This window comes from Jaculus jaculus, chromosome 8 (assembly GCF_020740685.1).
Source record: "Jaculus jaculus isolate mJacJac1 chromosome 8, mJacJac1.mat.Y.cur, whole genome shotgun sequence".
Lineage (NCBI taxonomy): Eukaryota > Metazoa > Chordata > Mammalia > Rodentia > Dipodidae > Jaculus > Jaculus jaculus.
This window is the reverse complement of record NC_059109.1, coordinates 73,192,110-73,336,288: the sequence shown is the minus strand read 5'-3', so window position 1 is coordinate 73,336,288 and position 144,179 is coordinate 73,192,110. Positions and strand designations below refer to the sequence as shown.

The following is a 144,179-nucleotide window of genomic DNA, read 5'->3' as shown; positions in this document are numbered from 1 at the left end:
GACACATTAATATTCTCTCCTAAGGTTATTATATCTAAAACCTTGCCTGTTGCAGTCAGGTTCACATTGCTGGTAGAAACACCCAACCAAGAGCAGCTTGTGGGAAAAAGAGGTTTATTTTGGCTTACAGGCTCAAGGGGAAGCTCCATGATGGCAGGAGAAAACAATGGCATGAGCAGAGGGTGGACATCACCCCCTGGCCCACATAAGGTGGACAACAGGAACAGGAAATGTGCCAAACACTGGCAAGGGGAAATTGGCTATAACACCCAGAAGCCCACCCACAACAATACACTGCCTCCAGGAGGCTTCAATTTCCAATTGCCATCAACTGGGGAACTTAGCATCTAGAACACCAGTTTATGGGGGACACCTGAATCAAACCACCACATTCTGCTCCTGGCCCTCATAAACTGATATTCATACATGGTGTAAAATACAATGCATTCAGTCTGACTTTAAAAGTCCCCATAGTTTTTATCAGTCCCAATTATGTTCATACACCCCCATAATCTAATCTAAGGTCTTTTAGCTGAACCATAATACCAAAAAAACAACAAAAAAAACCCTTAAAAAATCCCATAATGGCACAGAATAAACATTCACACTGCAAAAGACAGCTTTGGGCATAGCAAAGAAACATTCAACCAATACAAGATTTAAACAACCAGGGCAAACATCAAACTCTGTAGCTTCAAGTCCAACAACTCTAGCCAGTGACAAATCTTCAAGTACGATAATTCTAACCAGCAACAAGTCTCTGGCATTCCAATTCTGCCCCTCCAGCTAAGCTACTCACAGTCCTGGAAAGCTTCATTGGGGCCGGCAGCTCCTCGGCAGCCATCTCATGGTCCCGGCATCTCCACTGGGTCTCCACTGCAAGCCACGCTTCATCCTCATGGCTCCATGGGGTCTCTATGCAGGCAACCAGCAAACCTGCTTCACACTGCCCATGACCATTTCCAAAACACAAGACTGTGCTGCAAATTCAATGACCCTCTTTCCAGCATTTCTTATACTCCATGATACCAGGTAGGGTGCCAATTTGTTAATCCAGGGGGAAATAAAGCAGACTTTGAAGAACAGGACACTCCTTGAGCACTCAGGCCCCTTCAAAAGAGTCTACATTCTTCCTGTTGCCCCAGCACAGGTCAGCTAGCCCAGTCTCAAAGGTTGTAATCTCTCAATTGCAGCTGAACAGGCAACAGTTCACCCAAAGATTTTTCTTTCTGTGCCATATCCTTCTGCTCACACCAGTTCATTTCTATGCGAAGCCACCCTGCACAACTTCTCAGGACATAGGCATAACAGCAAGCTTCTCACACAAACTGCTATCCCAGTCCAAGCAAAGCTCCCTCTAACCATCATAAGCCAAACCTCACAGTCCATAGTTCTTACTGCATTCAGGTGTTTTAACTCTGACCAGAATAGTCCATCAAGCTATACTTACAGAACTGCAAGGTATCTCTTAGGCCATGGTTTCAGATCCTTCCACATTTCTCTTGAAAATCAGCTCCAAAAGGCCAAAGCCACACAGTCAGGTGTCTAGCAGCAATCCCACTCCTTGGTACCACTTTACTGTTGCAGTCTGGTTCGCATTGCTGGTAGAAATCACCCAATCAAGAGCAGCTTGTGGGAAAAAGAGGTTTATTTTGGCTTATAGGCTCGAGGAGAAGCTCCATGATGGCAGGGGGAAATGATGCTATGAGCAGAGGGTAGACATCACCTGGCCCACATAAGGTGGACAATAGGAAAAGGAGAGTGTGCCAAACACTGGCAAGGGGAAATTGGCTATAACACACATAAGCCCACCCACAACAATACACTGCCTCCAGGAGGCTTCAATTTCCAATTGCCATCAGCTGGGGAACTTAGCATCCAGAACACCTAAGTTTATGGGGGACACCTGAATCAAACCACCACACTGCTTCAAAAAAAAAAAAAATCAAACAAACAGAGGAACTATTTACTCTTTTCCCCCTATTTTATAAGGTAAATAGACCACATTTGAAACATTAAACAGTATTTATCTGTCATACATTTAAAAAACTATTTATTTCATGGTGAACAGTAAAAAAGAAGTTCTAAACAAAGTTATATTGTGATTTAAGATGTACTTCCTCAATTCTGCTAACAATCAGTCTTAATACTTTAGTTTTAACTTAGGTCATTACAAAACAAGTTTACCAAGTTATCATGGGCAAAATTATAAAGTTGGTTAAAGTCTGAATAGTTATAGATTGTGTGATACAATTTGTATATGTTAAGGGATTAAAAACATTTCTTTTTGGGCTGGAGAGATGGCTTAGCGGTTAACCGCTTGCCTGTGAAGCCTAAGGACCCCGGTTTGAGGCTCGGTTCCCCAGGTCCCACGTTAGCCAGATGCAAAGGGGGCGCACGCGTCTGGAGTTTGTTTGCAGTGGCTGGAAGCCCTGGCGTGCCCATTCTCTCTCTCTCCTTCTGTCTTTCTCTCTGTGTCTGTCCCTCTCAAATAAAAAAAAAAAAAAAAAAAATTCAAAAAAAAAAAAAAAAAAACATTTCTTTTGCCGGGCATGATAGTGCACGCCTTTAATCCCAGCACTTGGGAGGCAAAGGTAGGAGGATCACCATTAGTTCGAGGCCACCCTGAGAATACAGAGTGAATTCCAGGTCAGCCTGGGCTAGAGTGAGACCCTACCTCAACCCCCCCCCCCAAAAAAAAATTCTTTTTTGCTTAGCAGTTAAAGGTGCTTATTTGCAAAACCAAATTCACATAGTGGAGCATGCATTTGCAAATTGTTTACAGTGACAAGTAGCCCTGGCATGCCCATTCCCTCTCTTTTCAATGAGACTTGTCTCCTTTTTTTCATTAGATCATGATAGTTTAATCCAATTCTTCTATTCTCTGGGTATGTTAATTATAGCTAAAGTAATTTCAAAAACTGATTTAGAGATTGGATAGACATCTTATTTAGCTTTTAAAAGTGCTAAAGCTCCTCATTAAAAATAGCCAGGCAAAGCCGGGCGTGGTGGCGCACGCCTTTAATCCCAGCACTCGGGAGGCAGAGGTAGGAGGATCACCGTGAGTTCAAGGCCACCCTGAGACTACATAGTTAATTCCAGGTCAGCCTGTGCCAAAGTGAGACCTTGCCTCGAAAAACCAAAAAAAGCAAAAAGTATATACATATATATATAGGCTGGGCATGGTGGAGCATGCCTTTAATCCCAGCATTCAGGAGGCAGAGGTAGGAGGATCACCATGAGTTCAAGGCCGCCCTGAGACTACATAGAGAATTCCAGGTCAGCCTGAGCTAGAATGAGATCCTACCTTGAAAAACCAAATAAAATAAAATAATATGTATGTGTGTATATATATATGTGTGTGTGTGTGTGTGTGTGTGTGTGTGTGTGTTCCACCTTTGATGAACCTTAAAAATTATATAATTTTTCATGTCTTCATATTTAAGCCAAAAATGTTACTATGCAATATAGATTTCTTGTTTATGTTAAATGTTAAATTTTGTCAATGTATCTTTTGTTCATAGTTTACCTTCTGTAGCCTCATGTGCTTTAAATATGTAACTCTACTTTTTGTTATATCAGACTTTTCCAGATATAAAAATACTGTCATTTGGTTTATACAAATTCCATCATATTTAGCTATAATAAACATGCATCACCGCACCTGGCGAAAACTCTGTAATTTTAAGATGGTGTTTGTCTTTTTCATGCTGATTTTGCTAGATGATTATCACTGAGGTTATAATCTAAATTTTATAAAAAGTGACATATTGTAAGTTTATTCTTAGAACAACTTAAAAAGTTCCCCATGTCTTAAAAAAATTCTCTGTATACCAACAATTTTAATATGGTTGTCTAAGCTTCATGTAACAGTTGTAAATATTTCCTTTATTAAACCTTAAAATTGTTTAATGGTAAAAGGTACTTATTTGTGAAATTGCTTTGTGTCTGTCATATTATCAGTAATGCATGTTAAAATCAGGTTTGCTTAACTCAACAATGACCAAGTTTTATTTTATTCTTAATAATCAGTCTCAGTCAAGATTTCACTTAATTAATTGTCTCATTTCTGGTATCTTAAGTTCTTTGCTTATAAAAATATTGATCCTTAAAACATGTTTCCTGCCCTAGAAAAATAATCTTAAATTGCTGATCTACTTCCAGTTTGGGGGATAATTGGCACTTACATTGATATACAGACTAGCCAAAAATGTTTTCAAACACAAATGCTAAGTTTTTATAGTGTCTTGCCTTTTTCCTGGCATATAATTTCTAGATTAAATCAAATGACTAAAGTTATTGATATAATTGATAAAATATTGTTTTCAGGGCTACCAAAATGTTCTGCCTATACTTATAATTGATGGATACTTAAAAGATAAAATGTATATGCCTTCTATGTCCCAGATCAGATATAGCTTACACTGTCACCTGACAACTAAATTTAAACATTAATTAGAATAATTTTAAACTATTGTGTCATTCTCTAACCACATCTGCTTTGCTAACCAGATATGTTCTGCACCCTTTTTAATTAATCTGTCTTGCTAATCAGATATGTATAGTCTCTCTGAGTGAGTAATAATCATATGTAGAAGCCCAAATTCATTGGAAACATTAGAGATAAAAGGATAACCAATATTTTGGTTCCTGCTCCCAGATCAAAAGGCCACAGGAGATGATGGGACACTTGAACTTCTAACCTCTGGTAAGTTACCTGTCTACTTGATCAAAAAGGATGTGGAGACCCAGAAATGAATTCCAAGTCAGTGTATCTGCAACAGGAGAGTCACATTAGAGGAAAATCAGTCCTCTAGGCTTCCCAAAAGAGGGAGGGCCACCTGGTCAGCACAGCCTTGACTTATCCTAGCAAAGGACAATTCTGAGAGTCATAGAACTCCTCACAGGTCCCTAAAAGTCTCTCCTACAGTGCCATTATTGTTCTCCAAAATATACAGTTAATTCTGGCAGCCTACATGGTCTTAATCAATAAGAAAAATATAGCTACAATATAAACAATGATTCAGACTAATAAGCTCCCCTGTCTGATACTGACTTATAATATTAGACTCTAACATTAACTCAAGTCTTTTCTGCCTGTCCCAGACTAACTTCACCTACCCTGATCCCAGCTCCTCCTACTTGCATTCGCCAGAATCAGAGCTATTCCTCAGGCCCCCTCCTTCCTTAGCCCTTACCCTGTCTCATCCAGGGATAAGTACAGCCCCTCCCACCCCCAATGGGCACTCTCAAACTTAAACTCTTTTGTGTTCCTACTCTTCTCTTGATCCCAAAATGCCCCTCTGTCTCCTCTTGCCCCAAGCCCTCTATCTCCCACCTCCAAATGCTCATCCTGCCTTTACGCATGGCATTTTGATGTCATAATTATTGGCAAGAATAACAAGCTCATGCATTCTCCCTTCTGTCTTCTCACAGGAGGCACAGAGCCCATCTCCCTCACCTTCTCTATAACAGGTATCTGCCAGCGACTGCCCTGAAGCAGCTCAATACAGGGATGGTACAAGAGAAGTCTCTGCTTCACTCAGGACAACATGCTGCACTAGCACTATTGATCTCACCACTCTGCCACCTCTAGCCACCATGAAGCTTCCCCTTCATCACCTGCCCTAAAGAGAGACTACATTATCCAGCCTCTCCCTTAAGAACTCATCACCCTTATGGCCAGCATGAAAAAATTAACCTTCGTCTCTTATCATTGACAAAAAGCTGGAATGTTAGGTCAGGACAAAATGGAGTCACCGAGGACAGCAGGAGGATGGCAGAGATATAAGGAAATGGGTCATCCACATTTCTCATGGAACTGCCCAGCATTATCCCTTCCTTGCCTAACAATGTCCCAGGTCTAGGTTTCCTGTCCCCTTATCTCTCAGGTCACCTGGTCACTGTTCTGGTCTCACACCCTAGCTATTTCCCTTCCTCATCTTCCCCCAACTGAAGAGCGCTATATAGCCCACTATCTGTAATCTCAAAATTGACTGTACTCTTCTCTTGAGAGTCAGTCCTGACAGCTCGTGTTATTCCCAAATAAAAGCTTCCATCTTTGCCTCAGAGTGGTCTGTGATCTTGGTCACTCCTGAACCTTACACAAAAGATTTATAAAGATAGAACTTTGTTTAAAAAGGTGACAGGTATATGATTAAGTGTGTTATAATTAAAGTTTTTTGGGGGGGTTCATTATGTAGTCTCAGGATGGCCTTGAATTTATATCAGTCCCCCTACCTCTGCCTCCCAAAGGCTGGGATTAAAGGCATGCACCACTGTGGTGGTTTGATTCAGGTGTCCCCCATAAACTTAGGTGTTCTGAATGCTAGGTTCCCAGCTGATGGAGATTTGGGAATTAATGCCTCCTGGAGGGAGTGTATTGTTGGGGGAGGGCTTATGGCTGTTATAGCCAGTTTCCCCATGCCAGTGTTTGGCACACCCTCCTGTTGCTGTGGTCCATCTTATGTTGGCCAGGGGGTGATGTCCACCTTCTGCTCATGCCATCGTTTTCCCCTGCCATCGTGGAGCTTCCCCTCGAGCCTGTAAGCCAAAATAAAACTCTTTTACCCAGAAGCTGCTCTTGGTTAGGTGATTTCTACCAGCAATGTGAACCGGACTGCAACAACCACCATGCTGGGCTCTAAAGCTATTTTTTTTTTTAAATCTTTAAAAAAAAATTTTTTTTTTTAATTTGAGAGCGACAGACACAGAGAGAAAGACAGATAGAGGGAGAGAGAGAATGGGCGCGCCAGGGCTTCCAGCCTCTGCAAACGAACTCCAGACGCGTGCGCCCCCTTGTGCATCTGGCTAATGTGGGACCTGGGGAACTGAGCCTCGAACCGGGGTCCTTAGGCTTCACAGGCAAGCGCTTAACCACTAAGCCATCTCTCCAGCCCTCTAAAGCTATTTTTTAATTAATAATTAATTTAATTTAATTAACATTTTCCATGATTATAAAATATATCCCATGGTAATTCCCTCCCTCCCCACCCCCACACTTTCCCATTTGAAATTCCATTCTCCATCATATTACCTCCCCATTACAATCATTGTAATTACATATATACAATGTCAACCTATTAAGTGTCCTCCTCCCTTCCTTTCTCTACCCTTTATGTCTCCTTTTTACCTTACTGGCCTCTGCTACTAAGTATTTTCCTTCTCAGCAGAAGCCCAATCATCTGTAGCTAGGATCCACATATGAGAGAGAACATGTGGCCCTTGGCTTTCTGGGCCTGGGTTACCTCACTTAGTATAATACTTTCCAGGTCCATCCATTTTTCTGCAAATTTCATAACTTCATTTTTCTTTACCGCTGAGTAGAACTCCATTGTATAAATGTGCCACATCTTCATCTAAAGCTATTTTTAAGTACTGAGGTCAGCTGTTGCTAGATACTTACCAGTAAATCTACTCCAGACATTAGGAGGAAGCTACAAAAACAGGCGGCAGAACTCTAGACACTCCAAATTAGCTTTTAAATTCAGCTTTGGGAGTTTTCAACAACAGAGATAAAATATGGGTTGTCGAAGAGGGGAAATGATTACATGCACAAAAATTGTTAAACCTGAAAAATAATATATGTCCCAGGAAAGCAAGCATCTGCTACCTCAGAGGAACCTCAGGCAGAAAAAGATTTTTGGAGCTGGGGATATAGACTCAGTTGGCAAGTGCTTGCTTTGCACACAAATAGCTCTGGGTTTAATCCTCAGTACCACATAAAACTAGCATGGTAGCATATGGGTGTATGCCTGCAATTCCAGCACTCTGGAGATAGAATTAGGATGATATGAAGTTCAATATATAATAAATTTGAGGCCAACATGGAATACATGACCCTGTCTTAAAAAAAAAAAAAAAAAGACAGAGAGACTGGAGATAGATCGGTGGATAAAGTACTTGCTGAACAAGCATGAGGACCTCAGTTAAATTCTCAAGCATGTATGATGGTGCATGTCTATAATCCCAACACTGTGGAGACAGACAAGAGAATCTCTAAGGTTTGCTAGCTAGCTAGCCTAGCTGAATCAGTGAGGTGTTGGTTTAGCAAAAGATCCTGTCTCAAAAAATAAAGTGGAAAGTGATTGAGATAGACACCTAATGTCAACCTCTGACCTCCACACCCCCCCACACTCATACAAAAATGTTCTAAATATACAAGTAAATAAAAATTAGAAAATAAAAGGGGGCTGGGGAGATGGCTCAGTGGATACAAGTGCTTGTTGCAAAGCCTGACAGCCTGGGTTCAATTCCCCAGTACCCACATAAAGCCAGATACACAAAGTGGCACATTCATCTGTAGTTCCTTTGCAGTGGAAGAGGTCCTGTCACACCCATGGGTAGTCTCTCTCTCTTGTTTGTTTGCTTGGTTTTGTTTTTTTGAGGTAGAGTCTCTCTCTAGCCCAGGCTGACCTGGAATTCATTTTGTATTCTCAGGGTGACCTCGAACTCATGGTGATCCTACTACCTCATCCTCCCAAGTGCTGAAATTGAAGGCTATGCCACTATGCCTGGCTTGTAAATGGTTTCTTAAAAATAAAATATGGAGCTGGAGAGATGGCTTAGCAGTTAAGCTCTTGCCTGTGAAGCCTAAGGACCCTGGTTCGAGGCTCAATTTCCCAGTACCCACATAAGCCAGATGCACAAGGTGGTGCATGCATCTGGAGTTGGTTTGCAGTGGCTGGAGGCCCTGGTGTGCCCATTCTATCTCTCTCTCTTTCTCTGTCTGTCACTCTCAAATAAATAAATAAGTAAGTAAGTAAGTAAGTAAGTAAGTAAATAAATAAATAAATGGGTTGGAGAGATGGCTTAGTGGTTAAGCTGCTTGCCTGCAAAGCAAAGGACCTAGGTTCGATTCCCCAGGACTTATGTAAGCCAGATGCACAAGGTGGCACATGTCTGGAGTTTGTTTGCAGCAGCTAGAGGTCCTGGTGCACCCATTCATTCTCTCTCTTAGTCTGTCTCAAAATAAATAAATAAATACATTTTTAAAAATGTCTATTCCTTAAAAAAAAAACATAAAAATAAATGAATGAATGAAAAGGAGAGAGGGGAGGAGTCCAGAAGAGCAACACTTGCCACAGTTATGGGAAAGCAGACACTGGAAAAGAACTGTCCTCAGTGGAGTTCTAAGAAAGCACTGCTTTCTCCCTGTGCAAAGAGGGAAGCAATATTGTAAGAGATAATGTCCCACCTTCCAACTGGCAGGTGGGCCTCAGCTCTAAGGATGGCTGCCCTAGAAGTGTGAAACTGCCTGAGGTTTCCTAATAAAATCCCCAAACAACTCCAATCAAGGTGCCTTGGGCAAACTCTTGGTGACCAGTATTCTTCTCTCCAATATTGTTCTCTGCCTTAATGGATAACTCAGGAGCATTCCTAAATAAACTTGTGCAGTAACACAGGAATGATCAGTCACCAAGCTCAGGGTCTATGATTCATTCCTGATTTACCACCTGCACTGAGACCCCAGCCCCAGAACAGCTGCCCTTCAAAGCCAGCACTACAGGCCTGGTCAAGAAGAGGTCCCAGGGCTGGAGAGATGGCTTAGCGGTTAAGCGCTTGCCTGTGAAGCCTAAGGACCCCGGTTCGAGGCTCGGTTCCCCAGGTCCCACGTTAGCCAGATGCACAAGGGGGCGCACCAGAGGCTAGAAGCCCTGGCGCGCCCATTCTCTCTCCCTCTATCTGTCTTTCTCTCTGTGTCTGTCGCTCTCAAATAAATTAAAAAAAAAAAAATTAAAAAAAAAAAAAAAAAAAAAGAAGAGGTCCCAGAACTCCCTGGCTGGTTCTTTTAGGCTTTTTTGTTTTGTTTTGTTTTTCGAGGTAGGGTCTCCCTCTAGCCCAGGCTGACTTGGAATTCACTTTGTAGTCTCAGGGCGGCCTTGAACTCACAGTGATCCTCCTACCTCTGCCTCCCCAGTACTGGGATTAAAGGTGTGTGCCACCATACCCAGCTTCTTTGGGCTTGTTTTTTTTTTGGGGGGGGGGCTCATGGGTATGTATATATAATGTATGCATGTGTGCAGATGCAGACTCCCTGTGAGCATGTATGCTCAAGCCAGTAGAGAATGGTGGGTATCCTCCTCTATCACTCTACCACATTGTTTCCTTAAGACAGTCTCTGTGAACCTGGAATTTTTTTTTTTAAGGTCGGGCTGGTTTCTCAGAGTTTTTCCTGTTTCTCCCCATCTCCCTGGTAACCCCACTCCAAAGACTAGAGTTACAGGCACATGTGGCCATGCCTAGCTTATTACATGGGTGCTGGGGATGGAACTGAGGCCTTCATGATTGTGAGGCAAACGTTCTTATCAGGGAGCCATCTCTACATCTCCATCTTTGAGTTTCGGAGACAGTGTCTCAGTATGTAGCCAAGTCTGGAACTCAAGATCCTCTGGAGTGCTGAGATCACAGGCGTGGGACACCATGTCTAGCTATTTTGGTGGTTCCTTTCCAGATGGAGAAGGCATGGGATGACTGACATATGCAGGAGGGCAGAGGGCTGGGCTTCAGGCAACCCCACAAGCTCCATGGTATGGGGAATCACTGGGTAGTTATCAAGTGCTGAATCAAAGTACAGACTTGCAAGTGTTCTTCAGTTCCTTCATTTTCTGAGGATTCAGTTGGGGTTTTCCTGAAGTTGTGAACTCTTCCACCAACTTTGACAGTTTGTAATCCATATTGAAGAATGCGGTCATACACGCTGTCCACCCCTTCCAGAAGAGGCTCCGCCCAGCTACGTTCCTGCCGCCCCACAGACATTGACTGGCAGCCTGGCAGTCCCCACAGCTCAATAGGGGAGGTCAGCACAAGGCCACCACCTTCGCTACTTCTCGCTGAGGCCCAGCTCATTCCCCTTCCTTTTATTTATTTTTTTTAATTACAGCTGCTGGCAAACATGTTCTCTGTGGCTCAATAATGCAGCCTTAACTTTTTACCTAAGAGGGGATAAAAATGAAATTCACAGAGGATTGTTCACAAGTTTTCATAGCCAGTTATTCATAATGCCCCCCCCCCCCCAAATTAGAACATCACACAGGTATGTGACAAGTAGTTGTGTATGATATATCTAGGGACAGGGAAAGTTTGTGGTAGTAGATAGAAATCACAACTGTCTTAACTGGGGGTAGTTGGCTAGGAAAGGTTATGAAAGAAATGCGTTCAGCTTGTATTGGATTATAGTGGAATGTTCAACACATTTCTCCCAACCCATTAAATCATATACTCAAAGTCTGTGGGATTTGAGTGTATCAAATATATCAACATTTTTTTAAGTGCCTTGCTAAGCTGGGTGTGGTGACACACACCTTTAATCCCAGCATGCTGGAGGCAGAGTTAGGAGGATCAAGGCCACCCTGAGATTACATATTGAATACCAGGTCAGCCTAGGCTACAGCAAGACCTTACCTCATTAAAAACAAACAAACAAACAAACAAAAGACAAAGTGCCTTACCAGGCTGGAGAGATAAATGACTTAGTGGCACTTGCCTGCAAAGTCTAAAGATCCAGGTCCAATTCCCCTTACTCACATAAGCCAGATGCACAAGGTGATGCATGTGTCTGTGTTTCATTTGCAGTGGCTGGAAGTTCTGGTATGCCCATTCTCTCTGTTTGCCTCTTCCTTTCTATCTCTCTCTCTCCCTCTAAAGTAAATAAATAAATATATTTTTTAAAGTGCCTTGCTGGCTTAGTGGTTAAGGCACTTGCCTGCAAAACCTAAGGACTCATGTTTGACTCTCCTGGTCCCATGTAAACCAGATGCACAAGGTGACACAAGGGTGCAAGGTCACACATGTGCACAAGAGGGCACATGCCTCTGGAGTTTAACTGAAATGGCTGGCGGCCCTGCTGTGCCAGTTCTCTCTCTCTCTCACACACATTCTCTCTCTCTCTCATAAAAAAAATACAAAATACAAGAGCTAGGTGTGGTGGCACACACCTTTAATCCCAGCACTTGAGAGGCTGAGGTAGAATTGTAAGTTCAAGGCCACCCTGAGACTACATAGTGAATTTCAGGTCAACCTGAGCTAGAGGAAGGCCCTACATTGAAAACACAAACAAACAAACAAAAATACAAAAACAAAACAAAGATAAAGTGCCTTGGAGGCTGGGCATGGCAGTGCATGCCTTTAATCCCAGCATTCTGGAGACAGAGGTAGGAGGGTCACCATGAATTTGAGGTCATCCTGAGACTACATAATGAATTCCAGAGCAAGATCCTACCTCGAAAAACAAAACAACAACAACAAAAAAAAGTGCCTTGGGCTGGAGAGATGGCTTAGCCATTAAGGCTCTTGCCTGCAAAGCCTAAGGACCCAAGTTTGACTCTCCAGTACCCACATAAGCCAGATGTACAAGGTGGTACCTGTGTCTGGAGTTCATTTTCAGTGGCTGAAGGGTATTCTCTGTGCCTCTTTTTTTCTCTGTCCCCCCTCAAATAATTAATTTTTTAAGTGCCTTGCTATTTGCTGTTTTAAACTAACTAGAGATGGTCCCCTATGGATGTTTGACTTATGAATATTAACTTTATAGTGATGTTAAAGCAGTAACCCTATTCCAGCTATAACTAGACACCTACTGGGAAGCTCCAGGTATAAGTCACTATGCTATACCCCAAAATAAGAGACAAGTGGACCTCCTGTGCCCTCTCTTCTCCATGTGGGTAGGTGGTGAATGAACAGCTGTTCATGCCTACAGGAATAAGCTATGGATGAAACAGGGAGGTCTTTTTGTCCTCAGCACTAAGCAAACTACCCTAACCAATCGTTTTACTTAGGCTATTCCAGAGAGAGAAATCTCTTAAAGTCATTGAGTCTGGGGGCTGTATCTGCCTGACCAATACTTCATACTAGGATTTCATATAGTATTCAGCCAAGAAGGCAAGAAGGGGTCCTAGATAGTAAGGTTGTACCCTCGCCCCATCAAATGCAGTTAAGTATAATGGAATAATTGAGGGGGAAATGGAAAACTGAACTTTAAGAAGCCATGTTTTGTTTTTCTTTCAAGTTAGGTTCTCACTTTATCCCAGGCTGACCCAAAATTCACTATGTAGTCTCAGGGTGACCTTGAACTCATGGTTACCCTCCTACCTATGCCTCCACTTGGGACTTAATCTTCAGTCCACTGGGAGTAAAGGTATGTGCTACCATGTCTGGCTAAGAAGCCATCTTTATTATTGACCATTATTTAATTGTAGGTAGAAATGAACATAAGATGAAAAGCAATGTGGCATATATACTTTCAGTGGGAGAGAAAAAAGTGCCTTGTTGCTGGACTTACTTGTGTTTAAGATGACATGACCATACATTTCTCAAAAACCCCTCAAAGAGCAGGGTATGGTGGTGGATGCCTTTAGTCCCAGCACTCCAGAGGTAGAAGGATCACTGTGAGTTTGAGGCCACCCTGAGACTACATAATGAATTCCAAGTCAGCCTGAGCTAGAGTGAGACCCTACCTTGAAAAACCAAACCAAACCAACCAAACAACAACAAAAACCCTCAAAGCATGCCCTTAAATGTCTGTGTGTGTGTGAATAAAAGTATGCCAACATGGTCTGGAGAGATTGCTCAGTGGTTAAGGTACTTACAAAGCCTAATGACCCAGGTTCAATGCCCCGATACTCACATAAAACGAGATGTACAATGTGGCACATGCATCTGGAGTTTGCAGTGATCAGAGACCCTGGAGTGCCTATTTTTTTTCTCTCTCTCACTCTTTTTGCAAATAAATAAAAATAAATTTTTATAAAAGTATAGCAACATTATTGACAGACTTTTCTGAAGCATGGTTTGACACACACAATTCCAAATCATAACTTTTTGAGGTAGGGTCTTACTCTAGCCCTGGCTGATTTGGATCTCTCTGTCATCTGAGTCTGACCTCAGACTTACAGTGATCTTCCTACCTCTACCTCCTGAGTGTTGAATGATTAGTACAGACTCAACCTGAAGGCCACTGCAGGGCCAGATACACATTCCTCATATGAGGTCTTCATTTTAGGATGAGAACTCTCAGGACAGACTCAGAAATACATGGAGAACTAGAGAAAACACAACTCAGATCCTTTAATGAACCCATGTGGACAGAAAAGAATTAAAGTAAATTTCTTTTCTTTTAATCTATTTGCAAGAAGAGAGAATATGAATGAATGAAAACTTGTGTGTCAGGGCCCCTAGCCACTGCAAACAAACTCCAGATACATGTTCCACTTTGTGCATCTGGCTTTACATGGGTACTGGGGAATCAAACCTGGGTCCTTAGACTTTGCAGATAAGTGCCTTCAAATACTGAGCCCTAAAATGAATTTCTAATAATCCTTCACATTTCCAGGATTTACACATTACAAGGCAAATTTAGATACATTTCAATTTAATCTTTTTTAAGGTTTATTTTTATTTATTTATTGGAGACAGAGAAAGGGAGAGAGAGAAAGAGAGGGGGAGACAATGGGCATACCAGGGCCTCTAGCCACTGCAAATGAACTCCAGATGCATGCGCCACCATGTGCATCTGGCTTACCTGGGACCTGGCGAATTGAACCTGTGTCCTTAGGTTCCACAGGCAAGCACCTTAACTGCTATGCCATCTCTCCAGCCCTCAATTTAATATTAACAGATTAAGGCAGGTGGGTGAAATGACATTAATTCCTCAAACACACACACACACAAACACACATACAAGTCCAGGGCTGGAGAGATGGCTTAGTGATTAGTGCATGCTGGCAAAACCAAAGGACCTACGTTCAACTCCCCAGTGCCCATATAAGGCCAGATGGCACACAATGACACATGCATCTCTGGAGAAGGTTTGCAGTGGCTGGAGGCACTGGTGCACCCATTCTCTCTCTCAAATAAATAAAATATGTTTTAAAAAACACACAGAGTCAGACACAAAATGATAAGTTTGGACATGTGCCAGATCAGCTGCAAACTCCGTTAAAAGGAGAGTTAAGTTTGCTGATGAGATGCTGTCAGCAAAACTCACCCTCCTGACTGAAAAAAATTATGGACAAGAAGTTATCACTGGCTGGGCATGGTGGCACATGCCTTAAATCCCAGTACTAGTGAGGCAGAGGCTACCCTGAGTACCCTGAGACTACATAGTGAATTCCAGCTCAGCCTGGGCTAGAGTGAGACCATACCTCAAGCAAAACAAAAAAAGAATTCCAGGTAAGGGCCGGGTGTGATGGTGCATGTCTTTAATCCCAGCAGTTGGGTGGCAGAGGTAGGAGGATTTCTGTGAGTTTAAGGCCACCCTGGGACTACATAGTAAATTTCAGGTCAGCCTGAGTTAGAGTGAGATCCTACCTTGGAAAAAAAAAAGAATTTTTGGCAAGAGGAAGGCATGGTAGCCACACCAAGGCAGCTTGGGGCGGGAAAAAAACAAACAGAAAAACAGCAAACACACTTTTCTACTGAAAAATGAAGGTATGTAAGTTATTATCAAGCACAGCAGAGATTCAAGAGAAACTCGGATCTTTTAGAAAGGAGGAAACTGGCCAGAATCCTGCAGAGGTGCCAGCACAGAGCTAACGGAGCAGAAACCAGGTGGAGGGACTTTCCACTCACAACAGCCTCCTTGCAAAGTCAAGAAACCTGAAGGGACTTGGGAGGCAGAGGTAGGAGGATTGCCTTGAGTTTAAGGCCACCCTGAGACTACAGAGTTTATTCCAGGTCAGCCTGGACCAGAGTGAGACCCTACCTCGAAAAACCAAAAAAAAAAAAAAAAAAAAAAAAAGAAAAGAAAAGAAACCTGAAGGGCAAAACAGCAGGGATCAGCTGAACAGCTACTGATGGAGAATACACACAGGACCAGCTGAGCAGTTCAAGTACAACTCCAGGAATCCTGCACAGTCTCCCAACCACTAGAACCACTAGTGCCATGGCAAACCACCTGAGAACTCATTCAGCCTCAGTCACAGGGCATCCAGCACAGCCTATCAGATCCAAAGCGCGACAGAGAGGGATTGAGGTGGGTGCTCAGCATTGGTGAAGACAGGTACATAGGCCTGCACTGAAAGTGCTAATATCTCTTTCCATGTCAGGGCAGATTATGTGTTATATATTCTTGGCTGGCTTTACCATTCTCAAATAAGCTATATTTTGATATTAAATACTGTTGCCTTTGATGCTTCCTAATTTATAGAGCCTTGGTCTTTTTCTTCTGTCATTATTGGGGGCAGGGTATGACTTAGCCCAGGCTGATCTGGAACACATTTCAGACCAGTTCTTGACCTCCTACGTGACAGCATCAAGGGTGTGGAGCATACACCTTTAGGGACTTTCGCTTTATTAGATTATCTGTTCTTTTTATTTATTTTTGTTAACATTTTCCATGATTATAAAAAAATATCCCATGGTAATACCCTCCCTCCACCCACCCACACTTTCCCCTTTGAAATTCCATTCTCCATCATATTACCTCCCCATCTCAATCATTGTACTTACATACATACAATACCAAATTATTAAGTACCCTCCTCCCTTTCTCTTCCCTTTATGTCTCCTTTTTACCTTACTGGCCTCTGCTACTAAGTATTTTCCTTCTCACACAGAAGCCCAATCATATATAGCTAGGATCCACATATGAGGGAGAACATGTGGCACTTGGCTTTCTGGGCCTGGGTTACCTCATTTAGTATAATCCTTTCCAGGTCCATCCATTTTTTTGCAAATTTCATAACTTCATTTTCCTTTACTGCTGAATAGAACTCCATTGTATAAATGTGCCACATCTTCATTATCCACTCATCAGTTGAAGGACATCTAGGCTGGTTCCATTTCCCAGCTATTATAAATTGAGCAGCAATAAACATGGTTGAGCACATACTTCTAAGGAAATGAGATGAGTCCTTTGGATATATGCCTAGGAGTGCTATAGCTGGGTCATATGGTAGATCAATCTTTAGCTGGTTTAGGAACCTCCACACTGATTTCCACAATGGCTGGACCAGATTGCATTCCCACCAGCAGTGTAGAAGGGTTCTCTTTTTCCATATCCCCACCAACATTTATGATAATTTGTTTTCATGATGGTGGCCAATCTGACAGGAGTGAGATGGAATCTCAATGTAGTTTTAATCTGCATTTCCCTGATGACTAGTGACGTAGAACATTTTTTTAGATGCTTATATGCCATTCATATTTCTTCCTTTGAGAATGCTCTATTTAGCTTCATAGCCCATTTTTTTGATTGGCTTGTTTGATTCCTTATTATTTAACTTTTTGAGTTCTTTGTATATCCTAGATATTAATCCTCTATCAGATATCTAGCTGGCGAAGATTTTTTCCCATTCTGTAGGTTGCCTCTTTGCTTTTTTCACTGTGTCCTTTGCAGTGCAAAATCTTTGTAATTTCATGAGGTCCCAATGATTAATCTGTGGTTTTATTGCCTGAGCAATTGGGGTTGTATTCAGAAAGTCTTTGCCAAGACCAATATGTTGAAGGGTTTCCCCTACTTTTTCCTCTAGCAGTTTCAGAGTTTCCGGTCTGATGTTAAGGTCTTTAATCCATTTGGACTTAATTCTTGTGCATGGCAAGAGAGAAGAATCTATTTTCATCCTTCTGCAGATATATATCCAGTTTTCCCAACATCATTTGCTGAAGAGGCTGTCTTTTCTCTAATGAGTATTTTTGGCATTTTTATCAAATATCAGGTGGCTATAGCTACTTGGGCTTACATCTGGGTCCTCTATTCTGTTCCACTGATCTACATGTCTGTTTTTGTGTCAGTACCACACTGTTTTTGTTACTATGGCTCTGTAGTATACGTTAAAATTGGGTATGGTGATACCACCAACCTTATTTTTGTTGCTCACTATTATTTTAGATATTCGAGGTTTTTTGTGATTCCAAATGAATTTTTGGATTGTTTATTTCTATTTCCATGAAGAATGTCTTTGGAATTTTGATAGGGATTGCATTAAATAAGATTGCCATTTTCACAATATTGATTCTTCCAATCCAGGAACAAGGGATGTTTCTTCACTTTCTAGTGTCTTCTGCAATTTCTCACTTGAGTGTTTTAAAGTTCCCATTGTAGAGATTCTTTACTTCCTTCATTAGGTTTATTCCAAGGTACTTTATTGTTTTTGATGCAATTGTGAATGGGAGTGATTCTCTGATTTCATCCTCTGTGTGTTTGTTGTTAGCATATATGAAGGCTACTGATTTCTGTGTATTTATTTTGTATCCTGCTAAATGGCTGTAGGTTTTGATCAGCTCGAACAGTTTGATAGTAGAGTCTTTAGGGTCCTTTATGTATAGAATCATGTCATCTGCAAATAATGATAACTTGATCTCTTCCTTTCCAATTTATATCCCTTTTATGTGTGTCTCCTGCCTTATTGCTATTGCTAAGACTTCCAGTACTATATTATATAAAAGTGGGGACAGTGGACACCCTTGTCTTGTTCCTGATTTTAGTGGAAAAGCTTCCAGTTTTTCCCCATTTAGTAATATGTTGGCTGTAGGCTTGTCATAGATAGCTTTTATTATATTGAGATATGTTCCTTCTGTTCCCAGTCTCTGTAGGACTTTTATCATGAAGGGTGTTGGATTTTGTCAAAAGCTTTCTCTGCGTCTAATGAGATGATCATGTGATTTTTGTCCTTCAACCCATTTATATAATGTATTACATTTATAGAATTGCATATATTGAACCATCCCTGCAACCCTGGGATAAAGCCTACTTGGTCAGGGTGAATGATCTTTTTGATATATTCTTGTATTCTGTTTGCCAATATTTTGTTGAGAATTTTTGCATCTATGTTCATGAGGGAGATTGGTCTGTAATTTTCTTTTTTTATTCTATGTTTGCCTGGTTTTAGTATCAGGGTGATGCTGGCCTCATAGGAGTTTGGTAGAATTCCATCTTTTTCTATTTCCTGGAAAAGCTTAAGTCGCAATGGTGTTAGCTCTTCCTCAAAGGTCTGGTAAAATTCGGCAGTGATGCCATCTGGGCCTGTGCTTTTTTTAGTTGGAAGATTATTGATAACTGTTCGGATCTCCATGTTTGTTATAGGTCTATTTAAGTGATTAATCTCATTTTGATTTAATTTAGGTAGGTCATATAAATTAAGGAAATCATCCATTTCTTTCAGATTTTCATACTTTGTGGAATATATGCTTTTATAGTATGTCCCTATATTTTGAATTTCTCTGGAATCTGTTGTGATGTTACCTTGTTCATCTCTGATTTTATTAATTTGTGTCTCTTCTCTCTTTTGGTCAGATTTGCTAAGGGTTTATCAATCTAGTTTATCCTTTCAAAGAACCAACTCTTTGTTTCATAAATTCTTTGGATTTTTTTTTTGTTTCTATTTCATTAACTTCTGCCCTAATCTTTATTATTTCTTCCCATCTACTGCTTTTTGGTTTGCCTTGTTCTTCTTTTTCTAAGGCTTTAAGGTGAAGCATTAGGTCGTTTACTTGCGACCTTTCTAATTTCTTTCTTTTTTTTTTTTTCAACTCTTGATCAAATATTTAATATCATCTATTTGCAAATAAATAATATATATATAGTAAATCTGAAATTTTAGACATTAGTAATTCACAAGGACATACAATGAGACTCTACTATAAATTCCAAATGAAAAGGGTTCAGTTTTAAGACTGCCCAAGCTCAAGTACTGGTTCCTTCTGTTGTTTCTCAAGTCATGGTGGGGAGGCTGCTTTGTTTCTATTTGTTTTGATTTTTGAGGTAGGGTTTCACTCTAGCTCAGGCTAACCAGGAACTCACTATGTAGTCTCAGGGTGGCCTTGAACTCATGGTGATCCTCCTACATCTGCCTCCCAAGTGCTGGAATTAAAGGTGTGTACCACCATGCCCATCTTTTTTTCTGAAATTTAAACTAAAGATGTACCATTAATACAAAATTATCTTTCTGCTACCCTGAACTTATGGTCCAGTTAATTTTATTTCCGTACCTGAACATGTATAAATGTCATACATGGGAGAAAAATAACCGGGCCTTAAATAAAGGGCCATTTTCACTATTTTGCTCAAAATTCTTATGTTATATATCAAAAGGCTAATCTACTTAGAGAGGTCATCTTAGAATAGCATTTGTGTTTTAAAATTAATAGTTCTCAAATCTGAATTAATCTTTCAGAAGGCACTGGGTTTTAAAAATGTCCTAAAACCCTCGTTCGATTCACCAGGGCCCATGTAAACCCGATGCACAAGGGGGTGCATATGTCTGGAGCTGTTTGCAGTGGGTGGAGGCCCTGGTGCACCAAATCTCTCGTTCTCTCTCCCTCTTCCTCTCTTTCAAATAAATAAATAAATAAAATATTTAAAAAAAAATGTCCTAAAGCATAGGTCTGTTGACTGTGAGAAAACACATAACTAAGTCCAAAAAGGTGTTTTCAACTGGAAGTAGCACCTACCCCACACATTGCAAATAGCAATGAGGCTTTCTAGAAAATCAGATGCAGGCTTCAGCTTACATAGCACCACATGTAACTCACAACTTCTAAAAGAAACTAAACAGTGTCTGAGTGTCTAAAATTTAAACGTTCAAACTTTCACAAGTCCTTCTATTCCTTACATGAAAGGTACTTAATAAGTTACATGTTCTACTTACATTTAAAAAAAAAAAAGATACCTCTCATGTAAGTAGAAATTACTTAAAATATAAAGGGTAAGGATAAAAGATGAGCCATCCAGTCCATGTAAATTACATTAAAACCCAAACATAAATAGAAACAGAAGTAAAATTTTCCTAAAAGGAATTTTCACAATTCTTACTCCCAAGGGGGATAAATTATACTATAAATAAATTTACATAGACTAAGATTTTCCTTGCTGTGGTATGTAAATATAAGTAAAGTCCATGTGGTCTAAACTTTCCGGGTTATGTAGTTAAGAGATACAGACTGTTTTCTGGAGAGGTCGCTAGTTGAAGTAGGTAAGAACAATCATTTGAGTGGGCTGTCTGCACACTGGGCAGGGCTTGTTCCTTTTCTTGAGCTTCTTTGCACATGTGAAGCACGACATAAGATGTCCTGTTTTGCCATGAACAATGCAACCATTTTTAGGTTGACCTTGGCAAATCACACAAGGCTCAATGGCATTAAGGGGGAAACTAGACTCCATACTTTCTTCCTTGTCTTGTGTTTCTTCTTTCTCCACCTCTTTAAAGTCTTCTTGGCTGCTACAAATCATGCTGCTAGAAGTCGATGGCTGAGAATGCTCTTCACTTTCTTGAGACTGGAAGGCTTGCATGACTTGATCATCATTTTCCTTAATCCATGTCTCTCTGGAGTCGTTCACTGCAGTTATTTTACCATCAGGCACATCCAAGCCCTCTTCTGTCTGAGCCAAGATTTTTAGTTTGGCTTTTTCAAAGATTTCCCCTCTATCTTTCCCTTTATCATCTGGAAGCCAGTTCTCACGAAGGGCCCAACATCTGTTGCAATGTGGTGGAAGTGGAGGATTCATTTCATTACAGGAAGTACACTTCCAATAGTCCGCTAAAGAAATTTCAGGATCCTCTTCAAATGAATCTGTATCACTCTGTCCTGCCTGATACACTGTGACTCGATAAACCTCATCATCTTCATCTGAGAGTTCTTGACCTTCTTCACTAAGACTATAATCTTCTGAATCAAGAGATTCAACTTCAAATTCTACACTAAATTGATCAGAAACTGAATCTTGATCCAACCAATCACCCGAATGTTCACTTACACCATCATCAAGCTCCTGATTTGAGGGGGCCTCTGTGGACTCGCTGCCACTGCTTCTTTCACAACACAGTCCCGTATCACACACAGAGCCAGGCTTTCATCAAAGGAAAGGGATTTGTGGCGCTTTCTCTGTCGTTCACCAGTTAAGTTATCTGAGTTTTCCTCTGTCTCACTGATTGTTCTTCTAGATGAGGTAGAGGGTCTAGAAGCCAACCCTGAAGATGAAGGCGTCTCTTCTTGAAGTTCTTGCACAGGGTCCTTTAGATCACTTCCACCTTCAAGAGGACAACCATTCTCACTCATGGATGTTCCAGAGTTTGATGGCTCTTGCTGATTTACTACTACCAAGTTTTTGTAGATCATTGTGTATATTTTCCTCTTTCATAGTGTAAGTATCTTTTTGTGCACCAACAGTCTTTAACAACTTCAAAAGCAATGGCTTTGGCCTAACCTGGATCAAGGCGGGGGAAAAAAAGAAAGGGCAGTTCTAGGGGGTGGGTGAGCGCGGGCGAGCATCTGTCCGTCCGTCCGTCCGTCTGTCTTCGAGCGCCGGCGAGCACAGCTGCTCCTCGGTGCCCCGTTCCTCCTCACCGGACGCGCGGAGGCACGACGCCCTGGGCCGCGGCCACCATGTTGCTTGGGGGCCTGAGGCGCTCGGAGTCCCACAAGGAAGGCAGCGTTACCCCAGGCCCGCTTTAGAGCCGGTCCCCCCCCAAGACCCGTGCAGGCCCCCAACAAATCGCAGGATGGCGGGGCGCGCCCCCTGCCATCCTCTAATTTCTTAATATAGGCACTTAAGGCTATAAATTTACCTCTTAGAACTGCCTTCATTGTGTCCCAGAGATTTTGATATGTTGTGTTCTCATTATCGTTTGACTCTATAAATATTTTGATTTCCTTCTTGATTTCTTCATTTACCCATTCATCATTTAGTAGTGTATTGTTTAGTTTCCATGATTTTGTGTATGCTGTATAGCCTTTCTTGCTACTGAGTTGTAGTTTAATTCCATTGTGGTCAGAGAGAATGCAAGGAATTATTTCAATTTTCCTGAATTTGTTAAAATTAGTTTTTTGTCCTAATATATGGTCTAGTTTAGAGAATGTTCCATGTGCTGCTGAAAAGAATGTATATTCTGCAGCATTTGGATGAAATGTCCTATAGATATCTGTTAGGTCCATTCCCTCTATGACCTCATTTAGTCCAGATGCCTCTCTGTTTATTTTTTCCCAGGATGACCTGTCAATTGATGAGAGTGGGGCATTAAAGTCACCCACCACCACTGTGTTCAGTGTTATCTGTGACCTTAGTTCTAATAGTGTTTGTTTGATGAATTTGGGAGCGCCCATGTTAGGCGCATATATGTTTAGGATTGTAATGTCCTCCTGTTGGAGTGTGCCCTTAATCAATATAAAGTGACCTTCCTTATCTTTCTTGACCAATGTTGGACTGAAGTCTACCTTGTCAGATATTAGCATAGCAACCCCTGCTTGTTTTCTAGGCCCATTTGCTTAAAACACCACCTTCCAACCTTTCACCCTAAAATAATGTCTATCCTTTGTAGAAAGGTGAGTTTCTTGGAGACAACAAATTGTAGGATCCTGATTTTGAACCCAGTCTACAAAACTATGTCTTTTCATTGGGGCATTTAGGCTGTTGATATTAAGAGATATTATTGAAAGGTGTGTATTTATGTTTGCCATTTTTTGTGTGTGTGTGGTTCCGGTTCTATCTTTGCTTTGTTTTGTTAACTAGTATTTGAGTATTGCTTGTTTTTTCCAGGTTCCTTATATGTGTGCTTTTCCTATTCTTCACCTTTGCAAGATTCTATCATGTAATTTCTGTAGAGCTGGTTTTGTCTTCAAATACTCCCTTAACCTGCTTTTGTCATGGAATATCTTTATTTCTCCGTCTATTTGAATGGATAGCTTTGCAGGATAAAGTAACCTTGGTTGACAGTTGTTATCTTTCAGAACTTGGAATACATCACTCCAAGCCCTTCTGGCTTTTAAAGTTTGTGTTGAGAATCTGCTGTAATCCCGATGTGCTTGCCTTTGTAGGTAACTTGATTTTTCTCTCTAACTGCTTTCAATATTTTTTCTTTGGTTTGTGTGTTTGGTAGTTTGATTATAATATGACAAGGAGGGGTTCTTTCCAGGTTTTGTCTGGCTGGGGTTCTAAAGGCTTCCTGTATCTGCATTGGCACCTCTTTCCCCATTTGGGGGAAGTTTTCTTCTATGATTTTGTTGAAGATGCCTACTATGCCTTTGGAGTGGAATTCTTCTCCTTCTACTATGCCCTGAATTCTTATATTAGATCTTTTCATAGTGTCCTGTATATCTTGAAATTCCCACTCATACTTTTCTATAAGTTTGTCTTTCTCTTTTGTGGACTGTATTAGATCTGCCACCTGGTCTTCTCAATCAGATATTCTGTCCTCTCCTTCATCCATTCTGTTTGTGAGATTTTCTACAGAGTTATTTCATTAACTGTGTTCTTCATTGCTAGTAATTCTGACTGGTTTCTATTGTTTCTATTTCCTTATTTATGTCTTGTATTGCTTTCTTTATTTCATTAAATTGGTGTTCTGCATCTTCTTGATTTCCTCTTTGATTTCCTCTTTGATTTCTTCTTTGATTCCTTCTTGGACCTCTTTGAACATATTTACAGTCATTCTTTTGAAATCTTTCTCAGGCATTTCCTCTAAATCGTTCTCACTGGAGGTCATTTCTGATGCATTAATACTGTTAGGTGGCTTTATATTGTCTTGGTTTTTAGTGTTTCTTGTGTTATAATGTATATATTTTTGCATCTTGGATTAAGTTAATGCTTGGATTTTCTAGCTAGCTGAGTATTCTTAGCTGTATCAATTGATTTGAAGTTATATATCTTCAGGGTAGGAGCTTAACGTATTAGTTGTGGCTCTTAAGGCTCTCAGAGTATCTACAAAGGTGTTCCTAGGGGTTGAGTTTCCCTGCTATGGGAGTATTCAAGCAGGCTGAGTGGAATAAAATACAGGTAGATTCTAAAATTTAACTAAACACTGTACACATTCAATCAAAAACAGCACCGAGTATGTATGCAAGAGTAGTTATTATAACAACCAGATCTTCTATCAACAAAGAGGTTAAGATTTCTGGTCTGTTGAGGGATCCAAGTTAGCTTGTGACCAAGTAAGAACCTTCCCTGGTGCAATCCCAGTTAGCTTTTTGGATGATTTTGGTTTCAGTCAAGTTGCTGGCTGGGTCCTTGGGCTGCTGTTCTGATTTCTGGAGCTGGGCACTGGCTTTTCCTGCAGGGAAAACCGAGCCTGGCAACTGTGGCCCTGCAGATTGGCACCTCCGCTGCTGGAACCGCCACTGCTGCTCCTGAAGCTGCCACTGCTGGATCTGTTGCCACTGCTGCTAAAGCTGCCGATGCTGGGTCTGTTGCTGCTGCTGGGTCCACTGATGCTGCTGCTAGATCTGCGACTGCTGCCTCTGAAGCTGCTGTTGCTGGATCTGCCACTGCTGCCGCTACTGGATCTGCTGCTGCTGGGGCCGCTGTTGCCGGTGTCGGAGCCGCTGATATTGCTGCTGGACTCTGCTCCTGCTTGGGTCCTGCTGTTGGCTCAAGTTGGCATGGCTGGGTCCCTGGATCGCTACTCTGTTTGCTGGTGTTGGTCACAGTGGTGGGGGAGGGGAGGGAGCTGCAGCTGCTCTAGTTCTCTCGCTGTTCCACGTGTTCTTCTACCTTGTGATGTGCTCCTCTGTTGCTCACTGCCGCTCTCCCTTCACATTTCTTGAGTTGTGGAGAGCTCTGGTGTGAGTGGAAGCTCCCCTCACCTGGCTTTTCCTGTGGCTGGAGCCGAGCCTGGCGGCTTTCTGTTGCACTACTGCCGCTTTTGCCAGCCTGTGTGGGCTCTGGATCTTTTCTACTTCTCCACTACCGTTTCGATTTCCTATACACCTCACTTTTTAGTAAAAGTGTGTATTTTGCTGAGTTTTTTTGGTCTTCTTCCCCCCTAGGCTGCTTTGGTGTGGTACCTAACCACAACCAGAAGTCTCCTCTGTTTGTTTTAATCTCCACTTTTGCATAAAAACTCTGTGCTTTTTTTTTTTTTTTTTTTTGAGGTAGGGTCTCACTGTAGCCCAGGTTGACCTGGAATTTACTAAGGAGTCTCATGGTGGCCTCAAACTCAGGGTGATCCTCCTACCTCTGCCTCCCAAGTGCTGGGACTAAAGGTGTTTGCCACCACACCCAGCTGGGTTTTTGTTTGTTTGTTGGTTTGGTTTTACTTTTTGTTTTCCAAGGTAGGGTCTCATTGTAGCACAGAATGACTTGGAATTCACCATGTACTTTCAGGGTGGCCTCAAACTCACAGTGATCCTCCTACCTCTGCCTCCCAGTGCTGGGATTAAAGGCGTGTACCACCATGTCTTGCTCAGTGCTGGTTTTCATTGAATGTGTATATTGCTCAGTTGAATTTTAGAATTTGCCAGTAAATTGCTCCACCCAGTCTACTAGAATACTTGACTAGGAGGAAAACTCAATATGTAGGGTTACTTCTAGTGTTTCTCTTGGTGTATAAGAGCTATTCCTGTCACTTTAAACTCCTACCCTGAAGATGTATAAAGTTAGGTTTACATGCAAATAGTTAGAAAACCCATGCATCAAATGATTTCAAAATTCAAAAATCTCTACATTATAATACAAGAAACACAAAAATCAAGACAATACAATTCCATCAAAAATCATCCATCAGAGCTGGGCAGAGTGGGGCATGCCTTTAGTCCCAGCACTGGAGAGACAGAGGCAGGAGGATCACTGTGAGTTTGAGGCCACCCTGAGAATACATAGTGAATTCTGGGTCAGCCTGAGCTAGAGTGAAACTCTACCTCAAAAACAAAACAAAACAAAAAATATACATCAGAAATGATCTCCATCGAGACTATTTTAGATGAAATGCCTGACAAAGATTTTTTTTTAAAAAAAAGATTATATCTGTACTCAAAAAAATCTAAGGAATCAAAGAAAACAAACTCCTGAAAGAATCCCACAAGAACACAGGAAACCAACTTAATGAAATAAGGTCAATATAAAACATGAGTAAAAAAATAGAAATAATGAAAGCTGGGTGTGGTGGTGTGTGCCTTTAATCCTAACACTTGGGAGGCAGAGTTAGGAGGGTTGCTGTGAGTTTGAGGCCATCCTGAGATTCCATAGTGAATTCCAGGTCAGCCTGGGCCACAGTAAGACCCTTCCTCAAAAAAACAAAAAAAAAATTATATACTTATATATAATGAAAAAAATGTCAATTGGAAATATTAGAAATGAAAAACAGAGTAAATCAAATAAAAAACTCTAGAGATGGGCATGGTGGCTCATGTCTTTAATCCCAGCACTTGGGAGGCAGAGGTAGAGGTAGAAGGATAGCCATGAATTCAAGGCCACCCTGAGATGATATAGTGAGTTCCAGGGCAGTCTGGGCTCAAGTGAGACCCTACCTTGAAAAACCAACCAACCAACCAACCAACCAACCAACCAACCAACCAACAACAACAAAAAAACCTGTAGAAAGTCTTGTCAGTATAATGGATCAAGGAGAGGACAGAATATCTAAACTAGAAGATCAGGTGACACATCTAATACAAAACAAACTAATAGGAATACATGAATGGGAATGTCAAGAGAGAAAATCAAGTCACATACAAAGGCAAGCCCATCAGGATAACATCAGATTATTCATCACAGACTTTAAAAGCCAAAAGGGCTTGGACTGATGTATTCCAAGTTCTGAAAGGTAACAACTGTCAACCAAGGTTACTTTATCCAGCAAAGCTATCCAACCAAGCTGACAGAGAAATAAAGACATTCCACAATAAAAACAGGATAACAGAATATATGAACACTAAACCAGCTATGGTGGTTTGAGTCAGGTGTCCCCCATAAACTTATGTATTCTGGATGCCAGATTCCCCAGCTGATGGCAATTGGAAATTAATGCTTTGGAGGCAGTGTATGGTTGAGGGCGGGCTTATGGGTGTTATAGCCAGTTTCCCCATGCCAGTGTTTGGCACACCCTCCTGTTGCTATGGTCACCTTATGTTGGCCAGGGGGTGATGTCCAACCTCTGCTCATGCCATCATTTTTCCTGCCATCATGGAGCTTCCCCCTCAAGCCTGTAAGCCAAAATAATCCTCTTTTTCCCCACAATCTTCTCTTTGTTGGGTGATTTCTACCAGCAATATGAACCTGACTACAACAGTAAAGTGGTACCAAGGAGTGGGATTGCTGCTAGATACCTGTCTATGTGGCTTTGGCCTTTTGGAGCTGATTTTCAAGAGGAATCTGGAAGGATTTGAAACCTTGGCCTAAGAGATGCCTTGCAGTGCTATAAGTACAGCTTGATGGACTATTCTGGTCAGAGTTGAAAGACCTGAATGCAGTAAGAACTATGGACTGTGAGGTTTGGCTTATGAGGGTGAGAAAAGCTGTGCCTGGACTGGGCAGGCAGTTTGCATGGGAAGCTTGCTGTTATGCCTGAGTCCTGAGAAGTTGTGCAGGGTTGCTTTGCATAGAAATGAACTGTTGTGAGCAGAGGGATATGTCACAGAAAAAATGAAATCTTTGGGCCTAAATTGCTGCCCATTCACCTGCAAATTGTTTGAGAGATTACAACCTTTCAGATTGGGCTAGCTCTGACCTGTCCTGGGGAAACATGAAGAATGTAGACTCTTTTGGAAGGGCCTGAGTGCTGAAGGTGTCCTATTCTTCAAAGTCTGCTTTATTCCGCCCCTCCCAGATTAACAAATTGGCACCCTATATTATGGAGTATAAGAAATGCAGGAAAGAGAGGTCATTGAGTTTGCAACATGGTCTTGTGTTTTGGAAATGGCGATAGGCAGTGTGAAGCAGGTTTGCTGGATGTCTGCATGGAGACCCAATGAGGCCATGAAGATGAACTGTGAATTACAGTGGAGATGCCAGGACCATGAGATGGCTGCTAAGGAAAACTGCTGGCCCCAATGAAGTTTGCCAGGGCTGTGAGTAGCCTAGCTAGAGGGGCGGAATTGGAATGCAAGTTGGAATGCCAATGTTATGATGCTGCCCTTTTCATCTCTATGTTTATTAATTCATGTCTCTTCTTTCTTTTTTTGGTCAGATTTGCTAAGGGTTTATCAATCTTGTTTATGCTTTCAAAGAACTAACTCTTTGTTTCATTGATTTTTTAGATTTTTGGTTTCTATTTCATTAATATTTGCCCTAATCTTTATTATTTCTTCCCATCTACAGATTTTCGGTTTGCCTTGTTCTTCTTTTTCCAAGGCTTTAAGGTGAAGCATTAGGTTGTTTACTTGAGACCTTTCTAATTTCTTAATATAGGCACTTAAAACTATAAATTTCGGGCTGGAGAGATGGCTTAGTGGTTAAGCGCTTGCCTGTGAAGCCTAAGGACCCCGGTTCGAGGCTCGGTTCCCCAGGTCCCACGTTCGCCAGATGCACAAGGGGGCGCACGCGTCTGGAGTTCGTTTGCAGAGGTTGGAAGCCCTGGCGCGCCCATTCTCTCTCTCTCCCTCTATCTGTCTTTCTTTCTGTGTCTGTCGCTCTCAAATAAATAAATTAAAAAAAAAGTTAAAAAAAAAACTATAAATTTCCCTCTTAGGACTGTCCTCATTGTGTCCCAAAGGTTTTGGTATGTTGTGTTCTCATTATCATTTGACTCTATGCATTTTTTTATTTCCTTCTTTTTAAAACTTTTTGTTTATTTTTATTTATTTATTTGAGAGCAACAGACACAGAGAGAAAGGCAGATAGAGAGAGAGAATGTGCATGTCAGGGCCTCCAGCCACTGCAAACAAACTCCAGATGCATGCACCCCCTTGTGCATCTGGCTAATGTGGGTCCTGGGGAATTGAGCCTCAAACTGTGGTTCTTAGGCTTCACAGGTAAGTGCTAAATCACTAAACCATCTCTCCAGTCCTTGATTTCCTCCTTGGTTTCTCCATTCATCATTTAGTAATGTATTGTTTAGTTGCCATGATTTTGTGTGTGCTCTGTAGCTTTTCTTGCTATTAATTTGTAGTTTGATTCCATTGTGATCAGATAGAATGCAAGGAATTATTTCAATTTTCCTGTATTAGTTAAGATTTGTTTTGTGTCCTAATATATGGTCTATTTTAGAGAATGTTCCATGTGCTGCCGAAAAAAATGTGTGTGGATGAAATGTCATATATCTATTAGGTCCATTTGTTTTATGACCTCATTTAATCCAGATGCCTCTCTGTTTATTATTTGTTGGGATGACCTGTCAATTGATGAGAGTGGGGTGTTGAAGTCAGCCACTACAACTGTGTTTGGGGTTATCTGTGACCTTAGATCTAACAGCGTTTCTTCTTTTTTTAAATTTTTTTGGTTTATTTTTATTTATGTATTTGAGAGCGACAGACAGAGAAAGAGGCAGAGAGAGAGAGAGAATGGGCGCGCCAGGGCTTCCAGCCTCTGCAGACGAATTCCAGATGCGTGCGTCCCCTTATGCATCTGGCTAACGTGGGTCCTGGGGAATTGAGCCTCGAACCGGGGTCCTTAGGCCTCACAGGCAAGCGCTTAACTGCTAAGCCATCTCTCCAGCCCCCTAATAGCGTTTCTTTGAAGAAGTTGGGAGCCCCCACATTAGGTGCATATATGTTTAGGACTGTAATGTCCTCCTGTTGAAGTGTGCCTTTAATCAATATATAAGTGATCTTTCTTATCTTTCCTAACTAATGTTGGACTAAAATCTACCTTGCCAGATACTAGGATAGCAACCCCTACTTATTTTCTAGGCCGTTTTTTTTTTTATTTTTATTTATTTTCTTTTTTAAAATTTTTATTAGCATTTTCCATGATTATAAAAAAAAATCCCATGTTAATTCCCCCCCCCCAACTTTCCCCTTTGAAATTCCATTCTTCATCATATTACCTCCCCATCACAATCATTGTACTTACATATATACAATATCAACCTATTAAGTACCCTCCTCCCTTCCTTTCTCTTCCCTTTATGTCTCCTTTTTAACTTACTGGCCTCTGCTACTAAGAATTTTCATTCTCACGCGGAAGCCCAGTAATCTGTAGCTAGTATCCACATATGAGAGAGAACATGTGGTGCTTGGCTTTCTGGGCCTGGGTAGGCCCATTTTCTTGAAACAACATTTTCTAACCTTTCACCCAAAGATAGTGTCCATCCTTTGTAGAAAGGTGAGTTTCTTGGAGGCAACAAATTGAAGAATCCTGCTTTTTAATCCATTCTGCAAACCTATGTCTTTTTGTTGGGGTATTGAGGCCATTGATATTAATTAAGAGTTATTACTGAAAGGTGTGCATTTAGTTTTGCCATTTTTCTTGTTTTGTAGATCTTCCGGTTTTACCTTTGCTTTCTTGTATTAATTAGTACTTGAGTATGTTTTTTTTTTTTTTTTTTTTTCCAGGTTCCATATGTGTGCTTTTCTTTCTCTTCAGCATAGAGGATCCTTTCAAGTATTTTCTGTAGAGCTGGTTTTGTCTTCAAATATTCCTTAGCCTGCTTTTGTTATGGATAGTCCTTATTTCTCCATCTATTTGAATGGATAGCTTTGCAGGATAAAGTGACCTTGGTTGACAGTTCATATCTTTCAGAACTTGGGATGCATCATTCCAAGTCATTCTGGCTCTTAAAGTAATGAATAAATACTAATTATGAGTAAAGTAGTTACTTTTTTAAAATGTTTATTATTATTATTATTATTATTATTATTTATTTATTTGAGAGCGACAGACACAGAGAGAAAGACAGATAGAGGGAGAGAGAGAGAATGGGCGCGCCAGGGCTTCCAGCCTCTGCAAACGAACTCCAGATGCGTGCGCCCCCTTGTGCATCTGGCTAACGTGGGACCTGGGGAACCGAGCCTCGAACCGGGGTCCTTAGGCTTCACAGGCAAGTGCTTAACCGCTAAGCCATCTCTCCAGCCCTAAAGTAGTTACTTTAAAGTAATGAGCTATATGGTGTGATCCTCATGGGCTTATCTTTGTATGTGACTTGGTTTTTCTGTCTAACTGCTTGCAATATGTTTTCTTTGGTTTGTATGTTTGGTAGTTTAATAATAATATGGCGAGGAGAAGTTCTTTCCAGCTTTTATCTGTTTGGTGTAATAAAGGCTTCCTGTGTCTGAATTGGCATCTCTTTCCCAACTGGGGGAAGTTTTCTTCTATGATTTTGTTGAAAACGCCTTCTATGCCTTTGGAGTGAAATTCTTCTCCTTGTACTATACCCTGAATTCTTATGTTTGTTCTTTTCATAGTGTCCCGAATATCTTGAAATTCCCATTCATACTTTCCTATTAGTTTGTCTTTTTCTTGGCTGGATTGTATTAGATCTGCCACCTGGCCTTCTAGTTTATTCTGTCCTCTCCTTCATCCAGTCTACTTGTGAGATTTTCTACAGAGTTTTTTATTTCATTGACTGTTCTTCATTGCTAGTAATTCTGACTGGTTTTTCTTTATTATTTCTATTTCCTATTTTGTGTCTTGTGTTGACCTCTTTATTTCAATAAATTGGTTTCCTGTGTTGTCTCTGATTCCTTTGATTTCCTCTTTGACTTCTTTGAACATATTTATAATCATTATTTTGAGATCTTTCTGGTCACTGGATCTCTTTTACTTCTGTGCTGCAGTTGGTAATGTCTTACACACCTTACTTTTTAGTAGAAGAGTGTATTTTGCTGTTTTTTTTTTTTTTTTGGCTTTTTCTCCCCTAGGCTGCTTTGGTGTGGTTCCTATGCTGCCATCTTAACCAGAAGTCTGTATTGGTTAAATATTTCTTTGCTATGCCCAATGCCATCTTTTGCAGTGTATTTATTCTGTGCCATTATGGTTTTTTGGGGGATTTTTTTCGTTATTATGTCTCAGTTAGAAGATCTTGGATTATGGGGATATCTGAAAATCATTTCAATTGGTAAAAACTATGGGGACTTTTAAAGTTGGATGAATGCATTGCATTTTACATCATGTTTTGTTACTAGCTTATGGGGGCCAGGAGAAGAATGTGGTGGTTTGAGTCAGGTGTCCCCCATAAACTTAGGCATTCTGGATACTAGGTTCTCCAGCTGATGGCAATTGGAAATTAATGCTTCCTAGAGGCAGTGTATTGTTGGGGGTGGGTTTATGGGTGTTATAGCCAGTTTCCCCATGCCAGTGTTTGGCACACTCTCTTGTTGCTATGGTCCACCTTATGTTGGCCAGGGGTTAATATCCACCCTCTGCTCATGCCATTGTTTTCTCTGCCATCATGGAACTTCCCCCTCAAGCCTGTAAGCCAAAATAAACCTATTTTTTCCTACAAGCTGCTCTTGGTTGGGTGGTTTCTACCAACAATGCAAACCTGACTACAACACCAGCTCTACAGTAAATACTTTAAAGGGTCCTCCATGGTGAAGAGAAAGAAAAGTACACACATAAGGAAACAGGAAAAAAAAATAAAAGCATATTCCAAATAATAGTTAATATAAGAGAGTAAAAGTTAGGCCATCATAATGGGAGGAAAAGATGATGACATCAAAATAAGAGAGAGACTGATTGAGAGCAGGAGGGGATATGATGGAGAGTGGAGTTTGAAGGCGAACACGAGGGGGTGGGAATTAACATGGTTTATTGTTTATAATTATGGAAGTTGTCAGTAATAAAAAAAATTTTAAAAAGGTATCACTGAAAAATGGTGGCAGACATGTCCAAGGAATACTGCAGGGATTTGATCCCTTCTTCATGAATCTTGTGATTGGTGAATATGTGGAAATGGCAACGAGTGGGCAGCAGAATAATATTGGGATGGTGGTCATATGAGGAAATAACATCATCATATAGAAAACCTCGGAATGAGCTTAAACAATGGAGTTTTAGAGAAATTTACACCCCCACATCAAAGGGTTTGTTTTACTATTGATGTACAATCAGGTCATGCATATTTTATATTAAACTTTTCGCTAAATATGAAAAAGAAAACTCAGGTACAGGAGTACACCCTAGATCAACTGATTGCAACTTGTGATGTTTTTGTTTTTCACCTCAGTGTTATATGTATTTCTTCTTCTTTTTTTAAAAATTTTATTTATTTATTTGCAAGCAGAGAAAGAGAGATAGAGAGAGAGATAGAAGAGAGAGATAGAAGAGAGACAGACACAGAGAGAATGGGCATGCCAGGGCCTCTAGCCACTGGAAATGAACTCTAGCTGTATGTGTCCCTTGTGCACCTGGCTCATGTGGATCCTAGGGAATTGAACCTGCGTCCTTTGCTTCGCAGGCAAAGGTCTTAATCACTAAGCCATTTCTCCAGCCCCTATATGGGTTTCTTTATTGAGAAGGGCAAGTTCCCATTAAAACTTAGAAGCAACTGGGCATGGTGATGCATGCCGTTAATCCCAGCACTTGGGAGGCAGAGGTAGGAGGATTGCCATGAGTTCAAGGCTACCCTGAGAATACAGAATGAATTCCAGGTCAGCCTGGGCTAGAGTGAGACCATTATCTCAAAAACAAACAAACAAACAAACAAACAAACAAACAAACAAACAAACACCCAATGGTCATAAGGGAGACAGAATTTGATCATTTGATCCCCCTACCCACATAAAAGCCAAACATGGTGAGATGTGCTTGTAATCCCAGTGCTGAAAAGGGTTATACAGGGAATCAATCTTTAGGCCTTGACAGGCTAGCTTGTCTAATGAAACCAGTGAGCTCCAGGTTCAGAGACCCTGTCTCAAAATATAAGGTGAAGAACTATGTTGGCCTCCACATACATGATATATGGGCTCACCCATATACACAAAAGGGAAGGAGAGATGTACTAGGAATGTTTTGCACCCATGGAAAAACCATCCATATATTACATTACGTATAAGAAGACCAATGAGAACAGTCCATGCCAGCAAAAGACCTCAGGAACAGCAATAGCAGGGGTCCCAAGATCCTCAGAGAAGGAATATGTTTGCTTCATAACTTAAGCAAGAAAAAGCACCAAACACAGAGCCCTGGACTAGACTGCAGCCAGGCCAAAAGCAGGCTGGTCCAACACAAAGTTGAAGGAGCTTACTTACTGGATGGTTAGACTTAAGTGTCTAGAAAATGCACTTTGAGGCCTGGAGAGATAGCATAGCAGTTAAGGCATTTGACTACAAAGCCAAAGGACCCAGGTTCAATTCTCCAGGTTCCATGTAAGCCAGATGCACATGTGGTGCATGTGTCTGGAGTTGGTTTGCAATAGCTAGAGGCCCTGGAGTGCCCATTCTCACTCACTCTCTTTCTCCCTCTCTCTGTCTCAAAAAAAAAAAAAAAATCTTTTTTTAAAAAAGGAAATTTACTTTGAACCTGCTTGTCAAATTTATAGAAATGCATGCTTCATGTTCAGAAGTCTTGTAACACAAATCTTTATGTGAGATACAGTGAGTCAAGGCTGTTCCTTCACATATTCAGATGATACACAAAAAGTTTTACTGCAAAGGTAATACCTGTCCTAGACTATGTGTAATAAAACCCACAAATAATCTATTAAAGACTTCTAGCTGAAGGAGGGGTGAAATGTGTGCATCCCCTGCCCTTCCTGCAGAGTTACTAGCACTTTAACTATAGGGAAGGGGGATCATGTCCTAAATCTGGACCGTTTTACAGGCTCTCCTGCCTGGGAAGTAGATGGGCAGAGAAACACAGGCCTGTGAAGCTAGTGTGTTTTGGGGCTAGGCTTGGGCCATTTTAAGGGCTGTGGGCAGGGAGATAATTTTGCAAAGGTGGAAAAATGGTAGCATAAAGAATGACATAATTGTTCAGTCACACAATTTAATTATATCCATTGCTTTTAGGAAAAGGCCCTTTGTCAAAGTTAACTTCAAGTCTTCAAATTCAATGCCAAATGCAAACGAAAACAGTGTTCCACTGATTGTATAGGAGATCCTGATGGCGAAGAATTCTTTACCTAGAAGTCAGGTGTGTTGGCTCGTGCCTTTAATACCAGCACTTGGGAGGCAGAGATAGGAAGATTGCCATGAGTTCAAGGCCACCCTGAGACTACACAGTGAATTTCAGGCCTGTGTTAGAGCAACACCTTACCTTGAAAAAAAATTTTGGCACGGCTGGAGAGATGGCTTAGCAGTTAAGGCACTTGCCTGCAAAGCTAAAGAACATAGGTTCGATTTCTCTGTCTCTCTCATTCTTTCGCAAATAAATAAATAAAAATTTAAAAAATTCTTCACTTAGGACAGACTATTACAGTTACCTGCCCAACTGGAAGGCATGAGTATAAATAACCTACTTTACAGTTTCTCCTTATCTGCTTCCTAATACTTATCTACCAAGTTATGGAGTGACCTGGTGACTTTAAAATAATGAGCTTCACTTCTCTTAATATTCATTCCCATATATTAATGCTACTCTTTCAGTTTGAGAAACTTCTCTTTTTAGATGACAGTGACCTTGGGATGACTCAGAAGGCACCATGGTGCTGACAGAGGAGTGCTAAGCACTGAAATATCTCTCTCACACCTTCCAAGGTTCAGGATACACTGCAAAAGAGGTGGTGGAAAGAATGTAAAAGCCAGAGGAAGGATAGAACTCTTTACAACGTGCTCCTCCAGACAAAAAAATGGCCTGAATATACATGACCTCACAGGTAGTGCCTGACACTACCTACATAAGACCATCATAATAGGAGGTAAAAAATCATGACATCAAAATAAAAGAAAAACTGCTTGAGAGGGGGAGGGGATATGATGAAGAGTGGAGTTTCAAAGGAGAAAGTGGGGGCAGGGAGGGAATTACCATGGGATATTGCTTACAATCATGGAAGTTGTCAATAAAAACAAATAAATAAAAAATAATGAGCTTCCCTGATTATACTGGCTATTACTTAGCCAGGATGCAGCTTCCTAAAATCCATATCAAAGTCACTCTTATAAGAGGTGGAACACAGAGCAAACATTTGATGATGTAGACACATCTTTAAAAAATCTGATTAGGGCTGGAGAGATGGTTTAGTGGTTAAGGCACTTGCCTATATTCATTTGCAATGGCTAGAGGCCCCAGAATGCCCGTTCTCTTTCTGCCTCTCAAAAAAAAAAAAAAAAAAAAAGTCTGTCAACTCTTATAAGCCCTCTTAATCTTAAAAATATTATATTATTTGCAAGCAGAAAGGGAAAATGAATGTGGCAGAGCCTCTTGCTACTGCAAACGAACTCCAGATAGATGTATCACTTTGTGAACCTGGCTTTGCATGAGTATTGGGGAATTGAATCCCGAGCCAGTAGGCTTTGCAATCAAGTGCGTTTAACTTCTAAGCAATCTCTCCAGCTCCTCCATAAGCCCCCTTCCTTCAAAATGTTTTTCCTAACATTTTATTTTTATTTATTTAAGAGAGAGGCATATAGATAGATGATAGGTAGATAGATAGATAGATGAGATACAGAGAATGGCATGTCAGGGCCTCCAGCCACTGCAAATGGATTCCAGACATATGCACCACCTTCTGCATGTGGCTTACGTGGGTCCTGGAGAATTGAACTTGGTCCTTTGACTTTGTAGCCAAGTGCCTTAACTGCAAAGGAATCCCTGTAGCCCTGCATATGCCCTCTCTAATAGTTATTATAGCTCTTGGTTTCCACCAGGAATAGATGGTACGACCCTATTGCTGAAAACTTCACAGGCTTGGTCTACAAGGTCACTGAGAAATCAAGTTGGAGCTGAGCTGAAAACTTTCTCCATGTAGATCAGCTGACAGAAAGCTGGAAAAAGCTACACTGCATGCAGCCCTAATTGAGAAAGAGAAGTCCACAATGGAGATAAACAACAGTGCATAACAGGAGATAAACACTGCAAGCCTTAAGTTTGAAGTTTGGCCAGCCAGGCCAAATGAACCAATGGGAGCAATAGTGGCATGTCTGTTATGAGGGAAACAAAGTGCTCACTAATTGGACTGGAGGTCTGCTCTACAGGACAGAATACATACCTGGTACTGAAAACCTAGTCAAAAGCCTATGAAGTGCTGGGTGTGGTAGCACATGCCTTTAATCCCAGCACTTGGGAGGCACAGGTAGGAGGATCACTGTGTGTTCAAGGTTACCCTGAGACTACATAATTCTAGGTCAGCCTGAGCTAGAGTGAAACATTAACTCAAAAAAGGGGAGGGGGGAGAGATGGCTTAGTGGTTAAGGCTTCAAAGCCAAATGACCTTGGTTCACCTCCCCAGGAGCCACATAAGCCAGATGCACAAGGTGGCACATTCATTTGGAGTTTGTTCGCAGTGGCTGGAGGGCCTAATGCACCCATTCTTTCTTTTTCAAGTAAATAAATAAAAATAAAATATTTTTAAAAAGCCTATGATGGGGGAGGTCATGAACCCTAGGAGTGTAATGCCTGCTGGTGTCTGGCTAAATGCTTATATTATGCTCACCAAACTACACATATATTATTACTACTCTCACTTTTGGTTAGAGAAGCTTCTCTTTTCAGATGGCAGTCACTTTGGGATGACTTAAAAGGCACCATAGTGCTGAGAAGAAGTGACAGAGTGCTCAACACTGAAACATCTCTATTACACCTTCAAAGGCTCAGGGTCCATTGTGGAAGAGGTGATGGAAAGAATGTAAGAGCCAAAGGAAAGGAAGGACTCCTTATAATACACTCTTCCAGACAGAAAATGGCCTGGTACTACACACACAGAATAGATGATGACATCAAAATAAAAGAGAGACTGATTCAAGAAGGGGAGGGGATATGATAGAGAGTGGATTTGTGAAGGGGAAAGTGAGGGAAGGGATGGAATTGTCATGGTTTATTGACTATAATTATGGAAGTTTTCAATTAAAAAAGAGTTACACTGGAAGACTTCTGGTTAAGATGGTGGCATAGGAACCATGCCAAAGCAGCCTAGGGGAGAAAACGCCAAAAAATGAAACAAAACAAAACCCTAGCAAAATACACCTCTCTATTAAAAAGGGAGGTGTATAAGAAATTACCAACGGCAGCAGAGAAGTAGGAAAGATCCAGAGCCCACATAGGCAGGCAGAAGTAGCTCCAGCAGCGGCAGCACCAGGTCTGGGGAGCCACAGCTATAATGCTCGGCTTGAGCCGCAAGAAAAGCCCGATGAGGGGATTTTTCCCACATACCAGAGCTCTTCCCAAACTCAAGAATGTGAAGGAGGACTGCGAACAACAGAGGAGAAGATCATGGGAGAACTAGAGTCACCATACACAGCCTCCCTCCTCTACCATCAACGCAAGTGCCAGCAAGCACCAGAGAGCTGGGAAAGGGAGCTCATGGCATCTAGTACTAGTGATCAGAGAAGCAATCCAATGACCCAGCGAGTCTTGAACCCACAGTGCACCAAAGAGGGACCCAAGCAGGAGCGCAGCATAACAGACCAATATCATCCCAAACGGTAGCTGGGATTACACCAGGTCAGTACCTGACAAATAAGCCTTGTATATAGGCCTGAACCAGAAGTGCTAATTGTACCTTCCATATCAGGACAAACTATATGTTAAATCTGATGGATGGTCAGATTTGCCATTCTTTTTTTTTTTCCCCGAGGTAAGGTCTCACTCTGGTCCAGGCTGACTTGGAATTAACTTGGTAGGCTCAGGGTGGCCTGAACTCATGGTAATCCTCCTACCTCTGTCTCCTGAGTGCTGGGATTAAAGGTGTGCACCACCACGCCAGGCATATTTGCCATTCTTAAATGAGCTATACTTTGGGCTTATTATTTGTTGCTTTTTGATTTATAGTGGCTTTGTTTCCTCTTTTGTTGTAAATTAGAGAAGGATCTCACTTGGTCACAAGCTGACTTGAACTCTCAACAGACCAGAAATCTTAACCTCCTTGTGGACAGGATTAAGGGTGTGGGACACCACACACCCTAAGGAACAGTGACTTTGTTAGAGGATCTGGTTGTTATAATACCTACTCTTGCATAAATACTCTGTGCTGTTTTTCATTGAATGTGTACATTGTTTAGTTAAATTTTAGAATCTGCCTGTATTTTGTTCCATTCAGCCTACTTGAATATTCTCATAGCAGGCAAACCCAAAACCTAGGGTCACTTTTGTAGATACTCTGAGAGTCTTAAGAGCCACAATTAGCACCTTAAGCTCCTACCATGTAGACATATAACATCAGATTGATTGATACATCTAATAATACTGCAGCTAACTAGAAAATCCAAGCATTAAATTAATTCAATGCAAAAACATATACATTATAACACAAGAAACACCAAAAATCAAGACAATATAAATCTACCAAAAAGTATTAATGCATCAGAAATGACCTCCAGTTAGAATGGGTTAGAGGAAATGCCTGAGAAAGATTTCAAAGGATGATTACAAATATGCTCAAAGAAGTCAAAGAGGAAATCAAAGGAATCAAAGAAGAGACAGGAAACCAATTTAATGAAATAAACAGGTCAACACAAGACATAAATAAGGAAATAGAAATAATAAAGAAAACCCAGTTAGAATTACTAGCAATGAAGAACACAGTTAATGAAATAAAAAACTCAGTAGAAAATCTCACTAGTAGAATGGATGAAGGAGAGGACAGAATACCTAAGCTAGAAGACCAGGTGGCAGACCTAATGCAGTCCAACAAAGAGAAAGACAAACTAATAGGAAAGTATGAATGGGAATTTCAAGATATTCGGGACACTATGAAAAGATCAAACATAAGAATTCAGGGTATAGTACAAGGGGAAGAATTTCACTCCAAAGGCATAGAAGGCATTTTCAACAAAATTATAGAAGAAAACTTCGCCCATATTGGGAAAGAGGTGCCAATGCAGATACAGGAAGCCTTCAGAACACCAACCAGACAAAACCTGGAAAGAACCTCTCCTCACCATATTATAATTAAACTACCAAACATACAACCAAAGAAAAAATATTGAATGCAGTTAGAAAAATCAAGTTACCTACAAAGGCAAGCCTATTAGGATCACAGTGCATTACTCATTACATTAAAAACTTTAAAAGCCAGAAGGGCTTGGAGTGATGTATTCCAAGTTCTGAAAGATAACAACTGTCAACCAAGGTTACTTTATCCTGCAAAGCTATCCATTCAAATAGACGGAGAAATAAGGATAGTCCATAACAAAAGCAGGCTAAGGAATATTTGAAGACAAAACCAGTTCTATAGAAAATACTTGAAAGGATCCTCTATGCTGAAGAGAAAGAAAAGCACACATATAAGGAACCTGGAAAAAACAAACAATACTCAAATACTAGTTCAAACAAGAGAGCAAAGGTGAAATGGGAAGAACTACAAAAAATGGCAAAAATAAATACACACCTTTCAATAATATCTCTTAATATCAATGGCCTTAATGCCCCAAACAAAAGACATAGTTTTACAGACTGGGTTAAAAACAGGAGCCTTCAATTTATTGCCTCCAAGTAACTCACCTTTCTACAAAGGATGGACACTATCTTAGGGTAAAAGGTTGGAAAATGGTGTTTCAGGAAAATGGACCTAAAAGCAAGCAGGGATTGCTATCCTAGTATCTGTCAAGGTAGATTTCAGTCCAACATTAGTTAGGAAAAGATAAGGAAGGTCACTTATATTGATTAAAAGCACACTCAAACAGTAGGACATTACAATCCTAAACATATATGCACCTACTATGGGGGTTCCCAGCTTCATCAAACAAATGCTATTAGATCTCAGGTCACAGATAACCCTAAACACAGTTGTAGTGGATGACTTCAACACCTCACTCTCATCAACTGACAGGTCATCCTGGCAAATAATAAACAGAGAGGCATCTGGATTAAATGTGGTCATAGAACAAATGGAGCTAACAGATATATACAGGGCATTTTATCCAAATGCTGCAGAATATACATTCTTTTCAGTAGTACATGGAACGTTCTCTAAAATAGACCATATATTAGGACACAAAACAAATCTTAACTAATACAGGAAAATTGAAATAATTCCTTGCATTCTATCTGATCACAATGGAATTAAACTACAAATCAATAGCAAGGAAAGCTATAGCATAGTCAAAATTATGGCAACTAAACAATACACTACTAAATGATGAATGGGTCAATGAAGAAATCAAGAAGGAAATAAAAAACTCATAGACTCAATAATGAGAACACAACATACCAAAACCTTTGGGACACTATGAAGGCAGTTTAAGAAGGAGAGTTATAGCTTTAAGTGCCTATATTAAGAAATTAGAAAGCTCTCAAGTACATGACCTAATGCTTCACCCTAAAGCCTTGGAAAAAGAAGAACAAGGCAAACCAAAAATCAGTAGACAGGAAGAAATAATAAAGATTAGGGCAGAAATTAATGAAATAGAAGCCAAAAAAACAATCCAAAGAATCAATGAAACAAAGAGTTGGTTCTTTGAAAGGATAAACAAGATTGATAAACCCTTAGCAAATCTGACCAAAAGAAAGAGAGAAGAGACACAAATTAATAAAATTAGAAATGAAAACGGCACCATCCCAACAGATATCAGAGAAATTCAAAAAAATCATAGGGACATACTACAAAAGCATATACTCCACTAGGTATGAAACTCTGAAAGAAATGGATGATTTCCTTGATTGATATGACCTACCCAAATTAAATCAAGATGAGATTAATAATCACTTAAATAGACCTGTAACAAGTATGGAGATCCAAGCAGTTATCAAAAATCTCCCAACTAAAAAAAAGTCCAGGTCCAGATGGATTCACTGATGAATTTTACTAGACCTTCAGGATAGAACTAACACCATTGCTTCTAGAGCTTTTTCATAAAATAGAAAAAGAAGGAATCCTACCAAACTCCTTCTATGAATCCAGCATCACCCTGATATCAAACCAGGCAAAGATAGAAAAAAAAAAAAAGAAAAAAAAAGAAAATTACCCACCAATCTCCTTCATGAACATAAATGCAAAAATTCTCAACAAAATATTGGCAAACAGAATACAAGAATATATCAGAAAGATCATTCATCAAACAAATGCTTTATCCCAGAGATGCAAGGATGGTTCAACATATGCAAATTGATAAATATAATACATTATATAAATGGATTGAAGAACAAAAATCACACGATCATCTCATTAGATGCAGGAAAAGCATTTGACAAAATCCAACATCCCTTTATGATAAAAGTCCTACAGACACTGGGAATAGAAACATATCTTAAGATAATAAAGGCTATTTATGACAAGCCTACAGCCAACATATTACTAAATGGGGGAAAACTGAAAGCTTTTCCACTAAAATCAGGAAAAAGACAAGGGTGTCCACTGTCCCCACTCTTATTATTTTTTTTTAAATATTTTTAAAATTATTTATTTATTTATTTGAGAGCGACAGACACAGAGAGAAAGACAGATAGAGGGAGAGAGAGAATGGGCGCGCCAGGGCTTCCAGCCTCTGCAAACAAATTCCAGATGCGTGCGCCCCCTTGTGCATCTAGCTAACGTGGGACCTGGGGAACCGGGCCTTGAACCGGGGTCCTTAGGCATCACAGGCAAGTGCTTAACCGCTACGCCATCTCTCCAGCCCCCCACTCTTATTTAATATAGTAATGGAAGTCTTAGCCATAGCAATAAGGCAAGAGATGCACATAAGAGGGATACAAATTGGAAAGGAAGAGATCAAGTTATCATTATTTGCAGATGACATGATTCTATACATAAAGGTACCCTAAAGACTCTACCAGCAAACTGTTAGAGCTGATGAGCACCTATAGCCATGTAGCCAGATACAAAATAAACACATAGAAATCAGTAGCCTTTTTATATGCTAACAACAAACACACAGAGGATGAAATCAGAGAATCACTCCCATTCACAATTGCATTAAAAAAATAATAATAAAGTACCTTGGAATAAACCTAACAAAGGAAGTGAAGGATCTCTACAATGAAAACTTTTTAAAACACTCAAGCAAGAAATTGCAGAAGACACGAGGAAGTGGAAAAACATCCCTTGTTCTGGGATCGGAAGAATCAATATTGTGAAAATGGCAATCTTACCAAAAGCAATCTACACATTTAATGCAATCCCCATCAAAATTACAATGGCATTCTTCATGGAAATAGAAAAAACATTCCAAAAATTCATTTGGAATCACAAAAAAAAATCTCGAATATCTAAAAATACTGAGCAACAAAAATGAGGCTGGTGGTATCACCATACCTGATTTTAATCTATACTACAGAGCCATAGTAACAAAAACAGCGTGGTACTGGCACAAAAGCAAACAAGTAGATCAGTGGAACAGAATAGAGGACCCAGATGTAAGTCAAGGTAGCTATAGCCACCTGATATTCGATAAAAATGCCAAAAATACTCATTGGAGAAAAGACATCCTCTTCAGCAAATGGTGCTGGGAAAACTGGATATGTGTCTGTAGAAGGATGAAAATAGGTTCTTCTCTGTCTCCATGCACAAGAATTAAGTCCAAACGGATTAAAGACCATCAGACCTGAAACTGCTAGAGGAAAAAGTAGGGGAAACCCTTCAACATATTGGTCTTGGTAAAGACTTCCTAAATATAACCACAATTGCTCTGGCAATAAAACCACAGATTATCCGCTGGGACCTCATGAAATTACAAAGATTTTGTATGGCAAAGGACACTATGAATAAAACAGAGATAACCTACAGAATGGGAAAAAGTCTTTGCCAGCTATACATCTGATAGAGGATTAATATGTAGAATATACAAAGAACTCAAAAAAAATTAAATAATAAGAAATCAAACAAGCCAATTAAAAAATGGGCTATGGAACTAAATAGAGAATTCTGAAGAGAAGAAATATATTTAGTATATCAAAATCTAAAAAAAAGTTCTACATCCCTAGTAGTGATGTGACAGAGGAGCTGTCCAGCACTGAAATCTCTTATCGCACCTTCCAAGGCTCAGCGTCTAGTGCAGAAGAGGTGGCGGAAAGAATGTAAGAACCAAAGGAAGGGTAGGACTCCTTACCACATGGTCCTCCAGACACAAATGGCCTGGATATCTATGACCTCACAGTGCCTGACACTACCTACACAAGACCATCATAATAGGAGGAAAAGATCATGACATCAAAATAAAAGAGAGACTGATTGAGAGGGGAAGGGAGGGGATATGGAGAGTGGAGTTTCAAAGGAGAAAGTGGGGGGAGGGAGGGAATTATCACAGGATACTGTTTACAATTATGGACTATCAATTTAAAAAATAAAAATTATAAAAAATTAATGATTTCTCGAGCATACTTGTGTTCATAAAAAATCAACATGCTTTTTAAAGTTACAACGTTACTTGTGATGTTAGTTTTCCCTGAATATCCCCAACCTGAGGACTTCCTTCGTGAAGAAGAAATTTTTATAGAAATGAGAAACTCAAAAATCACTTCATTTTTGTTTTTTGAGGCAGGGTATCACTATAGCTCAGGCTGACCTGGAATTCACTCTGTATTATCAGGGTGGCCTTGAATTCATGGCAATCCTCCTACCACTGCCTCCTGAGTGCTGGGATTAAAGGCGTGCACCACCACGCCTGGCTAAAATCACTGATTTGTTTGTTTGTCTGGGTAGGGTCTCAGTCTGGTCCAGGCTGACCTGGAATTCACTATGTAGTCTCAGGGTGGTCTTGAACTCATGGCAATCCTCCTACCTGTGCCTCCCAAGTGCTGGGATTAAAGGCGTGCGCCACCACGCCTGGCCCAAATCACTGATTTTTGAGACTCTGTGAAACATCTACCCAAACACCCTATCAGAACCCGAGACCACTAAAGAGTTAGGTTTTCCTGGAGCTTTGAGTCACTGAGTGTGTCAAGATATAGTGCCGGGTATCTCACACCAGTTCACACTCATTGGGTTTCATTGAATGTTCTATGACTTTTCCTATTCAAATATGCTGGCCCCTTTTACTCCCATAATCTTTACATGTGATGATTTTATACACAGACAGAAACACACACACATATATTTTCCTGAGGTAGGGTCTCACTCTAGCTCAGGCTGACCTAGAATTCACTATATAGTCTCAGGCTGGCCTCGAACTCATGGCAATCCTCTTATTTGTGCTTCCTGAGTGCTGTGATTAAAGGTGTGTGCCACCACGCCTGGCAAGGAAATATTTTTTATTGACAACTTCCATAATTACAAACAATAAACCATGTAAACTATCCCCTGCCCCACTTCACCCTTCACAAACCCACACCATCATATCCTCTCCTCCTCTCAATCAGTTTCTCTTTTATTGTGATGCCATCATCTTTTCTTCCTATTGTGAGGGTCTTGTGTAAGCAGTACCAGGAACTGTCATGGATATCCAGGACATTTTGTGTCTGGAATATTGCACTGTAAACAGTTCTACCCTTCCTTTGGCTTTTACATTCTTTCTGTCACCTTAAGGAAATATTTCTAAACATCAAATATCCTTGTGGTCAATGCCACTTTTGTTGTTTTGTTTTTTGAGGTTCTGGTTCTAGTCCAGGCTGATCTAGAATTCACTATGTAATCTCAGGGTGGCTTTGAACTCAGTGATCCTCCTACCTCTGCCCCCTGAAGGCATGTGCTACCATTACTACTTTTCCCATGTTAGTCAACTTAGTAAATAATATATTACAAGAGAAGACAAACAGCTTAAAAATGCCATACCATTTTTTTCACAAAATAGACAAAGTAGTGACAGAGAACTATTATATACATTCTAATACTCAGAACTTCATTTTTTTAAAAAAAATTTTCAAGGCACGGTTTCACTCTAGCTCAGACTGACCTGGAATTCACTGTGTATTCTCAGGATGGCCTTGAATTCATGGCACTCCTAGTTCTGCCTCCTGAATGCTGGGATTAAAGGCATGTGACACCATGCCTGGCTGAGAACTTCATTTTTTTCCTAAATTTTATTACCTGCTTTAATTTGTGAATGTAGGAAGTTAAAAAAAAAGTTTATTTATTTGCAAGCAGAGAGAGAGATAGAAGAATGGGCATGCCAGAGCCTCTATCCACTGCAAACGAAGTCCAGATGCATATGCCCCTTGTGCATCTGGTTACATGGGTCCTGGCAAATTGAACCTGGGTCTTTTGGCTTCACAGGCAACTGCCTTAACCACTAAGTCATATCTCTATAGCTCCAGAACTTCATTTTTCAGATCACAAGGTTGTTAGGAGACCACCTAAGCTTTCTTTCTTTCATTCTTTTTTTTTTTTCAGATCACAAGGTTGTTAGGAGACCACCTAAGCTTTCTTTCTTTCATTCTTTTTTTTTTTTTTTTTTTTTTTTTTTTTAGGTATGGTCTCGCTCTAGCCCAGGCTGATGTGGAATTCACTATGTAGTCTCAGGGTGGCCTCAAACTCATGATCCTCTTATCTGCCTCCCAAGTACTGAGATTAAAGGCGTGTGCCACCATGCCTAGCTCTAACTTCTAACAATAAATGTTATTTTATTTTATGATTTTTTATTTACTTATTTGGGGTGGGGGGCAGAAAGAGAGAGAGAATGGGTGTACCAGAGTTCCTAGCCACTGCAAGCAAACTCCAGATGCATGTGCCACCTTGTGCATCTAGTTTATGTGGATCCTGGGGAATTGAACATGGGTCCTTTGGCTTTTTAGGTCACTGCCCTAACTAATAAACTATTTCTCCAGCCCAGATTTTTTTTTTTTTTCTGAGGTAGGGTCTCACTCTAGTTCATGCTGACCTGGAATTTACTATGTAGTCTCAGGGTGGCCTTGAACTCACAGTAATTCTCCTACCTCTGCCTATGTATTGCTGGGATTAAAGGCATGTGCCACCATGCCCGGCATTTTTTTTTTTTTTTTTTGTGTCAGGGTTTCATGTAGTGCAGCCTGCCTTCCCCCTTGATACATAGCTGGGGTTGTCCATGAACTCCTGATCCTCCTGCTTCTACCTCCCAAGTGTTAGAATTATAGACATTAGCCACCAAGCCCAACTTATTTTAGATTTTCTTAGCAAACTTGGGGAAAAGCTAAAACCCTCAACTTCCCCTGTCAATATCTGCAATATTATTATCTTAAGTGGGAAACATCTCAGTAAACCTTCACATACTTGCTTGGTGTGGTGGCCTTTGCCTTTAATCCCATCACTCGGAAGGCAGAGGTAGTAGGATTGCTATGAGTCTGAGGCCAGCCTGAGACTACATAGTGAATCCCAGGTCAGCCTATGCTGGAGTGAGAAAAACCTGGAAAAACCAAACTAAACCAAACCAAAACAATTCCACATACTTGGTGCATTAAGGCATCAATCTCTAAACCTATCTCTGGCAACTATAGCCACCTTCTTCCACATATCACCTTGGACTACAAGTGACACCAATGTCCACCAGAGGTCTAGCACATCTCTTTACACTCTCCACAGACAATGACAGTCCTTGGTGAATACTGTGGGTATGTAACTCACATATGGAACGGGACCATTTGCTCTCTTGCTTCCTTCCCCTTCCTGTGCTCTCTAAATGTCAGGTCACTGTGTAGAAACCTTGGGGTTTTTGAATGTTCTGGCAGCCCTACCATACCTAACCTGCCCCTGGCTTGGTGGCTAACCAAGGCAAATAGAATCAGAGGCCTAAAAGGTCAGTGTCATAAAATTAGAGACATTGGCAGAAAAGACTCAGAAAAAAAACCTAAAGCAAGGGACATTACCTGTGCAATAGTTTCTGGTTTTAGAAAGTATAGTAAATAGGCTGGGCGTGGTGGTGCAAGTTCAAGGTTACCCTGAAACTATGTAGTAAATTTCAGGTCAACCTGGGCTAGTGAGACCCTACCTTGAAAAAAACAAAAGTAAATAAAATACATTTCTTTCTTTAATATTTTATTTATTTTAAAATTTTTATTTATTCATTTGAAAGCGACAGAGAAAGAGGCAGAGAGAGAGAGAGAGGGAGGGAGGGAGGGAGAGAGAATGGGCGTGCCAGGGCCTCCAACCACTGCAAATGAACTCCAGATGCATGCGCCACCTTGTACATCTGGCTTATGTGGGTCCTGGGAAATTGAGCCTCGAACTAGAGTCCTTAGGCTTCACAGGCAAGCGCTTAACCACTAAGCCATCTCTCCAGCCCTTATTATTATTATTATTTTTTTTTTTGAGGTAGGATCTCGCTGTAGCCCAGGCTGGCCTCCAACTCAATCCTCATACTCTGCCTTCTGAATACTGGGATTAAAGGCAAGCACAACCATGCTCGGTCTTCATTTATTTATTTTTTGAGGTAGGGTCTCACTGTAGCTCAGGCTGACTGGAATTCACTATGTAGTCTCAGGGTTGCATCAATTTCACAGCGATTCTACTACCTCTGCCTCCCAAGTGCTGGGATTAAAGGTTTGCACTACCATACCCAGCATTTTTGTAAAAAAAAATTATGTACATAGTGTATATATAGTCATGTCAGAGGGGGGAGGACAGGGAGGTACCATCCTCTCTGCAGGGACCCTCTTCATTGGGGAATGTGGGTTGTACAATGTGGGGTTAGCCATCAGTTATGAGTAAGAGGCAATGTCTCTGTGCATAATGTCCCAACACATGGCTCTAACAATCTTTCTGCCCCCTCTTTCACAAATTTCCCTGAGCCATATTGGGTTCATCTTGTCTACTTCAGTGATGAGGTCTTGGGAGCCTCTGTGTCTCTGGATACCTGGTTTGGTAGGAGTTGAATGTTCTCTGTATGTATTTCCTTCATCCTTGTGCTGGTACCATGTTCACCATGAAAGCAGCACTCTTGGTCATTTCCCCAATTACTCTTGGTTTCAGCTGGGGCCCTGTTGAGGTGTGATGGACTGATTCTCTGTTCAGGATCTGCATCCATCTTGAAAAGAAGCAAATTCTCTAACAGAGAGTGAAGTCAACACCAGATAAATAAAATAACCATTGTTATTTTAGAGAGAATTTAATAGGTATAGGCCCTCTTATAGCCCATGATTGGTGAGAGCTTGATAATGGACAGTAGGCTCATTTTTTGGATTTTCTGACTTGTTTCCCAGCTCCAGCTGTGGGTTCCATTCCACTGAGCAGTTGGGTTAGCCAAATCGAGAGCAGTTGGTTACCCACCATGGATGTGTGCCACTATTGCACTTATGTGAGCATCACGTCAGGTTGTTTGCTGCTGAGTAGTTTAGACCACAAGTTGCTTGGATAAATTTTGGTCATTTTCCCCCAGTTGGACCTTCTGGCACTAGACGAGCTAACTGGGGACTGACTCTTCCAGATTTCAGCCAGGTCACTCCATGTTCTGTACCAACAGCATATGGTGTCTTCAGCAGTAGTGTCTTACCACTAACCTGTGGTGAGTCATCAAGTACTCTGACAGAAATCTGTCTTATTTTGGGAAGCCTTGTAGGTCTCTCTAACTGGGTCATTGTGGGTGTTAGCCATATGCTGGTACTGGGAGTTACAGGCCAGTGCCAAGGAAAAGAAGGAAGAAAAAGGTAATATAAATGAGAGAGAAGAGAGAGAAGAGGGAGAGAGCGAGCGAGCGAGAGAAAAAAGAAAAAACAGGAGAAGATTATGGTTAGTCTTCATCATGCCCTGTAATTCAGGTGTTCCCTCTAAGGACCTGATGAAAGTTCAACCATTTAGTCTTTTATGATGTAGAATTCTATGGTACCATTGCCAATTGGGTCCAGTTTTATGTCCCCCCCCCCCCCTTGCCCTTCACACCCTCCCTTATGCTCTGACCTTGAGATACTTATCATGTCAGTATCTCTTGTAGATTCACGATTATCTTTGTGATTGGGTGAGTTCACTGAGAATGATCTGTCCTAGGATTTGACCATTTTTCTTCATATTTAATTGTGACATTTTTCTTTACTTCCATGTAGAATTCCAGCATGTAGATATACCACATCTTGGTCATCCATTCATCTAATGATGGACATGTGAATTGACTGAGCAAATCTCTCTGAACTGAAGTGTGGAGCTTTTAGGATAAATGCCCACTAAGGGAATAACTGTGTCTGTTGGTAACTCTATAGTCAACCTTCTTAGGAGTCTCCATATTGCTTTCCATAGTGATTGTACCATCTAACATTCCCACCAATAGTGAATGAGGGTTCCTATTTCTTCACATCTTCACCAGCATTTGTTTCCATTTGATTTTTTAATGTTTTCTATCCTTACTGGGGCAAGGTGGAATCTCACAGTTGTTTTAATTTGCATTTCCCTGATGATTAGGGATGATGAACATTCTTTTCTTTCTCTCTCCCTCCCTCTCTCTCTTTCTTTCTGGTTTTTCGAGGTAGGGTCTCACTCTAGCTCAGGGTGACTTGGAATTCACTATGTAGTCATGTACTCTCAGGGTGGCCTCGAACTCATGACAATCCTCCTACCTCTGCCTCCCGAGTGCTGGGATTAATGGTGTGTGCCACCATGCCCGGCTGATGAACATTTTCTTAAGTGTGTGTTTGCCATTTGTATTTCTTCCTCTAAGGACTGCCTGTCCAGTTCTTAACCCCATTTTGTAAGTGGGTTGTTTGACTTTTTATTGTTTAGGTTTTTGAGTTCTTTGTAGATTCTAGAAATTAGGCCTCTGTCAGTTGCACAACCAGCAAAATTTTTCTCCCATTCTATGGGCAGTCTATTGGCTCTGCTTATTGTATGTTTGTCTGTGAGGAAACTTTTTGGGTTTTCAGAACCACCACATCTAGCACATTTCTTAAAATACAAGTTTTTTGTTTGGTTTTTGAGGTAGGGTCTTAGTGAATTCCAGGTCAGCCTGGGCTACAGCATGTAGTTTCAATGTGGCCTTGAACTCATGGCCTCCAGAGTACTGGGGTTAAAGGCATGTGCCACCATGTCAGGTTTTAAAATATAATTTTTATATTTATTTATTAGAGAGAGAGAATGATATATATGGGAGTGCCAGGGCTTTTAGCCACTGCAAATGAACTCTAGACACATGTACCACCTTAAGCTCGTGTGGGTCTTAAGGAATTGAACAACAACATTGAACTAAGGTCCTTTGGCTTTGCAGGCAAGTGTCTCACTTGCTAAGCCATCTTTCCAGCCCTAAAGTATATATATATTTTTATTTATTTATTTGAGAGTGACAGACACAGAGAGAAAGACAGATAGAGGGGGAGAGAGAGAGAGAATGGGCGCGCCAGGGCTTCCAGCCTCTGCAAACGAACTCCAGACACGTGCGCCCCCTTGTGCATCTGGCTAACGTGGGACCTGGGGAACCGAGCCTCGAACCGGGGTCCTTAGGCTTCACAGGCAAGCGCTTAACCACTAAGCCATCTCTCCAGCCCCTAAAGTATAATTTTTAACTGACAACCCCAAATCCTACATGTAACTTTTTTTTTATTTCCCAATAGCAAATTTTCAAAAGGTAATCAATGTGACAATTAGGTTCTTAAATAATATAGGCATATATGCTTTTAAAAGACTTTAAATATTTCTGTATAGATCCTATGGTGTGATAACCATTGAACAAATGAAATAAAAAGCCAAACGTGCAAATAAAACTTCATTTCTGTATGAAAGTAAAGCTCTTATTGAATAGAACAGGAAGATGAGAAATTGTACCCTGACTTAATATGGATGTTGCTTCCCAATGACCTCACTATGCAAAGTTCCCACAGAAACTGACTGTTAGCAATACCCTCATTGATTAGTGTCTAGGATTACTCATAAAATACTTGTTTCTGCAAATAACCCATCAGACATATTCAGAATTCTTCAGAGATCTAAACTAGGTTTTTAAGATTTGGTCATTTCATGGGAAAAGCTAGTTGTAGTTTCAAATGAATATTTAATTCTTGGCTCTCTGCTCTTTTACTCCTTGTTAAAAGGCAAAAGAAAAACTTAACCCTTATCAGAAAAATAGAGCACACAAATAAATAATATTGACAGAAGAATATTCCTTCAGGCAGCCACACATACTTGGTAGCAAGGATAGCAACAGTCACTAGTCCAGCCCTTCTCTGGGAGCACTAATTTGACTGTGTGGCTTTGTGTCTCCCCTGGGGTGGGAATGTTCTCCTGGGACAGCTTCCACCTGAGTCCAAGAGGATAGGGACTCATGCACAGTGATGGTGTGCTCCTCCATTTGGCGCTGCAGACTGTTCATCTCCTGCCTAGAGAAATGGGAGAAGGTAGAAGAAACTCAAGGTCACACAAGGTCCAGATAGAGCCTCCTATCTACAGCTTTCTCTAACAAGCTGGAGTGGATGTAGTGGGCAACTTCCTAGCATGAGTGCTGCCCTCAAAGATCAATAAACCTGAGCTGGAGTGATAGCTTAATGGTTAAAGCACTTGCCTGTGAAGCCAAAGGACCCAGGTTTGATTCTCCAGTACCAAGATAAGCAATGGCTAGAGGCCCTGGTACACCCATTCTGTGTCTCCTTTCTCTATCTTTCCCTGCTTGCAAATAAGTAAAGAAATAAAAAAGATCAATAAATGTACTACAAACCAGTAAAACAGATAAAGTCATAGCAGGACAGGGCTCAAGTAATTTTTCTCCATTTTGAGCAGAAGCTACCAAACTATCTAGCCCAGGCTTCTGCTTCAGAGAGGATCTGCTTCCACCAGGAATAGGAAATAGACAGAAGTCACACACATGACTTATACTCACAGGGTCACCTACTCATAAGGGTGCCTTAAGCAAGGAGGCTCAACCCATAGCTGACAGGTACATCCAAGGGCAGTATACTCAACCATTTTCACCTTACAATATGGACCCAGAGGCCCTGCCAGTGTGAATCCTCAACTTCACAAAAGCTCTAGTACCACAGAAAAGACTCCTCAAGGATGCATGTTATTTATGTTTAAAGGCTGAATGAGGGGCTAGAGAGATGGCTTTATGATTAAGGCACTTGCCTGTGAAGCCTAACAACTGGGGTTCAGTTCCCCAGTACCCACGTAAAGCTGGATGCACAAAGTGGCACATGCATTTGAAATTTATTTGCAGAGGCTAGAGGCCCTGGTGTGCTCATTCTCTGTGCTTGTAAATAAATAAATAAGTAAATAAATAAATACTGAATGAAATGGAGCAAAGAACATAAATCATACTTTAGTTGCTGCAAACAGCTGTTCAGGTTCTTGAGGGGCTCCTTGCTCACAGCAGGCGGGGGCCTCAGCAGCTCCTCTAGAAGTGAGGCTGGGACGGGGCAATCAGGGATCTTGATGGGTGTTGCAGGGCTAGAGGAGCAGGACTCACTCTTTAGCTCCTTTTTCTGTTTGTAAAAGCACATTATTAGCACATTACAACTCAGAAAGATAGCCCTCTACATGATAAGGCACCAGGAAGGTGGTTGCTTGGTCTGTCAGCACAGCCTAATGGTACTCAGCTAGTCCAACAGCTTTATTTATTTTTCTTTTCTTTATTTCTTTCTTTTTTCTTTTTCTTTCTTTTTTTTGGTTTTTCGAGGTAGGGTCTCACTCTAGCCCAGGCTGACTTGGAATTCACTATGTAGTCTCAGGGTGGCCTCAAACTCACGGCAATCCTCCTACCTAGGCCTCCCAAGTGCTGGGATTAAAGGTGTGTGCTACCATGTCCATCCCCCAACAGCTTTATTTCTAATGCACACAGGTAAGCACAAACCTCCTGAGTTAGGCCCATAGGAGGAACATCTAAACTAGAGCTCTCTTGTGGGAGCATGCCAAGACATAGACCACTACTCTGAGCCTCCCTAAGAAACTAGGCAATATTTATGTAGACTGTACATAGAAAACCTGCAAGGTATGTGAAACAACAAGGCAATACTGGTAATGGCAACATGAGGATCACAATCGAACCCTCTCTGAAGCCACTATATTCCACTAGCAGCATAGCAAGGCTGTTTAACCACAAGTCATTCTCTCATTTGATTAATGATATCTGCATTTACAAAAAGAAGCAAGCATTCTATTGCAAAAGGTACCAAAATAAAGTCCTTTGGCCTGCTGTCTAAGCAGAATCTTCCATGCTTATTAAATTTTGCACAGCACTTACTCAATGTTGGTTGAATGTATCTACTCATATATGAATGACTTAAGAACAATGACAATCTCCGGCCCAAACAAATGCTCATGGGGAAAACAGCTAACCCAGAAGGGATGCAGCCTGAATCACACCTTGGCTGCACCACGACGGAGGTCCAGCTTGAGCTGCTGATTTTGCTGAAGCAGAGTCTTCATGCTGTTCTTCAGTTCAGACACTTTAGCTTGAAGCATAAATTTATCTTTCTGGGTTGCAGACAGATCTTCCTGTACCATCTCCAACTCAGACTTGATAGTCTAGGAAAAGTGAATTTATATTTTTAAAAGCAAAAAGAAACACACCAGGCATGGTGGCACACACCTATAATCCCAAAATTCAGCAGGCAGAAACAAAATAATTAGGAATTAAGAGGTCAGCCTTGGGTATATATCCAGTTTGAGACCAGCCTGGATTATAAGAGACTTCCTCACAAAGAAATAAAAATAGAAATCTTTTTTTTTTTTTTTTTTTTTTTTTGAGGTAGCATCTCACTCTAGCCCAGGCTGACCTGGAATTTACTCTGTAGTCTCAGGGTGGCCTCAAATTCAGTGATCCTCCTACCTCTGCCTCCCGAGTGCTGGGATTAAAAGCATGTGCCGCTATGCCTGGCAAAAATAGAAATCTTAAACATACTTCTAAGATATCTGTTTGCATGTCTGTTCTGAGGATTTTCTTAGGATTAGTTATGTTTCCATCTCAGCAATTTCCTTTTTAGTCACCTAGGTTGTAAAATGTACAGTGATAATCGAATCCTTAACATTTTTACTCAGGCACTTGATCCTCTTTTAGATTAGCAGTATTTGCATGGCCACAATCCCAAGAACCTATATATTTTTTTTTTTTTTTGGTTTTAACAAGGTAGAGTCTCACTCTAGTCCAGGCTGACCTGGAATTCACTATGTAGTCTCAGGGTGGCGTTGAACTCATGGCGATCCTCCTACCTTTGCCTCCCCAGTGCTGGGTTTAAAGGCGTGTGCCACCATGCCTGGCCCAAGAATCTAATTTTTATTTATTTGTACATGTGTATGTGCCAGGGTCTTTTGTCACTGCAAGCAAATGCCAGTACAGGTTCATGTATGTAGCTGGGGAATTGAACCCAGGCGGGCAGCCTTTGCAAGCAAGTGTCTTTAATCACCAAGCCATCCCCTCGAGAATTTGTAAATTTCAATATAAACCAATCTAACTGACTTTTGCCATTTGTCTACAAGTAAAGACTATTTCTGATTCTTTGTGAAGAAGTTAATTAATTACATACTGGCAAATACTGCACACAGCTTAGCAGAGGAATGGAAGTTTTGGGCTTACCTCAGTTCTTCCCCCATCCAGATGAGTGACCTGGACCAATGACCATGCTGACCCTCATTCTCAAATGGGGATAGTGTATTCTTTTTAATAGTTTTTATTTTATTTTATTTTATTTGAGAGTGACAGACACAGAGAGAAAGACAGATACAGGGAGAGAGAGAGAATGGGCGCGCCAGGGCTTCCAGCCTCTGCAAGCGAACTCCAGATGCGTGCGCCCCCTTGTGCATCTGGCTAACGTGGGACCTGGGGAACCGAGCCTCGAACCGGGGTCCTTAGGCTTCACAGGCAAGCGCTTAACCGCTAAGCCATCTCTCCAGCCCGGATAGTGTATTCTTAATCACTGTCATAAATACACAATTCAACGTGAACTCTTGTTATATGTGCAGCATGCAGCCTGGCAAGCTTTTAGCCCAGTAGGCAGGGACTGCTGGCCAACCACTAACTTTTAGATTGTTGCCTGAAGATAGAGACTATATCCAAGGGCCCAGGGACAGGATCAGTACCTGCAACATTTGCTGCGTTCCTTCTAGTTCCTTCATGCCCTGTTGCTCTGTTAAGTCCAGCTGCTGTTTCAAGGATTGGATTTGTCGATCTTTCTGATTCAACTCCCATTTGAGATTTTCCATCTAAAGGTGGGAGAAAGCACATGACAAAGACAATTTCTGAAGGTTTTTTTTTTCCCCCCTGAAGTAGGGTCTCACTCTAGCCCAGGCTGACCTGGAATTAACTATAGAGTCTCAGGGCGGCCTCGATTCACAGCAATCCTCTTACCTCTGCCTCCTGAGACAAAGACAATTTTTAAAGTGGCATCTTATACTAAAAATAGATCTATGGGGGGGGGGGAATTACATGGGATTTTTTTTAATAATCATGGAAAATGCTAATAAAAATTAAAAAAAAATAGATCTATGGGCTGGAGAGATGGCTTAGCAGTTTGCCTGTGAAGCCTAAGGATCCCAGTTCGAGGCTCGATTTCCCAGTACTCATGTAAGCCAGATGCACAAGGCACATTTGTCTGGAGGCCCTAATGTGCCCATTCTTCCTCACTCTCTGCCTCTCTCTCTCTCTCTCACTCTCAAATAAATGAATAAAAATTTAAAAAAGAAAAGAAAAAAGAAGAAAAAATTAAATAAATAAAAATAAAAAAAATAGATCTAGCCCAGTGTGGTGGTGTATGCCTTTAATCCCAGCACTTGGGAGACAGAGATAAGAGGATCGCCCTGAGTTCGAGGTCATCCTGAGACTACCAAGTGAATTCCAGGTCAGCCTGGGCTAGAATGAGAACGCCACCATGAAAAAAAATCTAACCAGGCATAGTGGCGCATACCTTTAGTCGCAGCACTCAGGAGGCAGAGGGAGGAGGACTACTGTGAATTTAAGGCCACCTTGAGACTACACAGTGAATTCCAGGTCAGCCTGGGCTAGAGACCCTACCTCCACAACAAACCTCAAACAAAAGTAAATAAAAAATAGACCTAGTTGGGCATGGTGTTGCACACTTTTAATCCCACTACTTGGGAGGCAGAGATAGGAGGATCACTGTGAGTTCAAGGCCAGTCTAGGACTACAGAATGAGTTCCAGGTTAGCCTGGGCTAGAGTGAGACCCTACCTCAGAATCCCTGCCTCAAAAAAAAAAAGATCTAGCTGGGCATGGTACCACATCAATCCCAACACTCAGAAGGTTCAGGAAGGAGGATCACTGTGAATTTGAAGCAAGCCTGGGGCTAGAGAGTAAGTTCCAGATAAGCACGGGGTACAGTGAGATCCAACTTTGAAAAAAGAAAAATCCAAAAACAAACAAACAAACAAACAAAAAATTTAGAGCTGGGAGTGGTGGTGCATGCCTTTAATCCCAGTACTTGGGAGGCAGAGGTAGGAGGATCACTGTGAGTTGGAGTCCACCCTGAGACAACATAGTGAATTCCAGGTCAGCCTGGTTTAGAGTGAGACCTTACCTCAAAAAACAAAAACAAACAAGTATCTAGAATATTACTTGCTACTCTTTTAAAAAATTACTTATTTATTTATACTTTGGTTTTTCAAGATAGGGTCTTACTCTAGCTCAGGCTGACTGGGAATTCACAGTAGTCCCAGGGTGGTCTTGAATTCATCCTAAGCCTTCCAAATGCTGGGATTTTATGTGGCATCTGCCACCATACCCAGATTAAAAATATATACTTTTTTTATTTTAGGGAGAGAGGGAGGGAAGGGGAGGGAGGGAGAAGGACAGGGGGCGGGGGAGAGAGAGAGAAATGGCATGCCAGGGCCTCAGCCACTGCAATCGAACTCTAGACACTTGCATCACCTAGTGGGCATGTGTGAGCTTGTGCTTGCCTCACCTTCTGTGCATCTGGCTTACATGGGGTCTGGAGAGTCGAACATGGGTCCTTTGGCTTTGCAGGCAAGCACCTTAACCACTAAGCCATGTCTTCGGCCAAAAAATATTATTTTTATTTATTTATTTGAGAGAGAGAAAAGGCAGAAAGAGAGAGAAAGGCAGAGAAAGACAGAGACAGACAGACAGAGAGAAAGATGCAGAAAGAGAGAGAGAATGAATGAGAATGGACCCACTAGGGAATCCAGCTGTTGCAAATGAACTGCAGACACATGTGCCACCTTGTGCATCTGGCTTACATGGGTCCTGGGGAATTGAAGCTGGGTCCTTTGGCTTTGCAGGCAAGTGCCTTTACCACTAAGCCATATCTCTAGCCCTAAACTTTTGTTGTTGTTGTTGGTTTTTTTGAGGTAGGGTCTCACTCTGGCCCAGGCTGACCTAGAACTCACTATGTAGTTTCAGGGTGGCCTTTAACTCATGGTGATCCTCCTACCTCTGCCTCTCAAGTGCTGGGATTAAAGGCATGTGTTACCACACCTGGCTAACATTAATTTTAATTTTTTTTTTTTTTTTGAGGTAGAATTTCACTCTAGTCTAGGTTGACCTGGAATTCACTATGTAGTCTTAGGGTGGCCTCGAACTCATGGTCATCTTCCTACCTCTGCTTCCCAAGTACTGGTATTAAAGACTTGCACCTCCATGCCCAGCTTACTTTTATCAAGTTTTTTTTTCTTTTATTTATTTATTAGAGAGAGGGAGAGAGAGAATGGATGTTCTAGGGCTTCTTGCCACTGTACATGAACTCTAGATGCATGTACTACCTTGTGTATCTGGCTTATGTGGTTAATGGGGAACTGAACCTGGATCCTTAAGGCTTTACAGGCAAGCACCTTAACCACTAAACCATCTCTCTAGCCCCTCACCTTTTTTTTTTTTTTTTTAACGTGATGAATTTCTAATATTTATTTATTTGAGAGGGAAAGAGAGAGGGAAGGATGGAGAGAATGGGCACACCAGGGTCTCCAGCCACTGCAAACTAACTCCAGATACATGCACTACCTTGTGCAACTGGCTTACATGGGTCCTGGGGAATCAGACCTGGGTCTTTTGGCTTTGTTGGCAAGTGCCTTAACCACTAAGCCATTCCTTCACCTTTTAGACATTTTTTCCTCTTTTTTTTTTCTTCTTCTTTTTCTTTTTCTTTTGGTTTTTTGAGGTAGGGTCTCATTCTAGCCCAGGCTGACCTGGAATTCACTATGTAGTCTCAGGGTGGCCTCGAACTCACGGTGATCCTCTTACCTCTGCCTCCCAAGTACTGGGATCAAAGGCGTGCGCCACCACGCTCAGCTTCTTCTTCTTTTTTCTAATTTTATTTTATTTGCAAGCAGAGAGAAAGAATAGATGCACCAGGGCCTCTAGCCACTGCAAACGAACTCCAGATGCATGCACTCCCTTTTGCAGCTGGCTTACGTGGGTACTGGGGAATTGAACCTGGATCCTTTGGGTTTGCAGGCAAGTGCCTTAACCACTAAGCCCTCCAGCCCTCCACCCACACACCTTTTAATACTACATTTAAAAGAAAATAATTTCTAAGCAAACAGGAATGTTACCTCTTGGCTCCCTGTGGGCTGATGGCTAAGCTGTTCATCCAGTTGCTTCTGTAGGAGCTGGAGCTGGGCCCGAGCCTCTGCCAGCTCTGCCTGGAACTCTGCTATTTCTTGGGAATGTTTTCCCTCTTTAATTCTGGAATTAAAAAAAAAAAAAAAACCATAGCCAGGCATGGTGGCGCACGCCTTTAATCCCAGCACTCAGGAGGCAGAGGTAGGAGGATTGACATGAGTTCAAGGCCACCCTGAGATGACAGAGTTAACTCCAGGTCAGCCTGGACCAGAGTGAGATCCTACCTCGAAAAACCAAAAAACAAAACAAAACAAAACAAAACAAAAGCTAAGAATGAAATGACAGCATTTTTTCAATTTGTCCTCCCAAGTGGTCTATGGTGAGACTGACCCTTCACTATGGGCTATGAATAGATATTACAGGGTGCTTCTAATGTTTCATCTCCACCAACTTTGGAAAATTCTCTGCCCTCTTTTTGAGACCCTCTCTTCACACAACTAAGATTAGGGTGTGTGCGACACTCCCAGGCCACATAGAAAGCAGAGGCTTTCTTTCTAAGGCTTTTATACGCATGTGTATGCAACTCAGGGATGAGCACTCACATGGGGGCTTTTTCTGTTCTTGTTCCTGGAAGGACTAGGCTAAGAAGGGGTTGGGATTAGGGTTAAAATCAGGCTTTGTGAGACAGAAGTCTGCTAGCAATTTAGAAAAAGATAAATGACACTTACTGCCATGCTGACTATGAATTAAATGTGAGAGGAAACACTAAGAGCTTAGCACGACCCAGAATGTGCTGTAAACAGTCACTGAGGCATTATCACTAGCTGTGGGGTGTCCTTATGTAAGCAAGGGGCACTCACTGCAGCTCGTCGGCCTCGGCCTGCAGCGTCTGCACCAGGTGCTGCTTGGCTTGCAGCTCCTTTTTCACCTCACTCAGCTCCAGTGTGGCTGCCTTGAAGTGGCGACGATTGTGCCCAGCTTCTGCCCTAGCAGTAGCCACCTAGTAGAAGAAAGCGGACATTACCCACAAATGAGATATATAACAACTTGACATCAAATGAAGTACCAGTGTCAATGAAACTCCAAAGTCCATGAGGTTCCCAGATGCTCTTATACTTTTTCCTCTCAAGACTATGTTCCCAAAAAAGATAAAGGTATCTTGCCTTTTATAAGCTCAATACACAATGGGCTACTGATGTGGTAAATTTATTAATTTTCTTAGTCTAAATAGTTTTTATACTCTTCAAGTATACCTGCTTATCTTAGTTCATTCATAGTTCTTGCATTGTGAGAGCAATGTACTTTTCCTTCACACTACCTAACTATAATAAAGTTATAATTCTACTTATGATGTTGGCTGGCCTCGCATCTGAAAGTCACTTTTCAGACACAATTTTCTCAATGTTTCCAAGACAAGGGAATTCTTAAGAGTACAAAAAATTCTATTCTTTTCCAATAAATTAGTTTTCTTGTGTAATTATCTTACCAAGAACTTTATTTAAAAACTGGAGAGATGGCTTAGTGGTTAAGGGGCTTGCCTGCAAAGCCACAGAACCTAGGTTCAATTCCCCAGGACCCATGTAAGCCAGATGCACAACAGGGCACATATGTCTGGAGTTTATTTGTAGTGGATGGAAGCCCTGGCACATTGTTTCTCCCTCTCCCTCCCTCCCTTCTCATCCCCCCTTTCTATCACTTAAAGGCCCTGGCACATTGTTTCTCCCTCTCCCTCCTACCCTTCTCATCCCCCCTTTCTATCACTTAAATAAGTAAATAAAAATAAAAATATTTTAAAAAACAAACAAAAAAACACAAAGTTTTGCCAGGCGTGGTAGACATGCTTTTAATCCCAACATTCTGGAGGCAGAGGCAGGAGGGCCATGGTGAGTTTGAGGCCACCCTGAGACTACATAGTGAATTCCAGGTCAGCTTGGGCTAGAGCAAAAGACCTGCCTTGAAAAACCAAAAGTGACACAAAAGAAACAACAACAAAGTTTGGTATGGTATGCTCATCTTTAATCCCAGCACTTGGGAGGCAGAGGTAGGAGGACCACAGTGAGTTTGGGTCCACCCTGAGAGTACATAGTGAATTCCAGGTCAGTCTGGACCCTACCTTGAAAAAAAGTTCGGAAGTTTTTTGTTTTTTGAAGGTAGGGCCTCACTCTAGCTCAGGCTAACCTGGAATTCAGTATGTAGTCTTAGGCCAGCCTCAAACTCAAGGTGATCCTCCTACCTCTGTCTCCCAGTACTGGGATCAAAGGTGTATGCCACCATGCCTGGCCAAACTTTTTTTTTTTTTTTTTTAAATACTGATTTTCAGTTGCTAGCCACATTGAGCTGTTGATCAAGAGAGGCCCTCAAAACAAGACAGCCTTCTGTCAAAGCACTTGATTACCTGCCTGAGGTAAAAGGTAAGACCCCACTGCTGAAGACACCACATGCTGCTGATACAGAACACCAAGATATCAAGCTGGAATTTAGAAGGGAACCAGCTCCCAGATGGTGTGCCCATATAGTACCAGAAAGCACTACATGAGCTCCTAGGGGAAAGTGGCCAATAACGTTGTGAACAAGCAGAGGACACTGCTGTTCAAAAGCAACCAGCCTGACATGACGTACACACCCATGTTAATAGTGGCATTCACCCTTTGTGAGAATCAATAGCTTTCTGATTGGCTAAGAGATCCACTCAGTATAAAAGAAGTCGTAAGTACATACTAAGTGACACACATGACACCTTGTGCATCTGGCTTACATGGGTAAGAGGAATCAAACCAGAGTCCTTAGGCTTTGCAGGCAAGCTCCTTAACTGCTAATCTATCTCTCAGACCCCCTTCCCTTTTTGAGGTAGGGTCTCACTTTAGCCCAGGCTGGCTTTAAGCTTGCAGTGATTCTCTTACCTCAGCTCTCCAAACTGGGATTAAAAGCATGCACCATTACTGGGGAGATGGCTCAGTGGTTAAGGAGCTTGCTTGAGAAGCCTGCCAGCCCAGGTTCTACTTGCTAGTACTCATGTAATGCCAGATCCATTTGGAGTTCATCTGCAGTGGGAGGAGGCCTTGCATGCCTATTCTCTCTCTGTTTCTCTCTCAAATAAAATGAAGATATTTTTTAAAAAGCTTGGCTACCTTTTTCTTAATTTTATTTTTTTAAAAGGCTTAGCAGTTAGGTTTTTGATGTTAAGCCTGAGGACCCAGGTTTGATTACCCACATAAACCAGATGCACAAGGTAGTTGCATGTGCCTGGAGTTCATTTGCAGTGGCTAGAGGCCCTGGCGTGCCCACTCTTTCTCTCAAATAAATAAGTAAATAACATAACATATATATATATTTAAATATGGTGTAGAGGTCAGAGTACAACTTTTGGGGCTGGTTCTTGCCTTCCTATTTGTGGTGGGATTTCTTCTTGTTCACCATTCCATGCGAGAGCTTTGGGAAGTTCTCCTATCTTTGTCTCTGCTTTGCCCCCCCCCCCTTTTTTTTTTGAGGTAGGGTATCTCTCTAGCCCAGGCTGACCTGGAATTCACTATGTAGTCTCAGGGTGGTCTTGAACTCACAGCAATCCTCCTACTTATGCCTCCAGAGTGCTGGGACGAAAGATGTGTGCCACCATGCCTGGATCTGTCTTTTTTCTTACCTTAGGTGCACTTGGATTACAGAAGACTGATACAGTTTCCAGCTTTTATGTGGGCTCTGGGAATCCAAACTCAGGTACTAAGAGTTACATGGCAAATGCTTTATCCAGTGAGTCATCTCCCTAGCTCCAGAGCCATCTTTCTTTCTTTTTTCAAGGTAGGGTCTCACTCTAGCGCAGGCTGACCTGGAATTTACTGCGTAGTCTCAGGTTGGCCGCAAACTCATGGCAATCTTCCTACCTTTGCCTTCCAAGTGCTGGGATTAAAGGTGTGCTTTACCACACCTGGCACTTGTCTTTTTCTTAACAAAAATAGGACATGAGCTTTGGAAACATTACAGAGGACATCTTTTCCTAGAAAACACTAACATGTGTATATACAGGTGGCTTAGTCTGCCCCTCCCTTTAATCTGATGCTACTTTCTTTTTATTTTATTTTTTTTTAATCAACAGACAGAGAGAGAAACAGGCAGAGATAAAGAGAGAATGGATGCACCAGGGCTTCCAGCCACTGCAAATGAACTCAGACATGTGCACCCCCTTGTGCATCTGGCTAACGTGGGTCCTGGGGAATTGAGCCTCAAACCGGGGTCCTTAGGCTTCACAGGCAAGCGCTTAACTGCTAAGCCATCTCCTCAGCCCTCTTTTTATTTTTTAAATATATTTTATTTATTTATTTGAGAGAGAGAAAGAAGTACAGAGAGACAGCTGGGTGTGGTGGTGTACGCCTTTAATCCCAGCACTCGGGAGGCAGAGGTAGGAGGATCGCCGTGAGTTTGAGGCCAGCCTGAAGCTACAGTGAATTCCAGGTCAGCCTGGGCTAGAGTGAGACCCTACCTTGAAAATTTGAAAAAAGAAAAAGGGTGGGGTGGGGGGAAGGAGAGAGAGAGGGAGAGAGAGAAAATGAGAATATGAATATGGGTGTGCCAGGGTCTTTAGCTACTGCAAACAAACTCCAGATGCACGCCCCTCCTTGTGCATTTGGCTTATGTGGGTCCTGGAGAACAGAACCGGCATCCTTTGCCTTTGCAGGCAAACACCTTAATCACTAAGCCATCTCTCCAACCTGATGCTACTTTCTAAGAGGAGCAATGCCAAAGCCCTCTGCTGTTTTGTTTCCACAACCCAGTCCTGAAAAGGAAACTCACATATCTTCGAAGGGCGCCCACTGAAATATCTTTCAAAAGGCTCTAGAAATTTGGAACTGGCTAAAAGCTGGCCACACACCTGCTCCTTAAGGCTGTTTACTTCCACTTTTTCTTTCTCCAGCGAGGCTTGTAAGGCACAGACAAGCTGCTTCATCTGGCGATCCTCCTCTTCTTTGCGTTGCAAAACGGCCTGTACCTAGATCACATTGTAAAAGGGTGAGGAATAAGATCAGTTTCAAACATGTATAGAGACACAAAACAACAGGGAGTATGGCAGGATGATACAAATCACTATGAATTACAGGAGAGGGAACAGGCTATGGAGAAGTGTGACATGGTCCTCAGGCTATCATTCTTACGCTGTTCCTGAAGTGCCCAGCTGCTGCCCAGTCTATATAACAGATCCTAGTCATCTAAAAATAGGGTCTGGGGGTGGAGAGATGGCTCAGCTGTTAAGGTGCTTGCCTGCAAAGCCAAAGGACTCAGATTCAATTCCCGAGGACCCATATAAGCCAGATGCACAAGGTGGCACATGCATCTGGAGTTTGTTTGCACTGGCTGGAGGTCCTGATGCACCTAGTCTCTCTTTCTGCCTCTTTTTTTTTTTTTTAATCTCTCTTAAATAAATAAATCACTTTAAAAATAGGATCTGTGAACTAGGTAGCTGAAGGTGATGGACTGCCAAGAACAGGGTATGCAGTGAAACCCTGAGTGAGGTTTGAACCAAGTTCTGAATCACATGGGAATGTTAGGCAAGTGTCTACTGCACAGGTTGCTGTCCAGAACTGAAGGAGTCTTACCTTCCTCAGCAGGAGCCCAACATGCAAAAGGGATTAATGAACCTGGTATAATGACCCCAGATTATTTGGGCATGGCGGTGCATGCCTTTAATCCCAGCATTTGGGAGGCAGAGGTAGGAGGATTGCCACAAATTTGAGGCCCCACTGAGACTACATAGTGAATTCCAGGTCAGCCTGAGCTAGAGTGAAGCCCTTCCCTGTAAAGCCTAGCCCCCCCCCCCCAAAAAAAAAAACACAGAAAAAAACAACTCAGATTTACGCAGCTCTACCCTATGGTTGGAGTATACAATCTTGGCACTGGTCAGGTTCCTCTGAGCCTCTGTTTCCTTTTAAGTAGGGTACAGTATTCCCAAGAAAGTAGCTAGATGACTTCAGGTGTTGAGATATGGAGAATGCACATGGCCCACAGAACTCTTACTCTGCTCCTGGGAAATGGGTCTAAGCACCTGGAGATTCAGTTGCACCAGATCAGCCTCCCTCTTTGCCAGTGCAGTCTCCAGGATGCTATTGTGCTCCCGAAGAGCAGCATTGGACTGCCCAAGACCAGTGAGCTTCCCTCTCTCATGTTCTAACTCTAGAGCCAGCTTCTTATTAGACTCTTCAAGGCGCTTTATTTTCTTTCTGAAGCCTCTGGATTCTTGAAGCTGAAACACAACAAAGTATCTGTCAAATTCCATTCTGTGACCAAGTGTGATGGCACATTCTTATAATTCCAGCACTTGACATGTAGAGGCAGATGTATCAGAAGCTTAAGGCCAATGTGGGCTATAAGAGATCCTCTATTAAAAAAAAAACAAACAAAAAATTCCATACTTTGCTGGATGGAAATTATTTATCCCACTCAACTGAAACAAGTGAGAAGTTTTTAACAAGAAACTGTACATACTGAGGATAGAACAAGCTGCCCTTGACTTGTGACTTGAGAGGCTGCAACAGTGGAGGTGTTCTCCATGGTCCATAGGCTTTCAGAGAAACTGGTCTAGGGACTACCTCTGGCCTAGGTCAAACCACTGAAAAGTGGAAGTACAGTTTGGCTGATCTCAGTTAACACCAAATTAAGGACAAAACAAGACATCTGAATGAAACAACACATCCCCGAAGGGGTCACTTGCAAGAGCCCTTAGTTTCTGTGCTAAGCTTCAATTGGTACAGCTAGAGCCACCTCCAAAGGTCTCTAGGTTTTGAGTTCTTTGTGTTGGGTTTCTTATTTGCAACTAAAGCATTCTAACTAGGAAAAGGTTGGAGTATGAATCCCTGTGACCATTTTATAACTGTAAAAGATGATCACTATTGTTATCCTTGCTAGAGCACTGGTAATAGTCTGTTCTACCAACAATCAGAAGGTGATCCAGTGCTGAGACAATGATGAGCAGAGTGCAACTCTGCCTGGAAATGCAAGTATTACCTCATCCTCCAACTCTAGCACCTTTTCTCGGGACTCCTCCAGCTCCTGGCTGGTCATTGCTATCACCTCTTGCAGCTCCTTCTCTAGTAGCATCTTGCTCTGGCCAATGTTCCGCAGCTCTACTTCTAAGGCCCGAATTTTCTCCTAATAATAAAGATGGAAATCATGTTTAGTCATTGACCCTTGCCTTTCTCAACTCCTAAAGTATCACTGAAATATAAAGCTGTGTGGACATATGACTAACTACATTCAGTTGTTTTATTTTTATTTCTTTATCTTATTATTTTTGGTTTTTTGAGGTAGGGTCTCTCTCTAGCCCAGACTGACCTAGAATTCACCATGTAGTCTCAGGGTGGCCTTTAACCTCAGCCTTCCAAGTGCTGGGATTAAAGGCGTGTGCTAACACGCTTGGCTTATTTTAAAATTTTTTTTTTAATTGGGCTAGAGAGATGGCTTACTGGTTAAGTATCCAGTTCAGTTCCCCAGGATCCACATTAGCCAGATGCACAAGGTGGCATATGAGTCTGGATTTTGTTTGCAGTGACTGGAGGCCCTTGGCACGCTCATTCTCTCTCTCTCTCCCCCCTTTCTTTCTGTCAAATAAATAAATAAAAATAAAATATTAAAAGAAAAAGAAGAAAAAACCTCTTCTTTAAGAAAGAAAATTATTTTTATTTATTTGGGAGAGACAGAGACAGAGACAATGGGCATACCAGGGCCTCTAGCCACTATAAACAAACTCCAGACGCATGCACCACCTTGTGCATCTGACTTATGTAGGTCCTGGGGAATCCAACCTGGGTCCTTTGGCTTTGCAGGCAAGTGTCTTAACCGCTAAGCCATCCTTCCAGCCCAGTTGTTTTATTTTTGACAGAAGATCTCCTAGAGCCCAGGTTGACCTTGAACTAGTGATCTTGTTGTCTCTGTTAGGTCAGGACAAAAGAGTTATAGCAGGAAGGCAACAGAAGAGTCATCCACATTCCTCAAGAAATTGTTTAGCCTAATTATACCTCCCATGCATAACAAGGCTCCAGGTCTAGATTTACTGCCCTTATCTCTCACTGGGTTACTTACTTCTGGACTCACCCTAAGGCTAATGTAAAGAACAGAGATTTACTGCCCCAACAAAGAAATTCCTTCCCTTCCTCACCTTCCCCCAACTATAAAGCTCACTGTCTGTAACCCCAGGCTGACTGCTCTGCTCTTGAGAGTCAGTCCTGGCAGCTCATGTTTTTCCCTGAATAAAAACTTCCATCTTTGCCTCAGAGTGGTTCCTGTGGTCCTCAGTCACTCCTGAACCTTACAGTCTCCACCTCACAAATGCTCATATTATAAGCACTGATCACCATACCCAGCTCAGGAGGTTCTATTCTGGTTAGTTTGTTTGAGACAGGATCTCATGTAGTATAAGCTGGACTAGAACACACTGGGTAGCCAAGATTGGACATGAAATCCTGATCCTCATGTCTCAGCTTCCCATGTGCTAGAAATACAGGCTTGAGCCACCATGCCAAACAGACCCTATCTGCTCTCAGGTGAATGAGGTCAGAGGGCATACGATATGACAAAGTGATCTCCTTATTTGAACACAATACAAACTAAACCAGAGCTTAAGCTCCTGGGGCCACAATGGTTTTCAGTTGCAAATTCTAGAGCATTCTACAACCTGCTGTCCAAAGTAGGCAATCCAAAAGATTGAAAATGACAACCAGAAGCTGGGCATGGTGGTGGACACCTTTAATCTCAGCACTTGGGAGGCAGATGTAGGAGGATCGCTGTGAGTTTGAGGCCACCCTGAGAATACAGAGTGAATTCCAGGTCAGCCTGGCTAGAGAGACCCCACTTCAGGGGGAAAAAAAAGGCAACCAGAAGCAAACAAGCAATTGACTAGATGCCCTTCAATACTTTATAAGTAGCAGGAAAAGTACTTATTGAATAGGATAAGCAAGCACCATGCTATGTTACACATTGAGACCCTATCTCAAAAACTAAAAGAAGGGGCTGGAGAGATGGCTTAGCCGTTAAGCGCTTGCCTGTGAAGCCTGAGGACCCCGGTTCGAGGCTCGATTCTCCAGGACCCACGTTAGCCAGATGCACGAGGGGGCGCACACATCTGGAGTTCGGTTTGCAGTGGCTGGAGGCCCTGGCGCGCCTATTCTCTCTATCTGTGTCTTTCTCTCTCTCTGTGTCACTCTCAAATAAGTAAAAATAAACAAAAAAAATTAAAAAAAAAAAAAAAAAACTTAAAGAAGGGATGGAGAGATGGCTTAGCAGTTAAGATGCTTGCCTGCAAAGCCAAAGGACCTAGGTCCAATTCCCCAGGATCCATGTAAAACCAGATGCACAAGGTGGTGCATGCATTTAAAGTTCCTTTGCAGAGGCTGGAGGCCCTGGTGTACCCATTCTCTCTCTCTCTGCTTTTTTCTCTCTCTTTCATATAAATAAAGTATTTGAAAAAAATTAAAACAAAACAAAACCAACCAAGCAAACAAAAAAACAGGCCAGACGTGACGGCAGATGACTTTAATCCCAGCACTTAGGAGACAAGAGGCAGGAGGATTGCTGTGAGTTTGAGGTCAGCCTGAGCTACAGTGAGATCATAAATCAGGGGAGGAAAAAAAGATTCCCACCTTAAATTTATGAGGGGACGATGAGATGCTATGTGTCACAAAGGTCTACTGAAACCATGTATGGTGCTATATGCTTGTAATCCCAGCTACTTTGTAAGCTAACACAATAGGGTTACAAATTCAAGACCAACCTGGGCGACATAGTAAGACACTACTTCAAAGTAAAAGTGAGGCTGAAATTATAGTTCAGGGCCTAACATATGTGAGGACTGGGTTTAATCTGAACCAAAAATTAAATAAATAAATTTGAAAGAATTTTAGAGGGAGAAGCGTTGATAGGATGGCCTTTCCTACAGGGAGAAATATGGTGTTTACCTACATGTAGAATGGGGTCACTGCCACTGCCAGTACTCTGAGCTCTAAGCTGGCTCAGCTCCATATCTGCAGCCTCCTTGTCAGTCAGAGCTTCCTGCAGGCGGCGGCTAAGGATGCTCACAGCATTCTCATAGGCCTTGTGTTTAGTCTTCATCTCCTTCTGAGCACTGGTCAGATCTGAGCCAAGCCGCTTCATCTTCTGCTTCTGTTCTGTGATGGCCCTGGGATGTGAATGGGGTGACAAAGAGAACAAAGCTGAGTTAACCACTCAGTACAACGAATTAGTTCCCTGGCCTGTGACACCAAGACTCTAGGCTTGGACCCTAGACTCTGGATAGACTGTCTCAGCTCAACCTTATCTTGTCTCTGCCCAGATCCTGACTGCCCTGCAGGAGGATGGGCAAATGTGTTCCTACCCTAAGTAGCTACTGAAGGGGAAGAGATGCCAGTGTTAAAAGTCCTGCACAGCCAGGAAGAACACTGTGAATACGTTGAGTCATATCCACAATCAGACCTGCCCTACCCTTGCAGTAATTTATTTATTTTTCTGTTTGCATGTGTGTGTGGAATGCATGTGTGTATATGCATGTGTGGAAGTCAAAGGACACACTCAAATATTATCCTTAGGAAAGACATTCATTTTTTTTGGTTTTTCAGAGTAGGGTCCCTAGTCCACTAGGCTTGGAATTCACAATGTAATCTTAGGCTGGCCTTGAACTCACAGCAATCCTCCTACCTCTGCCTCCTGAGTGCTGAGATAAAAGGCATGTGCCACCATTCCCAGCCATCCACTTTTTCTTTGGCAGAGGGAGGTTGGGGGTAGGATCTCTTGTTGGCTTGGAGCTCACCAGTTAGGTTAGACTGGCTAGTCAGTGAGCCTCGGGGATCCTTCTTTCTCTACATCCTCAGCATTGGGATTATAGGCACATGCCACCATATCCAGCATTATTATGTAGGTACTGAGGAACAAATTCAGGTTCTCAAAATTGCAAAACAAGCACTTTATCAACTGAGCTTTCTCCCCAGCCCCTTTTGGAATAGTTTTAAAAATAATCCCGTGGACTGGGGAGATGGCTCATCTTAGATAGTGCTTGCCATGGGAGCACAAGAATATCAGTTCAAATCCCTAGTTTGTGTGTAAAAGCCATGCATGGTGGTTTGTGCCTGGAATTCCAGAGATGGGGAGGTGAGATGGAGGATCTCTACAGCTTGCTAGCTTGACTAGATGAATTGGTGAGCTTCTGATTCAGTAAGAGACCCTATCTTGAAAAAGAAATGTGGAAAGCAATAGAAAAAAGAGATCCAAATGTTGATCTCTGTTCCCCTCACATGCATGCACACACATGTGCCCACACACATACACACATGCATGCACACCATATATACACATGCAAAAAAATAGTAAAATTCAGAAAAAATATTATCTTGCATTGGGTGTGGCAGGGCATACTTACAATCCCAGTATTTGACAGGCTGAGACAGGAGAATTTTACCAAATGTTGAGAGGCTAGCTAAGGCTACACAGTAAATTCCAAAACAGTCTAGGATACAGGTTATAGTGAGATTTGTCTCTAAAAATGTTAAAAGAATCTGTGTGAGGACAGAGAAACTCTCACTACACTCCAACCAATAGAAGTGTGCTCAACATTCTTCCTGATGGGCATCAACAAATTCAGCCATCAAATTTATGCAGACATCACCACTTCATAAAAGAGAAGCAGCACAGGATATACCATGTAGTAAAGAAGTCCCCAAAAGGCCAAGTGTGGTGGCTCATGCCTTTAATCCCAGCACTGAGGCCGAGGATCTTTGGAGTTCAAGGCCAGCCTGGACTACAGAGTGAGTTCTAGGTCAAACTGGGCTACGTAGCAAGATTCTGACAAAAAAACCCAAAATAAACAATAACAACAACAACAAAAAACTCCTCCCCAGTCCCCAAAGGATGGGAGTAATGACACACAACCTGTAATCCAAGCACTTGGGAAGCTGAGGCAGTAGAATCACAAGTTTGAAACAAATCTGGGCTACAAAACAGAACCTTGTCTCAAAAATAAATAAGTAAATAAATAAATACACACACACATATACATAAAAACATACAGATAAGGGCTCAAAAGGCTGTCTGCATGTACATGGGTTTACATATGCATGTACTGGTGAGGCTATGTATTTAGGTAGGATGACTATCTACTGAAGGAACAGAGGTGAGAGGATGCCACAAGTGTGTGGCACAAAAAGTCAAACTGGGTGTGGTGGCACATGCCTTTAATCCCAGCACTTGGGAGGCAGAGGTGGAGGATTGCCATGAGTTCGAGGCTACTCTGAGACTGCATAGTGAATTCCATGTCAGCCTGGGCTAAAGCAAAACCCTACCTCAAAAAGAAAAAAAAAATTCAAACTGACTCAAGGCTGTATATATAGCTCAGTAGTGAAGCTTAGCAAGCTGAAGGCCCTAAGTTTGATCCCAAGCAGTTGTAGGTAGGGGAGGGTGGAGTTTTTGTTAAAAGATGCTTTAGCAAGTCACTTTATAAATTAGCATTATGTTGTACAAAATGTAGTTGCCAAATCACAACTTCAAATTTGGAGCTTATGCTCCAGGATACTTTTTCATGGGCCCTTGAGTTCTTTCTCAGCAAGGGCAAGTGGGGAGCACAGCCATACCAAGGACTGCCTGAGAGCTCCTGAAGAACAGGCTTTCTTGCCCTCAACAGAGCTGGTGCCCCTCACAGGTAAGTGCATGCTATGCAGACTTACTTCTTGGCCTCTTGCTGCAGCTCCTCTATTTGTTTCTTTAGTGCCTCATTGGCCTCGGTTAGAGCCACCATCTGCTCTTTGTCAAACTGCAAAGACTTCAAAAGGAAGAAAGCATGTGTGATAAGTGCAGAGCCGCTCACTACAACGTTTGCCTCTGATAAACAACACTTTGTAGAGGTCAAAAGCAGCTTTGGCCACTGTGTTCAGAGTACCAAATGCCCTCCTGAAGCTACTGTCCTAGTAAAGAAGATAAGCAAGTTCAGGCTGGGATGCCATGTGAAAGGAAGATAGAAGGCATTCATGGGTGAGCACCTGAACACCCTTGCAGGAAACACAGCCTGTTTACCTGGATTTTGCCTGGTCCTCTTGGGGACTTCCAGTGTGTCATATGCAAAATGAGGTCTTTTCTGTTTAAAGTAGGGTCTCACTCTAGCCCAGGCTGACCTGGAACTCACTCTGCAGTTCCAGGCTGGCCTCAAACTCATGGAGATCCTTTTACCTCTGCCTCCATTGTGCTGGGATTAAAGTCATGTGCTACCACGACTGGCCTCTGTCTTTAATCTAGCATCGTGCCTGCCAATTTTCTAAATTCCTCAGCCCAGAAAATGTTTCTCAGCTGGGACACCTGTCTGGTTATCTAGACTGAGGTCTCCATCTCCACACTCCTTTTACTGCCAGCTATTCATGGTTCCCCTATACCATTAGATGGCTAAGCTAAGCTGTCTGGGTGGCATGGCTAACTATGTGCTCCCCTTACCTCCTGTACCCAGCCTGAATTCAGGATCTCCAAAGAGTACTCTTTCATGGATTTTTTTCTCAGTGCTCAAAGCGTTCTTAGTTTAAATGTTGCCTGTCACAAGGGTGGCATGTCCAGGTGGTCACCCTTCTTTGTTCCTTTCACATAGCACCACAGCCTGGACTTACTTGCTTATCTTACCTAGTAGGACATTAGCTCCACGACTGCCTCAATATAGACTCTTTAAAAGCCTCTCTTGGCTAGTGATACCTGTCCCACCCTGTACACAGAAGCCCACACACATTTGGCTGAACCTCCACAACTCAACAGAATCTGTTCAGTTTATTCCACAGACCTGCAGGTGAGTCTCCATTTCATCTCGTTCCTTCTGCACAGACTGAAGATGCCCCTCAAGATCTGCCATGTGCTGATGAACCAAGGACACTTCCTTCTGTAAGCGTGAGTGCTCTGCCGCCACAGTCTTCTTATCTCCTTGCAGCTTGATAAGCTCCTGTCTCAATTCCTTCATCTCAGAGTCCAGCCGCTTCTTTGTGGTTTTTAGCTCACTAATAAGCTGGTCTTTAGAAGTAGCATCCCGTCGGTAGGCTTCCACCATGACCTGCCAGACAACACACAAGCCATAAGTCAGTGCCTAGGTGAGGTCTTCCCCATGGAACAAGGTGGCTTAAATAAAAATGTTTACCATCTATTTAAGGTTTAATTCCCATCCCCCCAATACTAGGGATAAAACCCAGGACCTTGCACATATTAGTCAAGTAATTTACCACTATGCTACATCTCCAGCCCTAAGACACAATTTTTTTGCACTAAAGACAATGAACGTTATCAAACCTAAGATGCCACCTATTGAGTTGCACTAGCCATGCTGACAGCATTTCTGGGTCTTGATCACATATTGTGACTACAAACCATGTCCTAGTAAAGGCATTGTTCAGAGCATCCCACTAACTTCTAGGATACCTTGTCTCTTCTGAGTAATCTGGAAAGGTCATCTTCCTTTAGTTAAGCTGCTGGCTTCTGACAGGTAATCCCTTACATGTATCTCAGTAGTAAACTAAAACAACACTTTTGTTTGTTTGAGGTAGGGTATTGTTGTAGCCCAGGCTTACCTGGAACTCACTATGTAGTCTCGGGCTGGCTTCTAACTCATGGTGTTCCTCCTACCTCTGCCTCCCTAGTACTGAGATTAAAGGCGTATGCCACTACACCCAGCTGAAGTAACACTTACAACCCTGCTTTGAGGGGGGTCTTCCTCTTTCAAGTCTCACGAAGTGTCCAAATGATGATTTGCAAGAAAGTATAGAATCAGCTGGGCATGGTGGTGCACACCTTTAATCCCAGCACTTGGGAGGCCGAGGTAGGAGATCGCTGTGAGTTCAAGGCCACCCTGTGACAACTACATAGTGAATTCTAGGTCAGCCTGGGCTAGAGTGAGACCCATCCTTGAAAAACCAAAAAAAAAAAGTGTGGAATCAGACCCGTTCCTCCACTAAGAGACATAGGTTTCTCACATCACCTTTGGGATACAAGTAAACTTGTTTTAATGTTGTATCATAGTGTAATCTTTTTAGACACTTTACCAGCATGGTGGTGACAATACACACAGCTCATGGGAGTGTGCTGGCAACAGGGTATTGTGACAACAGGTTCCATACATGTGGACTTGGAGGATTACAGACCCTATCTCATTGGAAGGGTATGCTAACCTCAGACTGATGGGAGAGGGAAGAAATATGGTAGAACCAGTGAAATACCTTTAAAATGGATAAAAAGGACTTGGATACTTTCTTCTTCCTAACAGATTTAGTTCTACTGAAGCACACAGACTGCTCAGGGTTTTGTTTGAGTTTTTACTTATTTTATTTTATTTTCTAAGGTAGGGTCTCACTCTAGCCCAGGCTGTTCTGGAATTCACTATCTAGTTTCAGGGTGACCTTGAACTCATGGCAATCTTCCTACCTTTGCCTCCCAAGTTCTGGGATTAAAGGCATGCACCACCATGCCTGGCAGTTTTATTTTTTTTTTAACAGATGAAAAACTCATTTCTCTTACCTTTTGCTGAAGAAACTGCTCCTTTACCTTCTGTGTCTGCTTTTTCAGGGAGGCTGTCTCATGCTGCAAGTGCTCCACCTACAGGGGAGAATTGCAAAGAGATGGCCTAAGGGTACCAGGCCTGTGCCCAGTGGTATTTCCTAAGAGAAATCCCCAAATCAGACACAGGTGGATGGGTAGGACACATCACCACACCTCCCTCCTTGTTATTTAAAAGCATAAAGACGCTTGGCGTGGTGGCACACATCTTTAATCTCAGCCCTCAAGAGGCAGAGGTAGGGGGATTGCTGAGAGTTCGAGGCCACCAAGAGAATACATAGTGAATTCCAGGTCAGCCTGGGCTAGAGCGAGACCCTACCTTGAACCCCCCCCAATGTATGTATGTATGTATGTATGTATATGTGTGTATATATGTGTATACATACATACATATATATATATATACACACACATACACACATAAATACATATATGTGTGTGTGTATATATATGTATATATATATTTATTTATAAATAAAATAATAAAATAAAAGCATAAAGACAAGGTAAGGAGCAGGGATGCTTTTGACTAGGTAGCTATAAGCTTTTTCTAGAATAGCCAAAGAGGAAACACCTTCAGCTTTGTGGGTCAAGTGTCTGTTGCAGATTCTAAGCAATATTTAAAAAAATTTTTTTCTGATTATTTATTACAGAGAAGGAGAGGGAGGGAAGGAGGGAGGGAGGGAGGGAGAGAGAGAGAGAGAGAGAGAGAGAGAGAGAGAGAGAGAGAGAGAGAGGCAGACAGACAGACAGAGACAGGGAGAGAATGGGCGCACCAGGGCCTCTAGACACTGCAAAGAGCTCCAGATGCATGCGCCACCATGTGTATCTGGCTTATGTGGGTCCTGGCAAATCAAACTTGGGTCCGTAGGCTTTGCAGGCAAGTGCCTTAACCATTACGCCATCTCTCCAGTCCTAAGCAATATTTTTACAGCAGAAAAGCAGCTACAGATGCTACATAAAAGAAAGTGGGGGCCTGGAGAAACAGCTTAGTAGTTAACGTGCTTGCTGGCAAAGCCAAAGGCTCCAGGTTTGATTCCCCAGTACCCACATAAAGCCAGATGCACAATGTGGCACATGCATTTGGAGTTTGTTTGCAGTGGCTAGAGGCCCATTCTCTATCTGCCTCTTTCTCATCCAAATAAATAAATTAAAACTATTAAAAGAAAGTGGGGCTCTGCTCCAGTGACCCTATATTCAAAGCCTGTTAGAGAACAGCCTACCCATACTACCTGTTAACTTGTGAGAACTCACAATCTCAGGCCTTAGATACACATGATGTGTGTAAAATGCTACTCTAGCACACACACACAAAAAAAAAAAAAAGAAAAAAAAAGTCTTCCCCCCCTCTTTTCCTTCCTAATTCTAGAGCCCAAACTCTGGTGAATGCTAGGCCAGTATTTTACCATTGAGTTACACCCCAGAACCAATAAAAAAATGCCTTTGAAGAAGGCATATGACATACTGCCAGGACTCTCATGGCACTCTGCATGGAGGGAACAGGTCCACAATGTGATAAGACACAACAGACATGTTGTGACTGCATTTTAAAGCACCTATTAAGCCATGCTTACCTGGCAGCAGTCAGAGCACTGCCTGGGCTAACTGTCCTAGATGTGAGACAATCAGAGCATCTTCCTGGGACACTGTGTCAGAGATGGGAAAACCTTGTTAAGGGCCAAAGTTTGCTTTGCTGAAATGATTCTGCCTCCAAGACAAGAACATACTCCACACAAACCTTAGCATTCACTGGGAACAGCTAACAAACAAGCCCTTTACTCCTACAATCTGAAGATTATCCTCACATACCCCTTCAGGAATCCTGGGCAGAACTAAGGCTCTTAGACATGTCTTTCACTCCCTTCTGTTATTGATATCTGTACCTGCAGCAGTTCCACAGAAGAGGCAAAAGGATGAGCTAAGCAAAAGGAAGCCAATGTTAGCAAACTTCAGAGCCTTACCTACAAAGCACTGTCTTAGAAATAACTAGGGATGGGCTGGAGAGATGGCTTAGCGGTTAAGTGCTTGCCTGTGAAGCCTAAAGGCCCCGGTTCAAGGCTTGATTCCCCAGGACCCACGTTAGCCAGATGCACAAGGGGGTGCACGCATCTGGAGTTCATTTGCAGTGGCTGGAAGCCCTGGCGCGCCCATTCTCTCTCTCTCCCTGTATCTGTCTTTCTCTCTGTGTCTGTCACTCTCAAATAAATAAAAGTAACAAAAAAAAAAAAAAAAAAAGAAATAACTAGGGACATGTGTACATTCTTACTGGCCAGATGGGCAGCTAGCAACTATGCAGGCCAGTGGGTTGGAGGTAACAGTGTCCCTGTTATGCTGCCTTAGTTCTTCCTAGTCAGGAAATAGAGCTGGAATACAGCTTCCTCCTCTAACAGGAATGCAACCCCATTATGTCCTACCTTTCTTTCTCTCTCTCTTTTTTTTTTATTTCCAAGGTAGGGTTTCACTCAAGCTCAGGCTGACCCCAAATTTACTATGTAATCTCAGTGTGGCCTTGAACTCAGGGCAATACTTCTACCTCTGCCTCCCAAATGCTGGGATTTAAGGTGTGTGCCACCACACTCGGCTTGTTCTACCTTTCTTTAGAGAACTTAGCATAATTATAGAGTACCTACAAGTAGCTTTGGAAAAAAACAACACAGTAAACACTCAACATGATAATTACTGTCAAGTGCTAACTGAGGCTCCTCTTAATAGTCACAAGTAAACTCTAGAATTCCCCTAAATCAGTGGCTCCAAGGAAAACAGAGATCCTAATCCTTGGTACTTATAGAGTAGGATTTATAGGCAGAATCATTCTGATATTAGTTTCACTTCTGAACATCCTCTTCTCTCTAGTTTTTTTTTTAAAAAAACATTTGATTTATCTATTTTATTTATTTATTTAAGACAGAGAGAGGAGAGAATGTGTGTGAGAATGGGCATGCCAGGGCCTACAGCCACTGCAAACAAACTCCAGATGCATATGCTACCTTGTGCATCTGGCTTACGTGGGACCTGGAGAATTGAACCTGGGTCCTTAGGCTTCACAGGCATATGCCTTAACCACTAAGCCATCTCTTCAGCCCATTCACTCTAGTTTTTACATACATACAGTGTCATGCTATTAGCATAGTAGTGTTTCTGACATTGGGTCAGCCTGCTGGATTATGTTCTCATATACCAGGACCCCATGTATCAAAAGGCAGAGCCTTAAAAAAAATTTTTTTAAAAAAAATCTGGGTATAGAATATGCCTTTAATCCCAGCACTTGGGAGGCAGAGGTAGGAGGATTCCTGTGAGTTCAAGGGCACCCTGAGACTACATAGTGAATTTTAGGTTAGCCTGGGCTAGAGTAAGACCCCACCTTGAAAAAACCGAGAGAGGCAGAGTCTTTCTTTCTTTTTTCTTTTTGTTTATTTATTTATTTATTTGAGATGAGAGCGACAGAGAGAGAAATAGGCAGATAGAGAATGGGTGTGCCAGGGCCTCCAGCCACTGCAAACGAACTCCAGATGTGTGCACCCCTTGTGCATCTGGCTAATGTGGGTCCTGGGGAATCGAGCCTAGAACTGGAGTCCTTAGGCTTCACAGGCAAGCGCTTAACTGCTAAGCCATCTCTCCAGCCCGAGGCAGAGTCTTTCACGGGGCATATGCCCCATCCTGCACAGCATCTCATACCACTACTACCTTGCCACATGTGTGTAGGGAACGTAACGCCAAGTTTCATACAGCTCCTCCTCAAGATGAGCTCTACAGTAGCAACAGAAATTAGGGTTTCTTAAAGACAGACACATTTAAAAGGCCCAACAAAACTCAGTTTTGCTAGTACTAGTTTGTCTACGCACAAAGGCAGGGAGAGGGTACAGCATGAACCACAGGGTCTCTGTTTTTGATTGTTCTCCCATGGGTCACTCCTATTTCTAAGAGTACATTTCAGAAGGATCAATCTATGGTCAGCATAGATTTACAAAATGATAACTAAAACTGCATTACCTGGCTGGACTTAATGGCTAACTCTTGTCTCAACTGCTCCAAAAGTCCCGATGTCTTCTCAGTACCTTCTTCCAAATGTTTTGCTCCTCTATCAAGTTCCTCTTTGTCACTCTTGGCTGCCTGCAGAGCCACCTCCAAGACAATCTTCTCATTTTGCAGGAAACGGATCATGTCCTCCTTGGAATTGGATTCACCCTGTAGCTCCTCCAGCCTGGCCTGTAGTTCATCATAGCGTGTGTGTAGGTCATCGAGGGACTGTCCCCTGGTCTGCAGAGCCTCCTGAGTTGAGGTGAGCTGTTTCATCACATCTAGGTGCTCCTGTTGTAGTGTGGCAAGCTGCTGGTCTCGCTGGTACAGTGTCAACTTTACCTAGAAATAGTCAACAAACTTAACATGCTATTCTTGACCTTGCTGCAAGAATTTATACTTTTTCCCTGTTTGATGGGGGCTGGCTCAGTAGTTAAAGGTGGTTTCTTATAAAGATTGCTGGCCCAGGGCTCAATTCACCAGCCACCTATGTAAAAGGTGGCTGATACAAAAAGTGTTACAAACATCTTGTGTTCATTTGCAGAGGCAAGAGACCCTGTTGGTACCTATACTCACACATGCAAAAAAAAAAAAAAAAAAAAAAATCAGTTAAGTAATTTTTAAAAAAACTTTATTTTATTTGAGAGAGAGAAAGAGGCAGATAGAGAGAGAATAGGTACACAAGGGCGTTCAGCTATTACAAATGAACTCCATATGCATGTGCTACCTTGTGCATCTGGCCTACATGGGTCCTGGGGAATTGAACCAGGGTCCTTTGGCTTTGCAGGCAAGTGGCTCAACCTCTAAGCCATCCGTCCAGCCAAGTAATTTTTAACCGCACTCCCCCCCCCCCGGGGTAGGGTCTTGTTCTAGCCCAGGCTGACCTGGATCTCACTCTGTAATCCCAGGCTGGCCTCAGACTTACGGCGATACTTCTACCTCTGTTTCCTGAGTGTTGGAATTAAAGGTGCATACCACCAGTAAAACTCTTTTTAAACTTTTCTATTATTTTAAAATTTATTATTTCAGAGAAAGAGAGAGAAAGAGAGAGAGAGAGAGACAGAGAGAGGGGATGAATATGAATGAGAATATGAATGGGTGTGCCAGGGCCTTCAGCAACTGCAAACAAACTCCAGATGCCTGCTCCCTCCTGTGTGCATGTGTGGTGATGTTGCGGGCTTGTGTCACTGTGTGTTTGGCTTATGTGGACCTGGAGATTTGAACATGAGTTCTTAGGCTTTGCAGGCAAGCACCTTAAGTGCTAAATCAATCCTCCAGTCTTTAAAAAAAAAAATATTATTTGAGAGAGAGAGGGAGGGAGGGAGTAAGGAAGGGAAAGAGGCAGAGAAAGAGAGAAGGTTTTTTTTTTTTTTTTTTTTTTTTTTGAGGTAGGGTCTCACTCTGGCCCAGGCTAACCTGGAATTCACTAGTCTCAGGGTGGCCTTGAACTCATGGTGATCCTCCTACCTTTGCCTCCCAAGTGCTGGGATTAAAGGCGTGCGCCACCACACCCAGCAAGAGAAGAAATTTTTTAAAAAAATTTTTATTAGCATTTTCCATGATCATAAAAAAAATCCCATGATAATTCCCTCCCTCCCCCCCCACTTTCCCCTTTGAAATTCCATTCAAGAGAAGTAATTTTTTAAAAAAATATTTTATTTATTTATTTGATGGGGGTGGGGGAAATGAATGGGCCAGGGCCTCTAGCCACTGTAAATGAACTTCAGACATATGTGTCACCTTGTGCATCTGGCTTATGTGGGTACTGGGAAACCGAACCTGGGTCTTTGGGCTTCACAGGCAAGTGCCTTAAACCACTAAGCCATTTTTCCACCCCCAGAGTTAAGTAATTTCAATGGACTCTTTAAAGGGTCTTTTTTATGCAAAATTCTGGTATGCAAGAACATGAACAGCCCAAACTCATGGCCAGCTCAATATCAAAGCAGCCAGATAGTGACCCTTCAAACATACTAAAAAGACAACACAAACCTGTATCACCGATGCTGCCTAATGTGAGACCACAACATCAGTCACTGAAGCCTCAGTGAGACTGAGGTCCAAGGTGGCAGCAGTTACTTGCCTGCTCCAATTGCTGTTCCAGGGATGCTGCTGCATCTGCCACTTTTTGCAGTTGCTTCCGCTCGCCTTCAAATTCTTCCAGTCTCCTCTGGAGGTCTTCCTCCACCATGGTTTTTGCCTCCTGTACCTGTACAAAGGCTGCCTCCTGATCCAACATGTCAGCCTAGGCCCAAGAAACAGTATTTTTTTTTTTTTTTTTTACAAAGTAGGAAAATTTGATCACCAACAGTAGATTCTAAGCCTCAAACTTAAAATTTTTTTTTTTTTTAAGTTTTTCAAAATAGTGTCTCGCTGTAGCCCAGGCTGACCTGGAATTCATTATGTACTCTCAGGCTGGCCTAGAACTCCCAGTGATCCTCCTACTTCTGCCTCCCAAGTGCTGAGAACAAGTCTAAAACTTTTGAAGGAAATCCATTGTCCTGCAAGAGGTTCCTTGTTCACATCTCAATTCTGCCTATGAAATGTAAACTAGAACACTCAGAACTCATAGCTAGCATCTATCCTCTCACTCCAAGGCAGACACCAGGCCACTTGGGACTTCTATCCCAGCTGGCCTCAGCCTGTCCTGAGAGAAGACAAGCAAACACTTTTCCAGCTAATGAGGAAGATAAGGTAGGAGAAGGATCACTAGAGCTTATATTATGTAACAAAATCCTCAGTTCAATGAATGACTAAATGAATGAACAGAATTGATGAAGAGACTTAGCTGGTAGAAGCCAGGGGTTCAACCCGCAGCACTACATAAAACAGGACCTGGGGGTTTAGGACTAGGAAAGTGCCACATAAAGGCATGAGGTCTTGAGTTTGATGCCCAGCATCCATGAAAAAGTGGGGTGTGGTAGCAAGCAACTTTTAATTCCTGCACTGGAGAGACAGACAAAAAAAATCCCTAGGGCTTGCTGGCTAGATAGTCTGGACAAATCTGTGAGCTCTATGTTCAATGACAGATGCAAAAATTAAGATGTGGCTGGGTAGAGGACTCAGTGGTTAAAGGCACTGCTTACATGCAAATAAATTCACTAGTACCATGTAAGGACATATGCAAAAAGTGGTGCATACAATATGAAATTCATTTGTAAGAGCATGAGGCTCTGACATGCCCATACACATATACACACATACATATAAATAGTTTTTAAATAAATTATTTAAATTAAGGTAGAGAGTCCATACCTGCACTAACATGTAGAAATAAACACATGCACGCACACCATATACACACATACACATGACAAACAAACCAGGCATTGTAGTGTATACCTATGTCAACACTCAGGAAGTAGAAGCAGGAGGATCATAATTTCATAATTGGTTAGGTAGCAAGTTCAAGGCCAGTCTAGGATACATGAGACCCTATCTCAAAATATTTTTTCTTCTTTTTTGTACTTTTTGAGGTAGGGTCTTGCTCTAGCCCAGGCTGACCTGGAATTCACTATGTAGTCTCAGAGTGGTCTTGAACTTAGAGCAATTTTCCAACCTCTGCCTTCCGAGTATTGGGATAAAGGCATAAGCCACCACCATACCCAACTTAAAATAATCTTTTAAGAAATACATTAAAAATGGGGCTGGAGAGATGGCTTAGCGGTTAAGCGCTTGCCTGTGAAGCCTAAGGACCCTGGTTCGAGGCTTGGTTCCCCAGGTCCCACGTTAGCCAGATGCACAAGGGGGCGCACGTGTCTGGAGTTCGTTTGCAGAGGCTGGAAGCCCTGGCGCACCCATTCTCTCTCCCTCTGTCTTTCTCTCTGTGTCTGTTGCTCTCAAATAAATAAATAAATAAAATTAAAAAAAATGATTCTCCATTGAAATATTATATCTTTTGAGAGAGAGAGAGACAGAGAGAGGGAGGGAGGAGGAGAGCGAGAGGGAGGGAAGGAGGGAGGGAGAGAAAGAGGCAAATAGAATTGGCATGCCAGGGCCTCTGGCCACTGCAAATGAACTCCAGATGCATGTACCACATTGTGCATATGGCTTATGTGGGTACTGGGGAATTGAATCTGGGTCCGTAGGCTTTGTAGGCAAGTACTCTGATCGACAAGCCATCTTTCCAGCCCTAAAACACTTTTACAATGTATTTTATTTATTATGGAACTTTCTCTGAATCTAATCTGTAAGTTTCAATAAATATCCCTTCCTCCAACACACACACATACACACACACACACACAATTTATTTATTTATAAGAGAGAGGGGAGGAGGAGAAAGAACGGGCACGCCAGAGCCTCTAGCCACTGCAAAGGAACCCCAGAGGCATGTGGCACCTTGTGCATCTGGCTTAGGTGGGTACTGGGGAATTATGCCTGGATCCTTAGGCTTCTCAGGCAAGCATCTTGACTGTTAAGCCATCTCTCCAGCCTTCAAAATAATTTTTGAAAACGGGCTTGGGAAAAATGGCTCAGTGGGTGGTGCTTGCCACACAAGCATGAGGACTTGAGTTTGGATCCCAAGTACCTATATAAAATGCTGGGCATGGTGGCATACACCTGTAATCCCAGGGTTGGGAAGGTGGAGACAGGTGGAAAGGTAGGATCTTCTGGTTAGCTAGTCTAGCTGAATCTGTGAGCTCTAAGTTAACAATGAGAGACCCTGTCTCAAAAAAATAAGGTGGAGAACAACTGTGGAGATACCCAATGTTGATCTTCGGCCTCTGCACATGCATAAAACCAGGCATGGTGGTACAAGCATATAATCACATTTGGGAAGTAGAGGCAATAGGATTAGAGGTTCAAAGTCATCCTTAGCTAAACACTAAGTTTGAGGCTGGCCTAGGCTACTTGGTACCATATCTCAACAAAGAAAGAAAGAGGGCTGGATAGATGGCTTAGTGGTTATGGCGCTTGCCTGCAAAGCCAAAGGACACAGATTCAGTTCCCCAGAACCCATGTAAGGCAGATGCTCATGATGGCACATGCATCTGGAGATTGTTTTCAGTGGCTGGAGGCCCTGGCACACCCATTCTCTTTCTCGCTGTCTCTAATAAAGAAAAATAAAATTTAATAGGAAGGAAGGAAACGGGAAGAAATCTTCCAGGATCTCACAGAGTAAGAGGTTTGGGTTCAAGTCAAATATTAACTGTATTTTCCATCATCTAAAGATGATTTGTGGAGGAAGTTGGCAATAATGACAATGCCTTTGGGAGGGTGCTGCTAGAGGACTGAATAGTAAAATACAGACTGGGGGTTTGCAAGAAAACAACCCTATCATCAGTAGGCCTGGAAATGCTGTTGAACACACACACATAGTTAAGCCTCTCCTTCCCCACCCACTCCATGGTCAGTTTTGTCCCCATATGGCAACAACCCATTGGTAGGAACCCAGGTCCAAGGCAGAGTTTAGAGAAGAGTTCCAAGGGACCACAAACACATAAGCCAGATGAAAGGTGAGATCTTAAAATGCTCAACAGTTACTATTACAGGCTATATATTGAGAAGAATACATATTTAGGAGATATACTTACTTGAGCCAGGCATGGTGGCTCACACCTTCAATCCTACCACTCAGGAGGCAGAGGTATAGGAGGATCATTGTGAGTTCAAGGCCAGCCTGAGACTACATAGTGAATTCCAGGTCAGCCTGGGCTAGAGCGAGATCCTACCTCAAAACAACAACAACAACAACAAAACAACCTTAAATTTATTAGGCTTATAATGTATGTTATATATGTGCATATGTATATTTATGTCCCACACTTGTTAGTAGAACCCAAATGGAGATAAAAATCAGCACTCCAAGGGCTGGAGAGATGGCTCAGCAGTTAAGGAACTTGACTGCAACACAACTCAGGTTTGATTCCCCGGTATCCATGTAAAACCAGATGCACAAAGTGGTGCATATATCTAGAGTTTGGAGTTTGGGGGCTGTAGCGATGGCTTAGTGGTTAAGGTGCAAGTTTGTTTGCAGATCCTAGAGGCCATGGCACACCCATTCTCTCTCTCTCCTTGCAAATAAATAAATGCAATATTAAAAAAAAAAAATCAGCACTCCACCATCACCATACGCTTTACCTCGATGCTCTGAAGCTGTACAGCTATGCGCTCTTTTTCCTTGATGGATCTATGCTGAGTTTCTGTCAGCTGGTGGGACAGGGACACATTCTCAAGTTTCAGGTGCTCCAGCAGGCCTGCCTGGGTTATCTGCCCAACCTTCCAAAAAAAGACTCATGATGTAAAAAGCTGTTCAACATTAGACATCAAGAAGAGATCAGCCTATCCCAAGTCACCAGGGTAAGGGTCTTGGTAAGCAATGACACTGACTGTCAGTGTACTCTCACACATGGACAGCCTGGGCTATCTTGCCCCCACCCCAAGACTCACATATACAGACCCTCTGCCAACCAAAGAACATGGGTTATATAAGTTCTATGCACCTATATATATGGATTGAGGGGGCTGGCCATTCAGAATATGCAGTTTGTTTGCTTGTTTATTCATACCCATTCAAGGTCTACCTCTAAAGTTAAAAAAGCCCCACTAACCCCCCCCAGTCAGGGCCTACTTGACTAAAAGAGTCCTCAAGAAAAGGAGCTTACTACCAGTCCCAAGGGGTGAAGGGCAGCAGAGACACACAGGACTGGGGCAAGACCTACCCTTTCTCATGTCCAGCCCCAGTGGATGTTCCTGGACTGACAAGATGCAAGGTGTGACAAAAAGGACCACTGGGATAAACAAAAGCTGTACACAGTAAGGTAGGAAGGAAGCCTACAGTTGCTTGGGCTGTGTTTCAAATATAATAATAAAAAGACAGATTGTCTTGCATCCTCCATCCTGTAAAGTGCTCCTGGGAGCACAGAGATTTAGTCAGGGACAGAAGCAGCATGAAAAACCTGTTATAGAAGGCTGACCTGGGTGGTGAAGGTATATTATAAAAGCAGGAAAGTTCTCAGACTACCACTCTCTGATTCCTCCTCTGCTTTTTATCTTCCAAACTGTATTCTGATGCATATACATAAATATGACTTCTTTGAATATTTAAAAATTTTTTTCTTTTAGTATTTCATGTCTCACACTATAGACTAAAAACTACATTAATTTGCCTATCAACTTATGTTTAAGTACACTGTTAAGTAGAAGTAGAACAAATGTTTTTCTGTATGACTCTGGCTTAAAAATGCCAACTTTGCTTAAAAATGCCCACGAAGTTGGGTGTAGTGACACACACCTTTAATGCCAGCATTTAAGGAACAAAGGTAGGAGTACCACTGTGAGTTTGAGGCCAGCTTGGAAACACAGAATGAATTCCAGATCACCCTGGGCTAAAGTGAGACTATGCTTCAAAAACAAAACAAGCCCAAGAAAACTTCTCTTTTGTATGTGTATAAATAAGCTCTAGGAAGAAGGACACTTGGTAAATATATACTATTGTTCACCCTCTATTTGAGAAATAAGGCCTTATTAAATCTGTGCAATTTTATTTGGAAAAATAAAAGCCTGAAGCTGGGGATGGAGAGATGGCTTAGTGATTAAGGCACTTGGCCACAAAGCCAAATGACCCAGGTTTGATTCCCCAGTACCCATGTAAGCCAGATGCACAAGGTGGCATATGCATCTGGTGTTTATTTATAGTGGCTGGAGGCCCTGGTGTGCTCATTCTCCCTTTCTCTCTCTTTCAAAGTGGGTGCATGCTGGGTGTGGTGGTGCACGCCTTTAATCCCAGCACTCGGGAGGCAGAGGTAGGAGGATCGCTGTGAGTTCGAGGCCACCCTGAGACTCCATAGTGAATTCCAGGTCAGCCTGGGCTAGAGTGAGACCCTACCTTGAAAAACCAAAACAAACAAACAAACAAAGTGGGTACATCCATCTATAGTTCATTTAGAGTGATTGGAGGTCATTCTGTCTTTCTCTCTTCTATCTTTCTCCTTGCAAAAAAAATAAAAATAAAAATAAAAAAAATCTATGAAATCTAAAACCAGAAGCACTTTGAACTCATGATCCTCCTGCCTGAAGCACTGAGATGAAAGGCATGCGTCATAATGCTTAGAACCCTCCCCACCTTTTTGAAACACATTTTTAATGCAGGAGTTTTTGTACCATACCTGGATGTGGGCCACCTCGCCCTGGAGCCTGACCCGGGCCTCCTGAGCCAAGGCAAGCTGTTGCTGATACCATTTCCGGGCATGCTGCAGAGATGCAATTTCAGCCTGTGATGCCTGTAGCTTACTGGTCAGTGTTGTGCGTTCAAGCTGCACTTGCTGGAGCTGGCTCTGTAGAGCTGTCATTTGCTGCCGAAGATCATGCACTAAAAGTAAGCAAGTACATTGAGCTCAGACTAATCAGCACTACGAGGAAAGTTACAAGTCCAGGGAGACATGTGAGTTGAAATTGGGTTCTGCAGAGAGAAGTAGCAATCTACGCTGGCATCTGCAGTGGTCAAGCTATACAATTGCCACAAATGCTTCCATAAAACTGGAAGACATAGAAGCACAGCTCTAGACAAATGTCTTAGCTAGCAACCTGTGACTTTCTGTGTTCCTCAGGCCTTGTTTTTAATATCCCTACCCAACTTTACCCTCTTCCCCATTCCTATTCAAATAAAAGACTCTGAGCACAAGACAGAGGTTTCTTGTGTCTATGGGTGTAAGGCCCTGGCTTAGATGAAAATTGATGGCAGGGGTGCTCTCTGCATGAGCAGATGTCAGTTTCCTGTTATTCTAGTTGTGGTGGTTTGAATAGAATAGATGGCCCCCAATATATTCAGTTGTTTATTTGTTTGTAGTTTGAATCTGTAGCCACTTGGCTGGAGGCAATGTCACTGGGTGATCTTAAATTGTGGTGGTGGATTTCATATTTCAATCTAAAGATATGCAAAGTATGTCTAGCTGGAGTTGCTAAAGTGTTGCTGAGGCTTTTGGCCTTTAGGCTTGTACTTCTCTCTCTCTCTCTCTCTGTTTGGTCCTGTGAAGGCAGGCCAGCTTCTTCTGCCATTATGGAACTTCCCTGGATTTGTAAGCTTCAATAAATATCTCTTCCTTCATAACTGTGCCTGGTCTGAAGTTCATCTCAGTGAACCTGAATCTGTCTGCTACAGAACTTGGTACCGAGAAGTGGGCTGAGATGTACCTGGCCATGTGGATGTTGATCTTTTGGAACCTTTGTTTTGGAGGAATAGGCATGGACTTGGTGCTTGCAACTGAAGATGTCTTCTGGAGTGGTAAGCCAACTTTTATGGACTATTCTGATGAGAGTCTGAGAATGCTAAGTGCAGACAGCATTGAAGTTCAAGGCTTGGCTTATGAGCTTTCTAAGGGGAAGGAAAGACTGCAGAGAACTTTGTTGGAACTGGGCTACTGGCATAAGGGCTGGCTGCGTCCTGCTGCCCAGGCGCAGAGAATTTGATCAAGGTTAAATTTGTAATGGACTGATGTGCTTGACTAGAGATATTGGACTGAGAGACTTAAGATTTTAAGCTGGAAAACTTTAAGCAAGTTAAATTTACTGGCACAGAGACTGGCTTTAGATTACTAAAGCTGCTATTGCCAAACACATTAGCAATCTTAAAGGAAGATGGTCCAATTGCTTTACCATGGAAAGGATGCCTGAGGAAAGACTATCATAGAAATGCAAACACTTTTGGAAAGAGTTGACTGGAGAAGGAACCTGCTTTTCAAGGTTATGATTTATTTTATCTGCGAATTAAGAATATGGCTGTGTCCTACACACCTGGTATTGGTTTCAGAAGCATGAAAAATGCGAGGAGTCGTTGTGAATTGCACATGCTTCCAGGAGCTGCTGCTGAGATGTGGCATGAGGTAGGGCCTGATGCCCTGATAGGCTGAAAGAACCTTTGGAAAATGTGAGGAGTGGTCATGAATTGCACATGGTTCCAGTAGCTGCTGCTGAGATGCAGCATGAGGTAGGGCATCATGCCCTGATAAACTGAAAGAGCCTTTGGAAGATGGACTGTGGTTTGCATGAAGACTTCAAGAAGTTTTGGACATACGAGGACTGTGCAAGGGCTACCATGGAGTGCACTGTTGGCCTGGGATGGAAGTGTTCCCCTGCTACTCTGCCCAGCTGGAAGGCGGAATTGGAAAATCTGGAGACTGTCAGTCTTGGACTTGAACTGCAGAAGTTTGATGTTTGTTTGATGTTGGTTGCGTTTGCATTGTTTTAGTCTCTCCTTGCTATGCCTTATACCAGTTGAAAATGTTTACTCTGTGCCTTTATATGTTAGAAGTGTTTAACTTGTTTGATTTTACAGGTCTTAATATCTTAAATTGATCAAGACTGTGGGGACCTTTAAAATTGAACTGCGTACAATTTACAATGTGTGATTATTATAAATGTATTGGGGGCCAGGGACGGAATGTGGTGGTTTGAATAGAATAGATGGCCCCCAATATCTTCAGTTGTTTATTTGTTTGTAGTTTGAATCTGTAGCCACCTGGCTGGAGGCAATGTCACTGGGTGATCTTAAGTTGTGGTGGTGGGTTTCAAACTTCAATCTAAAGATATGCAAAGTGTGCCTAGCTGGAGTTCCTAAAGTGTGCTGTGGCTTTTGGCCTTTAGGCTTGTACTTCTTTCTCTCTCTCTCTCTGTTTGGTCCTGTGAAGGCAGGCCAGCTTCTTCTGCCAGTATGGAACTTCCCCTGGATCTGTAAGCTTCAATAAATCCCTTCCTCCATAACTGTGCCTGTTCTGAAAGTTCATCGCAGTGAAGCTGAAGCTGTCTGCTACATAAGTCCATCCGATCAATACCCATTGAGAGGAAGGTCACTAACCAACATAGGTGTATAGGTTTTATTCTAAAATATTTGACAGTATATAAAATAGACAGGAATAAGTGTGAAATAAGCAAGCACAGAGTTCTATCCTATCTCCTCCCCTTCCCGCCCCCCCCAAATCCACTAGATTGTAGGGACAGAATGAGTGGAAATTATTACTTCTTTTGCTTTTTTGAGGTAGGGTCTTGCTCTAGTCCAGGCTGACCTGGAATTCACTATTAGTCTCAGGGTGGCCTTGAACTCACAGTGATCCTTCAATCTCTGCCTCCCAAATGCTGGTATTAAAGGAGTGTGCCACCATATCAAAAATAGTTATTTTAAAATATGATGGAGAATGGAATTTCAAATGGGAAAGTGTGGGGGTGGGGAGGGAAGGAATTACCATGGGATATATTTTATAATCATGGAAAATGTTAATAAAAATTAAAAAAAAAAAAAAAAGAAAAGTAGCATTTTTAGCACCATATACGGAAGGATCTACAGAGCAGGGAGGTGAATTGAATGGACTTGTCAGCTTGTGCTAGTTAGCATTACATGTTTGCATCTGTTTACTTATCCATATGATTATTTAGAATACATTCACACCTTGAATATCTACTAATTAACATACTTTGTACCACACTCTGTAAAGTTCTAAAGATAAAAAGACACAGATACCAGCTCATAGTTCCTGGAATAAAAAGAACACAGCACTAAAAAAAATATATATATATATATTCTAAAATAATTTTTTTAAAAATATTTATTTGGGGCTGGAGAGATGGCTTAGCGGTTAAGCGCTTGCCTGTGAAGCCTAAGGACCCCGGTTCGAGGCTCGGTTCCCCAGGTCCCACGTTAGCCAGATGCACAAGGGGGCGCACGCGTCTGGAGTTCGTTTGCAGTGGCTGGAAGCCCTGGCGCGCCCATTCTCTCTCTCTCCCTCTATCTGTCTTTCTCTCTGTGTCTGTCGCTCTCAAATAAATAAATAAAAAATGAACAAAAAAAAAAAATTAAAAAAAAAAACTTTAAAAAAAAATATTTATTTGCAAGCAGAGAGAGAGAGAGAGAGATACAGAGAAGACAAATAGAGAATGGGCACAACAGGGCCTCTAACCAGTGCAAATGAACTCCAGATACATGTGCCACTTTGTACACCTGGCTTACGTGGGTACTGGGGAATCAAACCTGGGTCCTTAAGTCTTTGCAGGCAAGCACCTTAATTGTTAAGCCATCTGTCCAGCCAACCCCCCACCCCATGGTCAATTTCTGTGATCTCAGTTTACAACCTTAGATGTCCCTGCAAAAATATACAGAATACCCAGGATGCAACAAAAATTATATTTGGCTTTTTAAAGCTAAGATTCCATGTGCCAATTATAAGCTAACATGATTCTGCAGTCTCATCCACATGCCACCAGTTAGAGGATCTAGGAGCATATACTTGGGCTACAGACCTTACCTGTGTTGTCCTTGCTGAGGATATTTCTCTGCATGTCCTCTACTTTGGCCATCAGTCTCTGGTATTGCTCCTCTGCCACTTGCAGGTCATTGTTTGAGGATGCCAGGCTCGCATTTTTGGCCTCCAGCATGTTCTGCAGGTCAATCATGGCTCTTTCAAGATCCCAGCAAGACTGCTTCAAAGTGTCCACTTCAGAACTAAGAGAGTCCTGCTTCTGCTGGCTGTTGTGGCTATGCTCCACCTGTGCCTGCAGCCTTGTGCTCAGGGCAGCAAGCTGGGCCTGCAGCTCAGCCTTCTCTTGAAGTGCCTAAAAATATTCCCAAACAACCACAACAGAAAAATAAAGTCACTCCTGTCCTGTACAGTTTTACTTACTTACTTATTTATTTATTTATTTATTTATTTGAGATAGGGTCTCCCTCTAACCCAGGCTGACCTAGAATTCACTCTATAGTCTCAGGGTGGCCTCGAACTCACAGTGATTCTCCTACCTCTGCCTCTGGAGTGCTGGGATTAAAAGGCATGCACTACCATACCCGACCTAGGTTTTTTTTTTTTTAATGTCAGAGATCTTTTTTTTTTTTTTAATTTGCTTTTTTTTTTTTTGAGGCAAGCCCAACAGACTTTTTTTTTTTTTTAATGTGAGAGAGCAAGAATGAGACCGGGTGGGGGAGGGGGAGAGAGAGGGAGAGAATTGGTATGTCTGGGCCTTCAGCCACTGCAATCAAACTCCAAGATATGTGTGCTACCTTGTACACATGTGCAACCTTGCATGCTTACATCACTTTGTGTGTCTGGCTTATGTGGGACCTGGAGAGTTGAACATGGGTCCTTGGGCTTCACAGGCTACCACTAAACCATCTTTCCAGCTCTATTTAATTTTATTTATTTATTTTTTTTTGTTTTTTTGAGGTAGGGTCTCACTCTGGCTCAGGCTGACCTGGAAATCACTATGTAGTCTCAGGGTGGCCTTGAACTCACGGTGATCCTCCTACCTCTGCCTCCCGAGTGCTGGGATTAAAGGTGTGCGCCACCACGCCCAGCTAATTTTTTTAAATTAAAAAAAATGTTTTGAGGTAGGATCTCACTCAGCAAAAGCTGACCTGGAATTCACTATGTAGTCTCAGGGCAGCCTTGAACTCACAGCAATACTCCTACCTCTGCTTCCCAAAAGCTGGGATTAAAGGTGTGTGCCACTATGCCTGGCTCTATTTACTTATTTTTAATATTTTATTTATTTGACAAAGAGACTCAGAGAGAAAGGAAATGGGAGCACCAGGCCCTCCAGCTGCTGCAAACAAATTCCAGACTCATGCATCACCTTGTGCATCTGGCTTACATGGGTCATGGGGAATCAAACCTGGGTCCTCTGCTTCTGGAGTGCTGGGATTAAAAGGCATGTACTACCACACCCGGCCTAGATTTTTTTTTTTTTAAATGTCAGACATCTTTTTTTCTTTTTACTTATTTGCTTTTTATTTTTAACCACTGAGCCATCCCTCTAGCCCTCTATTTACTTATTTTTATTTTTTGGTCTTTTTTTGATTTACAGTCTCACACTAGCCCAGGCTGACCTGGACTTCATCATGTAGTCTCAGGGTAGCCTCAAACTCACAGTGATCTTCCTACTTCTATCCTCAAGTGCTGGGATTAAAGGCGCGTACCACCACGCCTGGCCTATTTACTTATTTTTAAATTAAATTCAATTAATTTACTTATTAAAGAGAGAGGAAGAATGGGTACACCAGCACCTTTAGCCACTGCAAATGAACTCTAGACATATGTACCACCATGTGCATTTGGCTTACATGGGATTTAGGAAATCGGAGCTGGGTCCTTAGGCTTTGCAGACAAATGTCTTAACTGCCATCTCTCCAGCCCTAATTTTGTTTTTGTGAGGTAGGGTCTTACTCTAGCTCAGGCTGACCTGGATTTCACTATGTAGTCTCAGGGGGCCTGGAACTCACTGTGATCCTCCTACCTCTGCCTCTTGAGTGCTGGGATTAAGTTTATTTATTTGTTTGTTTGTTCGTTTGTTTGTTGAGGTAGGGTCTCACTCTAGCCCCAGGCTGACCTGAAATTCACTATGTAGTCTCAGGATGGCCTTGAACTCAAGGTGATCCTCCTACCTCTGCTGGGATTAAAGGCATGCACCACCACGCCTGGCTTGCCCAGCTTTTTTTTTTTTTTTCCCGAGGCAGGGTCTCACTCTAGCTCAGGCTGACCTGGAAATCACTCTGTAGTCTCAGGGTGGCCCCGAACTCATGGCAATCCTCCTACCTCTGCCTCCCAACTGCTGGGATTAAAGGCGTGTATGACCACGCCCGCTTGTCCAGCTTTTAACAAGATTTCTGAGAGGGGGTAGAAAGACTGTGAGAGACATCATGATCAGAGGCATTCCCTACCTCCCCACCCCCGCAAATAGCTGATTGCTAGTCCTACAACGCATAACCCACAATCCCATAGGGAATACCTGCAACTCCACCATGGAAGGTCCACGGCGGAATGGGGGCAAGGAACAGGGAAAAGAGGGTACTAGCACATGATGTAACCATACAAAATATGTTGTTAATAAAAGAAACAAAAAAAACTTCTGAAATACAACCAGTGGGACAGAGGAAGGTGAGTTTTACACTGAAACACTCAATGCCCAAATGACCTTGTCACACAACCACAACAGTTATACTAAAAGAAGGCTATTTTTGAGCTGGGTGTGATGGTACATGCCTTTAATCCCAGCACTTGGGAGGCAGAGGTAGGAGGATTGACGTGAGTTCGGGGCTACCCTGAGATTAATTCCAGGTCAGCCTGAGCTAGAGTGAGACCCTACCTTGAAAACACAATTTTCAACGGTCCCAAGAGGCAACAGGGGACACATGTAGAAGCTGTTGGCAATGGGTACAATCTTACTACAGAAGACATCATTCAGTATTCATTGTCAAGGATATTGGAAAACATTCAAAAAGCAACAAGGGAGCTGGGCGTGGTGGTATGCGCCTTAAATCCCAGCACTTGGGAGGTAGAGGTAGGAGGATCGCCATAGGGGCATAGCACAGTGATAGAATGCTTGCTTAGCATTTATTAGGACCTGAGTTTGATCTATAGCATACAAAAAAGAGAAAAATAAGCACATTCTGCTCACTCTAAGTCTCTGTAGAGGTTTGTGTGGGAACCCAAAACTCAACATACTAGAGTAAATTAACATTGTAAAGATAACACATAGGACTGGGTAGATGGCTAACTGAGTGAAGGCATTTGCTTGCAAAGCCTGATAGTCCAGGTTTCAATTCTCCAGTCACCCAGGTAAAAACCAGACTAGCACTCATTTACAGTGGCAAGACCATACACAGATAAACAAAGCAACACATTCAACCAATAGCTCTGTGCAGGGCTGATAAAGCTAGTAGATACAATGTGTGACATTGACAATGTGACTAGTGTTCAAAATTAATTCTTGTGGGTATTTATACCCCTACAAACAGTGAAGAACCACACATTCTCTCCAGATCTGGCTCATCAAATAACAATCAAATATTCCTTACCTGACAGGCTTCTAATGACAAAGCCTCCAGCTGTCCTTCAAGTCTCATTTTTTCTTTAAGAACCTGCAACATTTCATCCTGTGTTTCAGCAAGAGAGCTCTCCATGGACACACTGGTAGAGGCACAGGGTCAGGTGATGAGAGCATGATGGTTGTTATTTCTCCTTTACCTTTCTTAATATTCTCCAAGATCTATAAACTTCTTATACTCTCCCCATTTTTTTTTTTTTTTTGAGGTAGGGTTTTGCTGTAGTTCAGGCTGACCTGAAATTCACTATGAAGTCTCAGGGTGGCCTTGAACTCTTGGGATCCTCCTACCTTGGCCTCCCAAGTGCTGGGATTAATGTGTGGTGCCACCATGGCCTCATCAAAAAATTTTTTTTGTGTGTGGCTTTTCTTTTTGAGACATACACATATACATGTGTATGCAGATGCATACACCTAGTATGCACACATGCAGAGGCCAGGAGAGCAAGCTCCAGTCATTTTTCTGGTCCCTGCATCCCACCGACAAATATGTGTGGCCAGCTCAATTGTTTACATAAGTCATAGAGAATCAAACTCAGGAGGTCTTAAGCTTTCATGCTTGTACAAAAAATGCTCATAGCCACTGCATCATCTCCTCAGACCCATTTAAAACAAATTTAAATTTTATTTATTTGAGACAGAGAGAGAGAGAGAGAGAGAGAGAGAAGGGAGAGGGAGGGAGGGAGGGAGGGAGGGAGGGAGGGAGGGAGGGAGAGGGAGAGGGAGGGAGGGAGGGAGAGGGAGAGGGAGAGGGAGGGAGGGAGGGAGAGGGAGAGAGAGAGGGAGAAAATACGAACATGTCAGGGCCTCTAGCCACTGCAAACAAACTCCAGGCACACGTGTTAGCTTGTGTATCTGGCTTTACGTGGGTAACGGGGAATTGAACCTGGGTCTTTTGGCTTTGCTGACAAGTGCCTTAATTGCTAAGCCATCTCTCCAACCCCATTTTTTTTTTTAAATCAAGGTCTCAGAGCCCAAGCTAGCCTGAAACTCCTTATGTAGTCCAGACTGATTTTGGTGATCCTCTTGTCTCAGTCTCCCTAGTGCTGGGATAATAGCTGTGTGCCACAAACACTAACTTCTTCACCACCCCCACAAGTTTTTTTATTTTTTTTTATTTTGAGGCAGGGTCTCATTCTAACCTAGTCAAAACTGGCCTTGAACTCATGGTGATCCTCTTACCTCAGCATCCTAAGTGCTGAGATTAAGGTCATGGGCCAAAACTTTTTACATAAATAAGTAAAAGTCTTAAGTAGTGAGCTCAGCTCAGGTTGTATGGCCTACCACAGGAGGCTTCAGAAGCAATCACATGCTAGAGCATGTTCTAGAAGTATGACACATGCACATCTGGGCATTCTCGAGACATAGGTTTGTATGAAAATGAGAATAATAGGATGTTTTCGCATTATACAAGTGTTTTAAATCTAATTCTTTTTTTTGTTTATTTTTATTTATTTGAGAGTGACAGAGAGAAAGAGGCAGATAGAGATAGAGAGAGAATGAATGGGCATGCCAGGGCTTCCAGCCACTGCAAACGAGCTCCAGATGCAAGCGACCCCTTGTGCATCTGGCTAACGTGGGTCCTGGGGAATCGAGCCTTGAACCGGGATCCTTAGGCTTCACAGGCAAGCGCTTAACCACTAAACCATCTCTCCAGCCCTTTAAATCTAATTCTATATCTAATACAAGAGAGTTGTGTGCAGATGAAATGCTAACATGAAGACTAGGGATGGCATTAAGAAAAGACATGACACATAGCAGTGGTCCACAGCCCGGTTCCAAAGACTAGGCTGTTGCCCTACCTGCTACAGATGCTGTCTCTGCGGCTCTGCACCTCACCATTAACTTCCTGGCCCTGGTCTTGGTGTTCAGCTGTTGTAGACTGCAGAACAACTTGGTCTTGGTGCTCAGCTGCCGCAGCCTGCAGTACATCCTTAATTGAGGGGAATTGACCTAGGGCCTCGGCGGCAATCTTCTGGCCATCAACCATATAAGCAGGTCCTAGTGTGCCCACATTCACCAGGACACTATGAGCCTCTCGGGTGGAGAGACTGCTATGTGAAGAACTGTCGCTCTCATTTCCATCAGCCTCAGACACACTGTCCCCAGTCAGTGAGGCACTCTCTAGACGGCTATCAGTTTCAGGAGATGGGCTGATCTCAGACACAACTGAGGTGCTGCTTCTGCTCTGCTTCAAAGAGCCTCCCACAGCAGAAGTGGAATTGAGGGCTCCAGAATCACCTGAATCTTCAGTTCTATAATCGGCCAGAGACCGAATCTTGCTTGACTTGGAACTTTTTTTCTCCTTAGGATGGGCCAGTATCCCTAAGCTGCCTACCTTAGGCCCCCGAGGTACACTGGTGCGCAGGAAGGAATACTCTTTTGTCATAGCCACAGTACTGGCCCTTGGCAAGTTTTCTGGGTTTAACATAAGTTCAGGATCCAGTGTGCTAAAAAGTCTCATTTTTGTTCCAGGTTGACTGGACTGAAAAGGAAGCAAAAGTGAAAACATTTGTTTAAGAATGCTTAAAAACAGGTAGTGTTCTAAAATTGTCATCCAGAAAAGCAGGCATCAATTAACACTCTCTCAACTGATAAGCAGTCTGCCAGGAACTCAGCGCATGGGTAAAGCAGCTCTGAATCAGGCTTTCAGCATCCAGAGTCCTGCTTGGTGACCAATCTGACCATCTTTGGGCCTAGCACACATTTTATTGACTTTGAAACATTTTACAATAGTGTGATAGTAAGTCTTTTTACAACATACTTTCTTGGTACAACTTTCCTGGCTATTTTTCTATGTTTAGTTTTTCAAAACCATTAAAAAAAAACAAACAAATTCAAGTTAGGTGGTTAGGAAGATAGCTCAGCTGTTATAGGAACTTGCTTGCAAATCCTGCCATTCTATATTAAATTCTCAAACCATTCATATAAACAGGGTGTAAGAAGTAGCTAGGTGATGTTAGGCATGGTGGTGCACACCTTTAATCCCAGCATTTGGGAGGCAGAGGTAGGAGAATCGCCATGAATTAAGAGGCCACCCTGAGACTACATAGTGAATTCCAGGTCAGCCTGGGCTACAGCGAGACCATACCTCAAAAAAAATGTAGCTAAGTTAATAGAATATGCCTTCTCTGTAACGTCTGGAAGTAGAAGCAGTTTATTAGGGGTTTCTACAGGTATTTTTAAATAGAACAAACAGGATGATTTTAAAATATGAACAACCCTGTCAATTTTCAGTTTGTTTTGCTTTGGTCAAACCTGGTGTGTGTTCATCACCCATCAGTTATTGTGAGGATGTTTATTCTCAATGAATATTGTTTCATGTTTGTTTGGGAAAATGTAGCTAAACATTTCACTGTCCCAGTCTGCAAAAAAAAAAAAAAAAGCACAATTCTATTGCTTTGTATTGCTTGTAGTCATTAAATCATTACTTTTACATAAAAAAAAATGTAGCTAAGTGTTTGGCATTCATTTGCAGCAGCAAGAGACCCTAAGCACATGCACATACACACACACACACTCTGGCAAATAAATAAATAAATAATTTATTTATTTATTTTAATTTTTTTGGTTTGTCAAGGCAGGGTCTCTCTCTAGCCCAGGCTGACCTAGAATTCACTATGTAGTCTCAGGGTGGCCTCGAACCCACAGATATCCTCCTACCACTATCTCCTGAGTGCTGGGGAATCAAAGCGTGAGCCACCATGCCTGGTCAAAATATATATATATATATATATATATATATACACACACATACACACATATATATATATATGTATTTATTTATTTATTTAAAGTTATAATGAGCTGTTTCCCTCTAGTCATCTGCTGTTTGCATTTCCCTAAACAAATATTACAATGTTCTTCTTTTTTTAAAAAATATTTTTGTTCATTTTTATTTACTTATTTGAGAGTGACAGAGAGAGAGGGAGAGAGAGAGGGAAAGTATGGGTATGCCAGGACTTCCAGCCACTGCAAACAAACTCCAGATGCATGCGCCCCCTTGTGCATCTGGCTAATGTGGGTCCTGGGGAATCGAGTCTCAAACAGGGGTCCTTAGGCTTTACAGGCAAGCGCTTAACTGCTGCTAAGCCATCTCTCCAGCCCTACAATGTTCTTTTTTGAGGGGAGGGGAAAAAGGATGTTGAGACAGGGATTTCATAGCCCAGGCTGGCCCAGAACTTGTCATCCTCCTGTCTCCATCTCCTGACCACTAGGATTGTAGCTGTACCATGATGCCCACCCTATGTGGCATTCTTTTTTTTTTTTTTTTTTTCCCAAGGTAGGGTTTCACTCTAGTCCAGGCTGACTTGGAATTTACAAGTGAGCAAGGTTGCACATGCGTGCTAGGTGGTGCATGCACCTAGAGTTTGATTACAGTTGTTGGAGGCCCCTGTGTGACAATTCTTTCTCTCAATAATCAAAAAAAAAAGGCCAGTATGTTGGGCTTGCCTCAAAAAAAAAAAGAAAAAAAGAATGTATTTATTTGAGGAGAGAAAGAGAAAGAGGCAGATAGCTACTCAGCCACCTTTCTAGCCCCAACCATTTAAATTCCCAGGTATTTTATCATTTTCATCATTAAAAATTATCTTCTTCCTCTGATTTTATACAACTGATTATGGCAGAGTGAATATTGACTTTTCACATCTATATTAAGAAACTGACGGGCTGGGCTGGAGAGATGGCTTAACGGTTAAGTGCTTGCCTGTGAAGCCTAAGGACCCCGGTTCGAGGCTCGGTTCCCCAGGTCCCACGTTAGCCAGATGCACAAGGGGGCGTACGCGTCTGGAGTTTGTTTGCAGAGGCTGGAAGCCCTGGCGCGCCCATTCTCTCTCTCTCCATCTTTCTCTCTGTGTCTGTCGCTCTCAAATAAATAAATAAATAAATAATTTAAAAAAAAAAAAAAAAGAAACTGACGGGCTGGAGAGATGGCTTAGCGGTTAAGCGCTTGCCTGTGAAGCCTAAGGTCCCCGGTTCGAGGCTCGGTTCCCCAGGTCCCATGTTAGCCAGATGCACAAGGGGGCGCACACATCTGGAGTTCGTTTGCAGAGGCTGGAGGCCCTGGCGCGCCCATTCTCTCTCTCTCCCTCTATCTGTCTTTCTCTCTGTGTCTGTTGCTCTCAAATAAATAAGTAAATAAATAATTGAAAAAAAAAAAAGAAAAGAAACTGACAATTTCCTAAACCCAAACTGGATTTATTAGTTGTTTTTGGCTGATTCCCCAGAGTTTTCCAAGGCACCATCAATAGCTGCAAATAATGCTATTTCTTCTCTTTGTCAGTGTTTCTAAATCAGAATTCTAAAATAGCCTGAGATTTGGAATAAAGGAAACTCTCTTTCTTTGTTACTTGAGTATAATTTTCTCCTATAGGAAATAGTCAACACTGTCACACTACCAAATTAATGTAGTCAGTGACACCAAGGAAGGAGGAAAAACATCCCAAACCATACTCGACTACAGTTGGGTATATAAATGAGAATAGCTGGGAGGGGGGAACCCTCCCCCCAAAAAAACAAGCACAAAGGGAAAGAGACAAAGAAGCTGCCTGATCCAGACACAGACAAGAAAATCACACTGTCGAACACAGATCCATTCATAACTCTGAATGAAACCACTGAGACAAAATGCAGCCCAGACTCTAGTCCAGGAGACTTGCCCTCCCTTTTAAATATTTTTATTTATTTATTTATTTAACGGGGGGGGGGTGAGAAAGAGAAGAGAGAATGGATGCACCAAGACCTCCAGCCACTGCACATCTGGCTAACGTGGGTCCTGGGGAATTGAACTAGGGTCTTTTGGTTTTGCAGGCAAATGCTTTAACTGTTAAGCCATCCCTTCAGCTCTTTATTTATTTATTTTAATATTTAATTTTTATTTATTTGACTTACCCTCTCTTGCTGGCGCTTCACTCGGTACTGTCTGAGCTGTTCTTCCAGCCGCTTCCGGGCCTGTAGGCGGACCTGTTCCTCTTTCTCTAAGGGTAGCGAAGAAGCCATGGAGCCTGCAGGGAAAATAGCCATTGATTCATATAAGTTAGTAATCACAGCCTGGTTATTTTACATTTAATTATGCATGTTTTTAGCTTGTAAACAATGCACAGGCACCTATATTTCAGGACAATTCCACATTGAGAGAAAATTGAGAGCCATGGCCACTGACCACTACAGGATCTGCCTCATAGGGCTCAGTGCAAAGTAATAAGCTTCTGTTTGCACTGCAAAAATGTCCATAATGTTGGGTCATGATTTGCAGAGACATTTATCATACCAATAACTGGGGGCTAACTCCACAATGCACGACCCATTTTCATTAACAAGGAGGGTCTAGTGGGAGGGGGTAGATCACAGATGAGCCTAAACAATGGTACCAAACTGCCTGTATTTACTGAAAAGAAAACTAATAAATTAAATTTTAAAAAAATATGTCCATAATGAGTTTTAGCTGGTAAACAGGAGATGGGAGAAAAGTGCCTTTTAGTAACAAAAAGAATGAATTTAAAGTTGGGGCTAGGACTAAGTGCTCAGAGGTTCAGGATCCTCACCTCTCATGGGCTGTGACTATAATTTGGCTCTACAGTGAGTGCTCACCACTTTGCTGAGCGAAACATAAAAACTGATGGCAGTTATGATAGTATAACTCTCAATGGGAAAGCAATACCATGTGATCAATGACAACACACGATGTTTTCTTATGCAGTTACATCACAGTTTTGTCTTATCTGCTATAGTAACAAGTCATGTTATACGGTTAAGTAAAATCAAGACCATACTTAACCAATCTGGCAGTACTAAGACATTATCTATTTAAGGAATGAAACTGCTAAATAGTTTGACTTCAGTACTTGGTGCACAGTGAAGTTCCAGCAGGCATTGCTTGTAAGGACTGAAGGCAGGCTCCCTGTTTCCTCACAGATGAGACTCCAATTCAGAAAGCATACTCATGGACAAGAAACATTAAGTAGTAACTTTCAACCCCCCAAAAAGTAAAATTATTTGTTTGAAGTTTTTTCTATTTTTTGTTACTTATTGTACAGAGTTTCTCTTGGGGCTACTGCTTTCAAGTTTCCAGATTCTCCTGGCTCCAACTTCCATTGCCACAGGCACATTGGGATTATAGATTCATGGACCACTTTACATCTAGGTTTATGTGGGTACTGAGGAAGACTGAACTCAGGTCAGCAGGCTTATAAGCAAGAACCTTTAACTGCTGAGCCATCTTCCCAACCCTAAAACCTCTATCTTTTAGTTTTTGGTAACATTATCCCTCTAACATCAGCATATGTGTCTGTGAAACACCAGCAGAGGGTCCAGAAGTGGAACAAAGTAGACAAATTCAATAATTTAACAATATTTTCTTTATGGGACCCTCATCAGATATGGATTCTGAAAAAAAACAATGGTTTTTAAAATTTTTTTTTGAGAGAGTGAGAGAGAAAACTGGCACACCAGGGCCTCCAACAATTGCAACTGAACTCCAGAAGTGTGTGTCATCTTATACACGTGTGCAACCTTGCATGCTTGTCTCATCTTGTGTGTATGGTTTACGTGGGATCTGGAGAGTCAAACATGGGTTCTTAGGCTTTGCCTTAGCCACTAATCTCTCTAGCCCTACCACTTTTTTTTAGTTTTTAAAATCCCGGGGGAAGGAGAGATAGTTCAGTGGTTGAGGTGCTTGCCTGCAACGCTTAATGACTCTGGTTTGATTGCCCAGTACCCACATAAAGCTAGATGCACAAAGTGGCATATGCATCTGGTGTTCATTTCCATTGGTTGGAAGTTCTGGCATGCCAACCACTGGTGGTGGAGAGTCATTTTCATGTGACAAAGCCAAACAGGGGAAAAATGCAAAATCATGCAAACAATAGGACTACTTTGAGATTTTTTTTAAGTTTTCAAGGTAGGGTCTCACTCTAGTCCAGGCTGACCTGGAATTCACTGTGTAGTTTTCAGGGTGTCCTCAAACACATGGCGATCCTCCTACCTCTTCCTCCTAAGTGCTGGGATTAAAGGCATGCGCTACTACACCCAGCTGATTTTTTTTTTTTTTTAAACATGGAGCCTTGCTTAGTGTTCAAACTGGCCTCAAACTTGCAATCCTGCCTCAGCCTCCCATGTACTTTAAGATTACAGATATATTAATTTTATTATTATTATTATTGGTTTTTTTTTTTTGGTTTTTCGAGGTAGGGTCTCACTCTAGCTCAGGCTCTCCTGAAATTCACTATGTAGTCTCAGGGTGGCCTCAAACTCATGGTGATCCTCCTACCTCTGCCTCTCGAGTGCTGGGATTAAAGGTGTGTGTCACCACACCTGGCTTTAATTTTACTTTTAAAGACAATGATGGAACCTCTGGCTTTGTTAAGCTTACAAAGCATCTTATGAAAATATGGCCTATATGAGTTCAAGGCCACCCTGAGACTACCAAGTAAATTCCAGGTCAGCCTGGGCTAGAGTGAGACCCTACCTCAAACAAACAAAAAACCAATAAAAAAAATAAATAAATATAAAATAAGTAAATAAAAATAAAATAAAATAAGGCTTAAGGACAGGAACAAGGTTTCCAAGGAGTTAAGGGACATATAAGCTGCCAGAGTGGAACTTGTTCAACTTTGAACTCCAGAGATCAGCTCAAAATAAATGATCAAAGCAATGCATAAAAGATTACCTTTAGCTGGGAGTAGTGGCGCATGCCTTTAATCCCAGCACTTGGGATGCAGAGGTAGGAGGGTGGCCTTGAGTTCGAGGCCACCCTGAGACTACATGGTGAATTCCAGGTCAGCCTAGGCTATAGCAAGACCCTACCTTGAAAAACAAAACAAAAACCAAAATAATAATAAATAAATAAATAATAAAAAAGAAAGAAAGAAAGAAAGATTGCCTTTAAGTTTAAACTCTCAAAACTGAGCCCTTGCCTTGCTTGTTGGCTTCCTGGATGAAGAAAAGACACACGTGTGTTGGTCTTTAATCAGACACTCTGGCACCACCACCAGTACCAGATGGCAGAAAGTTCTAATACCCAGGTGTATTCAAACTCTTTTAAAGGTAAACTATCCATCCTCCAGGATGAATAGGGCAAGACCATGGCTTCCCAGACAGGAGCAGTCAGGTACTGGTAAGGAGGATAAGGATGCTGACAGGAGGGGGTGGAAAGAGCCCGGCAGGAACAGATGCTTACACAGTTGTGTTTCTTGCATGGGAAGACTGAGTCTGAGAGACTGCAAAGCTTCTTTTCTAACACTGCCCTCAGCACTAGTTCCCTGAGACTTCCTTAGGTTGTCATGGAAACCAGCCACACCTGCAGAGGCATCAGGACCCACTGGACTTGTGGTGAGATCTAGAGACAATGGAGGGTCTGGAAACTGTGCCATTGGCCCATTCTGACAGAAGGCCTCTTGGCTGCATCTATCTGGGCTTCCTCCTTCCCTAGAAGCTCTGTTTACCTCCACACTGGCACCTGGAAAGAGAAAGTGTGTTAGACACAGTGGATTGAGTAAATCTGAGTCATTTTCAGACATGCAGCTATGCAGAACCCAGGAGCAGAAGCACTTCCCTATCTTACAAGACTGTTCTATCTGACAGAGCAGGACCTACACCTCTGGTCCCAACCTCCAAACTATGTCTGTAAAATTTAATTCATTGTTCCTTTCCATTAACATAAGAACAGTAAGAAACTGATGAATGTCTGTCTGTTTAAGAAAAAAAAAAGCAGGCCAGGCATGGTGGTATACCTTTAATTCTAGCACTTGGAAGGCTGAGGTTAAGGATTGCTGTGAGTTTGAGACCAGCCTGAGTGCACATAGTGAATTTCAAATCAGCCTGGGTTAGAGTGAAACCTTACCTAGAGGAAAAAAAAAAAAAAAAAAAAAAAAAAAAAAAAAAAAGCAGGAAAAACAAAACTGAGTTTTTCTAACAGATGCTGGTAACAGGAGGTATAATCAGTGTCCCACCTCACATTTTCTTTTTTTTTTTAATGTATTTTTAAAATATTTTGTTTATATTTATTTATTTGACAGAGAAAGAAGGAGGAAGAGAGAGAGAAAGAGAGAATGGGCATGCCAGGGCCTCCAGACACAGCAGACAAACTCCAGATGCATGTTCCTTCTTGTGCATCTGGCTAATGTGGGTCCTGGGGAATCGAACCTGGGTCCTTTGGCTGTGAGGCCTTGAGAGGCCTGGACGCAAGTCCTAGTGGAACTTCCTGAGCCTAGCTAAAGTTTGGTGACCTGTCTCTGGCCAGCTAGGGCTCAGCAAGACGCCTAATGGCTTCTTGCCTGCTACTTCCACGTAGGAGTTGGAATTGTCATTTCAATAGTCACAGTTTACAATATTGGCCCTTACCTCTCCCCCCATCCTAGAATACCCGCCTTTGTTCTCAATATTATATAGGCAACTGCCTGTAACAATAAAGCGAGTTCCTGCTTTGACAAGACTCCCGACTCAGTGTGGTTTTTCCTCTGGTGACTAGGAGAGGTTCTGAGTCGTCTGACACTCATCCTCCTCCTCAACCCCTTGGGAGGAACCAGCGGTTCCTCAGCACTACCTGCCGGAGGGTGGGGGGGGCGTGGAGCCTGGCATTTGGCTTTGCAGGTAAATGTCTTAACCGTTAAGCCATCTCTCCAGCCCCCAGCTCACATTTTTAAGAGCCAGTTCTAACATAAATTCAAAGCATAATACGTTCTTGTTCTCCTCCTAAATGAGAAACCTAAGACAAAGTCAGGCAGATAACTTGAGCAAAGTGACTCTGCAAACGTGAGCTAAGTCTAAACTTGGCTTCAGCTTAAAAAGCAAAGATTAGGTAAAAACTTAAGTTCACAACCCAGGTGTGGTGGCTCACAGCTATAATCCCAGGACTTGGGAAATGGAGGCATGAGTATCAGGAGTTCCCAGTCATCCTCAGGTACAAAGCAAATTCAAGGCCAGCTTGGGCTCAATCAGACCCTGGTTCAAAAACAGACAACAGGGGGGAGAGAGGGTATTACCATGGGATATTTTTTATAATCATGGAAAATGTTAATGAAAGTTGAGAAAAAAAAATAAAAAAAACAGACAACAAACTTGAAAATTAAGGGACACAAAATTATATTTTAGGCATGCAAACAAGATATAGCAAAATTAGCATCAGAAAAAGTAAAATTCCATGCAACAAATATTCAGGGAACTAAGATGAAAATGTTACTGTATCAGATAAAGATATGAGACACCAAAAGAATTCAACTACTACATATTCTTGGGTACTTAATAATAGTTTTGGCAAAACATAAACAGGGCCACATGATCAGAGCAGAAACAAGCACAGCTCTGTGTGGGGCCAACACACTTAGCAGACAAAATATGCCCCACCCACTACCATAATCATGCAAAGAACTGGAACATAGTTCCTTCTTAAAGGGTCAGGAAGAGGGACTGAGAAAAGTTTTTGTTGTGCAAGCCTGATGATTGGAGTTGGGAGGCCAAGAATGCATGTAACATCTGGGTGGCAATGGAAAGCAGAACCAAGAAAATCTTGAAGTCTAATGGCTAACAAGTCTGGCATTCACAAGGGCAAAAGAGGAGAGAACCTGTCTCAATCTACTTGGAAGACAAGAAACAACACCCCTAGGTTGTTTTCTGACTTCCGCATTTGCACCACAGCATGCATGTAGGTACACGTGCGTACATGCGCATGTGCATGCATGGTCAGGAAGAAAGTTGTCCTAAATTATTTTCAGTCTTACTCCTGGCTACCCCTTGTGGGTAAGCTAATGATGAAGGAAGGTAAGAATTCTCAGATCCAGCAGCCTGCACTCTCATAGACACAAGTATCAATGGGCATTAAAATACACCCAAGATGCATTTGGGAAATTCCTTTTTCGCTTGAGCCAAGTAAAAAGGGGGCTGGTCAGGGCATGGTGGCGGATGCCTTTAATCCCAGCACTCAGGAGGCAGAGGTAGGAGATTGCTGTGAATTTCTGAGACTACACAGTGAATTCCAGGTCAGCTGGGGCTAGAGTGGGACCCTACCTCAAAAAAGAAAAAAAAAAAAAAAGGCTTAGCAGTTAAGGCACTTGCCTGCAAAGCCAAAGGACCCAGGTTTGATTCCCCAGGACCCAAATAAGCCAGATGCACAAGGTAGCACATGTCTGGAGTTCGTTTGCAATGGCGAGACACCATGGCATGCCTATTCTCTCCCTCTCTGTGTGTGTCTCTCTTTGCCTCTTTCTGCCACATAAATAAATAATTATTTAAAAGAAAGCCAAAAAATAAAAAAAAAGGAAGGGGGTTAGCATTTGTAAATGTGAGCTCCCGCTAATACTCACTGACATGCCTCCTGGAAAAGAAAGCCAGACATGAATGGAACTGCCACCAGCAGGAAGCAGAAATAGGAATCCTCAATGCCCAAGACACATGTGTGCTCTGAAACACAGATGGCCTTTTCCACCAAGGGGCACTTTGAATACAAGTTACATGACTTAATACTACTTGTGATGTGTGAGTTGCTAAACCTTGTTCATATAACAAAGTGAGTTTTAGCATTTTATTGCACTTTAAACAAAATTATAAGCAAAAACTCCAATAAGCCAGGTGTGGTGGTATATGCCTTTAATCCCAGTACTTGGGAGTCAGAAGTGGAAGGATTGCTGAGAGTTTGAGGCCACCCTGAGACTACATAGTGAATTACAGGTCAGACTGAGCTAGAGTGAGACCTTACCTCAGAAAACAAAAGACAAAACAAAACAAACAAAAAAATTCAATAAGCTCAAACTACGTTTATTGCTGCTCTATTCACAATAGCTAGGAAATGAAAGCAACTAGATGTTCCTCATCTGAGGAGTGCATAAGGAAGATATGACACATTTATACAATGGAGTTCTACTCAGAAAGAAAAATGAGGTTATGAAATCTGCAGGAAAATGGATGGATCTGGGAAGGGTTATATTAAGTGAGGTAACCCAGGCCCAGAAAACCAAACGTCACATGTTCTCTCTCATATGTGGATCCTACCTACAAATGACTGGACTTCTGTGCTCAGTAGCAAAGGCCAGTAAGGTAGAAAGGGGATATAAAGGGAATAGAAAGGGAGGGAGGGGAGGCTTAATAGGTTGATATTGTATATATGTAAGGAGAAGAACAGATCAATAGGGGTGAAAAGGCCTAAGTGAGGTCAAGGGAAGACATTGAGTTAGGAAAGGTAGAGGGAGGGCTAATCAAAATCCAAGAGGATATAAATAAGTCATATGGAAACTTACTTTTTTGGACAATGGAACACACAGGATTGTTACTACAAAACTTTCAGTGCCAGGGATAGGATACCTTCCAGTGAGTTGTTGACCAGGAAGATTCCTGATGCCTCCAAAGCATTACAGGCTATTGCCGAGGCCCTTGGTTTTCCACCAGGTATAGATGGTAAGACCCTGCTGAAGACTCCACGTATTTGGGCTACAAGGTCACCGAGAAACCCTGATGGAGCTGAGCTGAAAACCTCCTCCATGTAGACCAGCTGATATAAAGCTGGAAAAAGTCACACTGAATGCAGTTCAATGGGAGAGAGAGAATTCACCATTGAAGATACCCAACAGTGGACACTGTAAGCTTTATATTTGGCCAGCCATGCCAAATGAGCCAATGGGTGCAGTAATTACACATCTGTTATGGGGGAAACCAACTGCCCTCTAATTTGACTGGAGGCCCACTCCATGGGAGGGAATATATCCCTGATACTGAAAACCCACATCTGCTGCTGTCTGGCTTAAAGTGTATATTATGCTCACCAAACTGCCCAGTAAGCACTTCTCTTAATGTTCATACCCATATATTAATGGTACTCACTTTTGGTTAGAGAAGCTTCTTTTTTCAGATAGCAGTGACCTTGGGATGACTCAGAAGGCACCATGGTGCTGAGAAGAAGTGACAGAAGAGTGCCCAGCACTGAAATACCTCTATTACATCTTCCACGGCTCAGGGTCCATTGTGGAAGAGGTGATGGAAAGAATGTAAGAGCCAAAGCAAAGGTAGGACTCCTTACAATGTGCTCCTCCAGACATATAATGGCCTGGATATCCATAACCTTGCAGTGCCTGACACTACCTACACAAGACCATCATAATAGAAAGAGAAGATCATGACATTAAAATAAAAAAAGAGAGACTGATTGAGAGGGGGAGGGGATATGATGTAGAGTGGAGTTTCAAAGGGGAAAAATAGAGGGAGGGAGAGAATTGCCATGGGATCTTGCTTACAATTATGGAAGTTATCAATAAAACATAAACACACACACACACAAATTTTGTTTCAAAATGCAAGCTTATACATGGATAGAAAATGATGAACATAGATGACAAAAATGGTCACAATCATTTACAAGGCTCATTCAGTGGTAGGGATTGAATCCAAGTCTTTATACATGGAAGACAAGTGTTCTCCCACTGAGCTACACCCTAGCTCCTTTGATATGTATATGTGTCATTTCTTTTAACACTCATAATTACCCTATGATGCAGGGTACAACTGGCTTCCTGAGTGGAAGATCTAAGATTTACTTCTGTGTCTGTTGGACTCAAGAATCCATTATCTAGACATGAATACTGTTTTCTTCCTCACATTAACTGCTAGAGTAGCATTTTATAAGAACTAGAGCATAATTTCTGTTCATAAAAAAGTACATAATAATCTATGATTTTGAGGCTGGAAAGATGGTTTAGCGGTTAAGACACTTGCCTGCAAAACCTAAGGACTCAGGTTCGATTCCCAAGGACCCATGTAACCCAAATGTACAATGTGGCGTGTGTGTTTGCAGTTCATTTGCAGCAGCTGGAGGCTCTCTCTCTCAAATAAATTAAAAAAACAAAATAAAAAAACCCACCAGTTTTTAAAGCAAATATGTACCACTAGCTCCTGATGGTGGGTTATGGAACAAATAAGTAACTACTAATGCACAAATAACCCTGTAGCCAACATATAAGAACATGATTTAGAAATTCTTAGATCTCTTCTGGACCATTTACTGATTGCATTTATTGGCATTTTGGCAACCAATCAATCAAGAAGGCAGAATTTCAAACAAGAATTAACATGCTAGTGGAGGCCCACAGAAGCCATAGAGGCAGCTCTACTGCTATTAATAGTATACAACCAAGCTCCTATTCTGTTGAATATAGATGGTGCTAGATCTAAAATTTGCACCAAATAAAATAACCCTCATAATATTACTAAAAAAAACTCTGCAAGAAGCCAAGTATGGGGCTGGAGAAATGGCTTAGTGGTCAAGGTGTTTGCCTGCTAAGCTAAAGGACCCAGGTTTGATTCCCCAGGACCCACATATGCCAGATGCACAAGGGAAACATGCATTTGGAGTTCGTTTGCAATGGCTAGAGGCCATGGTATGCCCATCCTGTTTCTGTCTCTCCTTTATCTCTCTCTCTGCTTTCAAATAAATAAATAAATAAATAAATAAATAAATAAATAAATAAATAAATAAATTTTAAAAAAGAGAAGAAGCCAGGTATGTTGGCACACACCTTTAATCTCAGCAATCAGGAGGCAGAGGTAGGAGGATTGCCATGAATTCAAGGATTTTGAGAATATACAGTGAATTCCAGGTCAGCCTGGCTAGAGTGAGCCCCTACCTCAAAACTCCCAACCCCCCCCCCCAAAAAAAAACTCTGCAGAATGAAAATTCATGTCTTCCTCCAAAACACCAGCTAATCACACACCCTCCTTATGTTGATGACTTACCTTGAGCCTTATCCAGTTGGTCAGGAGACTGTGCCAGTGAGTCCATGGGCTCCTGGGGGTTCTTGCCACTGCTGGATCTGTCCTCCATGAGGCTGTCCTGCTTGGCTAGCATTTGGTCCATGGTTAGGAGAGCCCAGGCTGAGAAGACTCTGAGGGGCTGCACGTGACCCTGGGGTAAGTGCTGTTTCTGCCATCAGCAATAGCCCAGAGCTCCTGGGAAGGATCTATTTTCCATTTTCAGGGTAAGACTTGAAAGTCTTATAAATGGCATGAAATTAAACCAACTAATGTCATGACACCTGATAGGAGGAAGAAAAAATATATCAGAAATTTCATTTGTTCAATTTCAAGTAACAATTAAAGAATTAACACTTGACTCCACCTATATCTGAGGTTTTGAGGGTAAAATGATTAACCAGCCATACCTGGACTCTTTTCTAAAGCACTCAGTATCTTTCTTGGGGCTGGCTAAAGAAAGTTCCATTGTGAAAGACTCTGAGATTACAAAGAACCTTGTAAATTGTGCTGTAGTTGCCCATGTGGCAACCTAGAAACTAAGTTTTAATTTTTATTTAAATTTAAATAGCTACTTGTGGCCAGTAACTTCTAAATTAGACAGGTCTAGGTACTCATAGGACAACTCATGGGACAAACAACTCACAGGACAACTATCCAAGGATGTAGCTCTTGCCATGTAACCCCACCTTTGTAAGCAGCACTGCTCAGATCTAAAGGAGTGAAAAAAATCAAAAATATTTCATTTATTTTCTTATTTGAGAAAGAGAGGAAGAGAAAGAGAACAGGCATGCCAGGGCCTCTAGCCCTGCAAATGAACTTTAGATGCATGTGCCACCTTATACATCTGGTGTTATGTGAATACTGGGGAATCAAACTCAGGACACTAGGCTTTGCAGGCATGCACCTTAAATGCCAAGACATCTCTCCAGCCTTAGAGGAGTGAAAATTAAAGAAGCAATTGCCAGTACTTCTATGGGTGGGATCTATAAACGGGTCTAAGGACACACAGCAAGACAACTAACTTATAAAGGGAAGCAGAAAGCATTTCATAGCAAGTGACCAACCACTTTTCCCAATAAGCAAGATCAGTTATCATCTGACTCACCCTGATAAACTAATTAAAATTAAAAAAAAATATTTTTATTTATTTGCAAGCAGATAGAGAGAGAAGAGGAGAGACAGAAATAACAAGCATGTCAGGGCCTCTAGCTGCTGCACATGAACTCCAGATGCATGTGCCACTTTTGTGCATCTGGAGGTACTGCAGAATCAAATCTGAGTTATTAGGTTTTCCAGGAAGGCACCTTAAGTGCTGAGCCATTCCTCCAGCCCCTAATAGACTAAATTTAAGTTATAAATCCTGTAGAGAAATTACAGAAAAAATGCCTAAATTGGCTGGACATGGTGGCTGATTACTTTAATCCCAACACTTAAGAAGCTGAGGCAAGAGGATTGTTGTGAGTTCAAGACTGGCCTGGGGCCACAGAGTGAATTACAAATTAGTCTGGGCTAGAGTAAGACCCTATCTCAAAACCAAACCAAACCAAACAAAATAAGAGGCCTAAGTGGGTGGTGCTCACTTATAGCGAGGTGTGAAGCTGACTTAATAGTAGAGAGAGCATACTGACATCTTTCATTGCAGGCACATGTATTCTGACTCCATCTGTCCTCTGTGATTGATCATTATGCAAAGCTTAGCTTACCAACATAAGTGAATGATGAGTACAGGAATGCCCCTTCTGTGGACCTTGGGGGAATTTGCTGGCAACTATAACAATACAAATATACCTATTGGCTGCTTTGCACCATGTAGAGCAGACATTGTGAATAACAATCATGCTAAGAATAAAAAGGAGGGCTGGCCATGGTGGCACACACTTTTAATCCCAGCACTCAGGAGGAAGAAATAGGAGGATCACCAGGAGTTCCAGGCCAGCCTGAGACTACAAAGTGAATTCCAGGTCAGCCTGGGTTAGATTAAAATCCTACTTCGAAAAAAACAAACAAACCAAAAAATAAAAAGGAGGACTTGTATAAAAATGCATTTTCCTCTTTATTTTAACACTGTGTACAAGAACATTATGCATGTGAGTGGTCTGAGAAATAAATGATTTAATACTCAAAAAACAAACAAAAAAAAAACATGGGGGTGGGGAGGGAGGGAATTACCATGGGATATATTTTATAATCATGGAAAATGTTAATAAAAATTAAAAAAAAAAAAAAAGAGGACTTCTAGTTAAGACAGCAGTGCAGGAACCATGCCAAAGCAGCCTAAGGGAGAAAAAGCAAAACAAACAAACAAAAAGCACAACAACAATAACAACTAAAAACAGCAAAAATACTTCTACTAAAAGGAGAAGGTATATAAGCAATTATCAACCAAGGCAGAGAAGCAGGATACATCCAGAGTGTCTAGAGACCACAGAATCAAGCAAAGGCAGCTTCAGACCAACATTAGTTAAGAAAAATAAGGAAGGTCACTTTATATTGATTAAAGGAACACTCCAACAGGAGGACATTACAATCCTAAACATATATGCACCTAATATGGGGGCTCCCAAATTCGTCAAACAAACACTATTAGAACTAAGGTCACAGATAACACCAAACACAGTGGTAGTGGGTGACTTTAATACCCCACTCTCATCAACCAGCAAAAAATAAACAGAGGTGCATCTGGATTAAATGAGGTCATAGAACAAATGGACCTACAGATATATACAGGACATTTCATCCAAATGCTACAGAATACATTCTTTTCAACAGCACATGGAACATTCTCTAAAACAAACCATATATTAGGACACAAAACAAATCTTAACAAATTCAGGAAAAATGAAATGATCTCTTGCACTCTACTTGAACACAATGGGATCAAACTACAAACCAATAGCAAGAAAAGCTATAGAGCATACACAAAATCATGGAAACTTAGCAATACACTACTAAATGATCCATGGGTCAGTGAAGAAATAAAGAAGGAATTCAAAAAATTCATAGAATTAAATGATAATGAGAATACAACATACCAAAACCTTTGGGACACAATGAAGGCAGTCCAAAGAGGGAAATTTATAGCTTTAAGTGCCTATATTAAGAAATTAGAGAGTTCACAAGTAAACAACAATGCTTCACCTTAAGGCCATGGAAAAAGAAGAACAAAGCAAACCGAAAATCAGTAGATGGGAAGAAATAATAAAGGTCAGGGTAAAAATTAATGAAATAGGAACCAAAAAAAAAAAAAAAAAAAAAAAAAAAAAAAAAAACCACCAAAGGAAAAAAAAAATCTAAAGAATCAATGAAATAAAAAGTTGGAAAAAAAAAAAAAAGTTGGTTCTTTGAAGCTGGGCATGGTGGTGCATGCCTTTAATCCCAGCACTCGGGAGGTAGAGGTAGGAGGATTGCCATGAGTTCGAGGCCACCCTGAGACTCCATAGTGAATTCCAGGTCAGCCTGAGCTAGAGCGAAACCCTACCTCGAAAAAATAAAAACAACAACAACAACAACAACAAAAAAAAAGAGTTGGTTCTTTGAAAGGATAATAAACAAGATTGATAAACCCTTAGCAAATCTGACCAAAAGAAAGAGACACACACTAATAAAATTAGAGATAAAAAGGTACCACTACAGCAGATAACAGAGAAATTTAAAAAATCATAGGGACACACTATAAGAACATGTATTCCACTAAGTTTGAAAATCTGAAAGAAATGGATGATTTCCTTGATTTATATGACCTACTAAAATTAAATCAAGATGAGATTAATCAATTAAATAGACTTATAACATCTATGTTATATGTATGAAGATGCAAGCAGTTATAAAAAAAACTCCCATCTAAAAAAAAAGTCTAGGCCCAGATGGATTCACTGGTGAATTTTGCCAGACCTTCAGGGAAGAAGTAACACCAATGCTTCTAAAATTTTCCATAAAATAGAAAAGGAAGGAATCCTATAAACTCCTTCTACGAAGCCAGCATCACCCTGATCCCAATCTCCCTCATGAACATACATGTAAAAATTCTCCACAAAATATTGACAAACAAAATACAAGTATATATCAGAAAGATCATTTACCCTGACCAAGTAGGCTTTATCCCAGAGATGCAGGGATAGTTCAACATATGCAAATCAATAAGTGCAATACATTATGTAAATAGACTGAAGGTTAAAAATCACATGATCATCTCATTATATACAGAAAAAGCATTTAACAAAATCCAACATCCCTTCATGATAAAAGTCCTATGAAAACTGGGAATAGAAGGAACACATCTCAACATAATAAAGGCTATTTATGACAAACCTACAGCCAACATAATACTAAGTGGGGGAAATCTTGAAGCTTTTCCACTAAAATCAGGAACAAGACAAGGGTGTGCTGACCTCTGTCCCCAGTTTTATTTAATATAGTACTGGAAGTCTTCGCCATAGCAATACGGCAAAAGACACACATAAAAGGGATATAAATTGGAAAGGAAGAAAACAAGTCACCGTTATTTGTAGACGATATGATTCTATACATAAAGGACCTAAAGACTCTACCAGCAAATTGTTAGAGCTGATAAACACTTATAGTAATACATGCAGGATACAAAATAAACACACAGAAATCAGCAGCCTTCCTATATGCTAACAACACAGGAGATGAAATCAGAGAATCACTCCCATTCACAATTGCATCAAAAAATAATAATAACCCAAGTAAGTACCTTGAATAAACCTAACCAAGGAAGTGAAGGATCTCTACAATGAAAACTTTAAAACACTCAAGATATAAATTGCAGAAGACACTAGGAAATGGAAAGACATCCCTTGTTCTTGGATTGGAAGCATCAATATTGTGAAAACGGCAATCTTACCAAAAGCAATCTACACATTTAATGCAATCCCCATCAAAATTACAATCATATTGTTCATAAAAATAGGAAAAATAATCCAAAACTTTATTTGGAAGCAGAAAAAACCTTGGATATCCAAAATAATTTTGAGCAACAAATATAAGGCTGGTGGTATCACCATACCTAATTTTAACCTATATTACACAGCCATGGGTAACAAAACCAGCATGATAATGACACAAAATCAAACATGTAGATCAATGGAGCAGAACAGAGGACCCAGATGTAAGTCCGGGTAGCAACAGTCACCTGATCTTTGACAAAAGTGCCAAAAATATACTCATTGGAGAAAAGACATCTGCTTCAGCAATTAGTGCTGGGAAAACTGGACATGTATCTGTAGAAGGATGAAAATAGATCCTTATGTCTCTTCATGTACAAGAATTGTCCAAATGGATCAAAGACCTGAAATATCAGACCTGAAACTCTGAAACTGCTAGAGGAAAAAGTAGAGAAAACCCTACAATATATTGGTCTTGGCAAAGACTTTCTGAATATAACCCCAATTGCTCAGAAAATAAAACCATGGATAAACTCCTGGAACCTCATGAAATTACAAAGATTTTGTATGTCAAAGGACACTGAATAAAGCAAAGAGGCAACCTACAGAATGGGAGAAAATCTTTGTCCAGCTATACATCCGACAGAGGATTAATATCCAAAATATACAAAGAACTCAAAAAACTAAACAAAAAAAACCAAACAACTCAATTAAAAAATAGACTATGGAACTAAATAAAGAATTCTCAAAAGAAGAAATACAGATGACATATAAACATCTAAAAACAAGTTCTACATCCCTAGTCATCAGGGAAATACAGATTAAAACTATGCTGAGATACCATCTCACTTGTCAGAATGGCTACCATCATGAAAACAAATGACCATAAATGCTGGCGAGGATGTAGAAAGAGTGAGGTAACCCAGGCCCAGAAAACCAAAGTCACACATTTTCTCTCATATGTGGGTCCTAGCCACAAATGATTGGATTTCTATGTGAGTAGGAATAAAACTCAGTAGCAGAGGCCAGAAGCTAGAAAGGGGACATAAAGGGAATAGAAAGGGGGGGGGGGGGAAACATAATAGGATGTATTGTATGTATGTAGGTAGAAGAACAGATTAATGGGGTAAAAAGGCCTAAATGAGATCAGGGGAAAAGATTGAGTAAAGGAAAGGTGGGGAGAGGGCAAATGAAAATCTAAGAGGGTATAAGTTATATGGAAACCTACTTTTTTGGACAATGGAACACCCAGAAGCCATAGATTGTCACTAGAAAATTTTCAGTGCCAGGGATGGGGTACCTTCCAGTGAGTTGTTGGCCAGGGTGGACACTGATGCCCCTAAAACATTATAGGCTATTGCCGAGGCACTTTTGGTTAGAGAAACTTCTCTTTTTAGATGGCAGTGACCTTGGGATGACTCAGAAGTTACCATGGTGTTGAGAAGTGACAGAGGAGTGCTCAGCATGGAAATATCTCTATCACATCTTCCACAGCTCAAGGTCTATTGTGGAAGAGGTGATGGAAAGAATGTGAGAGTCAAAGGAAGGGTAGGACTCCTTACAACATGAACCTCCAGACACAAAATGGCCTGGATATCCATAACCTTGCAGTGCCTGACACTACCTACCCAAGACCATCATAATAGGAGGAAAAGATTATGACACCAAAATAAGAGACTGGCTAGAGGTGGTGGTGCACACCTTTAGCACTTGGGTGGCAGAGGTAGGAGGATCGCCGTGAGTTTGAGGCCACCCTGAGACTACATAGTGAATTCCAGGTCAGCCTGAGCTAGAGCAAGATTCTACCTTGAAAAACAACAACAAAAAAATGGGTGGTGGAGGGTAGAGCGACTGATGGGAGAGGGGTAAGGGGTATGATGGGCAGTGGAATTTCAAAGTGGAAAATGGGGGGAGGGAAGGAATTACCATGGGTTATTTTCTACAATTATGAAAGATGTCAATAAAAAATAAATTAAAAATTTAAGAAAAGCATAAAAATGAGTCAGTCTGAGCAAGAATGGGACCCTACCTTGAAAAACAAAACAAAACAAACAAAAAACCCAAAAAGGAAGGGCTGGGAAGATGGCTCAGCATCTGAAGGAGCATGTTTACAAAGCTTGAAGGCTGGGGTTCAATTCCCCAGTACCCATGTAATGCCAGAGGCACAAAGTACTGCATGTGTCTGGAGTTTGTTTGCAGCAGCTGGAGGTGGCTCTCTTTCTTTCCCAGGTGTGGTATATACCTTTAATCCCCAGCACTTGGGAGGTAGAGGTATGAGGATTGCTGTGAGTTCATGGCCAGCCTGAGACTACATAGTGAATTCCAGGATAGCCTGGACTAGAGTGAGATGCTACCTCAAAAAAACAAAACAGAGGAGACTCCTGGGCAGGACGGGGGCATAAGAGCCATGTCAAAGCAGCCAATAGAGGGAAATAAACAGAATAACAGTGAAACAAATTCTCCTACTGAAAAGTGAAGGTGCATTAAGTTATTATTGACCACAGTAGAAAAGGAGAGACTAATGTTTTCCAGAAAGGAGGAAACTAGTGAAAATCCTGCAAAGGCTCCTGCTAGTGCAGAGCTGTAGGAGCACAAGCCAGGTGGAGGGATTTTCCACTCAAATCAGCCTCCTTGCAAAGTCAAGAAACCTGAAGGGGAAGACAGCAGGGACCAATTGGGCAGCTGCTGACTGAGAATAGAAATGGGACCAGCTGTGCAGCTCCGGTACAACTCCAGTCATCCTGCAGTCTCCCATCTTTCAACCACCAGGGCCACGATGAACCACCAGAGAACTCATTCAACCCGGCCACAGGGAATCCAGCACAGCTGATCAGAACACCAGATCCATAGCACAACACAAAGGGATCGAGGTGGGTACTCACCATTGGTGACATTGGATGCCATCCAAAAGGTAACAGGACCTACTTACACAAAGGTAGAATACATAGGCCAGTAACGGAAGTGCTAATCTCTTTCATGTCAGGGCAGGCTATGAGTTACGCATTCTTGGTTGGCTTTACCATTGCTTTTGACTTCTCTTAATTCATAGGGCCTTTGTCTTTATCTATCTTTCCTTCTCTCTCTCTTTCTTTCTCTCTCTCTCTCTTTCTCTCTCTCTCTCTTTCTTTCTTTTTGTTTTTTTGAGGTAGGTTCCACTCTAGTCCAGGCCTACCTGGAATTAACTATGTAGCCTCAGGGTGGCCTTGAACTCACGGTGATTCTCCTACCTCTGCTTCCGAGTGCTGGGTATTAAAGGCATGTGCCACCATGCCCAGCTTCTTTTTCTTTTTTCTTTTCTTTTTTCAAGGTAGGGCCTCACTCTAGCCCAGGTTGACCTGGAATTCACTATGTAGTCTCAGGCTGGCCTTGAACTCATGGTAATCTACCTACCTCTACCTACCTCTGCTTCTCCAGTGCTGGGATTAAAGGTGTGTGTCACCATGCCTGGGTGTCTTTGTCTTTTTCTTTTGTCATTATTGGAGGTGGGGTCTGACAAGGCCCCCAGGCTGACCTGAAACCCATTTCAGACCAGAAATCTTAACCTCCCACATGATAGAATTAAGGGTTTAAGGCAACACACATCCTTAGGGACTTTGGCTTTATTAGATTATCTGTATGGTTAAACCCCACTCTTGCATAAATACTTGGTGCTATTTTTGTTTTGTTTTGTTTTTTGAGGTAGGGTCTCATTTGAGCTCAAGCTGACCCGGAATTTACTATGTAGTCTCAGGGTGGCCTTGAAACTCATGGCAATCCTCCTTCCTCTGCCTCCTGCACAGTGGGATTAAAGGTGTGCACCACCATGCCTGGTTGTCTGTGCTGGTTTTGATTGAATGTGTATATTGCTCAGTTGAGTTTTAGAATTTGCCAGTAAATTGCTCCACCCAGTCTACTAGAATACTTGACTACTAGCGGGCAAACAATGCTTAGGTTCAGTACTGTTTTTTAAACTTTTTTTTTTTCGAGGTAGGGTCTCACTTTAGTCCAGGCTGACCTGGAATTCACTATGTAGTCTCAGGGTGGCCTCGAACTCTCAGTGATCCTCCTACCTCTGCCTCCCAAGTGCTGGGATTAAAGGCATGCACCACCACGCCTGGCCAGTAATGTTTTTTTAGAATGTAACAGCTACACTTGGCACATTGATTTCCTACCCTGAAGATGTATAAAGTCGGATTTATATGGCTAAGAACACTACAGATAATTGGAAAACCCAAGTATCAAATTAAGTCAATGCAAAAATCTCTACGTTGTAAGAAACACAGAAAAGCAAGACAATACAATTCCAAGAAACATTATAAATTCATCAGAACTGATCCTTGGTGAGAGTGTTTTAGATGAAATGCCTGACAAAGATTTATACAAAGATTATTTTATCTATACTGGAAGAAATAAAAAAATACCAGTCAGAAATATTAGAAGTGAAAAACAAAGTAAGTCAAATAGAAAACTGTATAGAAAGTCTCTCCAGTAGAATGGATCAAGGAAAGGGCAGAATATCTAAACTAGAACACCAGGTGACAGATCTAATACAGTCCAACAAAAAGAAGGATAAACTAATAGGAAGGCATGAATGGGAATTTCAAGACATCAGGACCCTATGACAAGATCAACATAAGAATTCAGGGCATAGAAGGAGAAGAATTTTACTCCAAAAGCATATCTGGTATTTTCAAGAAAATCATAGACTAGCAGGGCATAGTGCCTCATGCCTTTAATCACAGCACTTGGAAGGCAGAGGTAGGAGGATCATTGTTAAGTTCAAGGTCACCCTGAGACTACATAGTGAATTCCAGGTCATCCTGGGCTAGGGTGAGACCCTACCTCAACAAAACAATACCAAAAAAAAAAAATTGTAGGGGAAACCTTCCCCCAAATAGGGAAAGTGATGCCAATACTGATATAGGAAGGCTTTAGAATGCTAGACAGTCAAAGTAAGGAAACAACTTCTCACTGTCATATTATAATTAAACTGCAAAACACACAAACCAAAGAAAATATATTGAAAGCAATTAGAAAGAACAATCAAGTCACATAAAAACACCAGCCCATCAGGATAACAGCTGATTACAACACAAACTTTAAAAGCCAGAAGGGCTTGGAATGATGTATTCCAAGTTCTGAAAGATAACTGTCAACCAAAATTATCCATCCAAATAGACGAAGAAATAAGGACATTCCCCAACAAAAACAGGCTAAAGGAAGGTATGGACACTATGCCAGTTCTGCAGAAAATCCTTGTAAGGATCCTCCATGCAGAAGAGAAAAACACACACACAAGGAAATAGGAATAAACCAAATAACAAATAAATAAATCAAATAACAGCTAATATAAGAGAGTGAAATTAAAAACAGAAGAGCTACAAAACAAAGAGAATGGCAAAACTAAATACTTACCTTTCAATAATAACTCTTGAGCTGGAGAAATGGCTTAGTGGCTAAGGCACTTGCCTGTGAAGCCTAAGGAGCCAGGTTCAGTTCTCCAGGTCCCACATAAGCCAGATGCGCATGATGACACATGTGTCTGGAGTTCGTTTGTAGTGGCCAGAGGTCCTGGCGCACCCATTCTCTCCCTCTCTCTCTCTGCCCCCTCTCTGTCTTTAATAAATAAGTAAAAATAAATCTTTTTTTTTTTTTTTTTGGTTTTTCGAGTTAGGGTCTCACTCTGGTCCAGGCTGACCTGGAATTAACTCTGTCATCTCAGGGTGGCCTTGAACTCATGGCAATCCTCCTATCTCTGCCTCCCGAGTGCTGGGATTAAAGGCATGCGCCACCACGCCCGGCTTAAAAATAAATCTTTTTTTTTAATTTTAAAATAAATCTTAAATAACAAGTCTTAATATCAACAGCCTTAATGGCCCAACCAAGAGACAGGTTTGCAGCCTGGGTTAAAAGCAGGATCCTAGACAGGCATGGTGGCACAAACCTTTAATCCCAGCACTCGGGTGGCAGAGGTAGGAGGATCACCTTGAGTTTGAGGCTTCTCTGAGACTGCGTAGTGACTTCCAGGTTAGCCTGGGATAGAGTAAGACTCTACCTCAAACAAACAAACAAACAAACAAACAAACAAACAAACAAACAAATGCAGGATCCTTTGATTTGTTACCTGCAATAAACCCAGCTTTCCAGAAAAGACTGACACTATCTTAGCATGAAAAGGTGGAAAACTGTGTTTCAAGTAAATGTGCCTAGAAAACAAGCAGGTGTCGCTACCCTAATTTATGTCAGGATAGACTACAAACCAACATTAATTAAAGCTAAGGAAGGTCACTATATTGATTAAAGGAACACTCTAACAGGAGGACATTACAATCCTAAACATATATACACCTAACATGGGGGCTCCTAATTTCATCAAACAAACACTGTTTACATTAAGGTCACAGAAAACACCAGATAGAACTGTAGTGTGTGATTTCAACACCCCAGTCTCATCACTGACAGGTCATCCTGGGAAAAGATAAACAGAGAAGCATCTGGATTAAATGAGGAAATAGAGCAAATAGACCTGGATTGCAGAGATGGCTTAATGGTTACAGCGCTTGCCTGTGAAGCCTAAAGACCAAGGTTCAATTCTCCAGGTCCCACATAAGCCAGATGCACATGGTGGCACATGCGCCTGGAGTTCGAATGCAGAGGTCCTGGTGTGCCCATTCCCCACCCCTACACTTCTCTCTCTGCCTCTTTCCCCTCCTCCTCTCTCAAATAAATAAAATATATAAAAGAAAAAAAATAAACAGATATCTATGGAATATTTCATACAAATGCTGCAGAATATATGTTCTTTTCAGCAGCACATGGAACATTCTCTAAAATAGACCATGTATTAGGACACAAAGCAAACCTTAACAAATAGAGGAAAATTGAGATAAACCCTTGCATTTTATCTGATCACAATGGGATTAAACTACAAATGAAAAGCAAAAAAAGCTATAAAGCATGCACAAAATCATAGAAACATTACTAAATGATGAATGGGTTAATGTAGAAATCAAAGGAAATAAAAAAAATTCATAGAATCAAATGATAATGAGAGCACAACATACCAAAACCTTTGGGACACAATGAAGGCAATCCTAAGAGGGAGATTTATAGCTTTAAGTGCCTATATTAAGAGAAGTAAACAACTTAATGATTCACCTTAAGGCCTTGGAAAAAAAGAGCAAGGCAAACCAAAAATCAGTAGATAGGAAGAAATAATACAGATTAGGCAGAAATTAATGATATAAAACCCCACCAAAAAAATAAAAAGAATAAATGAACTGATAAACCCTTAGCAAATCTGACCAGAAGAGAGAAGAGACACAAATGAATAAAATTAGAAATGAAAAATGTACCATTACAATCAGTACCAAAGAAATTTAAAAAATCTTAAGGACATACTTTAAGAACACATACTCCATTAAGGTTGAAAATCTGAAAGAAATGGATGATTTCCTTGGTTTATATGACCTAACAAAATTAAATCAAGATGAGATTAACCATCTAAATAGACCTGTAACAAGTACAGAGATCCAAGCAGTTATAAAAACAAATACAAAACAACAACAAAAAACACCACCTCCTAACTAAAAGAAGTCCCTGCCCAGATGGATTTACTGGTGAATATTACCAGACCTATTACCATGGAAAAACTAATACCAATGCTTCTAAAACCTTTCCATAAAATAGAAAAGGAAGGAATTTTACCAAACTCCTTCTGTGAAGCCAGCATCACCCTGATCCAAAACCAGATAAAGATAGAACAAAAAAAGAAAATTACAGACCAATCTCCCTCATGAACATAGATACAAAAATTCTCCACAAAATATATCAGTAAGATCATTCACCCTGACCAAATGGGCTTTATCACACAGACACAGGGATGGATTGTTCAAAATATGCAAACTGATAAATTTAATACACTATACAAATGGAATGAAGTACAAAAAAGTACATGTTCATCTCATTAGATGTAGAGAAAGCATTTGACAAAATCTAACATCCCTTCATGATGAAAGTCCTACAGAAAATGGGAATAGAAGGAACATATCTCAACATAATAAAGGCTATATATAAAACAAACCTACACCAACATAGTATTAAATGGAGAAAAACTTGAAGCTTTTTCACTAAAATCAGGAACAAGACAAGGGTATCCACTGTCTCCAGTTTTATTTAATATAGTACTGGAGGTCTTAGCTATAGCAATAAGGCAAGAGACACATATAAATGGGATACAAATTGGAAAGGAAAAAATCAAATCATCATCATTTGCAGGACATGATTTTGTACATAAAGGACCCTAAAGACTCTATCAGCAAACTGTTAGAACTGATGGACACTTTTAGCAATGTAGCAGGATACAAAATATACACAGAGAAATCAGTAGCCTTCCTATATGCTAACAACAAACATGCTGAGGATGAAATCAGAGAATCACTCCCATTTACAACTGTCTAAAAAAAAAAAAAGTAGCTCAGACAAAATCTAACCAAGGAAGTGAATGGTGTCTACAAAGAGAACTTTAAAGCACTCAAGTGAGAAACTGCAGAAGACACTAGGAAATGGAAAGACATCCCTTGTTTTTGCATTGGAAGAATCAATATTGTAAAAATGGCAATCTTACCAAAAGCAATCTAGATTTGTAGTGCAATCCCCATCAGATGTCCAATGGCATTCTTCACAGAAATAGAAAAAAAAAATCCTAAAATTCATTTGGAAGCACAAAACCCCTCCGATATCCAAAACAATTTTGAGCAACAGAAATAAGGCTGGGGGCTGGAAAGATGGCTTAGCAGTTAAGGTATTTGCCTGCAAAGCCAAAGGAGCGCAGTTTGATTCCCAAGGACCCATGTAAGCCAAATGGACAAGGGGTGCATGTACCTGGAGTTCATTTGCAGTGGCTGGAGGCCCTGACATGCCCATTTTCTTTCTCTCTCTCTCTCGCAAATAAGTAAAATATATTTTAAAAAATAAGGCTGGGGTTATCACCATACATGATTTTAACATATATTACAGAGCCATAGTAACAAAAACAGAATGGTACTGGCACAAAAACAGACATGTAGATCAATGCAACAGAACAGAAGACCCAGAAGTAAGTTCAGGCAGCTATAGCTATCTGAGCTTCGACAAAAAGGTTGAAAGTACTCATTGGAGTACCAGGCATGGTGGTGCAAGCCTTTAATCTCAGCACTCAGGAGGCAGAGGTAGGAGGATCACTGTGAGTTTGAGGCCATCCTGAGACTACATAGTGAATTCCAGGTCAGCCTGAGCTAGAGTAAGATCCTACCTGGAAAAACAACAATAAAAAAAAAAAAATCAACCAAACAAAAACTCATTAGAGGAAATACAGCCTCTTCAACAAATGGTTCAGGGAAAATTGGATATCTATATGTATAAGGATTAAAATAGACCCTTATCTCTCTCCACACATAAGAATTAAGTCCAAGTGGACCTTAATATCAGACCTGGAACTATGAAACTGCTAGAGGAAAAAGTAGGACAAACCTTTCAACATCTTGGCATAGGCAATGACTTTCTGAATATAACCCCAGCTGCTCAGAAAATAATATCACTACTGCTGGGACTTCATGAATTACAAAGTTTTTGTACAGCAAAGGATACTGTGAACAGAGCTAAGAGGTAACCTACAAAATGGGAGAAAATTTCTGTCAGCTATACATCTGACAGAGGACTAATATTCAGGATATACAAAGTCATAAAGCAAAACAATAACAAATCAAACAACCCAAGTAAAAATGGGCTATGGAACTAAATAGAGTTATCAAAAGAAGAAATATAGATGGTCTATAAACATCTAAAAAATGTTCTATAGGGCTAGAGAGGTGGCTTAGTGGTTAAGGCACATACCTGCAAAGCCTAAGGACCCAGGTCTGATTCTCCAGGTCCCATGTAAGCCAGATGCACATGGTGGCACATGTGTCTGGAGTTCATTTGCAGTGGCTAGAGGCCCTGGTGTGCCCATTCTCTCTCTCTCTCTCTCCCCCCACCCTTATCTTTGTGTCTAGTAAATAAATAAATCAAAATAAATCTTAAAAATGTTCTGCATCTTTAGCTATCAAGGAAATGCAAATTAAAAGTACTTTGAGTATGTAACTTTCATTCTTTTGCTTTAAAAATTTTTTGTTCATATTTAAAGTCCTGTATTAGCCAATGATTCGTGTTCAACATTATTTGAAGACACTTACCATTACAAAAAGAAATTCTTGTGTTTTAAATAAAACTGGTATAGGAAATTCTTGAAAAAAAAAAGTACTTTGAGGTGCCATCTCACTCCTGGCAGAATGGCTATTATCAAGAAATCAAATGAGGGCTGGAGAGATGGCTTAGCGGTTAAGGCACTTGCCTGTGAAGCCTAAGGACCCATGTTTGATTCTCCAGGTCCCACATAAGCCAGATGCACACTGTGGTACATGCATCTGCAGTTCATTTGCAGTGGGTAGAGGCCCCGGCATGCCCATTCTCTCTAATAAGTAAATAAAGATAAAATTTTAAAAATACTTAGAGCCAGGAGTCGTGGCATGTGCCTTATATCCAAGCACTCAGGAGGCAGAGGTAGGAGGATCACCGTGAGTTCGAGGCCACCCTGAGATTATATAGTGAATTCCAGGTCAACCTGACCTAGAGTGAGATCCTACCTCAAACCAAACAAACAAAATATTTAAAAAAAAAACAAACCAGTGACAATAAATACTGGCGAGGATGTGGGAAAAGAGGAACCCTTCTATACCATTGGTGGGAATGTAATCTGGTACCTCCATTATGAAAATCAGTGTGGAGGTTCCTGAGACAGCTAAAAATAGATTTACCATACGACCCAGCTATACCACTCCTTGTCTCACTACCTTAGAGACACTTGCACATCCATGTTTATTGGTGCTCTATTCATAATAGCTAGGAAATGTGACGAGCCTAGATGTCCCTCAACTGATGAGTGACTAACAAAGATATGGTCTATTTATACAATGGAGCAGTAAAGAAAAATGAAGTTATGAAATCTGCAGGGAAATGGATGAACCTGGAAAGGATTATACTGAATGAGGTAACTCAGTCCCAGAAAGCTATGCACCACATGATCTCTCTCATACATGGATCCTAGCTACAAATGTCTGGATTTGCATGTGAGTTGGAATAAAACTTAGTAGCAGAGGCCAGTAAGCTAGAAAAGGGATATAAGGGAGGGAGGAGAAGGGAGGACTCAAAGGGATGGTATTGTGTATATGTAAGTATAAGAACAGATTGCTGGGGGTAGAAAGGCCTAAATAAGGTCAGGGGAAGAGACTGAGTAAAGGAAGTGTGGGGGGGAAGTTAATCAAAATCTAAGCAGGAATGAATCAGCTATATGGAAACCTACTTTTTTTGGACAATGACACATTCAGAAGCCATAGATTATGACTAGAAAATTTTCAGTGCCAGACAGGTGATAACTTCCAGTGAGTTGCTGGCCAGGGAGGTATTTGATGCCCCCAAAACATTACCAGCCACTGCCAAGGCTCTTGGTTTGTCACCAGGAATAGATGATAAAACCCTATTGCTGAAGACTCCACATGCTTGGGCTGCAAGGTCACTGAGAAATCTTTCAGGAGCTAAGCTGAAAACTTTCTCCATGTGGACCAGCTGACAGAAAGCTGGAAAAAAAGCATGCTGCATGCAGCTCCATGAGAGGGAAGTCACCAGTGGAGAGAAACAGTGGATTCTCCAGGACTTATAATGCTCCAGCCAGGCCAAATGAGCCAAAGGTTACAATAGTGACAAGTCTGTTACAGGGGAAATCAACCACCCTCTAATTGGACTGGAGCCTGTTCCACAGGAGGGAATATATGCCTAATACTGAAACCCTATGAAAGGGGAAGTCATGAGTCCTTGGGGTGTAATGCCTGCCGTTTTCTGGTTAAATGCATATATTATGCTCACCAAAGTGCCTGGTAAGCACTTTTCTTAATGTTCATACCCATATATTATTGCTAAGATGAGAAGTGAGAGGACTGCTCAGCACTGAAATATCTCTATCACACCTTCCAAGGCTCAGAGTCCATTGTGGAAGAGGTGGCAGAAAGAATATAAGAGCCAAAGGAAGGGTAGGACTCCTTATAGTGCACTCGTCCAGGCACAAAATGGCCTGGATATCCATGACCTTGCAGTGCCTGGCACTATCTACACAAGACCATTATAATAGCAGGAAAAGATGATGACACCCAAATAAAAGAGACTGATTGAAGGGCAGAAGGGACATAACTGAGAGTGGAGTTGTGAAGTGAGGGGGAGGGAATTATCATGGTTTATTGTCTATAATTATGTCAACAATAAAAAATTAAAAAAGAGAAAAAATCTAAAACAAGGCTGGAGAGATGGTATACCAGTTAAACTGCTTGCCTGTAAAGCCAAAAGACCCAGGTTTGATTCCCCAGGACCCATATAAGCCAGATGCACTAAGTAAAGTGCACATCTAGAGCTTGTTTGCAGTAGCTGAAGGCCCTGGAACACTCATTCTCTATCTGCCTCTGTCAAATAAAATAAGCAACAACAACAAAAAAGGAGGGTTGTAGAGATGGTTCAGTGATGAAAGCACTTGCTTGTAAGGTCTGATGGCCCAGGGTTTGATTTGCCAACACAGTACTCACATAAAGCTAGATGCACAAAATGATGCATGCCATCTGAAATTCAACTGCAGTAGTATTAAGAGGAGTTGGCATGCCCATTCTCCTTCTCTCTGTTTGTAAGTAAATAATTTTTAAAAAATATGTTTTTAAAATTTTTATTTATTTGACAGAGAGACAACAGACACACACACACACACACACACACACACACACACACACACACACACACGCTATGGGTGCGCCAGGGCCTCCAGCCACTACAAACGAACTCCAGATGCATGTGCCACCTTGTATATCTGGCTTAAGTGGGTCTTGGGGAATCGAACCTGGGTCCTTTGGCTTTGCAGGCAAGCGCCTTATCTAGTAAGCCATCCCTTCCAGGCCCTAAATAAAAAGAACAAAAGGCCAGATATGGTGGTACATGCCTTTAATTCCAGTGCTTGGGAGGCAGAGGTAGAAGGATCGACTACATGAAACTACATAGTTAATTCCAGGTCAGCCTGGGCTAGAGCAAGATACTACTTCAAAAACAAACAAACAAACAAACAAACAAAAAAACCCACAAAAAACAAAAAGTTGCTGCACACAGTGGCATATATCCATATCCTAACTACTTGGGAGGTTGGGGCAGGAGGGTTTCTTGAGACCAGGAGTTCAAAGTCAGCTGTGGCAATATAGTGAAATCATGTCTCTTAAAACACACACACACAAATGTTACATATGCTACTAATATGAAAATAGCATTAAGGGATAGTAACTTAAAAGTACAATTAATAGGTGAAGGAGTTAGCATGTCAAAAATTCAACATACTAAGAACATGCTAAGAAGTCTGTATGGAGACTGTCCCCCTGCTATTTTTTTTCCCCCTGCTATTTTGACAACCCCTGGGGAGCTGGATACCTGGCTATCTCTGAAGCAAGGAGTTCAAAAAAGTTTGCTGCCTTTACACTTGCTAATCCTTCTATCATCCCGCACTCCTTGAACATACTCCCCTCCCCCATAGGCTAGGCGGACACCTAGCATTTCCAGAGTCTCCTGAGATGTGAAGTGTCTCTCTATGACTAAGATTCTCCTTCAATAAAGTCTAATTCCTCTGTCGTAGATATTCCTATTAGGTAGGGCAAGAGTCCCAAGATGGAGTCAAGATGAAGGAGGAGAGACAGCAGCCTGACTGATGCAACTTCAAATGTTTACATTGCCTAACCCTTACTAGCTTGACCTAACAATGTACTCAGCTGCAGTTTTCCTGTCAGACAACCTGGCTCCTCTTCTGATGGCAATCCATTCTAATCGATTACTTCATCTTACTTGTTCCCTGCTCACCCCTGAATTCCTCAGTCCTTTTGTCTTCTACATCCCCCTCCCCAAAAGAAAATGATAGAACCCCAAACTATCTAGACTCACGTTAGCTATTATCTTTCTCCCTCCAATGAGACAGCCTGGCAACTTGGGCCCCCAATGAAAAGCTTTTTTTCTGCCTCAGAGTGGTCGCAAGTGGTCTGGTCATTCATGAACCTTACAATTCCTAGTTGTCTTCTTTTTCTAACAATAGGAATATGGGAATGTATTACTGTAGTAGACAGTTCCACATTGCTCATATGATCATCCAAATCAAACATAGTTTTATGGGAGGAAGAGGTTTATTTCAAGCTTACAGATCCAGGGGGAAGTTCCATCCATGGCAGAATAAGCTGGCTCCTATTCATAAATCCTGGCATAGAGAAACCATCACCAGTCAGCAAACACCAAAAGCAACAAGCACAAATGGGCAGCAAGCAGGACCCCCAGCTTACAACTGTTCTCTTACACCTTTGGGCTGGACCCCGGGATCTGGCCCCTAGTAATACCTCTTCCAGCCAGGTGGCTGGAGATCCAAGTTATTTTTTTTTAGTTTTTAGAATTGATGTTGTGTTTTTAAATATTTTTTTTTTAAAAAAAAAGGGCTGAATTAGCAGTTAAGGCGATTGCCTGCAAAGTCAAAGGACCTCAGTTCAATTCCCCAGGACCCATGTAAGCCAGATGCACAAGGGGGTGCATGTGCCTGGAGTTTCGGAGTGGCTGGAGGCTCTGGCACACCCATTCTCTCTCTCCCCCTCTCTCAAATAAATAAATAAAAATAAAGTTTAAAAAATTTTAATTCTCTGGGCTGGAGAGATGGCTTAGCGGTTAAGCGCTTGCCTGTGAAGCCTAAGGACCCCGGTTCGAGGCACGGTTCCCCAGGTCCCACGTTAGCCAGATGCACAAGGGGGCGCACGCGTCTGGAGTTCGTTTGCAGTGGCTGGAAGCCCTGGCGCGCCCATTCTCTCTCTCTCTCCCTCTATCTGTCTTTCTCTCTATGTCTGTCGCTCTCAAATAAATAAATAAAAAATGAACAAAAAAAAATTAAAAAAAAATTTTAATTCTCATTTAATTATTTATTGGATTACGGGGGGAAAGGCAGATAAGAGACAGAATGGGTGTGCCAGGGCCTCCAGCCACTGCAAACAAATTCCAGATGTATGTGCCACCTTGTACATCAGGGTTATGTGGGTCTTGGGGACTTGAACCTGGGTCCTTAACGCAGGCGAGCACCTTAACCACTAAGCCATCTCTCTCACACTAAAATAATTTTATTTATCTGCAAGCAGAGAGAGGTGGGGAGAGAATGAGAATGGGTATGCCAGGGCCTCTAGCTACTGTAAACAATCTCCAGGTGCATGTACCACTTTGTGCATCTGACTTTACATGGGCACTGGAAACACCTGAGTCTATGGAGGACATACATTCAAACTACCACAATTACAAACTCCAACTCCAGTGTAGCTAATCCAGAAAGTAATGAGTTCTGGGAGTCAGTCTGACTAGAGATTCTTAGCATATGTAAATACCTGAGTCACAGAAATAAAGGAAGTTGTCAAGACTTGCCAGGACAGAATTGTGTGTGCTACCTCTTGCCTCTGTAATCATCAGTAAGAATTTTTCCAGCTGGGCAAGCACATGAATGGGCTGCCACAGCCTGATCAATGTCTTGGTCTATCCACCTGTCTCATATATCCCACACATTCCACTGAAAACCACCATCGCACAGAATCCCATCTCTGCGGCAAAGCACTGAAATACCCAAGCCCACCTCTCCATTCTAATCCTAAACACTCCCAAAGAACAGCTGGTAGTACCAGCCATCCCAGAATATTCAGTGAATGACTGAATCCACTGTGTCATTCGAATATGTATGATAATCCTGCAAATTGGTTAGCCAAAGAAAATCTTTGCATTTTGCTTTGAAATGGCTTTGTTTCTACCCTGTGGGGATATGATGCTCACATGCCCTGCATTTGTGAGATGAAAGCTGTGGCTGCAAACACCTCTTGCTGAGAATGCAACCTTCCACCACTATACCAGACACCACTTAAGTCTCAGCAAGAGGTGTTTGCAGCCACAGCTTTCATCTCACAAATGCTGCATCTTGTCTCTCTGCTATTACTATACTTCTTATGTATCCCTATGACAAAATGCCACACAGCATACACATGTTCTTACCTACTCCACTATACAGTAATATAAAATATTAAAAAGCAGAAATTATCATTCAACACAGATTAATAAATTGATCTTTCACTCTGCCTATTTTTTTTTAAAGTTTTATTTATTTGAGAGCAACAGAGAAAGAGGCAGAGAGAGAATGGATGCATCAGGGCCTCCAGTCATTGCAAATGAACTACAGACACATGCGCCACCTTGTGCATCTGGCTTATGTAAGTCCTGGGGAATCAAGCCTTGAACCAGGGCTCTTAGGCTTCACAGGCAGGCAAGCACTTAACCACCAAGCCATCGCTCCAGCCCCCCCCCCCATTTTTATGTAAGAAAGGGAAAAGAGAGAGAGAGAGAATGAATGGGCATGCCAGGGCTTCCAGCCACTGCAAACCAACTCCAGATGCATGTACCACCTTGTGCATGTGGCTTACGTGGGTCCTAGGGAATCAAACAGAGGTCCATTAGCTTTGCAGGCAAGCGCCTTAATCACTAAGCCATCTCTCCAGCCCTCTGCCTAATTTTTCAAGGTAAGGTTTTACTCTAGCTCAGGCTGACCTAGAATTCACTCTGTAGTCTCAAGGTGGCCTCGAACTCAGGGTGATCCTCCTACCTCTGCCTCCCGAGGGCTGGGATGCCAAGAGTTTGAGGCCACCCTGAGACTACAGAGTGAATTTTAGGTCAGCCTGAGCTAGTGTAAGACCTACCTCGAAAAACAAAATAAGTAAAAGGAGCCAGTCATGGTGGACTTCTGTTCATCAGCAGCTCCCCGAGAAGCAGAACTAGAGACAGAATTCCCTGATTATTCCAGGAGTGGGGTTTTGATAGTGATCCCTCTCCCTGAAGTACAATAAACTGGCATTCCCTGTCTCTCCTTAGTCTTCCTTCACTTTTAGTTAGCCTAACTCAGTTGTACAGGGCCTCATTACCTCAGATTGCTGACAAAGGCAAGTCCCTGGGCTGAGAGGGTCAGAGAGATGAAGTGGTGGACTCACAAGAAAGCTGTTATTAGCACTATATACTTCATTAGTGATTTTCTTTTCTTTCTTTCTTTTTTTTTCCCGAGGTACGGTCTCACTCTAGCACAGGCTGAACTGGAACTTACTCTGTAGTTCCAGGAATGGCCTCGAACTCACATAAAGTCTCCTACCTTTGCCTCCCCAATGCTGGAATTAAAGGCATGTGCCATCATGCCCAGGTTCATTATGGGACCATTTTTACTGACATTTTCTTTTTCTTTCTTTGGTTATTTGGTTTTTGAGACATGGTCTCAATATGTTGGCCAAGCTGGTTTTACTTGGACTCACACTGTTCCTTCTGCCTCCACCATCTGAGTGCAAGGCTTTTGGGTATGTGCCACCACACCCAGCTTATAGGTTCAGTTTTGACCACTTGCAGTCTGTTGTTTCCTAGATGGCAGAGCTGTCTCTGGGAACTTACCAAAGTACACCAAAATCCAACAGTCATCTAGATTCCTCATCTACAGACATCATGTCAGGTGCTACAAGGACTTTCAGCTTCCCCTGTTCAGCACAGTCCATGCACACATACACTAACAGCTCTATCTATCCTCTTATTAAGGTTGTTCTTATCAGGAAGAAGCAGAGCGCAGCTAAAGAAAAACTTCCCAAAGAAGATAATGTCTGGTTGATGTCACACTAGTGAACAAAAACAAACAACACTCTACAGAATGAAAAACCACAGGCCAGGACAAGATACAGCAAGGATGTAAATGAAATTTAGGAGCTAAACATGTTTGTTACAAACCCTGACTCTTCTACTTGGTAGTAAGATCTTCTGGGCAGATTTCTGAAGCACTCTTAGCCTATTCCCTTGTCAACAAGGAGAAAATAAATACAAAATTTTGGCTAGGATTGATTACAATAAGGCAGAGAATCTGCCTATGCTCTGAATAATTATTAACATATTATTCCCCCTTCAATATTGCTCATAATGGACAGTAAAAGCCAACTGAAGAAACAGTCTCACTCGAGAAAGTAGCACTACTTAAAACAACTGTTTAAAAAAACATCAAACAGCTACTTTAACATCTGAGACATCAGGTAACATTCATTTTTTTTTTCTCTTTTGATGCATGTCTATGTAGCCCAAGCAGACACAGAACTGGTGGAAATCCTTTCTCAAGTCTAATGAGTGCTGGGATTACAAATATGTGCCACCATTCATGGCTTTTTCATTTCCCTTCCTTGCCAATCAAGGTATACTGCAATTGGGAGCTAATAAAATGTTATAAAGGTAAAAGCAATTGAGGTGTCTTACAATGTCCCACTGACAATAAAACACAAACCTCTTAGTCCTAAACTGTGAGGTTATGGTTTATGTAGTTCCTGCCCCATGTTTACACCCTTACCTTAGTGATTTCCTTTTTCATTATACCTAAGCTATATTCCGTACCTAGAAACAAATGGTTCTCCACACTTGTTCGTTCTGCCTGAAACACTCCTCTAGAAAATTTTACACAGTAGCTTCTTTGGAGGCGCTGGTTCTAAAGTCACCTCTTCCACGGGCCTGGCAAAACTATTATCCAATCTTCTCAACAATGGTCTTACTGATTATGTGTCTCTCTGGATGATCGAGCGCAGTGAACACAGAGCGACCCAGCTACTGTATACTAGGACACGTAAAGAACAGGGCCTGTCACCCCCCTGGCACGCAGTAAGTACACGTGTAAGAGGTGATGTACTTGGTCTCTGTCTAGCCTCACCGCCCATGTAACGCAGCACCGTGAGACGCTTCTGGGCAACAGCATCGAAACAAGTCGGCCACGGACCTGAGGCAAACAAGGAAGGACGGGCCACCACGTCTCGTTTGTCATCGGCTACTGCAAAAGGACCAGACTTGAACCACGTTGGCCCAGCAGCAGTAGCTCAAGCTTTCGAGGCTGACCGCACCCCACGCGGAGCAGAAAGAGGTTCCGTGTTTGTCAGCTGGTGCCGATTCCAGCCGCGAGACAGGTTTCCAGGCCAAGGGGCAGGTTAAAAGCTGACTGGAGCAGCACGCGAACCCCGCGCGGATCCCTGACTGTCCAGGCCTTGGCCCCGCCTGCACTCCCGCAGACAGGCTGCGCCACCGTTCCCAACGTGGCCCCTCCAACCTCCTCTACTCAAGGACGCCGACCCTCCTCAGCCCAGCTCCACAACCCTCACCCGGTGCGGCCCAACCCTGCTTATCTGGCAAGACGTGGCCGCGAAAGGGGCGGGGCGCGGCGGGGCACGGCGCCCGGGTCCCCCTCGGAAACAGCGTGTGCGTGCAGTCTCTGTTCCGTAAGAGGCTGTCCTCTCCGCGCCAGCGGCTACCCTCGTGGGCACCCAGCTCACTCCGCACAGCTCGGAGGCTGACTTCAGAAAGTACCTTGGGATCTTGCGGCCTTTTCCGTCATAGAAACAACTTCTAGGCTGGCAAGACCAACTCCGACAGGAAGCCGGACATTTGAAGTTCCGGCGGAAGTGGCGTGGCCCAACCCCACCCTAGGCACAGAGTTGTGGACAGAATCCAGTGCCACCGCGGCCTTAGTGGGCGTGGCTAGCTCCCCAGTCACCGCCTCCAAGCTCTGAAACCCGACTCTGGGCTGTCCTAGTGGTTTTCTCCAGGCCAGCTATGTGAAAGTCAGCTTTGCACAAAGCTACTCTTGAGGGTCTGCTTTGCCTCACGCCCGCAATCCCACCTCTCGAGATGGGATGTTAAGACAAATATCTCAATCAGCGGGTCTGTCTGGACCACATATTGAGTCTGTCTTGAAAGAAGCTGGTTGTGGTGGCAAATATAAAACGATCTGGGCGTGGTGAAGCACGTCATTAATCGCAGCACTCAGGAGGCGGAGGTTGGAGCGTCGCTGTGAGTTCGAGGCCAGCCTGGGACTACAGAGTGAATTCCAGGTCAGCCTAGATGGAACGAGACCCTACGGGGGGCGGGGGTGGGGGAGGGAAGAGGTTGATGGTATAGCGCAATAGTAGATAAGAGTCTTTACCTAGCTAGGCTGGGGATGTAGCTTAGTGGAAGAGAATTCGCGTAGAATATGAAAGCTTTTGGTTCTATCCCCAGCAACACACACAAAGTGGGAACTGGGTAAACGGATCAATAGGTGAAAGCGCTTACTGTCAGTACTCATGTAATAAGCAAGTTTGATCTCTAGTACTCATGTAATAAGCAAGGCAGTGACACACACATGGGTGATTGTGTCAGAAAAGGAGGATCACTGGAGTTTGCTGGTCACTGTTGAGAGGGTGGGGAACAGTTGGGGTGACTAGACCCCTAAAAGTAAAAAAAGGAAAAAAAATTACAATTGCTAAAAATCTAAGATGATCTAACTTATCTCTTGCCTAGTTCCCAAGACCTGTTTTTCCACAAACAACCTGGACCCTTCCTGGGAGGGGGGTCTTTCACAGGATTTAACCATTGTGGTTAAGTTCACTCCCGAAAGTTGGTGTGAGGGCTAGCCTCTTCTTGACACACTCCTACCCCTAACCAACTAGCTGTCCCTCTGGTCCACCTGAGCCAAAAGACAGCCCACCACCATAAGATTATAAATACTTTTACAGGGAATTACATTATAATGGTTTATTGTCTATACTTATGGAGGTTGTCAATAAAAAAGATTTTAAAAATATGGGTCTGGAGAGATGACTTAGCATTTAAGGTGTTTACCTGCAAAGCCAGAGGATCCTGGTTCGATTCTCCAGAACCCACATTAAGCCAGATACACAAAGGGGATGCATGCATCTGGAGTTCATTTGCAGTGTCTAGAGGCCCTGGCAAGCCCATTCTGTCTCTCCCTGTCTCCCTTTTTCTCAAATAAATAAATAAAATATATTTAAAAAACTAAAAACAAGAAATAGCTTTACAAAGGGAGGTCAGGCTCTCAGACTACTTGGGAACTTCCAGCTTGTGTATTTCCTTCTGCTGCACCTTGGCTGGCTCTGCTGAGTCCCAGGACCATCCGAAGGGCCCCCTAGCTCCACATAGGCTCCTTTCTCCCCTCCAGCTCCCCACATGACAAGAGTTTCTTAAACTTTCTCTCCTCAAGGCTGAAGAGTGATAGAGGAAGACACTTGACATCTTCCTTTGGCCTCTGCCCACATATGCAGGTGCATTTGCACATACGGATTTGTGCCACTGTGATGGTTAATGTGGAAGGATTTACAATCATGGAAACACATCTCTGGTCATATTTGTGAGGGATTTCCTAGATTGAGTTAGTTGAAACAAGAGGACCCACTCTATCTATGGGCAATATCAGCCCATGGGCTGGGTTCCTGTACTGTACAAAAAGGCGAAAGCTGGGCTGGAGAGATGGCTTAGTTGTTAAGGAACTTGCCTGTGAAGACAAAGAAACCCGGTTGGATTCCCCAGACCCATGTAAGCCAGATGCATAAGGTGGTGCATGCAGTGGTTGAAGGCCCTGGTGTGCCCGTTCTACCTGCTTTTCTCCTTCTCCCAAATAAATAAATAAATAAATAAATAAATAGAAAGCTAAAGGGCTGGGGAGATGCCTCAGTTTTTAAGAGTGCTTGCTTGTAAAGTTTGCCAATCTGGACTCAATGCCAAGCCAATGATGTAAAGCATTTGTGTGGTGATTTGATTCAGATGTCCCCCATAAATTTATGTGTCCTGAATATTTAGTTCCCAGCTGATGGCAACCTAGATGGAGCCTTGTTGGAGGTGTGCTGTTGAGGGTGGGTTTTGGGGTATTATAGCCAGCTCTCCCTTGCCAGAGTTTGGCTCCCTCTCATGTTGCAGTTTTCCACTTGCTGTGCACAGGTGATGTCCAGCCTGTGCTCATTCCATGTTTTTTCCTGCCATCATGAAATTTCCCTTTGAGACTGTAAGCCAAAATTAAAAAAAAAAAAATCTTCCTATCAGCTACTTTTGGTTGGATGCCTTATCTCAGCAACCAGAAGGTAACTACAATAGAAAACTGGTACCATAGCCAGGCGTGGTGGTGCACACCTTTGATCCCAGCACTTGGGAGGCAGAGGTAGGAGGATCACTGTGAATTCCAGGCCTCCTTGAGACTATATAGTGAATTCCAGGTCAGCCCGAGCTATAGAGAAACAAAACTGGTACAAGGAGAGTGGGGTCATTACTACTAGAAACCTGACTGTGGCTTCTGGCCTTTGGAATTGATTGGTGGAGGAATGGTGTAGGATTTGAAAGCATGACCTAAGAGATGCCTTATAGTGGTGTGGAGCAGAGTTTGATGGGCCATTAGATGCCAAAATAACAGTGGATTATGTAGGCCTGGCTTATGAGGGGAAGAGATTTGAACTGGGCTATAGGCAGTTTCTGTGAGAGGTTAGCTATGTTGGTCTTCCCGTGTCCTGAGAATTTGAGCAGGGTTGATTTAGAAGAAATGGACTGGTGTGAACAGATGGATATGGCACAGAAAGAAAAGTTGGGCTAAAGACTACAGTTTCTTCAGCTGCAGCTGTTTGAAAGATTACCACTATTGAAATTGGGATAGCTGTTCTGTATTAGGATAGCAAGAAAAATGCTAACTCTTCTAAAAGTAGAGGGCCTGAATGCTGGAGTGTCCTGCTATTCAAACTTGATGTTATTACCCCCAGGATTAACAACTTGGTAGGTCCTATGAGAGTTTAACAAATGCAAGAAAGAAAGGGTCATTGGATTTGCAATTGAGTTTTTTGGTCTGAAGAGAAACCAGAGTATTTTCTTTTCTTTTTTTTTAGAAATGGCCACTGGGAGCTGGAGAAATGGCTTAGTGGTTAAGGTGCTTGCCTGCAAAGCCTAAGGGCCCATGTTCGACTCTCTAGATTCTACATAAGCCAGATGCACAAAAGGTGAAGCAAGCACAAGGTCGCACATGCCTACTAGGTGGTACAGGTGTCTAGAGTTCGATTACAGTGGCTGAGACCCTGGTATACCAATTCCCTCTCTAAAAAAAAAAAAAAAAGAAGCCTACTGGGCCCCTGTGGAGAAATGAGGATGGACTGTGGGTTGCAGTGGACACCATAGGACTTTGTGGACATGCCAGAATTTATGGAATGGCTGCCAAAGAGAGCTGCTGGCTGGGGATGGGAGTTTTTCTTGGGCTTTAAACTGCCCAGCTGGAGAGACAATTGGAAACCCAGACACTTCGTTATTCATCTCAAGTGGATACGAAACTATGGGATTTGATGTTTGCCTTGTTTTAGATCTTACATTGGTTCAATCTTTCCTTTCTAGGCCAAATGACATGTTTTGCAGTGTGAGTGTTTACTTTGTGCCATTGTGTGCTTTTAGTTTTACAGGCTCACGGTTAAGAGATGTTGGACTGTAGGATTGCCTGAACACACACACACACACACACAGTTGGACTGAATGCATTGAATTTTACATCACGGATGCTCATGAGTTTGAGACTGACTAGGCACATAGCTTTTTGAGTTCATGAAGTTAGAGAATAGGCCTATAAGGGAAGAACCTTACATCATACCATTGACATGCCTTCCTCAGCTCGCCCGTCTGCCTCAGTTGCAGGACTCAAGTGTCTGTTCAGCTCATGCACTCAAATATTTTTCTCTCTCTCTCTTAAGCCCACCCATGTGTGGGTGGACTCCTTTTCTGAGCCTAGGCCAATTGGCTGACACACCTGACTCAGGTGTGCCAATCTTTGTAGCACTAACTCCAAACATCTTACTTAGGCACACTGAAGGGAATTTCTTCTCCCTCTGGCTTTTGGGTTCCTTACAACTCCACACCTGGGTCCCTAGTGCTGGTAAGACTATGCTATGTCTCTTCCACTCTGGCATCCTGCCAGGGTTGGAAGGGATACTTCTTCGTTACTGTTTTTATTGTCTTTTGATCTCTTTCAAAACACACACCTTTTTAGAAAAATCCCTTTTCACATTTTTGTTTCCAGGGCCCATGTTTGTTCTCCCACATGCTCTTCTGGACCACATGGTGAATTTTTCATCTCCCTGGCCTCTTTCTCCCTTTTTTTTCTTGGGGGGGGGTGGGTAGGAGGGAGGGAGAATTGGCATGCCATGGCCTCAGCCACTACAATTGAACACCATATGCTTGCACCACCTAGTGAGCATGTGCAACCTTGTGCTTGCCTTACCTTTGGCTTATGTGGGATCTGAAGAGAAATCCAACATGGGTCCTTAAGCTTCACAGGCAAGCTCCTTAACCACAAAGCTATCTTTCTAGCCCCACATTTCCCCCCCCCTGTGGTTTTTCGAGGTAGGGTCTTGTTCTAGTGCAGGCTGACCTGGAATTCACTATGTAGTCTCAGGGTGGCCGCAAACTCATGGTGATCCTTCTACCTCTGCCTCCCGAGTGGTGGGATTAAAGGCGTGTACCACTATGTCTGGCTCCAGCCACTTTTCTTACCCTTCCTCTCCCTCTTATGCCTGATATTTTTGCTTAAAAATGTGGTGATTTAAAATAATTTTTCTGTCTGGTTTTATCCAATTTTTTGGTTAAATAACAGACACAAAGTCAGAATCTGTAGTTCCAGGATTATTCCTAAACTCACAACACCACCGATTATAAATTTATGGGGACTAGGGGTGGAATATAGTGGTTTGAATTACATGTTCTGTGGCTACCAAGCTAATTGGGCAAAAGGTTAATCTCTGCAGAGGTAAGTCTAGGGACACAGAAGACTATGCAACTTGGGCAGAACTTCTTGAAGGCAGGAAACTCAGAGCTTCTCCAATGATTTCCTATAAACATAAACAAACAGCTATCTGTCTTATGCTCAGACTCCCCATAGCTTTGACTGCCAGAGACTGAATAAAAGCTGTGAGTACTATCACTTCAGGAAGCACTTCAGTGCATTCCTCTGACCCTCTTATAAATCATATTTTATGTTTTGTGTGTTCATTTTGCATCCTCCTAGGCACTGCTAAATGGTGGCAACAATGTTTCTCATAAACTTATGTGTGCTTAATGTTTGATTCTCAGCTGATGGCAATTCGGGAGATGGAGCCTTAATAGAGGAGGTGTGCTGTTGGGGGTTAGCATTGACGTATTATAGTCAGCTGCCCCTTGCCATAGCTCTGCTCATTTTCTTGCTGCTGCTTTCCACTTGATGTTGGCAAGATGATGTCCAGCCTTGCTCTACTGTCTTTTCCCTACCATCATGAAGCTTCCCCTGAAGACTCTAAGCCAAAATAACAAACTTTCCTATCAGGTGCTTTTGTCCCAGCAATGAGAAGGTAACGGCAACAATTTTGTTGCATCAGCAAGACTCTGGCTCACCCATAAACATTTTTTTTCTTCTTTAAATGAACTTCAGATGCATGTGCCACCTTGTGCATCTCGCTTATGTGGGTCCTGGGGAATTGAACCTGGGTCCTTTGGCTTTGCAGGCAAGTGTCTTAACTGGTAAGCCATTTATCCAACCCAAACTTTTTTTTTTTTTTTTTTGAGGCAGGATCTTGCTCTAGCCCAGGCTAACCTGAAACTCACTATGTAGTCTCATTATGGTCTTGAACTCATGTCCTACCTTTGCCTCCTGAGTGCTGGAATTAAAAGTATGTGCCACCACACCCGGATCTGACAAACATTTTTTAAAAAAGGAAAAAGTTGGGCTGGAGGGATGGCTTAGCGGTTAAGCGCTTGCCTGTGAAGCCTAAGGACCCCGGTTCGAGGCTCGGTTCCCCAGGTCCCACATTAGCCAGATGCACAAGGGGGCGCACGTGTCTGGAGTTCGTTTGCAGAGGCTGGAAGCCCTGGCGCGCCCATTCTCTCTCTCCCCCTCTATCTGTCTTTCTCTCTGTGTCTGTCGCTCTCAAATAAATAAATAAATAATTAAAAAAAAAAAAGGAAAAAGTCTGAGATGTGGCATTAATCACTCTATTTCCTCCCTACTGGTACGACCAGCTTCCTCTCCTGCGATGATATCTTCACTATTAGGAACTCTACCCCTGGAACTGTAAGCCCAAATAAACTCTTCTTTCCTCAGTTGCTTTTGATTAGGTATTTTGTCTCAGCAATAAGAAACAGGGCATCAACATATGTGTAAGCACACATACACAGTACATATTAAACATATACACTAAAAATAAAAGATTTAAAAAACACTGCCAGCCACGGTGGTGGCCTATCACTCAGGAGGCAGAGGCAAGAGGATAATAAGTTCCTGGCCAGCCAGAGCTACACAGTGAGATCCTGTCTCCAAACAACAAAATATTCTAGAATACAACTCAACAATAAAAAGAATATTGAGGGGCTGGAGAGATGGCTTAGCGGTTAAGCGCTTGCCTGTGAAGCCTAAGGACCCCGGTTCGAGGCTCGGTTCCCCAGGTCCCACGTTAGCCAGATGCACAAGGGGGCGCACGCGTCTGGAGTTCGTTTGCAGAGGCTGGAAGCCCTGGCGCGCCCATTCTCTCTCTCTCCCTCTATCTGTCTTTCTCTCTGTGTCTGTCGCTCTCAAATAAATAAATAAATTAAAAAAAAAAAAAAAAAGAATATTGAGGAGCTGGAGAGATGGCTTAGTGGTTAAGGCTGCAAAGCTAAAGGACCCAGGTTCAATTCCCTAGGACCCACATAAGCCAGATGCACAAGGTGGTAGATATATCTGGAGTTCATTTGCAGCAGCTGAAGGTTCTGGTGCCCCCATTCTCTATCTGCTTCTCTCTTTCTCCCAAATAAATAAAAATAAAATAAAAAAATACTGAAGGCTGGGTGAGGTGGTACACGCCTTTAATCCCACCACTTGGGAGGCTGAGCTGGGAGGATCACTTTGAATTTGAGGTCAGCCTGGGCTAGAGTGAAACCTTACCTTGAAAAACCAAAAAGAAAACCAACCAGCCAAACAAAAATCCCAGAATGAAACTATAATATTTGAACTCCAGGTCATCTTGGGTTTGAGTGAGACCTTACCTTGAAAACACAAACAAAACAATACAAGAGAATATTGATATATGAAACCACCACACAGGGGATCTCAAAAGGTTTATCCTTAGGATTCTACTTGTACAATATTTGTAAGTTACAAAATTATACATAGAAAATAGAGGCCTGGCGTGGTGGCGCATGCCGTTAATCCCAGCACTTGGGAGGCAAAGGCAGGAGGATCACTGTGAATTCAAGGCCACCCTGAGACTACACAGTGAACTCCAGGTCAGCCTGAGCTAGAGTGAGACCCTACCTTGAAAACCAAAAAATGTTGAAAATAGATCGCTAGTAGCCACCAGTTAGGAATGGTAAGCACGGCATGATTAAAAGAGAGTAGTAAGAAGCAGCTCTTTGTGCATGAAGCTGTTTTTTTTTTTTAATTTTTTTAAAAATTTATTTATTTGAGAGCGACAGACACAGAGAGAAAGACAGATAGAGGGAGAGAGAGAGAATGGGCACACCAGGGCTTCCAGCCTCTGCAAACGAACTCCAGACACATGCGCCCCCTTGTGCATCTGGCTAACGTGGGACCTGGGGAACCGAGCCTTGAACCGGGGTCCTTAGGCTTCACAGGCAAGCGCTTAACCGCTAAGCCATCTCTCCAGCCCCTGAAGCTGTTTTTTAATCTTAATTCTGGTGCTGTCTCTATACTTTCATATGTGATGAAATGACACAAACTATACATACAGTGTAGTGTCAGCTTTTTTTTTTTTACAAGCAATTCCTCTATACATACATATATTTGCTATCAAAGCTTCATGATTTTGATATTATACTATAAGGAAATGATATTTTAATTAGCAAGTATGACAAGCACAGAAAACAAAGGAATCTAACTCTATATTTAACTGATGGCACATTCACATGGAAAAAATACTAATGTTGCTGGGCATGGTGGCGCATGCCTTTAATTCCAGAACTCAGGAGGCAGAGGTAGGAGGATCTCCATGAGTTAGAGGTCACCCTGAAACTACATAGTGAATTCCAGGTCAGCCTGGACCAGAGAGAGACCCTACCTCGAAAAACCCAAAAACAACCCCCCCAAACCACTGTCAGTTATCTTTTTTTTTTCTTCTCATTGCTTGTGATTGTGCTCTAGGTCTTCAACATTTCATACAAGCTCTCTACCACTGAGATAACATTCTTAGCTTTAAGTAAAAAAATTTGTAACTTTACTGTTACAATTTACATACTATAAAATCTGCCCATGGGTACAATCCATCATAATTTCAGTAAGCTAGCAAAGCTGTGCACCCATCACTATGGTCCATTTTTAGATCACTTCTTTTTTTTAAAAAATTTTTATTTATTTGAGAATGAC

The 144,179-nt window shown here is 42.0% G+C and overlaps 1 protein-coding gene and 1 pseudogene across 5 annotated transcripts; both read right to left on the bottom strand.

Moving 5' to 3' along the window:
- Positions 1-20,777: 20,777 nt before the first annotated feature.
- Positions 20,778-22,319, bottom strand: LOC123462868 (annotated as a pseudogene).
- A 29,638-nt stretch (positions 22,320-51,957) lies between these two features.
- Positions 51,958-135,448, bottom strand: Golga3 (golgin A3). Of its 5 annotated transcripts, XM_045156172.1 has the most exons (25): positions 134,784-135,140; positions 111,619-111,685; positions 110,958-111,256; positions 104,422-104,700; positions 101,136-101,248; positions 97,049-97,731; positions 95,221-95,332; positions 91,679-91,985; positions 87,554-87,756; positions 85,527-85,664; positions 81,526-81,687; positions 79,419-79,787; positions 75,390-75,467; positions 73,672-73,935; positions 72,581-72,675; positions 69,831-70,047; positions 66,882-67,025; positions 65,923-66,120; positions 64,756-64,872; positions 60,755-60,894; positions 59,885-60,017; positions 56,442-56,564; positions 54,729-54,890; positions 53,685-53,848; positions 51,958-52,750 (listed from the first exon to the last, which is right to left on the bottom strand). In XM_045156172.1, the coding sequence occupies exons 3-25, from the start codon at positions 111,076-111,078 to the stop codon at positions 52,582-52,584; spliced, it is 4,491 nt and encodes a 1,496-aa protein (XP_045012107.1). In that variant the 5' UTR covers positions 111,079-111,256; positions 111,619-111,685; positions 134,784-135,140; the 3' UTR covers positions 51,958-52,581. The 5 variants fall into 5 exon arrangements, with proteins under 5 accessions (XP_045012107.1, XP_045012105.1, XP_045012104.1 ...); XM_045156170.1 differs by lacking the exons at positions 111,619-111,685; positions 134,784-135,140 and adding an exon at positions 135,365-135,448; XM_045156169.1 differs by lacking the exon at positions 111,619-111,685.
- Between the last annotated feature and the right edge of the window lie 8,731 nt (positions 135,449-144,179).

Bases quoted from the DNA above. Each gene is read 5' to 3' on its own strand.
- Golga3 (XM_045156170.1), bottom strand. From the start codon at position 111,078: ATGGACCAAATGCTAGCCAAGCAGGACAGCCTCATGGAGGACAGATCC. The intron at 104,701-110,957 runs GTAAGTCATCAA...TTCTCTTTCCAG, and splicing joins CCAACTGGATAAGGCTCAAG to GTGCCAGTGTGGAGGTAAAC. The intron at 81,688-85,526 runs GTAAAGCGTATG...TCTTGGGCCTAG, and splicing joins TACAGCTTCAGAGCATCGAG to GCTGACATGTTGGATCAGGA.